The 106,344-nt window shown below is 39.5% G+C and overlaps 4 protein-coding genes and 1 pseudogene across 5 annotated transcripts; all 5 read right to left on the minus strand.

Annotated features, from left to right (window-relative positions):
• Window positions 1-17,985: 17,985 nt before the first annotated feature.
• On the minus strand, window positions 17,986-30,856 carry LOC149847565 (uncharacterized; annotated as a pseudogene).
• Window positions 30,857-34,592: 3,736 nt separating this feature from the next.
• LOC149847566 (SUN domain-containing protein 4-like) lies at window positions 34,593-41,020 on the minus strand. 2 transcript variants are annotated; one of them, XM_089997095.1, is made up of 6 exons: window positions 40,869-41,020; window positions 38,608-38,671; window positions 38,314-38,499; window positions 36,765-38,131; window positions 36,577-36,662; window positions 34,593-34,933 (listed from the first exon to the last, which is right to left on the minus strand). In XM_089997095.1, exons 3-6 carry the CDS (start codon window positions 38,474-38,476, stop codon window positions 34,708-34,710), a joined length of 1,842 nt encoding a protein of 613 aa, XP_089853221.1. In that variant the 5' UTR covers window positions 38,477-38,499; window positions 38,608-38,671; window positions 40,869-41,020; the 3' UTR covers window positions 34,593-34,707. The 2 variants fall into 2 exon arrangements, with proteins under 2 accessions (XP_089853221.1, XP_089853222.1); XM_089997096.1 differs by lacking the exon at window positions 40,869-41,020 and adding an exon at window positions 39,232-39,282.
• Window positions 41,021-50,396: 9,376 nt separating this feature from the next.
• LOC149847567 (uncharacterized) lies at window positions 50,397-61,168 on the minus strand. The gene is made up of 2 exons (XM_089997097.1): window positions 58,358-61,168; window positions 50,397-50,904 (listed from the first exon to the last, which is right to left on the minus strand). Exons 1-2 carry the CDS (start codon window positions 61,023-61,025, stop codon window positions 50,531-50,533), a joined length of 3,042 nt encoding a protein of 1,013 aa, XP_089853223.1. The 5' UTR covers window positions 61,026-61,168; the 3' UTR covers window positions 50,397-50,530.
• Window positions 61,169-67,716: 6,548 nt separating this feature from the next.
• Window positions 67,717-73,314, minus strand: LOC149847568 (putative serine/threonine-protein kinase PBL26). Its single transcript, XM_089998460.1, has 5 exons — window positions 72,727-73,314; window positions 70,401-70,591; window positions 70,124-70,313; window positions 68,983-69,374; window positions 67,717-68,301 (listed from the first exon to the last, which is right to left on the minus strand). Exons 1-5 carry the CDS (start codon window positions 72,833-72,835, stop codon window positions 68,107-68,109), a joined length of 1,077 nt encoding a protein of 358 aa, XP_089854586.1. The 5' UTR covers window positions 72,836-73,314; the 3' UTR covers window positions 67,717-68,106.
• Window positions 73,315-81,961: 8,647 nt separating this feature from the next.
• On the minus strand, window positions 81,962-98,473 carry LOC149847569 (putative ATP synthase 24 kDa subunit, mitochondrial). Its single transcript, XM_089997099.1, has 7 exons — window positions 98,374-98,473; window positions 91,920-92,022; window positions 91,132-91,276; window positions 89,364-89,474; window positions 83,982-84,128; window positions 82,687-82,809; window positions 81,962-82,323 (listed from the first exon to the last, which is right to left on the minus strand). Exons 1-7 carry the CDS (start codon window positions 98,410-98,412, stop codon window positions 82,260-82,262), a joined length of 732 nt encoding a protein of 243 aa, XP_089853225.1. The 5' UTR covers window positions 98,413-98,473; the 3' UTR covers window positions 81,962-82,259.
• Between the last annotated feature and the right edge of the window lie 7,871 nt (window positions 98,474-106,344).

The following is a 106,344-nucleotide window of genomic DNA, read 5'->3' on the forward strand; positions in this document are numbered from 1 at the left end:
AACAAGAGGGAGCCATACTCAAGCCAGAGTAAATGTTCATATCTGCCTTCACGATAGATCAGGAACCAAGCGACGAATTTAAGGCTTTATGTGCGTGTAAATGGATGATACGGAAAATGATAATGATGCATATATGATGATGAATCTCCGGGTGGTATCAAATTTGATATAAACACGTACATGTAAATCCAAGAGACTCAGTCATAAATCTAATGAAATAAAAAAAAGAATGTAAGAATACGAGCATTCCATTGCTATTGCACTTGTGTAAACCGATTTGTTATATACAAATCGGATTTACTGGGTGTGCATTTATTGGGACAAAACGAGAAATAAACAAAAAGGAAAGTTAAGATTAGATGGGAGGAGGAACTCTTACCTGGCTTGCTTGTATTCTGAAAGAGGAGGCTGGATCGACTTCCTTCAGTCGATGGGGAAGAAGAACATAAGAAGTAATGAAGGAGGGGAAGGGGAGAAGAAGAAGAGGGATCTGAGGAGATATGTGAACCAGGAGGGGTGAAAAAATGGATCCCTCCCCCTCTTGCGTGCTCCCCTTTTAAAGAAGGAGAGGAGCATTCGAGAGAGGCTGTTGGTTGAAGATGAGAGGTTGAGGGAGAAGAAGCTTGTTTGAAGATGGAGGGTAGGCAAGCGAGAGGGGAAGTGTGTGGGAGGTGGCCGTTGCCTCTTTTCCAAATTTCCAAAAGAAGGCCCCCTTGAAAGAACTTTTGTAAAAAAAATGGTTCAAAAAGTGGTTTTTGGCAAAAATTCCATTTTTTTTAAGTTTTAAAACCATTTGCTTTCCTTAATTTTTTTGTATTATTTTTCCATTTTTTGTATTTTTGTAATAGAAAATTAAGATTTTATAAAAACAAAGTTTAAACACTAAATTTTTGTATTTTTCTGAGAAAATATTTACAAAAGTGTATTTTCGATAACTTCAGGCCATTTTGGGGAAAATTCTTCAGAATAATGAGTTCGGACCTAAGTTTTGAGAATATGTTCGAATTTTAAAACTCAAATTGAGAAATACAACGTGATGGATCCAAACAGATGCCGGATGGACTGTCCGAGCTATTTAAAAAAAACTATTTTTGGTATTTTCTGTAATTTTAATTTAAAATTTAGACAATGAGACTCAGATTTGGATCTAGACAATGGATCCAGATCCGAAATTAATTTAAACATATAAAATGAATTTAATTTCAGTAAAGCTTGAGAAATGAACTGGAATTTAGATTTAAAATGACTCATTTGCTTAAAAAATGAATTTAGGGGCAAAAAGGGAATATTTAAAAAGATTTTGAAAATTTTGGGGTGTTCACACCTCTGCTCTGTCATCTTCCTCCGCCTTCTCTTTTCATTTTCCTCCTTATTTCTTTGTTTTGCCTTCTCTTCATCATCCTTCTTCTGCATCTTTCGTTCTTTAGCATTCTTCCTTTGGTCTGCAACCTCGATATCTGAGGGATAATCTTCCGCACAATACAATTCCAAGGCTTTCTCCCTGTCTTCATCGTTCTCAATCTTAAGTATATTTTGGTACCTCTCAAGAACCTTAGATAGATGAGATTGGCGGATCACTTCTCTAATACACAAACCATAGAACGACGGGGCATCTCTTCTCTGATGAGCCGCAGACATTGTTAACCTGCACAACGCATTAAACAATCATCATGATTACAAATCGTCGCAATATTTGGGTTCATAAGTACACATCTTTGTAAGATTTATCAAACTTACAAGTCGTTGTATAAGAAGCAACCTACAGATTAAATAACGAAACCTTACAAGAAACTCACTGAAACGATAGGATTTTGGATATTCCAACTGTAGAGTAAGCAACAATAACAACTAATACGCAACAGAAGGTGGCAACGATGCTGCGACTGCGCGTAAGACGAAAATGGATGCTCTGGAACAAAGGAAAGGATGCTCCGTTGTACACAGATGAAAGCAAAGTATGCTCCGGTAGAGTTTTCTGCTTAGGGCGAGAATGGATTATTTTGAACTATTTAAATCCTACAACATACAGCTTGCTGCATATGCAAACTTTGCGGAACGTTTTGGCGCGATAACGATGGAGGGCAGTTTTGTCCTTTTCACGAACCGCCGATTGAGTTTTCTAGATAGAGGGCATTTATGTCCGTTCGAGGAAGAGGGAGAGAATGGCAGTAAAGGGTACTTAAGTCTTTGCGACGGCACCAATATATGATGCAAAATGATGCGGACACACATGGGGGTACATGTCGGTCTGCATCTTATATGTGGCGCTCTTTGGGAACACCCGAACATGAGATGGAGTATCGGCCCCGTTCGGGGGGGGGGGGGGGGGACATATAACCTGCTTCGTCAGTTGTCCCATTGTATGTTTCGCCTAAAGCATCTTATCAAGGAAACGTCCAGCTAGCTTCTGCTGATCCCAAGGTAGGAACTCATACTAAGTTGGTGTCTCGTAAAAAGAACTGTAATGGGCCACTTCAGTACACTATGGGGTATCATGTTGAATCATTGGAACCTAACAACCGACCACAGAAAAGGCAATCACAACAAATTGATGAGATATTAGCCTTGCATGTGCCTAGCTCCAGACCTTCTTCACTTGGATGATTTATTCCCCTAAAGCATTAGATAATCAAGGCATGCCTTCTAATGATTAAAACTAATTTCAAGATCCATGAAAGTCATTTCATGGAACATCCGTGGCTTGGTGCAACCAGCCACTCAACGTGATCTGAGGCATTTGCTTGATTCCCAACAACCGGCAGTTGTCTTTCTTATCGATGGTCAATTGAGCCCCCCTTCTCGGGATCGGTTTAAGAAAAGGTTTAGTAAATACGAACTTTGCTATATTCTGCTTGATTTTAATGGTGCTAATAGGGTCTTATGCTTATGGGATAGTCAACAAGTTGTGCTCATCTCCTTTACCTCTTTCATCTTTTGGATAAATATTAGTTTTCTTCATCTTTCAGACAACATTTAGTTTAATGCCTATAGAATTTACCTTCATAATGATACTCAGTGAAGAAGAGCATCTTATGCAGTCCTAATTCGATCCCTTTCAGTTGCATCTAATCCGAGCATCCTCATTGGAGATTTTAATGCCACGAGAGCACCATAGGATAAGAGTGAACATAATCCTCATCTCTCTATTTGTCATGATTTTATGGACTTCATCAAAGACGTGAATTTAATGGAGATTAGTGGATCAAATGGGCATTTCACTTGGACAAACAACCAAGCGGGTTTCCATTCTTGAAATTTTTGCCAAGATCATCTTCAAATCACAACCCTCTTATTTTTTTCTCTAATGTTCATTATCGTTTGCTATACAAATCATTCAATTTTTTGAAAATATGGTTGCTACAAGACTCATGCATCTAGATGAGTAGTTGAGTAAAGTTGGAATGCTCGATTTCGAGGATGTTCTATGAAAAGAGTTTCGTCTAAGTTGAAAGTGTTAGATAAATCGTGTGGGCCTACATATTTTTAATCACACATTATATATTGTCTAAGGTTAATGCCTACATAAAGTGATCACATACGGTTGAGCCATATGATATCTCATATGGTATGGTTATATTATGTGTAGAGACCTTATGTATCCTTATTTGTCAATTTTTGGTTTTATGATGAGCTAAATTGAAAATAGACTCTAAGGTGGTTACAATTAGGTTATAGTCTCAAAAATCATATATAATGGTTGTTCTCTTTTGCCTCCCCATCAAGAAAGAAAATTGTCCCTCTCTCATCAGGTTTAGATAAGAAGGTAAGGTCACGTATAGAGGTTCTAGAAGATCATACCCATAAAAAATCTATCAGAGCATCAATGGATTTAGGTACGCTTTCACATCAAGTTTAGTTTATGATCTTTTCAATGATTTAGCACGAACAAGTTTAATGATCAAATAAATTATTTTCTCAGATTTTTAAATCCAACAATTGGTATCAGAACACCTTGTTCTTGTTGAATCGTTGAAATATTTGGTTTTACCATTGTATATTTTTGTTTTGTGGGTCATCGAGATCCCATCAAACTTGTTTTTTCCTTTCGATCGCCGACATGAGGGTCGTTAAATAAAAAAAAAAAAAATTGCCATAACCAGTGATGTTGTTTAGGGTTTTGTTGGGATTGGTGATCCACCACGGGGGTGGCACGCCCCTTCGATAACTGCAAGCCACTGACGATTTTCGACACAGACACCATCCGGTGCTTGCACAGTTTTCATGAGAAGGGGAAGGACAGGATGATCGTCCGATCACTCACCAGTTTCAGTGAGGGACCTGATTCCCCCTCCCCCTTCTTCTTTTCTTGATCGATGACTGGGCACGGGCAAAGGAGAGCCAAACACCCTCCTCATGGCATTCAGTTGTACACTAGATGGAAGGGAGGGTCGTTCGGCTCTCCCCTCTTTTGGTTCACCAGACAGGAGATCATCGAACGAAAGGGAGGACTGATCGACCCTCCTCTCCTTTTGGATCGACGGACTGGGCGGGAGGCCCTCCCCCTTTCTGCCTTTCCAGATTGATGGCACTCAGGGTTGGGTTCGACCATCATCGGACGATTTGGGGTTGACAACACTCACGGTCAGGTTTGGCCATCGTCGAATGATTCGGGGTTGACGACACTCAGGGTCTGGTTCAACCATCACCGAACGATTCAGGGTCGGTGACATTCAGGGTTGGGTTCGGCCATCACCGGACATTTAAAGGTCGGCAACAACTGACACCCTGTTCAGGCTCAGCTTGTGACAGTTGGGGCTGATTCAGCCTTCAGCTGATCCGGCGACCCAGGGTGATTTGGCCTTCAGCTGATGCATTGTCCTAGGGTTGGTTCAGCCTTCAACCGATCGAACCGAGGCCAGTTTGATTTTTAACCGATGGGGCCAGGCCAAGTACGACCTCCAGGGCCGACCCGATTCGGTTCCCATCAGGTTAAGGGAACTGAACTAGCTCGAGTGGGGCCAAACCTATGCCGAGTGAGGTTTGACCTGCTCGCGGGTCAGGTCTGATGCCTGGTCAGACCTGACTCATTGGCTCAACCCCGTACCCAACTGTGGTGTGTTGGGGTCTGACCCGTGCTGGGTTGGACCTATTTTTACCCACCAGTTGGGTCTAGCCCGATCCCCGTGGGCTGGATTCTCATATGTGCCCTGAAACTTGTAATAAAAAAAGAATTTTTTTTAAGGATTTTATTATTGGATTCTGGGTTGTTAAGTATACATTTTTGGTTTGTTTAGAGGGTTGTCTTCAATTATTTTTCGACTCTATACGGATTGTGGTTATGTTTTTTTTTTATTTATATGCATGTATTGACATATTTGAACTATGGTATTCTTTTTATAATAAGGGTCTGATATTCTAAAACAAGTTGATTGAAATAATATGTTACCAAAGTAACCTCTCTTGTATAGATTGACTTGTTTGAAATATTGAGATGTTTATATATTTGGGTTTCATGCGAATAGTGATCGGCATAAAGAAAGATTAATGTTTGATCGAGATCAAATATATATATTTTTAGTAATAAATATGAGATGATTGTACTATTTTTCATATGAATAACGAGTCGGTCCAAAGAAAGTCTCATTGTTTAACAGGATTAATTATCCATGTTTGATAAATGTGATGAGAGTACCACTTGCAAGTTGACATTTCTGTCCAAAGACTAAATGTCAATGTTGTGCTGGGTATCTTAAGATGGGGTTCACCATAATTTAAATCTGTCATTTTATGTTAACACATGTGAATATGTATGTTAATTGTGAGCTTGTTTTGTTCTTGATTCAGTTAATATTTCTGCTTCTACGATATTTGTAAATATAAATTTGATCCATGTTTTGAATGGCTATAACTTTAAAAACTATAAAGAGAACGTTATGATTGTTCTCGGATGTGTGGATTTGGACCTTGCACTTCGAGAGGATCAACTACCTGCTCTTACAGATAGAAGTTTCACTGAGGATAAAAAGAACCATGAGAGGTGGGATCGATCCAATTGCATGAGTCTTATGATCATGAAACATGCAATTACGAAAACCTTCAGGGGTACTATGTCTAAAGAGGTCAATGCCAAGAGGTTCCTTGAGGAAATCGAAAAGCATTTTGCTAAAAATAAAAAGGCTGAGATAAACACTCTCCTTTCGAGTCTTGCTTCAATGAGGTATAAAGGTAAAGAGAACATTAGGGAGTACATTATAGAAATGTCACATCTTGCTTCAAAACTAAAAGCACTAAAGTTAGAGTTGTTTGAAGACTTACTCGTACACTTAGTTTTGATATATCTTCCTGCACAATACAGTCAGTTTAAGGTCAGTTATAACTGCCAGAAAGACAAATGAACTCTTAATGAGCTCATTTGGTAGTAGCCTCTAAGAACAAATTAAAAAAAAAAAAGAATAAAGAAGTTGTAGTGGACCCTTAATCGCAAAAAAAAAATTAAAGAGACATTAGGATCCAAAGTTCAGTTGTTTCTTTTGTAAAGGAGAGGACCACATGAAGAAAGACTATATCAAATATCATGCTTGGCATGAAAAGAAATATGCACTCCTTACTTTGGTTTGTTATAAGGTTAATTTAACTTCTCTACCTAAACACATTTGGTGGATGGATTTTGGTGCTACCACTTGCATAAGTGTATCCATGCAAGGTTGCCTATGTTGTCGAACGTCAATTGATGCTGAAATATTCATCTATATGGGCGATGACAAATCAGTTAAAGTTGAGGCAATAAAGATATTTAGGTTATTATTAAAGACTGACAATTATTTAGATTTAAAAGAAATATACAGTATACCGTCATTTAGACAAAATTTGGTTTCTATTTCCGTATTAGATAAATCTGGTTATTCTTGTTTATTTGAAACTAGTCAATTTAAATTATTTCTTGATTCAAATCTCATTGGAACCAGTTTTTTATCTGTGGTTGATAACTTATATTTACTTAATATTGTTGCCTCATATAATGAAACCTTTCATTCAAGTTCATTTGGTACTAAACAAAAATTGGCCAATAAGAATTCTGCTTTATTATGACACAAGCGCTTAGGTTATATTTCTAAACAAAGAATTGAAAGGCTTGTGACAAGTAAAATTCTTAATTTCACCGACTTTCAAGTTTGTGTTGAGTGTATAAAAGGAAAACGAACAAACATAAGGAAAGTAGGTATTGAGAGAAGAACAAACATCTTAGAACTAATTTATACATATATTTATGGGTCATTCCCTACGGCTTCTTAGAATGGTCAACAATATTTTATTATGTTCATAGATGATTATTTACGTTATAGGTACCTATATTTGATTCATAAAAAGTCTCAGTCCCTAGATGTATTCAAATCATTTAAGGCTGAAGTTGAAAATCAACTTGGCAAAAGGATTAAGGCCATTAGATCTGACCATGGTGATGAATACTATGGTAGATATGATGGATCAGGTGAACGTCTAGGGTCCTTTGCTAAATTACTAGAGGAATATAGTATCGTTTCTCAGTACACTATGTCAGGTACTTCTGGCATGAATGGTGTTGCTGAGAGACGAAACATGACCTTAAAGGATATTGTAAGGAGTATGATTTCTCATTCTACTTTACCAGAGTCTCTCTGGTAAGATGCATTAAAGACTGCAGCTTATGTACTGAACAGGATATCAACTAAAGCATTAACTAAGACCCCATATGAAATATGAATAGACAAAAAACCTAGTATGAAACATTTTCATATTTGGAGATGTCCAACTGAGGCTAGGCCATATAGGCCACATGAAAAGAAATCGGATTTAAGATCGGTTAGCTGTTATTTTTTTGGGTATTCTAAAAGATCTAGGGGTTATAAATTTTATGACCCTTTGAATAAGTTATTTTTTTAGACAAAAAATGCTTGTTTCTTTGAGAATGTTAAGCTTGGAAGGAGTGATAAAGACATTGCTTTTAAAGAAGAGTTTGTTTCTCTTCTTACAGTTGTTGACAATGATCAAATTACTATTTTTGACATTGTTTCAACAAATCCAGAACAAGGCAATGTTCTAGATCTCTCTATCTAGAATCAAGCTTTTACTCCTGGAGTACAAACTCAACAACATCAAGAAACAACTCAAGTAACTTAAAAACAAGTGTCATTAAGGAAATCCACTAGAGGAGAAGGGCAATTCCAGATGATTATATTATTTTTTTTCAATAACATAAGGGTGATACTGACTTAAGGGAAAATGATTCAATCAACTTTCATCAAGCTATACAGAGTTCTAACTCTCAAAAGTGGATAGATGTCATGCATGAGGAGATTAAATCCATGAAGGATAATGACGAATGTAATCTTGTCCCATTACCTGAAGGTGTGAAACCCATTGGTTGCAAATGGATATTTAAAACTAAGAGATATTCGATGGGTAATGTGAAAAAATATAGGGCAAGTCTTGTTGCAAAAGGGATTACTCAAAGGGTATGCATTGACTATATAGAGACTTTTTCTTTAGTTTCTATGAAAGGCTCTTTTAGAATTATGATGGCACTTGTGGCTCATTATGATTTGGAGTTGCATTAGATGGATGTAAAGACTGCATTCCTTAATGATGACATTGATGAGACAATATATATGGTGCATTCAAAATATTTTGTCTCAGACAATGCAAAGAAAATGGTTTGCAAATTAAAGAAATTCATCTATGGACTTAAGCAAGCTTTCTGTTAATGTATCATAAATTTTATCAAGTTGTCATCTCATTTGGTTTTGAGATGAATATGGTTGATGAATGCATATACCATAAGTTTAGTAAGGATAAATATGTTTTTCTTGTTTTATATGCCAATGACATATTACTTGCCAGTAATGATATAGGCATATTACATAAAACCAAGAGATTTCTAACAAAAATTTTTGAAATGAAAGATCTTGGTGACACCTCTTTTGTATTAAGAATTCAGATACATTGAGATCGTTCTCAGGGTATTCTTGTATTATTGTAAAAGAGCTATATCGAAAGAATTTTGGATAGATTTGACATGAAGGATTGTAAACCAGGTGACATCATTGTTGGTAAGGGAGACATGTTTAGTCTCACTCAGTGCCCCAAACACCGGTTTAAAGTTAAGGATATGGAAAAGATTATTTATGCATCTGTTGTAGGAAGTCTTATGTATGCTTAAGTGTCTACACGTCCGAATATAGTATATATCTAAGTAACCCAGTGATGGATCATTAAAAAGCAGACAAACAGGCTATGCGGTACTTGCAAAAAACAAATGGTTACATGCTCACATACAAGAAGTCAGATCAGTTGGAGATCATTGGGTATTCTGATTCTGACTTTGCTGGATGCCAAGATAGTCGTAGATCCACTTCAAGTTATATTTTTTTTTGGCTGGGAGAGCTATCTTTTGGAGGAGTGTCAAGCATACACTCATTGCATCTTCCACTATGGCAGCAAAGTTCGTAGCCTGTTAAGAGTCATTTAATCATGGAATATGGTTATACAATTTTGTCACTGGACTAAGGATTTTGAATAATGTTGAAAGATCGCTAAAGTTGTTTTGTGACAATAATTCGATAATACTATATTTCAACAACAACAGGAGTTCAACGAAGTCAAAGCATATTGACATCAAGTTTTTTGTTGTTAAAGAAAGAGTGCAGAATGGTCAGATATCTATATAACATATTGATACAAAGTCTATAATTGTGGATCTGCTTACCAAAGGTTTGTCACCCAAGGTCTTTCACGAGCATACTGCTCGAATGGGTGTTATATCATTTAATGATATACTGGTTTAGTGACAGTTTGTATTTGGACATTTTATGATATAATAAAGTTTCATTTTACTGCTTCAGTATAAAGTTCAGATTTCGGTTTCATTCTATACTCATTTATTGTGATTTCACTAAAGAATAAGGCAGGACTAGTTGAAAATAGGCATGTTTAGATCACATTATATGTAATTTTCATGCTTCACATACATACTTGATCTATGTCATTTGGTTATATCAGTATACGTGATCATTGATGAGTTTAACTATGATGATTATAATGAAGACCGCTTTGGTTCTATATTGACATGATCAATAGACCAGATTGTTAGAGATGTCATATGATAAGATAGTATTTTTTTTATCTCATAAAGTTATAATGCGTGATTGTAAGGTGACATATGTGGCCCAAGTGGGAGATTGTTAGTTAAATTGTGTGGGCCTACATATGTTTAGTCACACATTATATGTTGTCTAAGATTAAGACTCATATAAAGTGATCACATACAGTTGGGCCATATGATATGTCATATGGTATGGTTATATTATGTGTAGAGACTTCATGTGCCCTCATTTGTCAATTTTTGATTTTATGATGAGCTAAATTGAAAATAGACTCTAAGGTGGTTACAATTAGGTTATGGTCCCCAAAACTATATATAATGGTTGTTCTCTTTTTGCCTTTTCATCAAGAAAGAAAATTGTCCCTCTCTCATCAAGTTTAGAAAAAAAGGTAAATCCACGTATAAAGGTTTTAGAAGATCATACCCATAAAAGATCTACCGAAGCACCAATAGATTTAGGTACACTTTCGCATCAAGTTTAGTTTATGATCTTTTCAATGATTTAGCACGAACAAGTTTAATGATCAAATAAAGTGTTTTCTTGAATTTTTAAATCCAACATAATGTAGTAAGAGCTAACCTCAAATCTTGGAATCGATAGTCTTTTGGAACAGTAGCAGACAAGATCAATCAATATCAAGCACAACTAGAAAGCATATAACCTTTGCTTGATGCTGGAGACTATGATGCAATTGCAAATGAAAACTTAATAAGAGCGTCTCTTAAATATGCTCTTCATCATGAAGAAGTCTTATGGCAACAAAAGTCACATCAAACTTGGTTATGTGAGGGTGATCCCAATACTTCAAATTTTCAGGCTTCAATTTGCCAGCGATAACATAGGAATAACATATCTTCCATTGATTTTGAGGGAGCTATCCTTATTGAATTTTTTGCTATTTAGACTGTTGGAAAAGATTTCTTTTTTAATTTGCTCTCCAAGGTCGACAATACTGACAACATGTTCCATGTTATGGCCCCGGGTTAATTTGTCTCATATGAAGATAATTAAAACCTTCTTAGACCTATTATAGATGAGGAGATTTATCATAAAGTGTTTGCCTCAAATGGTGATGAAGCACCAGGCCCAGATGGCCTTCATGGGTGTTTTTATCAAAGCTTTTGGGATATTATTGGAGTTGATGTTTCTCGAGCCATCAAGGGCATTTTCCATAAAGGTAAGCTTGTTTATTGAGTTAATGGTACACACATCGTCCTTATCCCTAAATCAAATAATCCATCATCTTTTGCTGACTACCGACCTATTTCATTATGCATTTTTTTTTTTTACAAAATTGCATCCAAGATTATGGTCGTTTGGATGCAGGCTATTCTCTCACGCATTATATCTCATAATCAATGAGCTTTTTTGAGGGGTCGCACTCAAGAGAGTATCCTCTTAGCTCATGAACTAATTGGTGGTGTCTAATCTTTTTTCTGCTTTTCAGTTTGCTTTTATTCCTAATAGAAGAGTTCAACAAGCATATATTTCGGCTTCAGAGGTCATTCACTCCATGCACGCGAGTCGGACTCCTTACTTCGTGTTGAAGCTTGATTTTAATAAAGCATATGATTCTGTGTACTGGCCTTTTCTGTCGCAAGTGGTGAATCACATGGGATTCGGTAGCCGTTTTTCCAGATGGGTGTCAGAGCTTATTACCAATGCACAAGCCATGGTGTCCATTAACGGGGTAAAGGGTGAGCAATTTTCTTTGCGGCGGGGCTTACGGTAGGGATGTCCGCTATCTCCGCTTTTGTTTAATACAGTGGCAGAAGGACTTGCAGTGATTCTTAGACGCGCGCAGACAATGGGCTTCTTACAGTCATTGGATATCCAAGGCTTTTCTGGTCATATTATACAATATGCAGACGATATGCTAGTTTTTGGAAGGGCTTCAATACAGCAGATGTTTCGCGTTAGGCTTATTCTCATGTTTTTTGCAGCGTTGTTTGGGCTGAAGCTAAATGAAAATAAGTGTTCGATCACGCTTCTGAATGGCGATCCGACCAGTCAAAATACGGTGGAAAAAATTTTCAACTGCGCAATAGGGCCGTTGCCGATCAAGTACTTGGGCCTCCCCCTACAAGTCAAGTCAACCTCTAAAACATCATGGGCACCCGTTGTTGACAAGGTGTGTCTTAAGCTCCAGTCTTGGCATGCAAGATATTTGTCTCTTGCGGGCAGAATTACTTTGATCAAGCATGTTTTGTCAGCAATTCCAGAATTTTTCATGTCGGTCTATGTCATGCCTGTCAATGTTGAGCACCAACTGAAGCGCGTCTTGTCAAGGTTTTTGTGGCGTGGTGTAAATGGACCTTATAAGAGGCACTTGGTGGGATGGGACTCCATCGTTATGCCAAAGACTATGGCTGGCTTAGGAATTTTTGCTTTGCGTAAAAGGAGTGTGGCATTGGCTGTGAAGCAGTGCTGGTTGGCTCATACGTCACAGGATGCATGCGCAAACTTCCTACGGCTAAAATATGGTCTAATCGATTCGCTTGCTGTTCGTCGGGGGGCTCGTGGACCATACACATCGCATTTGAGGAAAATGTGGTTTAGGGCATTGCGTTTGTTTCTTGACAGGGATTTGGACGTAGGGGTAGACGGATCTTGGCTTCAATGGGCAGTCTTGAATGCGGGAGTTTTCCAAGTCCACAAGGTCTACCGTTCTCTTCTGCCTTCAAGTCAGGGTTGGATCTTCAACAATGCTCTATGGGCGAAGGGACCATCTCCGAGGACCAAGGTATTGGCTTGGTTGATTCTTCATGACCGGATACAGACCCATAACAATATCAAGAGGATGGGTTTTCAGTTTCCCAGTTGGTGTGTTCTTTGTCGACAGGCTGAAGAAACTACACAACACCTTTTCTGGTCGTGTGAAGTGTTTCAAGAATTGTTTTCTAAAACTTGGAGGGCTCCATCAATTGTTGTGCGGGAGGGTTGCTTTGCGTTAGATCTTATCCTCGGCCCTGCTATAAGTAGACGCGAAAAGAAGTGGAGGACTATTTGGAGAGTTTGGTTGTTTACAGTGTGGTGGTTCATATGGATAGCCAGAAATGATGCTACTTTTCGGGATGTCCTGTTCAACCTTAACCGTTTGACCCATAGGGTCTTGGCTGATGTGTATGATATCTTACGCATATATCTCAAAGACCTGCCTCTGCCACAAACCGATCCTCATATAGATGTTTGTGGTCCTCTATGAGTGTTCTGCTTTGTGTTATTGGTGTTCTCATGTTATGCTGTTGTGTTTGTGCTTGTGGGTCTCAACGCTTTGTTGAGTTTCACTTTTAAGTAACGTTGATGGCTTTTCGGCTCTTAGCTCATGAACTAATTGACTCCCTTTTTAATTACAACATCCCTCAAAATTGACTTGTCTAAAGCCTATGACCTAGTGGACTGGGATTTCCTTAAAAAGGGTCTTCTCTTTCTAGGATTTCATGAATCATGGGTCAATCTTATCATGTATTCACTTCAGCCTCTTTTGTTGTCTTGATTAATGGCTCACCTGGGGATTGGTTTCATAATTCTCCCGGATTACATTAGGGTGACCCGCTTTCTCCTTATTTATTTGTCATTGTGATGGAGCTACTACATCAACGGATTCTTGCGGCAATTGATAAGGGGGAATTACTTGTTCCTAAGTTTCCTCATTGTTCGGCTCAAATTTCCTCTCTATTTTTTCGTGGATGATGCCTTGTTTGTGTGCAAAGCTCCTATCAGATCGATATTGAATTTTCTTAAGGAATTTCGAAAAATGTGGCAGGAATGCAAGTAAACCTTTCCAAATCTAAATTCATCCCGATCAGTATCTCATATAGTGAAGTTGCTCATTTGAATGGTGTACTTGATTGACTCTGAGAACCTTACAGATTAGCTATCTTGGTCTCCCGCTATTCTATAGCAATCTTTCTAGCGAACATTGCCAAGATATTATTGTTAAGATGGATACTAAATTGGCAGGTTGGAAATCATACTTATTATCTTATGCTGGACGAGTATGTTTGATAAGGCATGTTATCTCTACCCCACCCTTACACGGGATCCTAACATTTAAGATTCCAACTCAAGTCTTTTGAATGAACTAAGGAAGATATTTTGCAATTTTTTGTGGAATGGTAACGATTCCAATTAGGGATGACAGTGGACCGGGGGACAATGGGGTTCTGCCCCGCCTTGCCCCGTTTGGACCGGGGATGAAGGTTAAAATCTATCCCCGTGCGGAGATGAACTTACGCTTTTCCCCGCTCTGCCCCGTCCCAATCCCCGCCTAGCCCCACCCTGCCCCATCCCCAATCCTTTAAGGAATGACTATAGACTAAGGGGAAACGGGGCCCCGCCCCGCCTCGCCCCCGTTTGGACTCTGCCATCCCTAATTCTAATCAATCTTCATTTAATAAGGTGGGACCTATTGTGTAAACCAAGATTGGAAGGGGGAGTTGGCCTAAAACACCTTGGCGACATAAACAAATCTAATCTTGCCTTTTTTGGGCTCGTCTATTATCACTAAGGCTTCACTATGGAGTTGTTTTATGAAAAACAAGTATCTTCAAGTTAGAAATATTTGGTCCCTCAACCCAACAATCAGAGGATCATGGTCTTGGAGGGGTATTAAATGGGGATGGAATCTCATCTTTCATCATCAGTTGACTTGGAAGGTGGGCAATGGACAATATGTGAAGTTCTGGCGGGACCCTTGGTGTGAGCATATTCTATTCTAGAAGATGATCTCTCTCCAGCAGAGTTTGGAAGGACTTACCAGCATGTAGGTATCTGCTTGGCTTATGCTTATAAGCTCGCTCAAAATAATAATACTTTTTTGCAATAAGTTCCTTTTAGATGTCAACTTCAAGAATTACATCTATCCCAAACTAAGGACAAGCTTATATGGAAGAATCATCCTTCTCAGTTGATATCACATCATGCCCTTTGGCAGCAGATCAAGCAAAGCTACCCCCAAGAATCATGGCATAAAGCACTTTGTCAAAAGGACCATGTGTCACACACAGTTTGGATGACCTATTTGGCATGTGAAAATCGTCTGCCTACTCAAGATAGACTTATGTCTACGGGCATTCCTTGGGTTAACCGTTGTTACTTATCTAACTCTAGAGAAGGGACAATTGATCTCTTTATCTCTTATCCTATAGCTTCCATGCTATGGAGTTTTGTCTCTTCTAAATTTGCAACAACAAGAATCCTCTTTAAACAATTGGTGCTCGAATTTCAGTGGTGGTTCTCTAAGTCTTTTGAGTTTTACTGGTTAAGAAGATGTTGGCTCCAAGTCCTTCATCTAGTTGAGTAGAAACCATGGCAGGAATCACTTTAGACACAACGATAGCATTCATACTAAGGCACAAATGAAATTCAGCTTATGGTCCTTATGTTGAGAATTTTTATAAAAGAGAAGTCTTCTCTAGCCATTTGGTTAAATTTCCAGATATTGCCACATCCTTGGCCAACATTGAATATACAAGGAATTCATAATCAGATTGCCTCATCAGCAGTTGCTCTTGCCTTTGTGATTCAGAGGACCAATCGGGAGTTTATTGTGGCAGGAGCTTAGTGTATATCCCCAGATCGCCTCTTACCAGAAATTGAGATGTTGGATGATGCTCTAAGTCTTGCCTTTCCTAGGGATGCTAATATTATTATCTCTAGCAATAGTAAGCTTTTTAGAACTTGGTTTAGTCAACTTAGCGAGAGCAGAAGATCTGTTAGTAACAACTTCTCAACTCTAAATGAGCTTTCTCACAGGTGTTATGTCACTTGTTGTAAATCTTGTTTGGAGGTTTGTAAACTTTTGAAATCTGTTCCTCAGATGGGGGATCGTGTGGTTTGGTGCCAGCGGCCTCTGAATTTTGTCTGACTAACCCTCTTGTGAAGGAGGGAGCCTTAATTCCCCCAGTTCTGTTATGGAAAAAAAAAGTTAACAAGAGTGATACTTCTCAAGAAATTTTCCCCTTCTTTTTTGGGACTAGGGCAAGAATGAAGAAGACCATGAACATATCTAGCTAGTAGGGGTGTCAATGGGTAGGGTTTGACCCGGACCCAACCCATACTGAACCTGACAGGATCAGGGTTTGGTGATAAAGGAGGATGCCCACCTGAACTCCATGTCGAACCCAAAAGGTCCCCTAGTGTATGAAGCCGGGTATGGTTTGTGAAATTCCACACCACACCCGGATCCAAGCTGACTTCCAATTAAGATTAATGTAAAACACAAAAGACAAAAAAATTTATTTTGCCGAGTATGAACCAGGTCTGGTTCATGTAATTCTTATAGGACCTGAGTATGGATTTTCTTATGGTGGGACTGATCGGACCCAATACCAGCACCTCAAAGTCAAATCCGGGTTTAGACACACCTGGGTCCAAACCACCTCCAACCCATTGACACCCCTACTAGCTAGATACATCAAATATATCCTGATTGGGGTATTCTTGGATCATTATCTGGGAATGTAAATGATTAGGATTCAGGTCAGTTGTTGCCAATACGAGATCCAATTAATTTGGTATCGGTTAATCGGTGTCAAATTCAGACTGGGATGAAGATAAAGTAAATACCGAATCCAATTATTTACATGCAATCACATTCAGATACCCGTTTGAATCGGATATGGATATCCATCAGATTAAGTTAAGGAATCTTATACTTAATCTGAATCTGATTATCAATTGGATTTGGTTTTCTTTACCAAATCGGATTTGGAGTTGAATTCAGGTCAGCTGTCAAATATTATGAGCCGTTACCATCACTGAGTCATCATCCCATAACCTCCCATCTGTGGGTGTCGATGAACTGGCCTTGTGCCCGAGAGAATAGGTTAATTGTGCTAATTAATTAGTAATCACAAGATAAGTCAGGATGTTTATAGACCACACCCAGATCTGATGTGGGCTCTGGTCAAGATCCATTCAATTTGGTGTAAATATTTTCTAAAAATTAAGGGTTTTACCCAACTAATGGTTCTTGTATTTTAATTGGATCTGGATATCCTTACCAAATCCAACTAAACTCACATTTGGGCCAGTTTGATTTCTGGCCCAATTCCCGACCATTTACACCCCCAAGTTGTCAGCCGTAGGTAGGGATGGCAGTGGACCGGGGGGATACCGGGGCCCACCTCACCCCCGTTTGGACCGGGGATGAAGGGCATGAAACGGGGATGAAGGTTAAAATCTATCCCCGTGCAGGGATGGAGGAGACGCCTTCCCCCGCCCCGTCCCCAATCCTTTAAGGAATGACTATAGACTGAGGGGAAACGAAGCCCCGCCCCACCTCACCCCCATTTGGACCGGGGATGGAGGCCGGGGTGGAGGTTAAAATCCATCCCCGTGCGGGGATGGAGGCGGGGATGAAGGTTCAGATTTTGAAATGGGGTGGGGGTGGAGACCTTGTCCCCCGCCCCGGTCCACTGCCATCCCTAGCCGTAGGCACCATGGATCAATATACCATCGGTTGGCTCCAATGTGATAGTTAGATTGGTGGGCAATCTCAATGGAGGTTTGTACAATTCAAATCCTACAGTGAGTCCATGTTAGAAATGGTGTCTTCCTATCCTATTCTTGAACTCGTGTTAAGTGTCGGATAGTACGGTGTCTCTGTGACAGTTGAAAAATGAGAAGCATCCACAGGTAAGTTTTTTACTGAATTTGCACATGGAGCTTAAGAAATAAGCATGAATGAGTTATATTTGATTAGCCAACTAAATGGCAGCTTATATCGAGCATCCAGTATTACCTAATGTAAACTATGGTTATGATTAACCAATAACCACAGTAAGCCCCAGATTTGATACACTATCTTACTGACGATAAACCAGATTGATTACTGAAAAGCCCCAGAGTAAGCCCCAGATGTGCTATATTTTTTTTTCCTGAGACCTTATATTACTCAAGATTTTGGGAATGATTAGTTATAGCGATCATAGACATGAAGTGTGTACCATTACAATATTTGTGGATCAGACTTCTGTAAAGTAGGTGGTAAACAGAAAACTATTTTAAAGATTCGATAGCTTTAGGCGATACTAGTTGGGAGGATTCTTTCCCCACTCATTCCACAAGAATAACTAAAATGCACCAGAAGCCATTTCAATGTGCTGCCAGTGTTGTCTGCAGAGGGAAGTATCTACAAATTTTATAGGTTGATCATCTGTTAAGTGAAATGAATTATGCAAAAGGAAATTATAGATACCTGATCTGTTTCACGCACTAACTCTTCAATAGCTTTTCTAAATGCTTCATCCAAAATATAGTGACAACTATATGTTGTCACAGGAAGATAGCCACTCTGAATCTTATGTTCTCCTTGAGCTCCAGCCTCTACTGTAGCTAGATTCATCTCAATAGCAACTTCTATTGCCTGTAACATTTTTCAAATGTTACAATAAAAAAAACATTTTTCAAATGTTAACAACACTCCAAACCAACAGGCATTGAGAAAAACCATTATCATGAAAAACAGATGCATCTTTAACCAAAACACTATTTTTGTTTGTTATCCACACTTCAGTTAGCCAAACTGCTATAAATTTATTAAAAGGAAAAAGAAAGAGAAGAGAAAATTTAAAAAGACGAATATTTACTGAAATTTACAGGAATCATGCATCAGTGTACTTTAATTGTAGATTTTTCGGGAAGGAGGAAAAGGTCTGATTCATAGTTACCAGAAGCACCTCCCTAAGGGGGGAAGCTCACTTCTAAAGCAGAAAGCGCCACACTTCCCCAAAAAGAGGGAAGCATGGGGGGAAACTCGCTTTCCATTTGAGGGAAGCGTGCTTGCCACTCGCTTCTCAAATCACTTCCCCCTCGCTTCCATTTCGTTTCTCAGTCATTTCCCTTTTGCTTCCCCCTTGTTTTTTATGTTATTATTTATTTTTTTCGCTTCCCACTCGTTTCCCTTTTGTTTTCCCCTTGTTACCTTTGTGTTTCCTTTTCACTTCTCATACACTTCCACAATCTTTTCCAAAACAAATCCAGCTTCACGCTTCATACTACTTTTTAACACTCGCTTTCCTGCTTCCGCTTCACGCATCGCTTCCTAGTAGCTATGGTCTGATTTATGGGAAATGCGTGTTCATGTAAGGCAGCTTCCTCTATCACTTAATGTTATTTTGCAATAAGGACATAATTTTTCCACAGAATTCATCTACTCCTTGTGTGATTTTGTGCAATGACATAATTGTTCTAGGACTTCTGAGTCCTGAACAGTTTAAATGCAAGCAAATATTCTTTAACAATAGCTTAGTTCTCAATTTAGTGGATGATTATTGCCTGATTATTCAAGTACCCTCTCAATGTTGCACACATCACCTCAATCAAATTTACCGGAAAACTTCTTGTAACTTATTGTTGCTAGATTAATACCTGATAATAACAAGCTTCAAAGTGCAAACTTGGATAGTATGCATCAGGGAGGCAAACCCATAACCGACCAAATAAAGTATCGTCTCCAATAAGATTAAGGGCTCCTGCAACAAGTTCACCCTCATCTTCAGCAACAAGTAATACATTGTCTCCCAACCTTGATCCCATCATGGTGTGAAAGAAGTCCCTCGTAAGAAAAGCTCTTCCCCACCTACAAGCACCCCAGTCAGAGATATAGGAAAGAAAAAAACTATAATTGTTAACACGCATGCTCACCACCTAATATATACATGAGGCAAAAAGTTACCTGTCATCACAAGCCACTTTTAATCAAGGTAAAATGGAAATGGTACAACATTGAGATGCTGAATGAATGAAGATAGAAGTTCAGACAAACCCCATTTCTAGAGGATTACATAGTATATCAGTTCCACCAGCTCTTGGAAGATGACAATCTTCTTGTCCCAGAATGAGGTTTCCATCTACGTTACAGGGACACATCTGGAAGGCCCATGTACCCATGTCGACACGCCTGGACACAGGTATGGGTACCAGGTGCAGATCGGGTACATGCTGGATCTGGATCAGGTCGGGTCCATCAGGACCCAACCCAAATATCAAACTTTCCGTTTTTTTTTGTTTGACAGTCGATCAAAGTGCAGGGTGAAAGAAGAAGAAGAAGAAGAAAGAGGAGGAAAAAAGGAAGAAGAAAAAGAACAAAGAGGAGAAGGAAGAAGAAAGACGAAGAGCAAGAGGAGGAAGAATAGGGAGAGAGAGACAGTACCGTTCTTCTTTTCAGCATTACCTTCTTGAATGAGTCAACCAGTGAGCGAGCGAGCGAGAGAGAGATGTTTTCGTCCACTCCCCCTTACGTGTCCACCCCCAGCTCACGTAAACAAAAAAAAAAATCATCCCCCCTCCCCCCTCAATTCCAAAAATTTCAAATCAACCCCCTAATCATTTAACATAAAAACCTTTGTACCCAGATTTTTTTTTTTCAAATCTTTGATATGGACCTTAATATCAATCCATATCTGATCAAAATTTAACTGTCACATGGGTACGGGTGCATGTATGAAGGGTACGACACGGCAAAATAAAAAAATATGAGTACGGAAACAATGGCTATATATATATATATATATAGCCGTATCCCCATACTTGCATTTTTTGAAATTGCTATGTTGTACCCTCCATACCCGCACTATCTGGTTGCATGTCTTCCATGCCTTTGGTGAAGTACCACCGTGTGATGATGACTGACTGTACTCTTATGCTATGAATGTTCCTTGATGCTTCTGGTTCTGTTGTCATTTATCTGATTAATAGGATCAGATTTGGCTATGAGAAGACCCTCTTCTATGAAATAATCACTATGGTCTTTTTTCACCATAATTAAAACTCTCCTTAATAAGGGTCATAAAGATAAGAATCCATTAATATTTTCCTTGGTCATACTGAAAACATAAAGGCTATCAACGTTGTGAACCTACAACATAGAAACTGCCAGTTGCTCATTATGTTTAATTTTCTAAGCATACTACCTTTTCATTGATTGTTCATAGAAACTGTGGCTTTCTCATTATATTTGATCTTCTAAGGAATGCCTTTTTCATTGGTTACCCCAGCTTCATCCAAGTCAAACTTTCCGATGCCAAAATTGTACACCAGTAGCCACTCCTTATTTGCCACCTTTGACCTTCCACCGATAGCACTTGCAGCTCTTGTTATATTCCACATTTTGGAACTTGTCCCCACTGATCATATTCTGGAACTTTTCATTCTAGCATCACCCGGACTTTCCCAACTTGTAACTTTTTTGCACTTTGCCACCCGCCCAGTTACCAGGTACCCTTTGTTACTTGTCACTTGCATTTTCTCCTCCTTGGCATCAGCCACCCTTTATCCACTCTCTCTCTCTCCCTCATTTATCACTCTTGAGGACACACTTTTTCTGTTTGGAACTTGCAGGTCTCCGTCAGTATTCTTTTGGCACTTTCTACCCTTTGGCATTTGCAATTGCAACCCTTAGGGATCCATTAACCACACCTTTAGTATTTTGCTACACTTTTGCTATTTCCCAATCATTATCTGACATGCTAGTGGTGAGAGTGGTTTTCTCACCACAAATCAACAATTGTAAGTCTAACATAAATATTAAATAGAAAATCTGGGTCTTTCATTGCACATAAAAAATCTCAGATGAAAAATACAGCAATGAACAACATTGGCAAGTACCCATAAGAAAGGAATAAGCAAGCATCCAAGATAAAAGAGACTTCAAGTAAGGTCATGCATATGCACACAGACGAAATAAAAATGTCATTAAACGAAATTCTTGATGCAAGAAAAGGAGAAGTATAAGCAACTAATGCATAAGAGCTTCATGAAACAGCAAAAGTATTACACAATAAATTCAAATTATTTAGCTTAACTTGTTATCTGTAGTGTTCTTGTAGAATTTGTAGAATGAATCCCAATGTTTAGCCTGCCATCAAGATAACATGCATAAGATTTCATAATTATTACTGGTCTCCAAAAAAAAAAAGAAGAAACAGAACTTTCAATAAGGAACACTGAGGTTTCTAAATCAAATAAATCTACAATTTAGAACTCCAACTGATATAAAATTGAAAAAAAAAACAGCACAGAGTTCAACATGAACACACAAATGAAGATGGTAAAAGAACACCCTGTAAGGAAACGGCTTGAAAAACATTAGGTTCAATAATGAACCAATACACATGCACATGAAGTGCGGATATAACCTCTAATGGGGAAAACACAAGCACATAATGTGCTAACACATAAACCCACGAAAGGGGGCAAAAATGCCTATAAGGCATAAGTTAACATTATTGAAGAGAAGTAGGGTGTAACACCCATTACAATGGAGCAAAAGCTCCTCCAAGAAGTAGTAAATACAGAGGGGAAAGCCCCTATTTATGCACAAAGAAGAGAGGAAAATGAGAGGCCAAAAGGGGCTCCCCATAGAGACGTTGGGAGCCCCCAACGATCACATTTGTGACCGTTGGAGGCCCCAACGAATCTATGCGGGGCCCCCACTTGCGTGAAATAAAAAAACAAAAAAATATAAAAAATAAAATATAAACTAATTCTAAAAAATGAATAGTTGTTTTCTAAAAACTATATAGCAAATGCAAAAAGACAGAAATACCCCTATCGGGTATTGCACACATATATGTATATATTTATATATATATACATATATGTGTACGAGTACACATATTTTAACACCCCCCCTCAATCTTTGCGGGGAAAAAACCCAAAAGTTTGGAAAAACAAAAGAAAGTCTTGAAAAGGAATCCAATTCTTCAAAAGTCTTCAAGGGAAAACTCCATCTTCATGACATCTTCAACATATGCTTTCACATGTAAGTCTTCAAAAACAAATGTTTTTATTGGCAATCATCCCCATAGTACCTCTATTGATCGAATCCATGATGTATCTAAGGTACCACATCTTAGCGATCCTGTAGAGAAAAAAAAAACAAACCAAGAGAAGACTCAAAGTATACAAGAAAAATAAATATTCTAACCCAAGAATTGCAACAATAATATATTAACAACTAAGAGTGGTTTTAAACATGATAGTAACAACTTTTCAAATCATTAGATAAGAGGCAGCATTCCTTAAGGATGACGGTAAATCATGATTTACTAATATGAAATATGTCTATTAAGAGACATTTAAAACAAAATCCAAAAGAAAGATATCTAAATGAAAGATTATAATAGGATAATCATTTCAATACCATGTGAAAAAGTCTTCAAGAAAAACAATGTATAATGTCTTCAAAGAGACAATGCATATGAAGTGCACCAACTTCCACAAATCGTTTTGCACAAAGGCCCAATAAGTACTCAAAGGAATTTATCAATACTTGAAAGGAAGAAGTGTGGGCACAAAAGAACACGGATACAAATGTCCAAAGGCATGACGAATATGAACTTCAATAAGGGGGGCTTTATAAAAGCATATTTAACACACATAGATCAACAATAGAGTTTTTCACATCTTTAGGGAGAAGATCTATGTCAAACAAATGTCATATATAAGAAGCATGATTTGACTAAGTATATTAAAACATCCACCCAAGATTCAAGAGTGAATGTTATTTGAGTAGAGAACCTTATATATTTAGGAACATCTCACTCAAATGATGGCAATTCTAAAAACTCATTTTGCATATCAAATACAAAGGTGGTCAAAACCATAAGCACTTAGTATGTAGATTAAATGCCAAAAAATGAATTTGATTTTAAAACATGCATATTAATGATATTATTCACTTGTATCTTTAAAAGACAAAATATGAATGAAATTTCACAAATTTCAACAATAGTTCATCCACTACAAGCAACTACATCATTAGTCCTCCAAAACCCACAAATCAAGTATATAAGCTACTAGAACAAGAACATAATAATAATGTCATTAAAGGCCAAATGACACACACAAAGGTGTGTATAAACACCTCTTGTCTACATGTAATAATACATTAAATGAGTGCATCAACGATAAGAACAAGAGAATACACGCCAACATGGACCAAAAGCATCTCTTGTCCACGTAAAAATATACTCAAGATCAAGTATGTTCAACTACTAGAACAAGAGTATCAAGTCAACCATGGGCTAAAACACAATACATCTCTTGTCTACATAAAATGACACTTGAAATGAGTGAAAGAAGCCAACCATGGGCATATATCTCAGCGACTAGAACAATGACACAAATGCCAACATGGACTAAAATCGCACACCATGGTGTGAATCAACGTGTCTTGTCTACATATAATAACACTCAAGACAAGTGTGTTCAGTTACTAGACCAAGAGAACAAAGCCAACAAAGGGCTACCAATACACAAAAGTGTAATAATATGTTTTGTCTACATATGATGACACTTAGACAAGAGGTATAAAAGAAGAAGACTTTTGAGACAATAAAACTTGTAATGACAAACATATAGATAAAACCTTGAATATAACCAATAGAACAATATTTTTGAAAATAAATACGTGCACATGCGCACAACAATAACACTTGAAACACTTGTGCACAAAAAACACAAAACACGAACTCATAAATGTGCAAATGTATTCATAAGATTCATAAACAACAAAAGGCTGGGCAATAGTCCCAAAATCCTTGGTTTTAATATACCTTAAAACATTTAAGGTTTCAAACACCATATATCCATCACATTTATATACAAATAAGAGCATCCATAAGATCAATGGCCAAAATAAAGGGAAAACGAGTGACACACTCATAATTAGAGATCATATAACAAATCATTTTAGAGTCCCAAGGTGCCCATAACCCACCTCAACAACCATCTTTAATATGGCAAGTGGACAATCTAAAATGTCATAACACAAGGTGCCCATAACTCACCTCAATGATCAACTCTAATATAACAATAAGGCCATAAATAAAGGATTGATGCATTATATAACTTGTGATGGATAAAAACAAATGCCATAAAAAGGCAATGAACACTTAGGGAAATCATTTTTCAAATATGTGATTTTACAAAGAAGGCTGATTCAAAGGTCCAACATAATTAATCACAACAATATGCCTTATAACAATAATTTTGCATAAACACGAAATTATGTTCAATCATGATCATTATCAAAAGACTTAATAAACACAACATGAAATATTTAAGCAATGTCATGTGTGAGAACAGATTTGGAATAATCCAAGAATCAAATCAAGCCTTTATAAATTACAATTATATGCATACCAAGATGTAAAATAGCAATAATCTTAAATGAGCAAATTTAAGACATGTAACAAGATATTGCGGAAGCATTTACAACGATAAAAGAAACAATCTCACAAGTCCACTAAGGGACAAAACAAGTCTTAAAGAAGGCAATATAAACATTTCTTTATAGAAAAGAGAGAGAGAGAGAGCTCTCAAGCATACATAAAGATGGTAATATTTAAAAAGTCTCATAAAAACCAATATTGTTATTTAAAAGAAGCTTATAACAATCATGAAATCTTCTCAAAGAGTATATACTCATAAGAAGATTCACAAGGATCAAAAGACCTCTTAAAGAGAGATCCAACAAAAAAAGATCCCCAAATGAGGGTACATACGAAAGGAAGAGAGAAAACTTTATTAAAGTGGAGAAAATCCCAAAAAAGAATAATAGGAATGCATTACGGCATAAATCTACAAAAAAAAAATATATGACTTAATAGATTATAACCAACTCCTAATGTAATAAATATGCAACATTAATGAAGGCCATAAATCTTATAATAAAACATATTCTTGACATTGAATTGAAGAATGTAAAGAGAATAACCATATTTCATGAGATCAAAAAACTTAATTCAACCGGTATTATAAAAATGCCTTCTTAATCAAATATTGCTCATATGAAAAAGAACTCATTAGGTAGGAAAATAAAAAATTAATAAGAAATTTTTCATAGTTAATATATGTCAATCATTTTTCAAAGACACATGATATTACGAAAGGCCTTATATAGGATATTTTAGAGGATAAACACATATATTTAATATGAACCAACAATTATGATGAGAGTATGTGAGAAATGCTACATATCTCACAAACATTTTACTTTTAACATAACTTTCTTAAAAGACTTGTTTTTCAAGAAAAGACATACGAAAGAGAATAATATACGAAAAAAAAAGTTTAATGGAATGTTAAGAACCCAAACTCATAATGACAAGGAAAACACATATGCAAAACATATCTAATTCTTCATAATGCACAATGCTTAAAGAAATGTAATGCATACCAAATAATTTTAAGAGACAAAAGAGAGAAATGAGAACTTCACCATTTTTCTTTAAAATTTCTTGAATAGCACGCTTCCCAATGCAACAAAGAGCAACTTGATCCCAACCTTGATCTGATACCATGTAAGGAAACAGCTTGAAAAACATTAGGTTCAATAATGAACCAATACACATGCACATGAAGTGCGGATATATCCACTAATGGGGAAAACACAAGCACATAATGTGCTAACACATAAACCCACGAAATGGGCAAAAATGCCTATAAGGCATAAGTTAACATTATTGAAGAGAAGAAGAGTGTAACACCCATTACAATGGAGCAAAAGCTCCTCCAAGAAGTAGTAAATACAAAGGGGAAAGCCCTTATTTATGCACAAAGAAGAGAGAAAAAGGAGAGGCCAAAAGGGGCTCCCCATAGAGACGTTGGGAGCCCCCAACAGTCACATTTGTGACCGTTGGAGGCCCCAACGAATCTATGTGGGGCCCCCACTTGCGTGAAATAAAAAAACAAAAAAATATAAAAAATAAAATATAAACTAATTCAAAAAAATGAATAGTTGTTTTCTAAAAACAACTATATAGCAAATGCACAAAGACAGAAATACCCCTATCGAGTATTGCACACATATATGTATATGTGTATATATATATATATACATATATGTGTACGGGTACACATATTTTAACACACCCCACGTTTTTTTTTTGAGAAAAGAAAACACCACACTTAATCCTCAAATAGAAGAGATGTAAGCATTAAAATTATTTCAATGATAACTACAAAAAGAATTTTTTAGATGAACGGGCCACAAGTGATTACTCCCCTTTCTTTTCATTTTGTATAGATGAAAAAACTGATTTGATTTCACATCATTCAATAATTTTCCTTTCTCTTTCTATTTACAATGACGAAGAATATACATATCACTATATTTATTTAGTTTCCTACTCCTTCCAAGCACGGAATAACCCCAAGGAGTTGTGCATTTTTTTAGCAATTGGAGCCCTCCTTCCACCACCTCCATGGGGATGGTCTGTAGGGTGCATAACTACTTCTCTTACTATAGGACACTTAGGCAACATTTAGATCGGACTCTACCCAAACCTTTTTGGTTCACCCTAGCATTACCCACTTGGCAACTAATGAAAAGCAATGTTGTAAGTATCGTACAGTATGGTAAGACACGGTACAATACATAACATTACTATGGGCAAAAGTGATATGATACACATTCATATCACGATATGAGTGCGTATTGTACTATACAACTATGTATCGTGTTGTATCATACGATAGAGGGTGTATCGTACAATACACCTTCAACACACTTTAAATAAGGCCGAAACTTATTTTTTATTTTTTGGGTTTTAAGCACCTCTTGAGGGTCGACTTCCTCATCTGTGTAGATGTCATTAGAGAGCTATCCACACACCCTAGGAGTTGTGACAACGATTTGGTGGCCGATGCGTGCCCAAGGGAAAGGATTTTTGTGGTTTGCTCAAGAGTGCATTTCTACCATTTTTTCACTCAAGGAAGTGGGTTAATGAAAAAAAACTCTATTATGAGTAAAATTACAAAACTAAATTTCCGCTTCAGGGCTCATGTTGTCGAACCCCCACCTTACGGGCAGGGATCCGCTGCCCCCCTACAACCCCCTGCTAACTTACCGTGAAATTTGATTCACAAAAATTAGATATTTATATCAAGGTAGAAATCAGGCTCCACACTCCTCCAACAAAGATGACATCAGATGATGCGACATGACAATGAGGCACACAAGTAATGAGTGAAAACTGATTGCAACTATTGCCATAATATTTTTGTTTATTTAATATGAAAGTATGAGTCTTGTGGCATGTGCTTAATTGCAATATATTTAATATTTTGCATTGCTCTTGTGAGATAATTGATGTCTGATGATGTCTTATGCAGCTCATAGAGAGATAAATGCTTCATATGTGATTTTATGGTTATATTTTGTGAATCCATCATTGTTTCATGTGTTAAGATTTTTTTAGATTTTTTGCTATTTTTTCTGATTTTTATGATTCTTTAGAATTTTTAGAATATTTTTATTAAAAATTATGATTTTTTATGATACAATACGATACATATTTTATTTTGGGCTTGACTGATATGGGTAACGATACGATACTTACAAGATTGATGAAAAGTAGCAAGTTGCAAATTTGGCATCAAGTACATTGCAACAATTCATGAACTCCACCCAATTTCCAAACAATCCATGAGGACATTAAAGAAAAAATTCAAGTTCACAAGGAGGCCAAACTGGCAGGCTCGCAACTCTGGGATACCAAACATATATGCAAGCCAGAAATAGTATAGAATATCTAAGTATTAATGTCCATTTCGTTTTTGTAGCCAATTTACATTAATATCTTTATTTCATCACCCCGAAGATATTTCATTTTTAAATTCTGAGATGAAATCTGCAATGAACAAAATTAAATTAGATATGCTAGAAATAGGAGCAACAACAAAAAAGGGTCATGAGCATCTCAGGCAGAAGTTTTGACCACACTCGTGGATATGCACCAGAATGGTTCAAACAAGCTTCTTCCAGTTTATGATGATCCATTGGACTCAATCATACAAACATCATAATGGACTCAAAATAACCTAAATAAGGGAATCCATCAAAGCATGGGCAGAATGGTAGAAAATACATATTTTTGTGGCACTAACAGGAGGGTGAAGTAGTTATTAATGCTATGGTAATAACAAAATGAATAAAAACTATAATTATGCTGAACCCATTACAAAAGTCAAGTTAACCGAGCTTCTAGACCAGACCTAAATCTAGACTATGATTTGCTTAAATGATCTCAACAATCCATTTCTGCCAATTTCCACCTTTTTATGTATCTGAGTTACAAAATCACATTGTTGAGCACAAAAGCAACAAGGTAGGTTCACCTTTTTGCGCTCTTGGCGTATGTTTTTCCTTTTGCTTTGTTTCATGTCCATCAAGAACTCATCAAAACTACAAAGAAAAAAAAAATAAAGGTTTCATGATAGCAGAGGGAACAATGCTTATATAAATTATTCAAAAATGCAAAGCAAAGACACTTTTCAAAACATGGATGTGTGTGTGTGTGCACATTGATGCTACAATAAAGGAACTAAGGTGCACGTCTGAAACACAAGGCAATGCCGCGAGCATTAAATATATAGGTAATTGAAAACCCAGACGATATCCATGCAGCCAAAATGCATGATCACTGTTATCCTGCATATGTAAACACCATTTTTGGTGAACCTAGTTTATCACAACAGAATACTTGGCTGTCTTACGCATCAATCTCATAGTGGAACATAGATAAGGGATAAAAAGTCTCACCTTTTATAATTATGGTTTTTCCAATGGTACTGCACTCTTATTCATTGTAGGAATCCATCCTTCTTCATTTCATGCCACTCTTTTTCAGATGGAAAGGTCACATGCAGTGATGAAACCTGCAGCTAAAATAATACAAAACAGTCATATCACATCTACTGGAAAGATATGACAGCAGCAGGTATGACCATTTGCATTTTCAACAAATACCAGTGTTGTATAAGAAAACGAAGTGATAGGCACAACAATAAAAACCAGAGCAACATAATTTTAGTAAGCCTCATACAACTAAAAAGTATTTTTACTATGCAGGATCACACATGAAAATAAGGAGGTAAAGCTTAGCCTTTTATAGGTTAACGATTTCACAAACCATCATCCAAAAAACTGGAAACCAAAATGCATACGCTAATTTCTGGAAGCATTGAAAGCGCACATATGCAAGACACCATAAAGACAAATTTTGAAAAAATACCAACAATAATTAAATTTATATAGAAGCTTGAGATTTTTTGATAATTGCTAACAGCAGCCAAGAAGTAACATGGAAAAACTCAATAACATAGAGTATAATCAGAGACACCAGTATAGAAGTATATTTCTGCAGATATAGTCTTCAGCAAAACAAAGCAACAAGCAGAATGTTAGAAAAGATATATTTTTCCTCAATCAAATACCTTATCAGCTAGAGCCTTCATTGTAGTAATAAATTTGGCAAAGATTTGATCCTTGCACCAAGTATTTCGGACTAATATTGGCTGACCTGTTACTAACTTACTGGTGTAAATGGTACACAACATTGTAACTTTGGATAATAATCAACACCATATCTGCAGTAAGCATCAGCCCATGAATAGTCAAAAACAAATTCTCCATATGAGTGGCTGAAAATTCCAATGAAGATATATTAGCACCATTTTAAAAAAACTTCATGAATTTAGAATATGGAAAACGAAAAAGTCAAGCATGTTATAAAGGAAAATTTTGTGATATGTGGCTCTCAAACCTTTTAAGATAGAGAAGGGCAACACCTAAGATATTCTTATGCTGATCTCTAGCAACTATGTGCAGAGGTAACCATCCTTTATCCTGAAGTAGATAAATCACAATTACTGTAAAAACCTCCTGTTCATGACGCAATCATGCTAGCAACATCAAACTACACCAAGCCAACCTGGTACCAGGAGAAGTCATTGAAGTTTATCATCTTAACAACGGATGCCATTGTGTAAACTGCAAGCTTTTACTGAAATTGACAATTGTATTGAGACACAAAGGTATAAACTCTGGCATTCGTATCACACCAAAAAACAAGCAGAAATTCTTAGCAGGTTTCACACTGTCAATTAGGTTATACACAAGAGGTCAATGTGGGAACTTTCTAATTGGTTGCATTTTCAGATATCGCTCTTCCTATGACTTCCACTCAGTGATCTAATTTTCTATAAGCATCGGCATTCATCAGCCATACAGAATTGCATTGGATACAAGTATCAACTATCATATCTTATAGTAAATTTGTGGATGAAGCAATCGATTAAGACAAAGCCAAATTTACTACTACAAAAATTTTGCCAATAAATTACATGATGCCACCGTGTTGATTGCATTCAGATCAACGCAACAGACGTTGGACCTTGCCCAAGCAGAATTTCATTTTCCACATTTCATGGCAAAAGATCTAGAGAAGAAAGCCATGCTTGACAAGGACATTGTCCTTGTTGCTCCAATGGGGAAAAAATGGAAAAGCCCGCATTCTTTTACCTTCCTTCATTGTTATCATGCGAATGTGTTGAACCTTACCAATACAAAAGGTACCGTTGGCCATGCTGTGTTCTCACACGGTCAGTTTGATCTAACTAGTCACGCACTTCAACACAGAACGATACTAAAATGCCATGAAGCAAGCAAGCCAATCCAATTCTTGGGTTTCCACCCTCTTCTTGGGTCTCCAGAAAACCGCGTAAATTCTACCAAATCGAGCTCCTTTGCCTCGGAAATTTTGTGGGTGAATGATTTCCTTACATATCCTAATTTAGGCAAACACCCAATTCCGTAATCATGAACATTGTGAAGATGGTCTCAAAAATATTTTGTGGATGTGAATGATTTCCCTACATATCCCAATTTTGGCAAACACCCAATTCCGTAATCATGAAAATTGTGAAGATGGTCTCAAAAATATTTTGTGGATGTGAATGATTTCCCTACATATCCCAATTTTGGCAAACACCCAATTCCATAATCATGAAATATGTGAAGATGATCTCAAAAATTCACACTCTAACAAAGGGAAATATTGAGCAAAAGGCATCAAATTTCTTCTACCAAACTCTCAAGCACGATAAAACAAAAGGAAGGGCGCTCGAAACACTTACCGTGTGGAACGGAGAGGGGTTGAGTACCAGAGTGGACCTTGCAGAGTAGCAAAGGCAGCCAACCATGGCTCTCTTCACCACTCTTCTTCTTTTTCTCCTTCCTTTTGCTTGCTTATGCTTGGAGGGAAAATGGATCTCCCGTGTTCCTGTATCAGTGGAGATCTTGCCACGTGGCGGAAACAGGAGAAAGCAGAGATGGACGATTCGGAAGAGGGTCCATGGATATGGGTCGGTCGTGCTTGACCCGAATCTTCTTTATCCGGCTTTTGAAAATTCGGTCCGGTTATGGATACTACTGACCCGACGCGGATCTCACAGTTGAGTCCATGATCCAGTTATGATCTGAGTGACTTGAGAGTTGAGTCCATGTGGTACTGAACATAAAATATGTTGATTTTTAATAAAAAGGGTGATGACCCAACCATCACCACGTCTATTCCAAATGTCTGACCCGGATTGGGATATATATAGTTATACACTACCAGTCTACCAGGATATGACCATATGGCTCGGGTGCAGTTCAGACCCGGTTTAGAATTCGAAACTATTCACGTCTTTACTCGATTGGTTGAGGCTCAAGAGTGCTTCACCAATTTCTTAGCTGATGGGTCCAGACCTTGATGTGCGAAGTGGGTCCAATTGAATAGGCTTGCTGGGGCAGGCCAGTAGGACCTAAGATCAAATGGACCAGATTCCAGATTAGGCTTTTTCAGGGTTTGATCTGCCATCCATCAGCTTTGAATTCTTGCACTTTTTGTCTTTTTTTCCCTTCTTTGGGGGTTCAAGGTAGGGATGTAAACCGTTCGGATTTGGATCCGATGTGGCCAATACCATATTTGACTAATCAAGTGTTGACTAAACAGATTCGAATTCAGATTCAGATTCGGATGATGAAAAGCTCATATCAGATCGTTTTTTCCACATGTAGATGAGTTCAGATATTTGTCAGATTCGGTCACAAAAAATCAAAACCATATCAGCATCAGATTATAAATCGGGCACGGCTTTGGCTTACCAAATGCAACTAAACGGTATTGAATTCGGCCTGATAAAATCTTATTCATTGGCATCACTAGTTAAGGGGGGAAATGGAGTTTTTCATATTTCCAGCCATACCCGAACACTGATCCAAATCCACATAGTTGGGAGACTGGAACTCTTCAGTTCCTGATGCGCCTGGGTCAAGCCAACACCCTAAAGATTACAGCCCCTTATTGGATCTACGTTTGATTGAGATGTATAACGAAAACAACATTTTCATGTGTTGCCCGTGTCCGTAGCTTTCAGAGGTGGGCCACGTAAGGAAGGGTGGTCGTGGAGCCTCACTCAAGGTTTTCCTCGCTTTGGCAAGGGTTCCTAAAAAAAAAAAAATCATTTTCCTGTGTTACCAAAATGTGGTGTTAAGGATGGAGTTGCCCCAAACAGCAGAGTATAAGAGCACCTAGGAAACCACAACACCTCTGATTCAAGGCTCCCAAACAGAGCCTGAACAACATGGTTGCTTTAAGGCTTTGTTTGGGAGACTGCATTGGGATGAAAGTACAATTTTCATGTGTTGCCAATTGCCAAAGTATGATTTTGCCAAAATGTGGTGTTGAAGACGGAGTTGCTAAAAACAACCTTTTCTGAATGGTGTATTGAAACGTGATGATGAGGCTGCCAAAGCCATTCCCAATACAGTGTTCTGGCAACACCACTTCCCCAACCAAACAGTCAAGAAAACATGAGATCACAGGGTACACCGCGAAACACCTCTGATTCAACGCTCCCAAACATGGCCTAAAAAGCACTTGGCAAGGTTTTATCTTTCATGGTGAGAAATGTCGACAAGTTTATTCCGTATGTTTTTCTTTTTTCTTTTTTTGTGATGACGCCAAAGTGAGGGAAAACCCCGGGTGAGGCCCCACGACCACCCTGCCTTACCTGAAGTTTATTGCCTATGTTGCATATATATTTTCAGATTGCCTCTTTCACCGATCTCGAATAAAAGACTGGACATATGGATCATCACATTGGTGACTGGTGAGTGAACAGAAACAAGGAAAAAAAAAAAAAGGAAAGAAGAAAAACAGCTAAGAGACACGAAATAACCTAGAAATTGTTACAGTAAAGTACAACTCGAAAAGTTCAAATGGCATCCACTTTAGCATGCACGAACTGAATCATTTTCACGTTTCAAATTTCCAACTTAAACGCCTTTCCCACAATTTCCAGTGATTTTACAGAAAGCAAGAAAGTTTAGAGCAACAATAGAGAAAATTTTCCCAGTTGCGCCTACTGGCTTTTAACATTAATCAAAGGCAAGACGAAGAGGTGAAAGGCTACCTTACCGAAGCAATTAGGACTTGTAAGCAGGTTTTTTCCATGGAATTGATAATCCTTTTCATAAAAACGAAAATTCTGTTGACCCACATTATCAATGTTTGACAAACAATGGAAGGTTCCATATTCATGTAAGCAAAATTTTAAAGGACCAAAGGTTTTCAGTGTCAAAAGCAAGACATTCCATTAATTTCCATACCGCAGAATAAGATTTTAATAGTCTGATTTAGAGCGTTGTTGCATTGATCAGAAACACATGAAAAAAAAAACACTTTTACTCCTGCAAAAATTGTATCACCTTCAGGCTAAGCATGCTCAGATGATGGTGTCTGTACAATGCCGTCCGCTTGAGAGCGAAACACAGTTTTGCTTACAACTATATCACAATGATGGAGATTACAATTGTAGAGAACAAAATCAAAATCCATGGCATACTCAACCTACAGCAATCGACAGATTTTTGCATCCTACAAAGACTTGCCAGAAGATCTACAAATACCTTGAGGAAGGCTAACGTCCCACATATGAAGCTTAAGAGCAGTATGACAAAACCTTTATTCTCCATGTCGACCAGGTCAGTTCTCCGTCTCTCTATCTCCAGTCTGCGAGGAGACAAGCAAACAGGGCAAGGATAGGTAAGGGAACATACTACAAGAAAGGTCCATATGTACCTGTCCTGCATACTGACAATTCCAAATGACTTAAAAGAGAACATGTCTGGAATTTTTCAATCAGAGGATTATTACAATTACAAAACAAGGATCTGTTCAACTGATTCACATATATTAAGTCCAATATGAACAAGCATCCAGCCCGCTCAACTAGAAAAGTCATTGCCAAGAATCAACAAGAACATTTATCTGGCACAACTCATTACACACGAGTGATTTAGCTGACAAAAACTGGGGACCAAAGTTGCTAGAATTGTTCTCCATAGCATGAGAAGCCAAATACACCAACAAAAACAACAATAATGCAGACTTTTACGCATTTTATTTCAATAAGAACACTCTTTTGTGTGATTTATGAATTGAATCTAAATTGAATCCAAAGACTTGACAATTTAACACAAGTCAAGGTGTTTCAACCTGAATCAACGTGGACCCACAGCAAAAGAAAGCTTTTGACCCAGCTGAAGGATGCCACTTGGAAAAAGTAAAATGAAGGTGTTATCCAGTCACTGACATAACACCTCGTCAACTCGCTGATTTACTCAACTCGCTGATTTACTCATATCCGAACTTTGCATAGCTAAGAAATGACTCCCCTTAGTAGCTAAGAAATGACTCCCCTTAGTAAAGGACGTGTTATCCCATCATTAACATGTTATAGGGTATAGCTGCCCCTGTATAAAGCCATAAAAGCGCTGTCTACATTGTCTCCAAATCCTGAGAATAGACAATGGCAATCACCTTGGTTGGGCCAACAAGTACTTTGAACTGGCTAACATGTTATTTCCATTCTCATTAAGTGGAAGCAGATGCTATCACACTGACCAAGTTGTCAATTGTAGATAATTTATAGCCCAACAAGATGGAAATGTCCAGTAGGTCAAACTTTTAAACAAGCACCTCATTATATATGCATTTATATTTCTGACTACTTTCCACTTCCGGTTTCCATAAATTAGAAACGATCAACACAGTGGATACAATGAGGCTCAAATGCTCAACATTCAAACTAAACTTAAAAAACACGATCCTTCTTTTAGTTATTTGACTAACACCTTTCCCTAGTGACTATTCTCCAATGTCAGAAAACACTGAACAAAACAATCTAACAGCTGGAAGGTAACAGTAACCTATCACTGAAAGAAGCAAATTTTTGCCAGGAAATCATCTATTAGCCCGATAACAGAAACTCACTTCATTAAGACCCCATGCAGCTAAAGTTTGTTTAAAGACACATAAAAAATGTAAATGTGTTTGCTTCAGGCAGCAACTGGATCAGAGTATTTGGTCCCATATTGAATCCTCTAAGCATTGCATATAATCACACAGAAGGGATTAAATGCTTACAGCAGGCAAGATATACTGCATTCAGAAGCACATAATTATCTGGAATTGGATCTTCAATACTCCAGAATAAGATATCACACAACTGGCAGAAACACAGACAAAATTCTAGAATCTTTGTGCAAACGTATATCAAATCATATGTAGAAAGTGAAACAATTCCACAACTAATTTCTTGACATGCATCAGGAGATTTGCAAGATAAAATGAGTGAGAACTAGAATTCAAACCTGAGAAGTTCATTATTTACAACCAATTTGTTTATCTGAGAACCGAAAGAAGATTTCCAAGCAATAAGCTCATCAACATCTCTAGCCTGGTAAAACAAAAGATGGTTTAAGAGAAATCACAAATGATAATCGTAGTTCAAATGTCATAAGTTCTCTTGTCAAGCATGAGGATGGAGAGTTGCACTTACAATAACCACATTGCTTTCTTTAAAGTCCTTTATTGCTGATGCGATATGCTGCATAAGAAGTGCTTTATCAGATAACTCTTCGTCAAAATCCTTGAAAACATTTCCATATCTGGAATTTAACTCTTCAATGTATCTCTCCAAAACAGAGAAATTCAAATCCAGTGATCTGACTTTCTGCATCAGTATCTTAAGGACAGTATCTCCAGGCATTCTTCCACCATGCTTTGGTCTTAATTCAGGTATTGAGTCGTGCAAAAAGCTCTTAGAGATAAACCTAGATTCATAATCAAATGCTTCTTGAGATGGATCCAACAGGTTAGAAGAGGAATCCAACCTGTCTAGAAGTTTATCAAGCTCATCCCTACCATCCAGCTTGGTGTTCCCCTGACCAGATGCCTGATAAACTGCTGTATGTTCATCTAAGCTTGGCCCCTTATCTTGAAAGGACATCAAATCTTCCAGCATCTTCTCAATGGCATCGACCCCATACACTTCTAAAATGCTCAGTGTGCAGTAGAACTCTGACCCGTAGTGGGTAAGCAATTTTAACTTCAAGTACCGAGCCCACTTTGGTTCTTGAAGAGTAAATCTTTGTGCATGCCTTACATTTCCAGCATGAAACTCACCAAGGTGGGTCCAGCTCTCTGTGGGATAAACCAAACTGCTGAGTATCTCGAAATCCTTCAAATTTGAAGAGTGATGTTCAAAATTTGCGATTTCTATTGTGTCCACCAAGGTTTCCTCTGAAAGTTCAATACTGACAAACTTCTCCTCCACAGAACATGGGTTTCGGAGGTATTTATCCTTGTCTTTGTCCAAAATGTAGGAGGCACCCTTTGCTTCTTTGTTGAAATCAAGGACCTTAGCTCCCTTTGAAGCAGCTGCAAAATTGTACTCCTTCCCACCAGGCTCCCGCCTGTGAACTATGCTCCCAAGCTGATCCCTCTCAGATCTGCCTTTGGAACCGATGGCTTTACTTCTGAACTCATCAAGATCAAGTGCTGAAACACGAGACAACCTATCGCTCTTTTGTGCGTCCTCTCTAACATGCTCAGGTCCATATCTTAAATCCTGTGAGACATGATTGTCATTTTCAGGTTGAATGTCCGCAGCATGGACCAGAGACTGTGTTTCTTCATCCACTTCTCCCAATGTAATCCCTGCATAATTAGGAAGAACCCCAGAATCTTCAGCATGGGAGGGACCTGTTACCACTGATTCCGATCCATCTTCTTCATTTGAATCTACCATCGCTGTATCCTCACCATCAAATGGTGACAATCCATCTCCACTGGTGGAATTAAGAACTTGCGAGTCTTCAGCATAGAAGGAACCATTCGGCATGGATGCAAACTCATCTCCTAAATCTGAATAAAGCAACAGAAACACAAAAAAATTATATGGGCGAAACATCATGATGATTGGTCATAACCTTAACTAGAAGCTGAAGACAGACTACACAAACTCATTCAAGAGATCAATGAATCAAAAGATCAACTCAAGGACAAGCAAAAACATGACAATTCAAGAAGAGGGTATGCAAGCTTACACGCGTATCCACCACCACGTCCCACCCACGAATTGAGAAGCAATATGAGGCCCCACGAAATGAGGACCAGCGAAATGGACACCATGTATAAGTGTTTCCTCCGAGAGGCGATACTTTCCAAAGCTCTTCTTCTCTGGAGAAGAGCTCTGCGTGATCTCTGCATTGTCTCATCGGACCATATCACAACTACAAGAACAAAGAAGAGTGAGAGTAAACATACCCATCTTCAGGATAAATAGAAAAGCCTCCCCCAAAAAAACGATGTTGGGTGTCACAGAATCACAGTCGTCGTACCTGATGGAGAAACCAAACTTTATGCAGGGGCAAGACTGTCCAACACTCCTTTCTTCAGATGGATCTGCAAAATTCCCACGATACAACAGCTGTCCATTAGATTATTCTATCATTGCAGATCTACCAACTTTCCGAAACATCAAAAAGCCGAAAAAAGAGAGGCTAAAAACAGCGCAAAATCGCATGCAGTTTTCTGAGTCGGATAAAATAAGTCAACCCCATGCTCTTTTGCTAATGAAATAAAGATCAAGGATTTTCAGATTTTAATCACAAACAAAAACAAAACAAGAATAGTCTAAATACCTCTGTTTTCAGGAATTACAAAGTCAAACAGACATAAATTCCCACTAAGAAAATCTTGCCTGCAACAGAAATAAAAAAACTTGTTTTGGCTTTAAATAGTTGCTGGTTTTTCCCGGAGTATTGCGATCCGTGTTAGCAGAATGAGAGTAAAAAAAGCAAAAGAAAAACGCCGAACAAAATTAGGAATTCTGAGGATGCAAAATCCCAAAATAGAAAATCTCTTTGGCTCCCTAGTAAATTTTTTCTCGCCTTAATAAGAACAAAAATATATGCGAGCTACCAAATTACCACTACTTGGAAGAATATCAAAAAACTCCTTACATTTTCTGATGAAAGCTTCACTCAGCAGTAAAAGAGAGTAAAAGGCAACCTAAGAAGAACTTTTCAGACACGATAAACTGAAGAAAATTTCCCTTTTTGGACGAAATTTTGGTCAACCCCATGGCTGCAACTCGATCTGAATGAAGGATTTTTTTTCAAACGCGTTTCAGACAGGATAAACTGAAGAAAACGTCCCTTTTGGTCGAAATCCGCGGAAAATAAAAGCCAGAATTGACAGCGGCTTGCAGGAATATCAGAAAACGCGTGATAAGGCAACGTGAGCTTTCACAGATGACATAATTGCATGGAAGAAACACTAAATTTCCAAGAGAATTTTGGAAGCAAGTTTTGATGAAATCTTCAAATGAAAGAGGAAGGAAATCCAAAATTCCAGACCACAAGGCGAGAAAAAAACCCAGAACTCGCAAGAAGCACAAACAAAAAACAAGGAAATTAATCCAACTAAACAAACCAGATGTGGACGAGAATGCCAATCTTAATTTCCAAAATATATGAAAAGAAAATCGAAATTCAAGAGAAAATAAGGAAGAACACCGAAATGAATCCAAGAAATTCAAGTCTTCAAAGCAAATCAAGCGAAAGCAACCAGAGAATGATCCAACCAGTAAGGATTACGGATGATTCCTAAAGAAACAAGAATCAGGGAACTCTGCAAGAAAAGAACGCTAAATTTCCTCGCGGCTGGATCGAACGCCACATCGATCTGAGAACTAACAAGGAAATCCCCCACAAGGAGCCAGTGGGAAAACAACGGCAAGGGGGAGGAAAAACCCTCAGTCAATTCGATCGATGTGATTCACAAACAGGCCCTCAGAAGCAACAATCAGAAACTCGCCGGTAATGAACAAAACGAATAAATTCACCATCGTTTGCGTCGAATTCTATAGGCAAATCTGCGATCCAATCCGGGAAATGGGCTAACAGAACCAAGAATCTCCCAAAAATCAAGCCAAAGAAAGTTTAGCTACTGAAGACCTGCGAATCACAAACCCTATGCAGACACAAAGAGCACATAAATTCCTCTTATCTCCACTGAATTCTCGCACTCACGATCCAAGAACTAACGAGACTCGTCAAACCAGAAAAAGTTTGATGCCCTACCTTCCCTCTCTCTTTCTCTCATCGAATTAAAATCCAAAAATGAGGCCAAAGAGAACCAGATTCAATCTCTGAACTACTAAACAGAAAGGAAGTCAAAGTCGTCTTTCTATGGTCACGGTGAATCACAATCTCTGGAATTACAGAAGAACGTTCTGAATTCTCTCCCGCATCAAACTCCCACACTCAGATCGCCAGAGAGAACGAGGCCAAAGAAGGATTTAATCTCCGAAACTACTAAACAAAATAAAATTCAAAATCTTGTCATTCTATTGTCACGGCGAATCTCAATCTCTGAGATTACAGAAGAACGTCCTGAATTCCCTCACTCTCGCATCAAACTCCCACGCTGAGATCGCAGGAAAAACGAAGCCAAATAAGGATTCAATCTCCGAACTACTAAACAGACTTCTATGACCACGGCGAATCTCAAATTCTGCAAGTACACTCGCTCCCGCATCAAATTCCACGCTCAGACGGCGAGAGAGAACGAAGCCAGAGAAGGATTCGGAATTTACCTCCTTCGATCAGCGCGTGATTTTCCGCGAGATCCGAAGCGAACCGGAGACCGAAGAAACGAGAAACAGAGAGAAATGGGAATCGAGGCCTTCTCCAACGCCCGATCTGATCGTCGGTGCCTGGGATGAACGAACCTCCACACCTCGGTGTCGTCATGTACTCTGTTTGTTTATAATTTATCTTCTCATTTTTCTTCCCCATTCCCCACTTTCGGTTTTCTTGTCGCTTACTCAGAGAAACTAAAGAAGTGAAAATCGGCAGAGCCGGGAATCCGAAGTCGGTAAAAAGTGGGCACGGAACTAGGCAACCGGAATTTACAGGAGAGTTCTATCTTAAAAATGAACGGCACCCATCAGAATAATGTGAGCCGTTCATTTTAAACCATTCCGATGCCGTTCATCCGAACCACATGAAAAAAAAAAAGTGGCTTCGTACAGGTTTTGGATGCCGTTCATTGTGAAATCAACGGTAACCAAAAGCGCTCTGACAGAGTACCGTAAGAGCACACACTAACCTGATCCTCTCTCTATTTACCCGTGGGGTAAATACTTGTTGCGGTAAAGACTAGAGGGACAGGAACCCCTGGGTTGGATCAAAGGCCTGGACCCATAGATGGATCGGATATCGGGTCCACTAGTGGAGGACCACATGTCCGGCCCGACTACTTGAAATAAGTTTTATTGAGAAAGTCTGGGTCCACTTGATGCAGCAGAGATTAGTGCGGGGATATCATTATGTAAAAGGGTTGGATCCTTCTTGGATATGGGCTCGGCATGATTTCGACTGTACTATAGACTTGGGCTTGGGTATGGATGGGCCCGAATCCAATTAGCCATTTTGCACTTATTGGTTATGTATAGTCTCATTTCAAACAACTATTGGGTCCAGAGCAAAAGTCTGCACCGGATCCAACCTGTTTAGTTAATCGGATGTCTATCGGTGTACCAAATCAAGGTAAACAGTTCTTTGTATGTTAGATATCCAAACCAAGCCCAATCCATTCGCTTTCCTTGCAAAATTGGTCTGAGATATCTGATCAGATCCGGATCAAGTTAGCCTCTTAACGCGTGTTCTTGTGATTTTAGCCGGTCAGTTTTGATCCAATTAAGTTAGGACGCATGACCATGTATATTCTATTTGGACTTTTCAATTTCAACTTAACATGCTTTTGTTTGATATGCATGACTGTAGGATTTATCTAGATGCAGTTGCATCCAAATGAAAACAAAAAAAGAAAGGCTAATTATGTCCGATTTGCAATCATTTGAAGTGGTTTGATGCATCCATTTATTCCAAAAATGTGGGATAGGTTGGAAGTAGGGGTGGCAATCGTGTCGGGTTGGCGGGTCGACCCTACGGGTTGGTGGGTCAGCATACCTCAACCCCAGCCCGACCGTTTATTAAACGGGTCGGCTGTGGCAAACACGAACCCGGCCCGTTTAATAAATGGGTAACCCGACACGATCCGCCAACCCATTTAATAAATGGGTTGGGTCGGGTAAACGGGTTCTCAAGTTCGCGGGTCAGGTTGGCGGGTCGGGTTGGCGGGTCGGGTTGACGGGTTGATGGATCGGGTTGGCGGGTTGACCCGCCCGCCTAACCCGTTTATTAAACGGGTCAGCCGGGTTGGCGGGTTGGCACACCCCCAACCCGAACCCGACCCGTTTAATAAACGGGTTAGGTGGGTCGACCCGTTTATTAAACGGGTTGGCTTAAGCCCAACCTGAACCCGCCTAAGAGGCGGGTTGGTGGGTCGGGTTGGCGGGTCGTGTCAGGTTTTGCCACCCCTAGTTGGAAGTAGTCCAATGGTCCCCCTGAAATGTTGTCAGTATCAGTGTGTATCTACCGGCAGAAAATCGATAGGCTTCGCCCCTGAATCGGCTATTTTTTAATAAATATAAAAATCAAGGGTTTTTACCCATCAAAGGCCAGCCAATGTGTGGTGAGTGATGGTTTTTTTTTTCTTTGAATTATCCACACACAAAAACACTATAAACAAATTTTTCTTTGATCAAACTAATGTTAGTAGGGCAATGCTCAATCCAACATATCAGTCAAGGTCAAGTCAAGCTTGATGGTGGGCCCACATTGTAGTGGGATCGCCCATGTGGTTAAGCCAAATTGCAATTGTCCAATTATATCATAGTGTCTCCCATTCAATTTTCACTAGGATTAGATCAGTGACTAGTTTGGTGAGATGCCCACAGGAATTGATCCAATTCTTAAGCAGGTTTCTTATTTAAAAAAAAAAATCAAAATCAATGAATCCAAAAGCAGTGTGGTGGTTGTGAAGGCATTAAGATGTAGGTGCCATATTAGCTTTCAAATGTGGGTCACGTAAGGCAAAGTAATTGTGAGCCCACCTGATGTTTGCCTCGTTGGGGAATGGGTTGATTAAGTAAACCGTGTTGTCGGTGAGGGTTAGGGATGGTAGTGGACCGGGGGAAAGCGGGGCCCCGCCTCGCCCTGTTTGGACCAGGGATGAAGGGTATGAAATGGGGATGGAGGTGGGGACGAAGGTTAAAATTCATCACCGTCCGTAGGTGGAGGCGGGGATGGACGTGCACTTTTCCCTTCCCCGCCCCGACCACTTTTCCCCCCAATATCCCCGCCCCGCCTCATCCCCGTTTGAACCGGGGATGGAGGACATGAAACGGGGATGAAGGCGGGGATGGAGGATAAAATCCATTCCCTGCCGGGGGTGGAGGATAAAATCTTGAGGCGGGCGGGGGTGGAGACCTTGTCCTCCCCCCCCCCCCCCCCCCCACTGCCATCACTAGTGAGGGTTCCTCGTCACAAAAAAAAAAAGTATCTAAAAGCAGCCAAAGCATGCAAAGATTAGACCTAATCATATTATTAGTTATCAAATGCGCTAGTCGGAAGGCCCCTAAAAGTCCTAATCGGGTTTAGGCGAGACTAATTGGGCTAGGCGGGATAAAAAAATTGAAAAAGTAAAAATATCATAACAAATTGTTAAATTTAAGTAATAAGTAGAAACAGTTGTCATTGTAACCATAAATGAAGTATAAGTGAGTATTTAAATACAACATATCACAAACTTTGTATAATTGCATAACATTTGAACATACAACACAAAAACAAACAACTAACTATAAATGAAGCAAATATGACATTAAAACATCAATTATGAATAAAGCAAATATAAAATAAAAAAAAACAATTAAGAATGAAGCAAATATAACATAAAAATAGACAATTACCAATGAAGCAAATATAACATAAAATCAAACAATTATGAATAAAGCAAATATAATAAAAAAAATAATATATAAATTACTAAAATGTCCCATGCATTGTGGGTTTTTTATACATGGTATGAAGGTGATTCAACTTCTACTATTCAAGAAAATGACATTAGGAGGTTATTTATCATTAGCAACATGAAAAAACAAATTAAGTCATTCATAATAGAAAAAATATTGAATAATAATTGTGATGACTCCTTGAAATTTAAAATCTAAAACTTTATTGAAAATTAAAAAAAACAATTTGAGTATTGACAGCGAAAAACAATTTAATGTTGTATCTAGGTTTCAAAATTTTTGAACGGCCCACAAGGGTGAATCAACATTGAGAATTATTAGAGTAAAAACAAAATATTATTTACATCATCATTGTCAAAATGTATAAAATGTTCAAAATGCAAAACTTGAAAAATAAGATTTTATAAACAAAATCTCATGCTAGGCTCTGGATCTTTCGAAGAGTGTTGGTCCTCGATGTCGCTCCTGTCCCGCTGCATCTGTGTGATATACTTTGTTCTTAAACAAAATCCCATTAAAGGGTCCGACTTCCGACAGTCTGGTAAGTCTATATCAATTTCAAGTAATTCAGAATATTAAAACATATTCAAGTGTCACAGTTTATTTATGACTAGAGTTATTCCACATAAAGTATGACCAAAACATAGAAAGGAACATACTTAATTATTTGTATTATAAAGATATATTTTCATCTCAAACTGTGTGATTCAAAGGTCGTTGTTTCGATATTTACTATCCACCTTGGGTACGTGGGGGAGCACAACATTACATATAGCCGAAGCATCCAAAAGTATATTATTTTCATGTATTTTAACCTAGGTGCTTGAAGAAATTTCTGCTAAGGCGAAACAATATAGGATGCATCCTGGACTAGCTATAATAGTTCAAAAATCTATCACCTAGAACATATTTGACAATCCCGACCTCCTAAAAATCCTACGAGTGAGTGGATACCCTGGGAAATCTTTCGTTTTCAAACATAATCGAAATCACTTGAGGTTGTACCATCTGCCTTCTTCAAGTTAGAGATCAATCTAGAATGGGTTTGAAGGTTTATCTTCATTACAAGGGTCATTATTTCATGTTCCTTGCTTTTGGAGGCTAAATCGGGGTCTAGCAACATGCATACCGTTTTAGGGTAGAAACTATAGTTCTTTGACCCAATTTAGTGAGTACTTTGCTTATAGGATTAATCTAAATTTTTAGTTGTGTGTATAGGCATGTTTCACTTTTCACTTAATGCCTTTTTCTACACTTTGAGGGTTCAAGTTACCCCAAGCTCATATTTGAGCGAAACAGATACACATATATGCCCTACACACAATTATGCGCTTACGGTACTAAAAAAAAATCTCTAACCTTGACCTCTTTTGGGCCGCAAGTGTTTTGTTTCATGCCTAACAATATTCTTTGGCGAAATAACTCATCGCTTGTAGGGTGTCGAAACCCCTGAATCTATTGTCGAGCCACAACAATTATTGCAAGTTTCTATATATGTTTTATTGTGTGCGAACAAAAGCATATGTGCAAACTTTAAAGTAATAAATGTGTACCATATGCATCCGAATCTAATTTCATCTGTAAAATAATGTACACAAATATCATTTTTGCATGTGAAACGATGCATGCGAATTAAAATATTATGATGCATGCAAAAATATAATTTTTTTCATGTAAAGTGATTTATGCAAAAATATTTGTTTTCACGTAAAGTGATGCATATGAGTTTGTATATTATTTAAGCAAAGTGAAGTATGAATATTATTTAAGTAAACTGATGTATGTGAGTTTGAATATTATTTAAGTAAAGCGATGCATGCAAAGTGAAGTGCGATGTGGAGAAAGAGAGAGACCGATATGTTGAGTTGATGATCGAGCCTAACCGAGGCACTAGGGAGAGCCGAGCCTCTAGGTGAACCATTAATACAGGGCATCTAACCGGTTAAAGAGAGGTACCAAATTACTAAAGGAGAATTGGCTAAGGGGGAGATGGGCTGAACTAAGGGTGAGCACTACCGAAAATGGTGGTGCTAGAGGGGCTAATGGAAGAGAGAAGGGGAGAGAAGATGGAATGAGGCTAAGAAGGGGCGGGGAGAAGCCCTCTATTTATAAGAGAGGGAGTGGGCCTTCTAAGGAGCCCCTTTACACTTGTTAAGAAGGGTAAAACCATGGGTGGTTTACCATGTGCTACTTTGGTGGGAAAGTAGAGTGGGTTTGGATCTTGGAGCAGATTCATATTCAGTTCAATTGACCCACACCTACTTAGTTTGGTTAGGGTCTAATTTAGTTGTAATTTTAGTTTTTATTTTACATTTTTTAACTAGAACCCTATAAAATTTTAAAATTCTATTTAACCTTAAAAGCTAACTTTACCAAGGTGTTTTATAGAAATATCATTTAACATATGGTTGATGGTGTTTTATAGAAATATCATTTAAGACTGAGCTGAGCCTGGTCAAAGAGGCCATGGATGATTATGACCCTTGAAATCCATGAAAAATATGATTTTACCTTTAAACCTGTCGGGTGAGTTTTGCGATCGCACAAACTCCAAATTTAACGAAATTACTTTCATTTTCTTTGAAATTTCGATGTGAACCCAACCGTGCATTCAAAAATCAATAATAATTCATCAAAAAATGATTCAAAACATAGATATTCATAACTGATCAGAAATACCAAAAAAAAATAGGTATTACAATAATTAGCATAAACATATTCAATTTATTCTTATATTTATCACCAACTTGATGCTTGCCCTTTATCCAATCAGAAGCATAAATCAAAGATTTTATTGTCATTGGTAGCAATGAACTGTTAGTATCATCCAACACCCGACCCCCCGTACTGAAAACTAGTCGACTTTGAAGCAATTGTGGTAAAGCCTAATAGGTATGCTCAATATATCATGCACAAACTTTGAGAGAATACAATACTTTGATTTCTTATCCTTCTACCATCCCAAAAATGTCAAAATGTCCATATATATATATATATATATGTCAAGGTTTCCATCATCCAGTACATGGCAGTATCATATTTTGAAACTTGAAAAGGAATATTGTTTGCCTTACTTAGAAACTCAAAAAAGTTGAGAGTATCACTACTAATGTTATTGCTTGCCTTAAAATTGTCACCACTATTGATTACTTTATTGTAACTTTGCCTACTAGAGATACTCATATTATTATTTGTTATTGCCTCATATTGACTCTCATGTCGAGCAACATAGTCCCCATAAAGCTCATGCAAAGTGGTCGTCACTGGTTGAACATAATGTGCTACTTCTTCCTTGTCAAAATAGATTCTAGAAAAAACAAATCTATCAAATTTTTCTTTATCTTAAGATAAAAATTTTGAAGAAACGGCCATCAACATGTTACAACTTCCCCAATATTTTTCAAATGTTTCTTTCATTTTTTTTTGGCCATTGATCTCATAAAGCCAAGACCATTGTCAACCTTTTCATCCAATATCGCTTTCAGCTTCCAAATCTCATGGAAAAAAAGTTCGAAGTCGAGTATTGGATCACTAAGAAAAGTTAAAAAATATTATAGAATACTTTTAAAAAAGTTCATGACTTTAACTTTGTCACACTCTTCTTCTTCAAGCAACCAAACAAAACTTGCATCATCAAATCTTATATCAAGTAAATATATATTTATATATCAAGGCAATATTCAACATTGAGTATGTCGAATTCTATCACGTAGGGACATCTAATTATTTCATGGAGATAAAATTATACTCTTGTTGGTGAAACGTTAATATGTTTGATGTTTTCTCTAATGTTGTGAAGTGGCCCCTTAATCTTCTCAAGCTCATTTTGAACCATTAAGTTCTGGGAACCTATCCTTTTAATGTAGCATGAATGATCATCAAAACCCTTAAATGAACACAGAAAAAGATGGCACTGATCAAGCCTTCTTGTCCAGCCAAATAATCCTGAAATCTGTCCTGTGCATCCTGTACAGGCTCGGCTCATTTACTAATTTGGGCGAGCCCGGGTTGGGCTTAGACTGAGCCGATCCTGATCGGTGCTTGGGCTAACCCGACTTGTTGTGCAGGCCTACTTGCCGAGCAAGTGTGTATTCTGCAAAAATGCAGAAGAAATTGTTGATCATATTTTCATCTTTTGCAGGGTAGCTAAAAACATTTGGAGGATGCTAGTTTTATTGTTTGGGAAGAAGAAGAAGATATCTTACAAAAAAAATTAAGGGCGTCCTTTGGTGGTGGGATCAAATGGCTTCAAGGAAAAAGTGGTACACCATGCATGAGAGCGGTTCCAAGGAGAGGGTATATAAGCCATGGCATATACCAGTTTTTGAGAAATAGGAAAATGGGAGAATGCCTTCTCATTCCATATTCACAATAAAAAAAGAAAAAAACAACAGATTTCAAGAAAACGTTTTCTCTCTTGATTGATTCAGCTCAACCCTGCTGGCCAGTATTCTGGCAGCAACCGGCCAGACTGGTTGAGAGAGAGAGAGAGAGAGAGAGTTTTTCTCTCTCGATTGTTGCAGGAATACCAGCCAGCAGAGAACCAGTCTGGCAGGTTGAGCTGAATCAACCGTGCGCGACAATGATGATGATTGTGGCCATGGTTATGATGATGTTGGTGTTCCGGAAAGAAAGAGGGGAAGAGTTGCGAAATGGGGATGACATTCTCATTGGAGTTTCAGTTAGGAATAGAATGGTCTGAATCATGCAATGGCAATGGGAAAGTGGGTCATGGCCATCGATGGTATACGTTATATACAATGGGGAAGTAAGAGCTTTCAGGGGCACCTCTTCATTATCCGCCGCTGAGAGAGAGGGAGCTCTCTTTTTTTTTTAATATGAGGGCAAAATAGAGAGGTATTCTCTCCATTTTTTTCATTTCTTTAAAAAACTTTACACGTGGCAGCCATCGCATATACCAGCTCCCTGGAACCGCTCTCCACCATGTATGGTTACATATATTCTAGCCGTAATGACTCGTAAACTTTGGAAAGTCCGATGCAAAATTTTGTTTAAAGATAAATCCATAGGAAAGAACAGATTTGCACCTGGGTGTTAAATGAAGTGTGGATACATGTCTTGAATATTGGCAAAGGGTCATCTCTCAAAAAAAAAAATCTTGGCAAAGAGTTGGAGTGAGATTTTAGGAAATGGTTATATGCAGGTCATTGGGAAGATCCAGTTCCAGATCCAGGTTGGATGAAGATGAATGTTTTTAGCGTGTGTAGGTCAGTTTGGAGGCAGAGCTTCGCCATTCAAAGTCTTACAGGGACAAATTTGTGGATTGGTTGGCTTGTTAAATCTAAACAGACTGTAGGTTCACAATCGGATATGCAGAGGGAAGATTTATTATTAGTTCTGATAAATCATAAAATCATTGTTGAGTCCTCAATATATGATTTAGTAGCAGATACCAATCGATTATTGGAGGGACGTCTGCCAAGTCTAAGGGTGCCTCAAGAACTGACTGATATTATATCTCCTTTTATTCATTTAGATGCACCCATGTTTGTAAAAGCACCAATCACGTTGCTGCTTGTCTTAGGAGATTAGGGGCACGTTTGCTTAGGAAAATGAATAGGACCATCCCCCACGGGAACTGAATCCGTGGAAAGGGGGTCCAGCATGTAAAATGGGGCTGCTTCCCTCGAGGAAAGCAGCTCCCATGTTTGTGTTGCATTGTGGGGCCCACGAAAATGGCACAGTCGCCTATGCATTTTCGCAGAAAACCCGTCTATTCTGTAACATGCAAACGGCCCCTAGAGGTCCAGTGCGCAGGATCAAGTCTGATAAGACAAGCTGCCTGATTGGCTCCCTGACCTGCATAACGAGGCTATTTGAGATGTAACTGGTTTCTTGTCAGGGATTCCCTAAACCCAGCTTGCCAATCAAAAATAAAATAAAAACTCTAGACAGAACCTAGGTTTGTAAAAACCTGGTTTTGCCCTTTATCATCCAAACAGGGAAGTGAATTATTTTGGTTGGGCAAAATCTGTGCCCTCTGCTGCAAGCTGTATACATGTGCAACGATAAGTGTTGCATGTTTTTAGACTTTTTTTCAAATATATTCATGCTTTTTAGTTAGGTATTATAAATTGGTGATAACTGTTGATTGAAAAAAATATGAGAAATCAAGTCAGTGTGAAATAAATGAAGGGAGAGAGAGAGATGCCGTGGAAATCCACCTTTAGGTTGAAGACACGGTAAGCAAGATTTAAGAGGACGTTGCTTTCACAACTGTTGCATCCATCAACTTTCTCTTTCATAGTTATTTCGGTACAAATATCATAGGAAAGGTGATTATTTTCTTACTGATAATTAAGGATGGGTGAATGGCAGCACCTTTAAGCTAAGTTTCTTGCTCATTTAATCAAGTTCTACCAACTTTGACATGGAAGTTGTTTTTTTATCTTCTTCAACTTTGCTACCACGTCTTTCATATTCATTCTTTCTTCTGGAGATTCGCTTGCACAAAGTAGTCCCACTTGTATAACAGAGGATAGAAGCTCATGCCAGTTGCTCACTGCTTCCACTCTTTCTTCATTGTAAAACATGTCTTTTTCACTCAAAAGACTGCCATCCACAACATTCATCACTGTACTGTGGAATGCGTTATCCACCCAGCACCTCAAGTTAAAATCTCCAGTGAACATGGGATCAGTAGGTTTCTTTCTGGTGAACGTCTCCAATAATAGAATGCCATAGCTATAAACATCAATTCTGGTTGACACCTTCCCAGCCGAACCATACTCTAGTGCACATTTGCAACGAGAAAGTGATCAATAAGAACCTAATTTATTTTTCATCAAAATTGAAGAGTGTAATAATGCCCCATAATTTGCTCAAACAAAATTCATAATCATACACATTCATTAAGGCTCTGTTTGGGAACTGCTAGTTGGGATTGGAGTCAATACATTTGGTAAAAGCATTGCCAAACTTCCATGCTGGTAAATGTTTGAACCTAGTAGCTGGATAAAAGTTCATGCATTTGAAAGATGAAGTTACTCTCTCTCTCTCTCTCGAAATCACGTTCTGAGTGTTTTGGAATCACGCAACCGTCCGACCTCGTGAGCGTTGGAAAAAATCGCTCCTTTCTTCTCTGTCCTTTCCTTTCCTCTTCTTCTAGAACGCCCGCATCAGCTCTCGGATTGAAGCCGAAGGCCCTAAACAGAACATCGGGGATTCGGTATGACCCTTTTCTGACCAGTTACTCTGGCCGGAGATAGGCCTCCGGCTGGCCTCGATTTTGGCCATTGTCCCCTCCCTCTCGCCTCTCTCTTACTGTGTGTCTCTCTCTCTCTCTCCCCCTCCACTGGGGTTTCCCCGTTCTTCACATCCTCCTCTATCCATTCCAGTCTGTCGCCGACTCTTCCCTCCGACGCCGTCTTCCCCTTCCTCCTCTGTTCTTTCTTCGCCTTTTTCTCCTTCCCCCTGCGTTTCTTCTCCGCTCGAGCGCCGACCGGAGGGCAGCCATTACCTTAACCCTCTTCAGCCGCTGTCAGAGACCAGCGAGGCCGTCCTTCTCCGTTCGCCGCCTGTCTCCACCGCCCCCACCACTGGGGTTTTGTGCATCGCTCCCGCTCGTCGCTCCTCACTCAGAACTCTCTCTTGGTTGGGTGTTCCAGCCACTGCCGGAAGCCTTCCCTTCCGCCGGCCGTCTCTCTCTCTCTCTGACCCCCTCCACTGGGGTTTGCCCGTTCTTCCCATCCTCCTCTTTCCTTTTCCCGTCCGCGGCCTCGCCGGAGCCGCATCGTCGCCAACCCCCTTGCTGGCCGAGGGGCACCACCATTCCGGTCTGTCGCCGACTCTTCCCTTCGACGCCGTCTTCCCCTTCTTCCTCTGTTCTTTCTTCGCCTTTTTTTCTCCTTCCCCCTTCATCTCTTCTCCGCTCGAGCGCCGACCGGAGGGTAGCCTTACCTTTACCCTCTTCAGCTGCTGTCAGAGACCAACGAGGCCGTCCTCCCCCGTTCGCCGCCTGTCTCCACCGCCCCCACCACTGGGGTTTTGTGCATCGCTCCCGTTCGTCGCTCCTCACTCAGAACTCTCTCTTTGTTGGGTGTTTCAGCCACTGCCGGAGCCTTACCTTCCGCCGGCCGTGAAGCCAGGAGAGCGTTCAGCCTCGACTGCACTACCAACCCCACCGTCTTGTCGCTGCGACCCTCGGTGCCCTAAGAGCTCTGGTGGATCCTGTTCCTGTTCAAGAGAAAAAGTTTCCCGTCTACCGCCTTCAGATCCGTCTGCGCCTTCATCACAAAGGCATCCTTGTCGAAGCAGCAGGGTAACTCTTCTCTCTCTCTCTCTTTGCTGATGATGAGAGGCAAGTTGCGGGGGTCGGATCGATTTTGGAGTCTCTCGTGTAGTCGGTCAATTTCGCACAACAAGAAAGCTCTCTTGGAGTTAGCGAAGGGTATTAATGCTTGGGCCTTCGCGGTGTCGCTCCAGAAGTGGGGAGTTTCGGTTAGAGTCCCGTTTAGGCTATCTCAGGGATTCTTCGCATCATTATCTGGGTTCTTGGTCCGTGGTTTGTGTCGACGAGCGCTTGATATAAGGGATGTTCGGTGGTTTGTCAAGTCTCTTCACAGAGAAGCTTTGGAAGAAAATGAGATTCAAGGGTCGCTCAATGCTCCTTTCTTTCGGCCCTACTCTAACAAGGATGTACTAGAGGGGTGGAATCTGGTTTGGCCGACGTGGCAACCTTCTTTCTGCAGCCTTAGGCGACGGGCGGATACGTGTCGGGTGAAGCCGGGAGACTGGTGGTGTACTGTCTGTTTCAATCGCAACTTTCGTTCAAGAGTTTTCTGTCACAGGTGTGGCTCGGATCGTTCAAAAATTCGTCATATTATTTGCCTCTCTGACAAGTCTCGTATGCCAGAACATTCATCACATGCCAGGCACCGGGTCCATGACCCTCGTCGACCTGTTGTATCTTTCAGTGATGTGGCGCAGGTGTGTACCATGGAGGCAAGTACCTCCTCATTTTCGGCGATTAAGATAGGTTCGCTTTGGGTACCGTTGAAGGCATCCAGTGTCGTCTGTCCATCCCATGATGTTGGTCGTTCGTCAGAGTTATACCGCTCGTATCCTAAAGCGTCCATCGAGAAGCGTCCTTCCAAGCCGACAATCTGTCTCATCCGCCCTGATGAATTGATGAGTAAACTGCTTTCGAGATGGAGTGTGGGTCCACTTGCGTTGAGATTTCTTCGGACTCTATATGTTCATCCGGTTTGCCTCTTCAACTATTGGGCCGCCAGCACGATCTTGCTTCTGGGAGTTGTGTTGCATCTGTCGCCCATGATGGATCCTGGGCCCGTTCATTTTTCGATCATCATGGGAGCTTATGTTCAGTCGATTCTACAATTCGTATTATGACGATATTCCTACCATGCAAAGGCGTCCTGGTGTGCATGGGGTCTGCCCCAACGTGTGTTTTGGGTTTTACCTGCGTGGTCTCGTTGTCACCTTGCATGCTGCGCCCAACTCACTTTTTGAGTTCGGCGGACTGCTTGCCCGATCAAGACGGGGGTTGTCCCATGGAGGGTATCGGAGCATCGGTTCAGGGGAACTCGGGGGCCTCCTGCTTGCAACCAGTGCATCCACAATCTTGCCCAGATTCGTCAAGTTCGGGGGTTGAGCCGCAGGGGGTCGATGACTTGTTTGACATATGAGGTATGTCATTCGTCGAGGCTGTACAGGCACTAGGAGTGCAGATTTCAATCGGGCAACTTTCTTCGATCAAACAACAGATTGTTCCTCGAGCATGATCGGCAGTCAGGGTCACAAATAGTCTTCGTAGAGCTAAATCATTGGCCCGTTCGCAAGCCCAGATTCAGGCAGATGGCTCCAGCTCAGTTCGACGCTCAGCCAGGCAAAGGCGTACTAGGGTGTTGTCTGATTATTTATCATGAAGATGTGTATTTGGAATATTAGAGGCATGAATTGCCCCCGTAAGCGGTTGTTTTTAGCTAATTGGATTAGGTATGAAAGTCCGGATGTCGTTGCAATTTGTGAAACCAAAATGGAGGATATTTCATTGACAGTGGTATCTTTCTTATGGAGAGGTGCGACATATGCTTTTAAGCCGTCCGTTGGGTTTGCTGGGGGAATCCTGGTTCTTTGGAAAGCTTCTCTTAAGGTGGCGATAGTAGATATTGGTCTTTATTCAATCTCCCTTTCTGCAAACTTGTTGCCGTCGCTGCAAGATGTTGTTCTCACCTTTGTGTATGGTCCTGTCGTGTCTACTTCGCGACCAATGTTTTGGGCTGATTTGGATCGAGTTCTGGTTACATTTGGAGCTCTTCAGTGTTTAGGAGGGGATTTCAATTGCCTGTTGTCCACGCAGGATTCTAGTTTACCGGTTCTTCTCAACCCCTCCATTAGGGGGTTTCAGGAGTTTATTCAGCGGAACCAACTTTACTCAGTACCTCATGTGGGGGAGCAATTCTCGTGGTCAAATATGAGATATCGCCCTTGCTTGCGGATACTTGATCGCGTTTTTCTCTCCCCAGAACTATTTCACGTAATTCCGGATGTCACTGCTTGTCTGCTGCCACGGACCATGTCTGATCATGGACAAATGACTGTTTCGTGGGGCGCAGGCTTCAAGGCGTGTCGTAGGTTCTTCTTTGAGGAATGGTGGCTTCGTGTGCCAGACTTTCAGCAGTTGGTAGGTCAATCGTGGACTCAACCTGCTACGGGATCTTGAGTGGCCATCCGCATCCATGCTAAGCTTCTTCGTCTTCGAAAACGTATTAAGGAATGGCTAAGTTTTAATAACCTGAACAAGTTTAGGTTCATCGGCCAGTGGGAAGCCGAGCTCTCCGATTTGGCTCAACGTCAGGTCGATCTTGTTGGTGTACCGGAGGGCCAAGTGCTTCAGTTGCAGGAGCGTATCGTCGTACTCTCTGCTCTCGTTGCAGAATGGAGAGCACGAGATGAGCTTAGATGGAAGTTGAGGGCTAGAAATGCATGGTTGGCTAATGGCGATGATAATACATGATTTTTTCATATGAACGCATCAAATAAATACAGTAAGAACCGGATACTCTCGATCGAGATCGATGGATGTCAGTTTGGTCTGCATAATTGCCTGTCAGCTATTACTTCTTATTTCTACAGGTTGTATTCGGCCGACTTAGGCGTCGGGGGTGTCATCGGCGATATGGGCTATAAGCGGTTGGCGGCAAACCAATCTGTTTCTTTGCAGGTTAGATTCACTGAAGTGGAGATTTCAAATGCTATTAACGAACTATCGGGATGGAAGGCACCAGGCCTTGATGGTTTTCACATCGACTTCTTTAAAGCATTTTGGTCAAGTGTTAAAACTGACCTGCTCCACTTGTTCGATGAATTCTATCGTAATGCGAGGTTGCCTAAACCATATCATGTGGCAGTCATCTCTTTGATTCCTAAGAGGCAAGGGGCGTCAGACATATCCAACTTCAGGCCGATTTCGGTGATGGGTGCTCTGTATCGCATTATATCTAAGGTGTTGGCTAATCGATTGCGCGCTGTCATTGATCAACTTGTTTCTCCGAATCAGGGTGCTTTTATTCCAGGTCGAAGTTTGCAAGGATCTTTTATTTGTGCAACTGAGCTTCTTCACTCTTTACAGTCGGCTGGATCACCACACTTCATGCTAAAATTGGATTTTCACAAGGCTTATGACAGTCTGGCATGGGATTTTCTGATTGAATCTCTAACAAATATGGGGTTTGGCAGCCGGTTTATAGCATGGGTTAAGGAGTTGGTCACAAAATCCGTATCAGCAGTTTGCATCAATGGAATGAGAGGGGAAGAATTCAAGTTGGCTAGAGGTGTACGACAGGGTTGTCCTCTAGCACCTATCCTTTTTAATATCGCGGTAGATGGTTTACCTATTCTCATGAAAAGGGCAGAAGAAACAGGCTTCTTGGAATCCTTGGGCATTCCTGGTTTTGTTGGTCACACAATTCAATATGCAGACGATACTTTAATTTTTGGACATGCGAATGTTAATCAAATGTCCAGGTTGTGCTTCATTATTAAAGTCTTCGCTGCAATTTCAGACCTTCGCCTGAACGAGAGTAAGTGCGCTCTGGTCTTACTCAATGCTGACCCTCTTCTCGAATCGGCTGCTGCAAGGATCTTCAACTGCCCAATATCCGACCTTCCTGTCAATTTCTTGGGTCTATTGTTGCACTCTCGGCAGCCAGCAGGAACTTCTACTTGGAGGTCTACCATAGAGCGGGTGCAAGGGAGATTGCAGGCTTGGAAGGCTCGATATTTATCTTTTGCGGGACGAGTGACGCTCATTCGCTATGTTTTAGCTAGATTACCAGAGTTTCGAATGAGCATGTCTATTATACCGACGATAGTAGAGCAGACGATTAACCGTTTGCTTTCGCACTTCCTTTGGTCTGGGAATGTGTCGCACAAAAAGTACCCGCTTGTTTCTTGGCAACAGATCGTTCTCCCGAGGCAGCGAGGCGGCTTGGAGATTCCAGCTCTGAGAAAGAGGAGCATCGTTTTAGTCTTGAAGTGGGCTTGGGAAGCTTCCACATCTCAATCTTCTTGGGCTACGTTTGTTAGGCAAAAATATGGTAGTCTACATAAATCCCTTCTTTCCACACCAAGTTCAGTGTGTCACTCGTCCCTCTGGCTGGAGTGGCGGAAGACACTTCGATCCTTCAATGGCAGAGATCTTAGGCCGGTCCATGGCCTGCCGTGGCTTCACTGGGCCATGGCGAGCGGAGATAGGTTCTCCATTAAGCAAGTTTACCATTCCTTGTTGCTGTCAGGGATGGACTGGTTTCCCAGTGATTGTATGTGGGGTAAGGGGCCAGCTCCAAGGGCAAAAGCTTTGGCGTGGCTTATGGCTCTGGATCGTGTTCAAACCCAAATTAATGTCAGGAAACGGGGGATTCAATTTCCAAGCATGTGCGTTCTTTGCGAGAAGGCTGTAGAGGACACGACTCACCTATTTTGGCTCTGCCCGGTCGTTCTAGACTTATTTTTTCAAACTTGGGGTGTGCCACCTGTTCAAACTCGTCCGGGCTCCGTTATTCGGGACCTCTTGCTTGGTCCCAAGATTGTAAGACACAAAAAAAATGGAGATTGTTGTGGCGGGTTTGGTTGCTTTCAGCATGGTGGGTCATATGGATCGAAAGAAACGACATCTTTTTCAGGGGCATCACATTCGATTTCGGAAGGCTTCGGCAACGGGTCATGTCTGATGTGTATCTGGCTCTTAAGTTACATAGTAGGGGGGAGGGGCTGATCGGCTTGTACTCTGATCTATGCACAATCACCATCTAGATTGTGGTTGCTTTGCTCTTATGTTTCTCTTTTGTCTCTTCCATCCAATATTTTGTTGGATGTTTTTTTGGTAATGTTGAATGGTGAGTGTTCTCTCTCTCTCTCTCTCTTTGAACCAAATCCATGATTTGGCAGCAACCACTTCTTCAAATGGATACTCCCCCGCACCAATCCTGAAATCGGTAACTACCACCTCTAAGAGGTGGTAGCGGTCAAATCCAAGATTTGGTAGCTACCACTTTTCTAAATTGATAAAACTCCCATTGACTACCAGTTTCCAAACAAAGATTGTGTTTGAAAGAACTGATGATCTATCTATGGAGGATAAAAAATTGGTGGATAAAAAGTCGGACGGACCCCATAAGTCAGAGACTTTTTATCCTAGATTTTAAGGATTCCTTTCCCCTTAAAAATGCTAAAAGTTGGCTATTATTTTTACGAGTCAAAATCCACTCATCCCCTAAATTATCCCTATCTTCATGCCCTTCATTGGAATTTCATTGACACAAATTGTTTTGATCAAATCGGACACAATGGCCGTGATCTAAATTAACCATTTAGTGAAGATCAACACTTGAATCACCAGAATCCGACTTGTGTTCAGGACTTTTTAGCAATTCAAAAATCAATGATTAAGAAAAAACAAAGTTTTGTGATTTAAAAAAAACATATTTTTTCATAAAACATACAATGTAAGGATTGCTTCATATTAAACCAACCATGATGAATCTATCTATGGGGTCAGATTTGATCAAAACAACCTGCAGCAATAAGATTGAAGGTACGAAGATGGGGGGATGTTAATTTTACTGTGGAGCTCACTCAAAAAGGAAAGAAAAGTCATGGCAAACTTTTTCTGAACATCCTGCCAAATGCACCTTAAGGGGTAAATTAAGTTTGAACATTACCTGGCGCTATGTAACCGATTGTGCCTAAAGTATCAGTTCGAGTCCATGATTTATCTTCAATTAATAACTTGGCGAGACCGAAGTCACCAACATGTGCAACCATCTTGTCATCTAGAAGAATGTTGCTGGGCTTCAAGTCACAATGAACGATGGTCTCAGAGTAACCATGGTGAAGATATTCCAAGGCACATGCTACATCTATCACTATATCAAGCCTTTGGTGGACACCTAAGAAATTGTTGTCTGAGTACAGCCACTGGTCCAAGCTTCCGTTAGGCATGTACTGAAGAACCAGAGCTTTGAAATCATGGTTGCAGCATGCTGTGATGATCTTAACAAGATTTCTGTGCCGAATCCTGCACATTACTTGGCACTCGGCATCAAAACTCTTGGCTTCTTGTGCGGAGGATAAATTCAGAACCTTTACGGCTACAACCGTTCCATCAGTCATATTTCCCCTATAAACCGAACCGAAACTGCCTACTCCAAGCATGTTGGCTTCACTGAAATTATGGGTTGCACGAACAAGCTCATGATATGAAATCCTCCTATGTTGTGCTAGCGCTTGATCATCAGTTTGAACGTGTTGTGTTTCTCTCTTATTGCGGTACCTAGTGACAATGAAGAAGCACGCAGAGAAGAATAACAAGGTCACAATGACACAGGTAGCGACCAGAGCAGCAGAAAACCCTTTCTTCCTTCTTTTCTCGAATATCAATGAACAAGTTGACACTTGAAATCTTGGTGATCCACATAATTTATGATCCCCCAGAAAGGAGTCCTTGGTAAGGTTTGCAAAAACACCACCATCGGGGATCTGTCCCTCCAACTCATTAAATGATAAATTCAAGAACTTGAGATATGATAAGTTTGCCAATGACTTGGGGATTGTCCCGGCCAATGCATTTGAGGAAAGATCCATGGTCTCTATGCTGATAAGTTTACCAAGGGATTCAGGCATATGCCCTTTGAAGGAATTCCAAGATAGATTCAGATAACTAAGCATCTCGAGGTCTCCCAAATTAGTAGGAATGCTGCTTGAAATCAGGTTTGCTGAGAGATCCAGATGATCTAGTGCTCTAAGATTGCCAATTTCAGGGGTAACGAACCCACTCAAACTATTGCTTGACATATCTACGTGCACCAGAGATTTTAGGCTCCAAAAGCCAATGGGTATGGCAGAAGATATTTTATTGAAGGATAAAGTTATGTTGTTCAAATGGGTTAGGTTTTGAACAGAGTTAGGTATTGACCCAGATAGCATGTTATGTGCAAGGTCAAGCTCGCCAAGGGATTGAAGCATAAAGAGTGCCGCTGGGATAGATCCTTCCAGGCGATTATTCGAAAGATACAACTTCTGCAGATTTGTCAGCCTTCCAATTGTTGGTGGAATGGATCCTGTCAAGTAGTTATCATCCAAATACAGAAAGAGTAAGCTGGTCAAGTTACCAATCTCACTTGGAATGCTTCCATGGGCTTGGCAGTCCGTCAAAAAAAGGACCTCAAGATGTGACGACAGTTTCCCTATGGAAGAGGGTAAAAGCCCACCTAAAGGATTATGCGACAGAATCAGGTCTACCAAGGCGCTACAGTTTGTCAAGGCTGTGAGGATTGCAAGATCAGAATTATTTGGTTCGTTGGACAGAAGGTTGTACTCTAGATTGAGTTTTTTAAGGAGAGGCAATCTACCAAACTCTGTGGGTATAGACCCAGAAAAACTGTTGTTAGACAACTCAAGGATCGTGATCTTAGAAGCATTGGAGAGTGAGGCCGGCAGTCTTCCTGTCAGTTTGTTGTCACCAAGGAAAAGTTGTTCTAGACTTGGAAGACGTTGGCCTATATCTTCTGGAACTTTCCCTGTTAGATTGTTGAATATGACATTGAGATGTTCCGCAGTGGAGATGTTGAATATGGAAAGAGGTATATCACCAGACAAGCTGTTCAATGCTAGCCTCAATTGTTTCAAGTTGACAAGAGAACCCAACTCGCTTGGTATGCTTCCATAGAGCATGTTGTTTCCCAAGTCCATCCTTTCAAGCGTTGAAAGGTTTGCCATGGATGGTGGGATCGTGCCTGTGAGATGATTCATACCAAGAAAGAGAACCTTTAGATTTCGCAAGATGCCCAATTCCTTAGGCACAACCCCACTGAACTCGTTGAAAGCCAGGGATAACACTTGAAGCTGTTGACAATGTCCCAAATTTGGGGGCACCCTACCTTCAATTTGGTTTTTCTGTAAAACCATTTTCTCCAGGCGGTTCAAGAATCCAAACTCTTGAGGAAGAACACCTCGAAGATTATTTTCTGAGAGATCCAGAACGCGAAGGAAGGAGAGGTTGGCTATGTGAGGAGCTAGTGTACCGTGCAAGGAAGAGCCGTTGAGGAGTAAAGCCGTAACCCTTTGCCTTTGGTGGCTGCAGGAGACACCAAGCCAGCTACAGAAGTTGCTGCCAGTGGCCCAGTTGCCCAATGCATTGTTGGGATCATATGTTATGTGGGATCTGAAGTAGAGCAAAGCAGCTTCATCTGTAGAGTTGTTGAGATGTGCGTGATGGATGGGTCGCACACTGCTACTGCTGACACTTGACATGCAAAGATAGCAGAGCAGCAAGAAGTCTAGCACTGCAGTGATGTCCATAGCTGACGAAAGGGGTGTTAGTGCAATCATACGGTAGTGGAACTCTAGAAGAGGATGGAATTAAAAAGGGTTTCAGCTTTGCCAAGTATCAGACAAGATTTTGAACAAATTGAATTAAACAAAAGGTCAGAGGAAGGAAGAAGGAAAAAGGAAAAAAAAGAAAAGAAAGAAATGAAGAGGGTAGAGGACAAGGAAAAAAAACAAAAACAAGTGGAAAAAAATGTACATGGTAGGTAGCCTCTGACTGTTGCTTTTATAGAGAGAAATGGGAGGGTGGTGTATGCTCTTCCCCGATGATTCACTTAATCCCATGTCTGAAATGAACTATTTTCATGAGTTTGCATTACAAGAGATTTTTTACCGTTTTTGAGGAATATAGTGATACGAGCTGAATTGCCATAAACTCTAGGAGTTATAGCGTAACAGGGTATATATTTATTTTGGGTAGCGGTACAATCGCCTGAAGATCAGTAAAACAGACTGTCTTGTCACGGTCTACTTTTGAGGCTAAGCTTTGTGCTTTAGATATTACAGGAATAGAAGCTGAATGGTTAAAGAGACTTCTTGATAAACTTCCTTTAATGAGCAAACCAATTCCTGCAATATCTGTATATTATGACAATATAACCACAAATGCAAAGATCAAAAGCATAAAATATAATAAAAAATAGAAAAGACACATTCAAGTCAGAATAAAATTTGTAAGAAAACTGGTGTCTCAGTTAGTGGTTGTTGTGGACTATGTTGAATCCAAAAAGAACACAGTTGATCCATTAACGAAAGGACTGGATAAGTCATTAGTCCTGAAATCCAGAGAGGGGATGTGACTGAAACCCATCAGTAGTTCATCTACAGTAACAACCCAACCTATCTGAGTGAAGATCTCACAAAGTAGGTTCAATGAGGTAATAACAAACTGTAAGGTGAACTGGATAGTACCTTCTTAATGTGATACTATGTATCTGTGTCTTTTCCCCTGATTACTCTGAAAAGGTGTTGTAGCTGCCAGTAAAGGAAGAGCGAAAACTCTGAATGAGTTCAAAGCCTTCTTGGCAAGATGTTAGCAGTGCATCTCTGAAGAAGCCCACCTATGTGAATGTGAGTGTGACTGTATGGTCGTAGTTTAAGGAATTGGTTTATTCCTGAAGTCAATCATGAAATAGGATTCGGGTGCATGACCATTAACGTGTCGCCTCTGAAAATTACAACCAGAACCTTTATCATGTTGTTGCTAATGGACACTCCTACACCAAAGGTTCAAGTTCAAGACTTTAGTTCACTTCATTCCTATAGGAGTAAAGTTAGTCAACTAAGGTAGTGGTTCAAACCGGAAGGTACCATTACTGAAAGCATGATATGTTCTGGTGTAGATTACTTCATCTTGCATCTTTGTTTCCTCATGTTTTCATTCTTTTAATTTGTGAAGGAATGTTGGATGGAGGAAAAGATAATGAGGTAATTTAAATAAAGAAAACAATTGGGGACCACTCCTTTATGGAGTGCTTTTGGATTTTGATGATGTGGAATATTCTCATATTGAAGAATCTTAAAAAGGTTGTGGGCTTTATAACCTACATGAAGATTCTAACACTTGTTCCAAAGAATAAGGGGGATGTGATGGCTAACACACACATGAGCGCGCACGTGCCTGCCTGCCATGCTGAGCTAGGCCGGGTTCGGGTTCTAAGTCCAATGTTCTTTTTGACCCGCATTAATTATTTTTATTTAGATTAATTAATGGGAAAAGAGAAATGGATAACGGATCATTCCGTTGATGGGTTACGTTACTTCGTAAATGGTAACGGCTCTCTTCCTCCTTTTAGTAACCGTTCAGGGGTTATAAAACGTGGTTAGAAGGCTGGGGTTACACAGAAGAAGACGCAAGTGACTCTCACGTTTTTGTTTTCTCTCCCTGCTCTCTCTCTTTCTCGTTTTTCCTGTGGGTGTTTCCCGGAAAGGAAAGTTATGCATCAGTCGTTCGCTGAGGTTGTCTTCGAAGGATTATCTACCATCGGAGTGCACCGATCAAGATTGTCGATGCTACTATATCATGGGGAAAGGACGTCGGACTCTTTTGTACCGTATATAGAGGCGAATCTTCTCTAAGGAGAGTATTTTTATATGTCTTAGCCTTTTGCAGAATAATATGTTTTCTTTGTTGTTTTTATTCTGTTCAATGCATATGTTTGATCTGTTGATCTTGTCTGGATTTTTGCTTAAAACCGTATATGACATGCTTAACTCTGTTACGATTTGAATCAAATGTTTAATTTGCATATCATGTTATATGAAAATCTGATTTACAATATGATGTTGTTTTGATTATAATAACTGGTTTCTTGTCGGGGTTTGCATAAATGCAGCTTGCCAATAAAAAAAAGGAAAAAAAAAAGACTTTAGACAGAACCTCAATGATTTTACCAACCAGCGGTGAGCCAATGTCCAGTTAGTGACGGAGGGTTTTTTCCTTCAACTATCCAAAGAAAAGATTATTATAATTAATAGAAAACAAAGTAATGGTCCTGACTACTGAAAGCCAACATAAGAATACATTGTGTCCAAGTCTTACTTTAGAGTTTGCATTCATAATATAATAAAGAAGTAGATTACATAAGGACAATAATGGTGATGGTGAGTGTGTCCTAATCTGAAAGGTGCCAACGGGTGAGATATTGCTAGGAAACATCTAATCAAGGACTCACCTAGAACAAGGCTCAAATATTTGAATTGAATATGCAAATTATGAATACAATGAAAAAGAATGCTACTTTCACAGTTACCATGTCTAATCTTTAGTTGGGGCTCAGCCTTCCTCTGCTATAAGGCATATACAGATAGATTTAGCTAAGATGCCATAAAATTAAGTCCAATTGCAGTCGGCTACTTTGTTTTTCCTTTTATTTAATGGGAAGAATGCAAAATGGTTGTTAGGATGTCCACATTTCACACATAAAGATTGACCGCCAACTAGGTCTATGACCCTGGGGTGGTTTCTCTGAGTAAAAAAAAACAAGATATACGAAATGGAGCATTTTCATGCTTAGACAAGCTTTTAGAGTTAGTGAAAAAAGATATGGCTAATATTACAATAAAACTTGATGAGATAAAAAAAACTATTAAACTTATTCAATTAAAGCATGACCTTTACTAAATAAGTAATAACAAAGACATTTACAGGTTTAGATTAAGCAAAAAAAGGCTTTCAAGTTTTCTAGAGTGTTTAGGACATTAAATAGTTTAGAGCTATATATATGTACATCATCCAACCCTTTTTTTTTGTTAGGTCACATTAGGACCCTTTAAAAAATTATACTTTCAAGTATTTTTTTGTTTGATCTGAACTGTTAGATGTGTTTATCATTGTTTACTCAATAAAGAACATATATTTGATTAAGATTATTTTATGGTCAGACATATTTTAAAGAGGTACAAAAATCAATGGTTGATACAACAACAACAACAACAACAACTACGCCTTCATCCCAAAACAATTGGGGTCAGCGATATGAACCAAAAAAGAAATTCATTTTGGGTCTTCCACAAGAATCCTTTTCCTCCAATCATTTCTATCCAACGCCATGTCCTCGGTGAGGTTCAAAGCATTCATATCCTTTCCTATCATCTCCATCCAAGTCTTCCTAGGCCTACCCCGACCTCTTTTAACTAATATATTTTCCCATTTCTCCAACCTTCTAACTGGAGCATCATTAGGCCTTCGCCGAATATGTCCAAACCACCGTAAACGATTCTCTCGCATCTTATTTTCAATGGGTGCAACACCTACCTTCTTACGTATCTCTTCGTTCCGAATCTTATCTTTTATTGTATTTCCACACATCCATCTAAGCATCCGCATCTCAGCTACACTCATTTTTTGAATATGATGTCTCTTGGCAGCCCAACATTCTGTACCATATAGTAAAGCGGGTCTAATAGTCGTCCTATAAAACTTTCCCTTCAACCGCAATGGCATTCTACGATCGCACAGCACTCCAGTAGCACTTTTCCATTTCATCCACCCAACCTTTATCCTATGATTTACATCTCCATCAATTTCTCCATACTTTTGAATGATGGATCCCAAATATTTGAAATAATCATTCACCGGTATATCTTGCTCACCAAGCTTCACTACACTCCCATCACTACTTCGTTGCTTACTAAACCGACATTCCATATATTCAGTCTTACTCTTACTCAACTTAAAACCTCTAGCTTCCAATGTCTGTCTCCATAATTCTAACTTAGCATTAACCCCAGCTCTAGACTCATCAATCAAAACAATATCATCAGCAAACAACATACACCACGGTACATTTTCTTGAATTGATCTCGTAAGCTCATCCATCACTATCGCAAATAGGAAAGGGCTTAAAGCAGATCCTTGATGTAACCCAACCGTTATCGGAAAATTGGTTGTCACCCCTCCACAAGTGCGGACATTGGTTACTACTCCTTCATACATATCTTTAATTATACTAATGTACTTTAGAGAAACACCTTTCTTCATCATTGTCCACCAGAGAACGTCCCTAGGTACTCTATCGTATGCCTTCTCTAAATCAATAAAAACCATATGCAAATCTTTGTTCCTCTCTCTATATCGTTCAATAAGTTGTCTAAGAAGATGTATAGCTTCCATAGTTGATCTTCCAGGCATAAAACCAAATTGATTCTCCGATATCATGACAACCTTCCTCAACCTAGACTCAATCACCCTCTCCCAAAGTTTCATAGTATGACTCATGAGTTTTATACCACGATAGTTTGTGCAATCTTGTATATCACCCTTATTCTTATATAAAGGCACCAAAGTACTCTTCCTCCACTCATTAGGCATCTTATTTGTTCGCCAAATCAAGTTAAAAAGATTTGTCAACCATTCTAAACCTTTCTCTCCCAAGCATTTCCAAGCCTCGATAGGTATACCATCTGGGCCAACTGCCCTTCTTGATTTCATTTTCTTCAAAGCCTCTGCAATTTCTTTCTTTTGAATCTTGCGCATGAAGTCACGATTTATCTCATGAAAAGGAATGGAGAAGTCTCCAAGATCTTGAGCATGACTATCATTAAAAAGCTTATCAAAATAATCTTTCCATCTCTCCTTAATCTCCTCATCTTTGACTAAAACCCTTTGCGTTTCATCTTTGATACATCTAACCATACCCAAATCCTTCGATTTCCTATCTCTCATCTTTGCAAGCCTATAAATATCCTTCTCGCCTTCTTTGGTATCCAACTTGTCATAAACCTCCTTATATACCTTAGCCCTCGCGTTTCGAATTATACTAAAATTTGAAGATAAAAAAATTCATATTTTTATATAAAATCAAATTGAAAGAAAGTCGATTTCTTAGTAGATGAGCAATGATAAATACATCTAACAGTTCAGATTGAGCAAAAAGTACTTAAAAGTATGATTTTTAGAGGATCTTAACAGGACCTAACGAAAAGGTAGGACTATCCCCCCCCCTCTCTCTCTCTCTCTCTCTCTCTCTCTCTCTCTCTCTTATATATATATATATATATAGAGAGAGAGAGAGAGAGAGAGTCTATTATGTCATGAGTATGATATTTTATCACGAGCTGTTGCAGAGACTCGATTGCTGCAAATAAAAAAACAAGTGGGCTTGACCTAGCTTAATTACCATTTTTCTATTTTGATGTGTGACAAAGTGGGCTCCAGAAAACAAGCGGATTTATTTACAAAGCAAAGGGAGCTCTCTCTCTCTCTCTCTCTCTCACACACACACACACATTTTCAGGGTGACTAGTGGGAATGGAACGAAAGGCAGGAAGTAAAAAGATCAGTAATGTAAGTCGATGAAAAGTAAGTATAAATGTGAAAATGCATAAAATAAAAATCGATAAAAATAGACAATTGGATTTTTGCATGCGACAAGGTCGAAGCTGGGTGTACTCCCCAGTGGGCAGGGTAACCTCAAGGATTTTACCAACAGCAATGATGAGAGGATTTCGTCTTGGACTATTAAAAAAAAAAAGGCAAATCGTGTTTCAAGGAAAAAAAAGTAAAAAGCCAAAAAAAATGAACAATAGAAAGAAAGAACAAATGCAGTTGAAAGCAATGTCACAAATCTCTCTCTTTTTTTTTTTGAAAGGCAAGCTGGGGTTAGGCAGACCCCACCAGTTACTATTTAATCATACCATTGGCGTTTTGAACCTGCAACGTCCCACCACGTGCACTGAAAGCTCCTACCAACCACGCAGAGACCCTGTTGGTCACAAATCTCGTTTTTGGAAATATCTTGCAATATATTGAAAAAGATGATCTTTCTTGAGGAAATATTGAGAAAATATCACAAACATAAAATATAGAAATCATATAAATAAAAAGCAAATATAAATTACCTAAAATTGTAAAAGACGGCGTTTATCATGATATTTTCAAAATATCACCAAAATTTGTTACAAAGGTTGAAAACAAGAGGAGAACATGGACAACCAAACTTTTCATGATTTCTTTGCCAACTCTAACAATGTTAAAAAAAGGAGAAAAAAGAGTGCAAAGTGAAAGCTGTCTAATTTCTTCAATCATTCCATGTCAAACATGCTAGAAAAATTTTCTTTTCTTTTTACGTGGTTATTTTAACTGTGGATTATGAAGCATAAACATTTAACAGGAAAAACAGTAATGATTAAGAGTAAAGACAAGAAATTAGAAAAAAAAAAGGATCAAAAGCAGGGCCAGAAGAGAAATCTCTTTTCAAATGGGTGTATGGTTTGTTTATATGAACAGGAAGATAACAACAAACGAAAGGCCAAGAAGATATACAAAGTTACAAACATGAAAATGGGTACAAAACGCAATCCTCCAAAATCATGCATCCAATATGCCTAAACTCCCTATCTCTGAAATTTGAACGCTAACCACCATAAGACTGAGAGCCAAACGAATAGTAATCCACTACAAGCTTACTAATTTTACATATCACTCACTGCCAGCATCTGATCTCCTGTTTTCTAGCGAAGTTGATCCCCATTCCATAGCCTCGGCAATCGCTGGTTGCCGCACCCTAGCGCTTCCTTCGTCATCTCTCTATGTTTCTTGAGGTGATGGAGAAAGTGAAGTAACTCTACCACCTAGACCTAATTAATCAGTGGGCATTGAAAGAAAACCAAGGGCAGTGACCACATCAGCAATCAAAGGCCGAGTTGAAGCTTCCTCTTGGAGGCACATGGAGGCGACTGCAACTGCTTGGTTTAAATCTCTTGCAGGAAAATTCCCTTGCAGCATCGGATCAGCCAATTCGTGGAATCTCATTTGATCCCGGAAAATTGGTTGTGCCTGTCCAGTACAAGTGGAAAAGCCATGAACATCCTTGCTCCAACTTCCAAGTAAAAACTATGAAATCCATTGAATATCCTAATATGTAAATAATGCACACCACATAAAGCAAAAGCAATGACATCCATTGATTATCCTGGATATGCAAATAACAAAAACCACATAACACCATTGATATCAAGGGTAAAATCTTTGAAAGAATATCAAATGGCAACAAAACAACCAAAAGCTAATCCTCAAAAATATTTCATGACGAGATTCATTTTCAGAACTCTCAAAGTGTCAAAAAATAAAATTCCACAATCAGCACGGTTGTTCTGGTTAAATGCAAAAGACTGTAGAACCTCACAGCAGGTATACCAGGGCACCCACCAATACACAATAGAAGCAACAACAAATTTCACATAATGTCACATTATAATTAAGAATACATTTTGAGAATTGTTGCATGAATGCATCAAGTTGGCAATTATGGCTATTAGCCACGAGAAAAACAAGAAAGAAAACCCAAAGGAAAAAAAGGAAAGTGAGAATTAGAGGTGGATAGGTATCTTTCTCGTTTTTTTTTTTTTGATAAATTTTTTACGAAAAGACAGAAAAATAAATGCATGAAACACGTGCATACACGTGCTCTATATTGGTACCAAAACCTACTAAAAGATTGTTTATTCAGTGTCATACCAGAGTGACCAAATTCTGCTCATCTCCATTTCTAGAAGTGTCAATGGCCCTTTTCCCTGTAATGATCTCTAACAGAACAACCCCAAAACTATAAACATCAGATTTAAGAGTGAGCTGACCAGTTCTAGCATACTCTGGTGCACAGTACCCATTAGTTCCCATTACTCGCGAAGACACATGTGCCTTATCCCCAATAGGACCAAGTTTAGCAAGTCCAAAGTCAGAAAGTTTTGGGTTGAACTGTTTGTCCAGCAAAATATTAGAGGATTTCAAATCCCGATAGATAACAGGCGGGTTGGCTTTGTCATGCAAATATTCCAATCCTTTAGCAGCTCCAGTAGCTATTTTCATTCTAGTAAACCAGTCCAAAGGCTTTTGATCAGGTGGCAAGTCTGCAAGGACAAAATGCAGCTGCTACGTATTAGATACTGCCAGAATACATATTACTTTTTAAAACATTTCATATCACAAGAAATGATATACTGTCACACCAGTTTTTTTGAGAATGAAAAATTGGCAATTTACATAAGAATCCTGATAGGGACTTAAAGGCAGAAAATGATCCCAATAGTGCCAAGTTTCTGGCTCTGCATGTAAGCTTGCCCATGTAGGCTCACATCACTGAAGAGCAGCAGATTGTTACCAAGTTTGGAGGTGAAATCACAAGAGCTGGCATGACACATCTTGAGGGCTCGGCAAGTCTTACATTGATCAAAACAGATAAATAATCATGTAGAGACACTCGAAATTATCGGTATTGGACAGTTCAACAGGAAGTGAACTATCTTGTACACACCAAAAGAATTAACCTGCTCAAGCAGGTCCAAAGGCCTCTTTTAAAAGATAACACTACGCATCACTGCAGGTGGGGATACATTACATCAATGCAGAGATTGGAAGGCCCCACCTGCAGCAACACGAAGAATTGATTCCCAAAATAACTGCTTTGACCAGAATAAGCAACACTACACCATATAACAATATTTATTGCAGTTGAATTCAACAAAATGAACACAGGACAGGGAGCAACTCATGAATCATCGCTATTCATTGCTAAGATGAACTTACAATAAAATCGAAAATAGAAGGCATTTTCAGCTTGTCCACAAAACAACATCTCAATGAAACAAAAAAACCATACCAAGTAGATGATCCTCTAGTGATCCCATTGGCATAAACTCATACACCAAAAGCCTTTGATCACCATCTGCACAGTATCCAATCAGGTTGACCAGATTTGGGTGGTGAAGGTGACTAAGCATCAATACCTCAACAAGGAACTCTTTATTTCCTTGTAGTCCATTCCTGTCCAGCTGCTTGACAGCCACAACCTGATCGAGCAAAGTGAAATCAGTACACAATAGACAAAAAAATCAACTATAAAACATAAAACAGAAGAGTTGCAAAAAGTTAATTACCTGGCCAGTACCCTCAAGCTGTCCCTTATAAACTCTTCCAAAGCCCCCTTCACCCATTAGACACTCCTGTCGAAAATCCTTGGTTGCAGAAGCTAATTCACAAAAAGTGAATGTCTGTGCTGCAATATTTCCATTACCAACTTTCTCATCTGCATCCATGATTTCAGCAGAAACCTTTTGATTGGGTTTCTCTGAAAGAAGGAATATTGAGATAGTTTACTTGTTAGCTAAAATAAATAAATAAAATCAATCCCATGTAGATGACAAAAAACTGCAGCAAACATAAAACCCACAATTCAATGGAAGGTCTAGGTTTAAAGCACTGGAAAGATACTCAGATATAAAACAACACTAAAGAGTTTCAAGTTTCAACATCTTTTTCTTTTTTCATCTTTTCTATGTTCAAATCAACAACTTATGGTAGGAATGTGAGTCCTCATTTGACATTGCAGTCTTCAAAAAGAAAAATATTTTCATTTTTCATTTTATCTATCTTCACCTTTCATTTATTATATTTCATTTCTTATATCTTTTTAGCCATATTCTCCTCTCTCCAACAGTTCTCACTTATTTTCTTAATGTTTTTCAGGGAAAATATTACTATCTTAATAAACGAGAACAGTCCAACCCGTTAAGTCCTATACGTCGTCCTCACTAGATGACTGTTTGGGATACCAACTTTCATTCATGGATTGGGAGCAACACTTTAAAGGCCTGCTTGGAATCTCGGTGCTGGGATGGGCGTTTATGCATTTGGTGTTCCCGAGGCAAAATCTTAAATCAAACCCCCACGGTGGTCCTGTTTGGAATCTCGGAGCTAGGATAGGCATTTATGCATTTGGGATGGGAAGTGAGGCCCTTTCTCCTTACACTAAAAGATGGATTTGGCAGCTATCACCTCCTAGAGGTGGTAGCTGCCAAAGCAGCTGCCACTTCCTCAAATGCATAAACTCCATAGACGCACATCCCAGCTACCGATCCCAAACAGGCCCTAAAGCATTTTCCCTGATGCAAGTCAGAAGCTTCACATTTCAGTGAAACTTACAAATTATGCCCCACCACCAAGAGCCCATGGCCCTGCACCTTGAGGCTTATGCCCGTTCAAGAGACTTGATCCTCAATTTCCTTTTTTTTCTTCAAAAATTTACCCAGTATTTGGCTCACTTACATCTTATGTCAAAATAAGGGCAAAACAAGTATAAACTTGGGTTTTCAACCCTAAATAGAAGTTAGGAGTATTTGGGTTGTACTACAATTTTTAATGGACCCTCATTTAACTTTTACCAAAGGATAAAACAAAAATCCTTAAGCTTACATAGGGAGCCATGGATAAGAGTAGGTTTAGGGGGTCAGATCATATATCCTATCACCTGACAAGCAGAGCACCACTTCAAACAAGTGATATCAAGCCAAGGAAAAGTTGCTTGATACATCCGAAGATGGGAGTATTGTCTTTTTACTCAGAAATTCCCTTTGCAAAATGGATACAGGTAACTTAACCTACAACTTGAAGAGAGTCCATCATGAGAATAACTGCAGACTTAACAGATAGAGAAACAATTGGATTAGTTGCTGATTAGCCTGATCCATGTTATACCAACTTTCAACTCATTACAGAACATGGGAAACATAATAACATACATTTGCAACTTTCTACAGCCAGGAAACATGTTATTTGTTTTCTTAACCAATTGATACTCATCAATATGATTGCAATCGAAATCTTGTTATCAGTGCTTCAGCGAGTTGTTAACTAGCATGCAAGTGGTCTTAAATGCCACTATATAGCATAGGTTGACATTCATTATTATCATTTCTTCAGAGGCTCAAGAAGTTTGTTAACCATCACGGCTTCTTGAGTACATTAAGATGCACTCAGTGCAACCAAAAGTAATATTAGGAACAAATAGAAAGCATAAAGAAAAAACCTGCAGGATGCTGCTATTTATACAGAAAGACCAAAAGATGGAAGAAGATTTTGCAACCGTCTTAATTGTCCACAAGGCAGCACAAAGCTGCCAGGACTTATTTTCCATACCCAACAATTTAATCACCAATTCAATTTCAACGAGTACCCACATTAAAACAGCATTACCACAATTTAGAATACTTTATGAAAAACAATGTCCTACATATTAATGCAATTGGGATCGACAAATTTGTCACATTTGCATATCCATCATGCAGTATATCAGAGTTCATAATACCGTTATTCATGAATCAATAAGAAAATGACATAAAGACAAACACAAACATTCCACTTCGAGAAAATATAAACAAGAACACCCATAAATCAAATCACATTCCACCTATAAAGAAGGCATACCAGAGTAACCAGACTGCGTCGACAGAGCTCTGGAAAATCTTCCACTCCCACCATCGGGCCTCTTCACTGCCTTCTTCTCATCGGACATAAAACAAGGAAAGCAGCTCATTTCTGCAACTCCCTACTCGAAATCCTCCTCGCCCAAAATCCCAAACACCAAAAATCTAACGAACCAACCAAAATTTTCGACTAAAACCAGACAGGATTGCGCTCAAAAGTAAAAAATCTGGAATATCCAGATCCCAGTTTTTCGTCAAATTCTACACATCGCATCAATTTTACCATGTAACTTCGCCTAAAGTGTTCCAAAGTAAGGAAGGAATCAAAAGAGGCCTAGGGAGGAAAGAGAAAGAAATGGAAGAAGAAAGTGAAGAAGAGGAGGAGGAAGAGGAGTGGTGGAGGACATCGATTGGGAAGAGAGAGAAAGATGGACATTTGAAGGATGGAAAGCAAAGACGTGGAGGCCAAATTTAGTAGGGAAGGCCTGGAGGATCCTAGGAGTTCCAGGCTAAGAGCGAGAAGAGGATGTTGGAGGGTTTTGCTAAATTTGGCGGAGGTTTGGAGAAAGGGAGAAATTTGACCGAGACAAGCAAGGAGAGGTGGTTCACGATGTATGTAGGGGTGGCAATCGGGTCGGGTTTGCGGGTCAGCATACCTCAACACGAACCCGACCCGTTTATTAAACAGGTCGGCTGTGGCAAACACGAACCCGACCCATTTATTAAACCGGTAGCCCGACATGACACGGTTAACCCGTTTAATAAACGGGTCGGGTCGGGTAAACGGGTTGGCGGGTTGGCAGGTTGGCAGGCAGGTCGGGTTCGGGTAGACGGGTAAATGTGTTGGCGGGCAGGTCGCTACATCTGTCGGAGAAAACCCTAAGTTTGAACGAGCTATGTCTCTAAAAGCAACCTATGAAAGCAATGCAGGTAATTCGTGACGGAAAAAAGGAAAGAAACAGAGTCTTTTTTGAACAAGACTCACAGGAGGCGGGGCCGCCGGCATTCTCTCCACAGCCCTCGGCTCCAGAAACCACCGGCCGAAATCCCCCGCCTCCGGTCGGAAAGCTCCTACCTCGGGCCAAAACCGATCGATCACGGACCTGAACTCCGGCAACGACTGCGGAGCGAGCGAGAAGCAGTTCTCCGCCCTAATTTCTGGGACCGAAGAAGCCATCGCATCGAGCATCCGGCTCTCCCGCCGGAGCACAAGCTCCCGCTCGAACGCGATCTCTCTGCGGACCTCCTCCTCGATCTGGCGCCTTCTCTCGACGTCTGCCGCAATCAACTCCCAGCGGATCTTCTGTTTCTCGATCTCCCACCGCAGAGCATCCCTCGAACTTAGGGTTTTCTCGAGCAGATGTCCGGGTTTAATAAACGGGTTGGCGGGCGGGTTAGAGGGTCGGGTTCGGGTAAACGGGTTGACCCGCCCGCTTAACCTGTTTATTAAACGGGTCAGACGGGTTGGCATACCCCTAACACGAACCCGACCCATTTAATAAACAGGTTAGGCGGGTCAACCTGTTTACAGCACGAACCCGTTTAAGTCAAACCCGAACCCGGCTAAGAAGCGGGTTGGCGGGTCGTGTCAGATTTTGCCACCCCTAGATGTATGTGTTACGCCCCCACGATTTCTGCTGCATTAAATAATCCAAGAGAGAGAGAGGGTGCTCCCAGGCACCTGCCATTAGATCCAACGGTTATGATGGAGCTAATATGCACGCATGTTTTTTTATTGAAACCAAAAAAGAGTTAAACTTGCATGCTTTTTCATTCATTATTGAAAACCAGAAAGGCAATGTAGAGAGCATAACTGTTTCCCATGTCTAGCATAAAGGTTATTAACTTATTTTCCATAACTCTCACTAGCTCATGCATGCTTTATCTCTCTTTTTTTTTTGCTGAAAAACATCTCTTTAATACGTGGATGCACGATATCTTTTCATAGGTCTTTCTCTCATGTATGCATGCATGTATGAAAAAAAAACTATGAAAATGAGACCCTCTTTTATCTCTCTAAGTGTGAGTACATGCTGAGCAAAACCAACTGTGTTAGTTCAGGGCTATGTAAGGTTCGACTCAAAGAATTCTTTTAATTCTATTTCAAGTACTAGCTCGGTCGTAGGTATGGCAGGCTGAGCCAGGGAGACCAGGTCTTCGTGCTGGGTGCGATTTCTTCGGGTTATAAATCCAAAAAAAAAAAAAAAATACTCGGTTGGTTTGGTTATCCCCAATGTTTTCAAACAATAGGTCACACTTAGTGAGTGAATGACGATCAAACTCATGTGGGGGTGTTCATTTGGACCTATGCAGGCAAGGTAAGTATTCATGGGACCTTCACAAGCCATCTTTTTTATTTTATTGTTTTCTGATTCACTTCACAAGCAACCATCTTAATATTTATATCTTCAAAAATTCTTTTTTGTAATAATGAAAATTGAAACCAACCTCAGATGGGAGAGGTGGAGCTCCCGTCCAGCAATATTAAAAATGCAACAGGATGGTACTAAACATGTGCGAGAGAGAGAAACTTATGAAAAGTTAATAACCAATTAATGCTAAACATGGGGAACGGTTACTTATGTTCTCCATTGCCTTTCTAGTTTTCAATAACAAATGGAAAGGCATACACATTTAACTCTTTTTTTTTCATTAAAAGATGAACTTGCGTGTATATTTGCCCTCATCATACCCGTTGAATCTCAATAGATCCAATGGCTATAATTAAAAAGTAGGTGCTCCGACCCTATCATTACTAATATACAGAGAGAGTAATATGAAAGTTCTCGACCATTTATCTCACCGACCATTCCTTTAAAAGACATATGTACCTATGTTTAATGCTTAATCTAAACATGCTCATTGCTTATTCCCTGTGAACCATGCTTTGTATCGAATTAGTTTAACAAGAAATCTTGAATTTTAGTTAATCAAGTTTTTAGTATAATATGAACTGTTTAATTTTTTTGTTCAATACATGAAAAATGATTAAACTACTATATGTTTTTTATTAAATAAAAGGGTCTGAAACTGTCCTGAATAGAGCTTTTGGAATGGGACATGTGTAGTGCGGAGCTCTACCGAGTGAAAAATGCATCAAGTGTAAGAATGCATGGTACGCATTGGCTTGATCGGTGACGTATGATGATAACATGGCATGCGATAGGAAACTATATCGTCGTTAGTGCATCGTTGTGTGGCAACACAGACGTGAAGCATTGTTTGGTTAAGCAGTGCTAGTGGATCAGAGGATGTTGCCTTTGAAAATTTGGTTGAGGACCTTTCGACTTGCAAGAGTCTCACGCGTAGTGGTTGGATAAATGGGGGTGCGTGTGGGTTAGGACTAATTCTCTCATGAATCACATTAGGTGATTCCAACCGAGTATGATGACTCGAGGCTAGGCGAGTGAATGCCTAGGCATCGGCTAATGAGTCTGAGTGGTACTTTTCATTATAGTGTTCAATCATCAACCAGTCTTCGGACTCGAGGCTAGGGATGGCAGTGGACCGGGGGAAACCAAGACCCCACTCTGCCTCGCCCCATTTGGACCGAAGATGAAGGGTATGAAACGGGGATGGAGGCGGCGACGACGGTTAAAATCCATCCCCGTTCGGGGATGGAGGCAGGGATGGACGTACTCTTTTCCCCGCCCCGTCCCTGCCACTTTTCCCTGCCCTGCCCTACCCCGCCTCATCCCTGTTTGAACCGAGGATGGAGGACATGAAACGAGGATGAAGGCAGGGGTAGAGGTTAAAATCCATCCCCGCTGGGGATGGAGGTGAGGATGGAAGTTCTAATCTTGAGGCGGGGCGGGGGTGGAGATCTTGTCCCCCACCCCGCCCTACGGTCATCCCTACTTGGGGCTACAAGGTCTTGTTCCTTCAGTAGCAAAGTTTTGTTGTAGCGTGCACATGAAATCACAATACTCTCCATGGCACACAAGGCTAAGGCAAGTTTGAGCCCTTTTCGAAAGTGTTAGCTAGTATGGGATATCAATGCACTAAGTGGCATGGATTACATAGAATACACATCTAGAGATGTGCTTGATCAGTTTTTACTAGGCAGCTGCACACGAGGTGGTGTGCAGGGCCAATGAAATGATTCAACACATGGAAAGATGTTGGTACGCGGCCTTTGACCGTTGGGCTGGCCAGATTAGGCAGTTTGGCACATTATGGGTTTGTGAAGCATTCTATGCCCATGACAAATTAGTTGCGAGTGAGCAACTGGAAGGCTTGTGGTGGTAAGAAAGGACTGTTGTGCCGCACTGGCCTATGAAAGAAATAGGTCTGTGACAGATTGGCATCAGAGCAGAAATATTCACGAAGACTTTATTGTTTATTGTATATGACACTGAAAAGGAAAGAGATGGTTTATCTTGGTTACACAAATTTACGTAGCTGAAGTATTCTTGATCGGGCACATAAGCAAGATGTTGGCAGGATGGTATAGGACATCTTGATCATGCTAAGCAGAAGCGTAAGGTTGTTGTTCAGTTGGTTAAAAGAACGTGGATAAGCCAAAAATTTATACCAGTTGTGCGTTAGGCTCTCATGTGAAGCGTGATGTTTGCCTTGTGCATGCAGAGAATGCACGTTGGATTCGGCTAGATGGATTTGCACATTTGGGTATATATAGGAGACTCAACTAAACTTTTATATTCTCTTTCAAGATTGTGGGTTAGCGGACTGTACATCTTGAGCAGAATGCTCATTGTTTTGGTCCATCGAGTTGCCAGTTCCTCTGTGGATTGTGTGTGTAAAAAAAGTTATTGTTCGTGGCTCGTCGGTTTGGTTTCTGCGAGAACATTTTGCTAACTCTGCGAGAGAGTTACAATGTGTTGGCTCTAGATAAGAGTTGCAGCATTGGTCTAAGGTGTCATTGTGAGGACGAGTGCCCAAGAAAATACTTTGAAAGACCGCTTTGGGGTGATATGCAACTAGGTGTTCCCCACTTGAGGACTAGTTTGGACCATTGAAAAACTTCAAGTTGGTGCTTAAGGAAATTGATATTCCTACGACACACATTGGTGGTCATTTTTCTTTTCGAAAACTATGAAGGGTTTGAAATTATTCTTGTTGGGGTTGGAAGGCACCCCAACCATGAGCATAAAGATGATAAGTTTATCGTGCGGGCGAGAATGACCCATTTGTATATGAGATTACACTAGGATCCCACGAGTAAAGAATGCTCGATGTTGATTGAGCAGAAGATGTTGTCTAAGTGATCGGATGTGTGCATTAAGGAATGAGACTTGTCATGTTAAAGGTTGCGTTGATGGTGGATGAAAACCATAACAAGTTGAGAAGGGTGAATACAAGAAGTAAACAAAAGATAAGTATAAACAAAAACTGGCATATTAGGTAAGATTGTGTTCTTACCTACATCGGCATTGTCGAAAATGACAATGGTTTGGGTGGGGGAGAATATCCTGAATAGAGCTTTCAAAATGGAGCATGCGCAGTGTTGAGCTCTATCGAGTGAAAAATGCATCGAGTGTAAGAACACGCTAATGCATTGGCTTGATCGATGACGTGCAGTGGTAGCATGATACGTGATAGGCAACAATATCGTTGTTAGTGCATCGCTGTGTGACGGCACAGACGTGGAGCATTGTTTGGTTAAACAGTGCCAGCAGATTAGAAGATGTTGCCTTTGAAAATTTGCTTGAGGACCTCTCAACTTGCAGGAATCCCACATGTAGCGATTGGATGCACGGGGGTGCGTGTGGGTTAGGGTTAATTCTCTTAGGGATCACATTAGGTAATTTCAACCATAGGGTTAGGGTTAATTCTCTCAGGGATCACATTAGGTAATTTCAACCAAGTATGGTGACTCGGGGCTAGGCGATGGTGAATGAGTCTAGGTGGTGTTCTTTGCTGTGGTGTTTAATCATCAACTGGTCTTCGGACTGGAGCCACAAGGTCTTGTTCCTTCAATGATGAGGTTTTGTTGTAGCGTACTTATGGAGCCGCAATACGCTCTATAGCACGCAAGGCTAAGGTAAGTTTGTGCCATTTTCGAAAGTATTAGCTGGTATGGGACAACTATGCACTAAGTGGCATGGACTACACAGAATACGCATCTGGAGATGTGCTTGATCAGCTTTCACTAGGCAGCTACGCACGAAGTGGTATGCAGGGCCAATGAAATGATTCAGTATTTGGAAAGGTGTTAGTATGCAGCCATTGGCCGTTAAGCTGGCCAGATTGAGCAGTTTAATGTGTTACGGGTTTACAAAGCATTTTACGCCCATGACAAATTAGTTGCGAGTGAGCGACCGAAAGTCTTACGGTGGTAAGAAATGACTGTCACACCGTAAGACTAAGAAATAGGCGTGTGACAGAAATATTCTAAGAAATAAATGGTTTGGAACTTACACGTTACTCTCTATGTATCTATCTATCTATATATTTATCGTATGTTGATACAATTTCAGAAATTTGATGTGTTTCTCATAATAACTCACCTGTAAACAATTGGTACCAGTTTCTAAAAATTTGATAAAAGTTAGAAAGGAGTACCTTAATATATATATATATATATATATATATATATATATATATATATATAAGAAGAATTGAAGTAGCTAACATGCATATTTAATGAATACTTATTGCACTACATGCATTTTTTAACCCATAGTTTATGAAAGGCGCAAAGAAAGTGCTAGCCTCGTAGCAATGAATTGTCAAATTTATATAAAATTATTACCACCGAGGTGGTATCCCACGTGGTAAGCTGGGTCCTGTGTCAAGCTGAAGTCCCAGGATCGAATGCCCCCCCCCACCCCACCACCACCACCACCACCACCACATGGGGCGGCTGTTGTTCTGGTAGGGGTCCACCTAACCCCAGCTTGCCTTTAAAAAAAAAATTATACAAAATTGTTATACTTGTTTTAGAGTATGTAATGTATTATAAATACATTTATATTATAAATCATATAAACTTTGTTAAAGATTTGGGAGAGGCATCTCAAATATTTTGTATTCCTATTTATAGTTTATACACTGCATGTTACCACGTGCAAAACTATGACTAGCCGATTTCTTTCCCATCTCTTCTCTTTTTCTTTTTTGTCCTTACAATTGAAATATGTTTGATACGATCAGAGATGCAGACGAGTTCAGTAATGGTTGGACGCTAACATTACCCTCTCTCGCATAATAAGATGCAACCCAACCATACGTGGACTCACAATAATGGGTCGCCTTAGGGCCGGGCCAGGGTCAACCTGCACCCACCCATAAACTTAATGATCGGGTTCGGGTTTTGCCGGGTCATGAAAATAGAATCCCAAAACTGGTCCGGTATAATTTCAGAAAATTTAACATTAAAAATACATATTGCTCAGTTCGACCCAAATACTATTTGGCTCGGTATTTTGCATGCCCCAGAAATTCAGGTCGATACAAACCTGACCCAGATGAGCCCCCTTTGGGGGCATTACTGAATCTTACATAATCAGAGGAATCCTAACTAGATTTGGACTGGCAACAATACATGAATGAATCTTACCAAACGTGGATACAACTGATTTTTTGCCCTTAACAGAGACGATTTTACATCTGGGTTTCAGACGGTCTAGAAATGTGAATTACCCAAACCAGGTCTGCCCATCAACTATTTGGGAACTTTTCGCTTGCACAAGAGGTTTTAACTAGGGATGGCAGTGGACCGGGGCGGGGGACAAGGTCTCCAACTCCCCACCCCATTTCAAAATCCTGCCCTCCATCCCCGCCTCTATCCCCATTTCATGTCCTCCATCCCCAGTCCAAACGGAGCAAGGCAGGGCAGGGCAGGGCCCCATTTTCCCTCGGTCCACTACCATCCCTAAAGAAGGATTTGAGGGCAGGGCAGGGCAAGGCGGGGATTGGAGCGGGGGAAAGCATAAGTCCATCCCTGCACAGGTTTTGATTTTAATCTCCATCCCTGTTTCATGTCCTCCATCCCTGATCCAAATGGGGCAAGGTGGGGGCCTGTTTTCCCCAAGTCCACTGCCATCCCTAGTTTTAACAACCAAGGCTGTTTTCGTCTTGAGAGAACCCACTTTCTCACGTTATTGTAAACGTAAGAACGTGAGAAAGTGGGGCTAAGCGAGAATGAATTAAATATGATTCATTCTCTTGCAAAAATGTTGAGTTGAAGTCAGTCATGGGGTAGGGCTCGTGACTCAGGCAAACCCTGGATGCTCGCCAAAGTATTAAACACTGATGAATTAGTTCCTTGCTATACTCTTTTTTTTACTCGAAAAAGCCGCTCCAGAAGCAGAGACCTAGCTGTGATGGCTCAGCCTGCTGTACTTACAGTCTCTGTCCATGTCAGCATAAAACTCAGGGAGTTGCCAAGCTTCAGTTTATGTGGGGGTGACGCCCATGGGATTTGAACCTAGACTGCCAGTCAAACGGTCTAGGCCCCATCCCACTAAACCAAACCCCTCGGGTCTGTTCCTTGCTGTATTCTTGGTGAGTTTCAAACCTAGACTTACTCTGCACCACCGGCATAAAAGATGGATAACCTGCTCAGCAGCCAAGGGGCCTACAGAGGTGTGGGCTTGGTGAGCTGTCACTGTTTATGCATCATGGTGTATTCTCAGTTGCCATTCTGGCATAGTTCAACATCAGAGACATGCCTTCAACAATCTATAAAGTCAACCCTGTGGACCTTATTTTTCCATTCATTTCCATCCAATGATAAAATCATGAACCCTTATTGCAGTTCATTCATTTCAATCCTGGGAATCTTTCAACGATCACATATAAACTCATAGCAAAAGCATAAGATGCAATTTGGGGTTTTTATTAGATCAGCATCACCATGTCAACCTGGCAAAATTAGCATGAGTTCAACAAAAACTGTTTTATCAGCACCTGAACATTGGACCATAGAGAATTTTGTCATCCGATGTGGAAGAAGAAGAAAAGGAAAACTGGCCAACTTCAACATAATTTCTGACTATTCCATGAAAGTAGATCTCAGAAAATCTTAATGATGTGAGGGTGTCCATGAATCAAAACCAGAGGTCAAACATCATTCCCTTTTCATATTCTCGCTTCTTTCAACCTTTTAGGTAGAAATAGGGCTTCTGGGGTCAAACACAATAACTGGATGGTTAGGTCCCACTATCATAACCAAGGGATCTCAGGTTCGGTGTGCCCCGTGGTGATGCTGATCTAATAAAACCCCCAAAGATCATATTACCATCAGATACAAAAACAAAAAAGTGGTTGTGTAGAGACATGATACCAAAGATCATATTACCATCACCAGAGCAATGGTTGAAGAACTGCAGGCAACAGGAATGCCATGAATATATCCATAGAAAAGCAAAAACATCTGATACAGTTTTTAACAAAGTAATTATTCTTTTCATTCGAAAAAGGTATCAGCTATAAGCCGCCTGAATGAAATTATTGAGAATGAGAAACAGCAACTTGCAACGCCCAACAGGAAGCATTTCAATCTCTGGTATTGACAAATAAGAGAAAATGACAGCCATCAATCATATGTTACCCATGCAGGATCAGGTCTCAGATGAAGTTTCGAATATCCAGTGATTTGACATCAACCATCTCCTCATCCTTGAACTCCTCCCTACATGAAATAAATGAGAAAGTAAGGTAATGGAAAACATAAAGAAAACTACCATGACGTAGGCGTTTGTGGAAGATCATGTTAGATGATCACAAAAGCTTGACTAGGGAGTCAACTACCTCAAAGTTGCTCCTTGAGCAATTTTCTGCTTTGTCACCTTTTCTCAGTCATAGGATTCAAATTGAGTTGGATGGCTGGCATAGCAACTTGATTCAAGGTATGGATACCAAGAATCCAATTTTGAACTCAAGATTGAAGTTCATATTCCACTAGGAATGCCTTCATGGTGATGAGGCTGATACAAATGGTGCATCATGTTAGGAAAGAGTGGGAACATGCACCATAGTGATGCCCAAGAGATACCTCTTCTTCTGAGTTTCCATTGCTTCAAAGGCTTCCTTCTTCAGCTCCCCCAACTGTGCTTTAGCTATTTTCAGTTCCAATTGCTCTTCATATTTAGGCAGATCTTCCTTTCGGATGCCAAGTCTGACCCAAAAATATACATACAAAAGGGTCACAACATTGTATGTTAAACATGTATTACTGCTGATTTTTACTCACTGGAGACAACCAGATGAAAATACCATCAAATGTACAATATAGATACATCTACCTTTTTGTTTCCCCTCACATTACTTTGGAACACAAAGATAAGAAACATTAAAGGACAATACAAATGGCAAGTATCTTCATTGTGCCAGGTGGATAGTCACACACATCACTGTGCATGTATGTCTGTGTGCGTGCAGATATGTTTGCGCACATGTGAATATACTTGCACTCAGGTTACTGTTCTGGACAATAAGATGAATTATCCCAACCGCCCAAGCAGTAGTTTAAGAGGATGTGCACGTTGTGCAACTGCATGCATGTCAGTTACATGGTAGCTCACTAGTCAGGACAACAAGATGAATAAGAGAACCTTTCAACTGGCGTTTCTCACAGGACGTGTAAGTGCAAGTCTATAACAATGAGCATTTCCACACATTCATATAAACCTTTTTTCTCCCAGATGTTGAAATGGTAAAAAAAAACTAATAGACCAGGATTAAATAATGGTCAAGGATCATGTAGAAATTAATCCAATACACGCGAAAACCTAGTCTACATGCAGGTTTTGTGTATCTTAAGCTTCTTTTAAATTCGATAGTGCAGACTGTTTGCCAAAGCAAGATGGTTTTCTTTGAAATCGCTAGAAACCTTCCAACTGTGCAACCAAGAAAGCTTCAGTGACCATAACCAGGTTCCTCACCAACTTTCGTCCTGTGGGGAATCAACCTGGCAAGAAGAAATTAGTTATCCAGATTCAGCTTGAAAATATTCATTTCTCCTGGCCAAGCAAAGCCAGAATAATGCAATAATTCCATTAGGTAATTCCTTCTTAATGGTTACTTTCATCTTAGTTTCTGTCACGTTCATTTATTTTGGGGGATTCATTTATTACTTCACTTGTTATTTACAATTATGACCTATAATAAATTGTCACCCAGAATCTTACTGATGGCATTGCGTGTGAGTCTGTATAATGGACCATTTTTTATTTCATTTAATAAAGTAGCCAAGCTCACAAATAAGAAAAATGCAACTTGCACTCACAAAAATAAATGGTATATCACTGAACCGTAAAAGCTGTGATCCACTCAACTGTACAGACTTACTTCTTGTTTATCTTATCAAACTCTGCTAATAGGAGAGCCATTTCCTTCTTGTCAGACCTCAAAAGTGGCTTCTTGATTTCTTTCTCAACCTTTTCTAATGCTTCCATCATCATAGCCTCTGCACCAAGATCATCAGTGAGTCCTCGCCTGAGCAAGAACATCCCTCTATCAGATTCTTGCATTCAGTAAAACATTATCACTAAATATGATTTATTTTTTCCCTTTAAGAAAGAAAGAAGAGAAGGGAACTAGGAATAAAAAAAGAAGGCAGAATATGTTCATCATGGGTTCTAAATATCAAACACTAAGGGCACATTTGTCCTTTCTTGGAAAAGGAGTCCAACACCCCCACCCCAGGTCATTGGCAAGCATTTCTGAAGGGAAGGGCTGCTGATAGATTTGGGGGTGACTTTCATGAGGAAAGCCGTTCCATGTTCATGTGCAACTGTTAAAATGTATCATTCAACCTTTGTAATATTATATATATTTTATATATATAAAGGATAATACATATTCATATATTGTATATATGCATATGTATTATCCTAATTATATATATAAAATATATATTTCTCTATTTATAGGCATAGGGGTAGTTTAGACATTTCACGGTTTTACGCATATTCCATTCGGAATATGTTTGTAATTTAATTTTATTTTTTATTTTTTATTTTTCTCCTTTTTTTGGGTTTGCGCCACCTAGGGAGGCTCCCCAAAGAGTCGTTGGGGAGCCCCCAACGGTCACAAATGTGACCGTTGGGGGCTCCCAACGACTCCTTTGGGAGCCCCCTTTGTGGCTCCTCTCTTGTGTTATAAATAGGGGTCTCCCCCCTTGTATTTCTTTACTCCTTGGAGGAGCTTATGCTCCATTGTATAGGGTTTTTACCCTCTTCTCCCTATTTCTTCAATAATATTCAACTTATGACTTTAAGTCATATTTATCCCTTTTATGGGTTTATGTATTAGCACTTGATGTGCTTGTGTTGTTCCCTTAAGTGGGTGTATTCGCACTTAATGTGCATATGCATGGGTTCATTATCGAACCTAAAATATTCAAAGTCACTTTCTAACATGGTATCAGAGCCCGGTTACGATGGGATTGTCTCTTGGCGCAACGGAAAGCATGGTGCTCAAGAAATGGTGAAGTATTCTTTGTTCCTTCTCCTTTTTTGGAAGTTTTTCGGTATGTATCTCTTTTCTTAACATATTATGTATTATGAAACTATTTTTTACACATTTTGTGTTTTTTGAATCATTTCCTTTTAGTATATTTTAAAAATATCTCTTTTTAATTTTGGTAAACGTGTTTATTGTTCAAATATATAATTCTTGTTTATATAAGTTATCGATTCCTCATTGCATATTATAGTAATTTATGTTTGAAATTACATATAATAGTAATTTATGGTTTTTAAAATTGTTTTCAATTATGTGAGATTTATGATTCTTCCGTGAGAATTTCGTGATTAACCTATAAATTAACTTTTTATATATATTTTCTTGCTAAATTAATGATCTTTGCTTAAAACTCTTGTGTATGGTTTTTAGTGCTTTTTTCTGAAAAACAAAAAATTTATATATATATATATAGATAGATAGATATTTTGATATAATGAGAATTTCTCGCATCTAAATATTTGTTGTTTATTTTAAAAATCTCCTCACACTCTATAGAGAGCATAGTGTATCTATTGCATCCTTTGGTATAAAAGATTTTCATTATTTTGATTTTTCCTCTAAAGATGCCTACATTGGCCATAATATGGTCTTCCTTGTCTTAAATTGCATATGATTGCATAATTAAAGCTTGAGAGTCTCAAGCATTTGTTTCTTTTTATGAAATACATGCTTTATTACATGTTTTCCTTTATTACGCTTTTTTGCGTATTTTGTTCAAGTGATTGTGAAAGTGTCTTTGTACACTTCTTTTATAAACTATTTATGCTTGTATGCATATTGTCTATCTTTTATCGTTTTGCCTCATAAATGGATTTAAAATATCATTTTGGAATAAATGTGTGAATATACACATCAAGAACACTTGTGCACAAAAGCACAAAACATAAATGTGCAAATGCACTCATATGATTCATAAACAATAAAAGATTGGGCAATAATCTCCAAAACCTTGATTTTAATATACCTTAAAACATTTAAGGTTTTAAACACCATATATCCATCACATTTACATATAAATGAAAGCATCTATTAGATCAATGGCCAAAAGAGAAAAAAATGAGTGACACACTCATAATTAGAGATCATATAACAAATCATTTTAGAGTCCCAAGGTGCCCATAACTCACCTCAACAACCATCTAAAATATGGCAAGTGGACAATCTAGAATGATATAACACGAGGTGAACATAACTCACCTCAACAACCATCTAAAATATGACAAGTGGACAATCTAGAATGATATAACACGAGGTGCCCATAACTCACCTCAACAAACATCTCTAATAAAACAATAATAAGGCCAAACAAATGATGCATTAAATAACATGTGATGGACAAATATAAATGCCACAAAAAGGCAATAAACACTTTATGAATCATTTTTCAAAGAAAAGAGGACCGATTAAAAATTGAATCAAACGTCCAACATAATCAATCACAACAATATGTTATATGACAATAATGTTGTATATATACGAAATTATGATCATTATTAAAAGACTTAATCAACACAACATAAAATATTTAAGCTATGTCATGTGGGAAAAAGGATTTGGAATAATCCAAGAAATAATCAAGCCTTTATAATTAGCAATTTATATGTATACCAAGATGCAAAATGACAATAATCTTAAATGTGCAAATTTAGGACAACATGTACTAAGATATTACAGAAGCATTTATAATGATAAAATAAACAATCTTACAAGTCCATTTAGGGATAAAAACAAACACAAGCCCTAAAGAAGACAATAAAAACATCTCTTTATTGAAAAGAGAGTACAATGTGAAAATGTCATTTTGCATAAAAAAGTGGCCAAAAAACCATAAGCACTTAATATATAGATTAAATGCCAAAAAATCAACTTGATTTTAAAATATGCATATCAAAAATATGATTCACTTGAATATCTTAAAACACAAGTCATGAATGAAATTTTGCAAATTTCAACAATAGTTCATCTATTACAAACAACTACCTCATTAGTCCTCCAAAACCCATAAATCAAGTGTATAAGCTACTAGATCAAGAATATAAATATAATGCCATTAAAGGCCAAAGACACACACAAAGGTGTGCAAAAGAACCTCTTGTCTACATATAATAATACTTGAAATGAGTGTATCTACGACAAGAACAAGAGAATACACGCCAACATGGACCAAAAGCATCTCTTCTCTATGTAAAAATACACTCAAAACCAAGTATGTTCAGCTACTAGAACAAGAGTAATAAGTCAACCATGGGCTAAAACACAATACATCTTTTATCTACATAAAATGACACTTGAATTGAGTGAAAGAAGTCAACCATGGGCATACAACTCAGCGACTAGAACAAGGATACAAATGCCAACATAGGCTAAAATCACACACCATGGTGTGAATCAACGTGCCTTGTCTACATATAATAACACTCAAGACAAGTGTGTTCAGCTACTAGACCAAGAGAGTAAAAGCCAACAAAGAGCTAACAACACACGAAGATGTAATAAAATTTTTGTCTACATATGATGACACTTAGATAAGGGGCTATAAGAAGAGAAGCCTTTAAGGCAATAAAACTTGTAATGACAAGCATATAAATAAAACCTTGAAACAATATTCTTCAAATCTTGTGTTTATTTTGTCTAAAGTATGCTTGGAGACTTCGTTTCTCTTGTTTGGCACTTCGTTACATGTTTAAAGCATGTTCATTAATGATTTTATTTAAGTATTAATTCATTTCATGATAGTATATGCATATGCTCATTATGGCCTTTTAAGGCCCTCTTTCATTAAAGCATATGTAGCTTATGCCTCTTCGTAGGCTTATTGTGGTGTTCCTTAGTGGACCATTTTGTTATTTCCCATTATGGAGTTGTGATTGTCCAATGATGGACCTTATAAATGCATAATGCATTCTTGCAATTCATTTTCGCATAATTTGCTTCCGCTCACTCTTTAACATGATGTATGATTTTGAAACTTTGGTTTTCTAAATTTACTTTCATGCTAAAATAATTATCCTATCATGTGCTTCAAATTTCTATGCATAAGTTATATTTTTGCACCATTGTTTTGCGGATATGTCATCCGATATGGTTTCAATTAAGCTTGTTAGAAATGTTCCAATTGAGTAAAGTGCAAAGATATGTTTTACTTGTTTCTTTGTTGTTGTTCCACAGGACCTTGAAAATAAGTGGAAAAGGAAGTACCTTGGATAGATCATGGAAGGTGCTCATCGTTAAAAACGTTGGAGGAAGACATTTGCATTTTCAATGGCATTCGGACTGAAGGCTCTTGAAGCCTTGAGATTCTTCCTCTTGCTTTCTTCAATCTTTTCGTTCCCCCACGCAAAGTTTGAGGGGGGGTGTTAAAATGTATCATTGAACCTTTGTAATATTATATATATTTTATATATATAAAGGATAATACATATTCATATATTGTATATATGCATATGTATTATCCTAATTATATATATAAAATATATATTTCTCTATTTATAGGCATAGGGGTAGTTTAGACATTTCACGGTTTTACGCATATTCCATTCGAAATATGTTTGTAATTTAATTTTATTTTTTATTTTTTATTTTTCTCCTTTTTTGGGTTTGCGCCACCTAGGGAGGCTCCCCAAAGAGTCGTTGGGGAGCCCCCAACGGTCACAAATGTGACCGTTGGGGGCTCCCAACGACTCCTTTGGGAGCCCTCTTTGTGGCTCCTCTCTTGTGTTATAAATAGGGGTCTCCCCCCTTGTATTTCTTTACTCCTTGGAGGAGCTTATGCTCCATTGTATAGGGTTTTTACCCTCTTCTCCCTATTTCTTCAATAATATTCAACTTATGACTTTAAGTCATATTTATCCCTTTTATGGGTTTATGTATTAGCACTTGATGTGCTTGTGTTGTTCCCTTAAGTGGGTGTATTCGCACTTAATGTGCATATGTATGGGTTCATTATCGAACCTAAAATATTCAAAGTCACTTTCTAACAGCAACATGTAGGGCATGGCACATAAACAACCCCTGCAAGGTTCCATAAATGCTTGCAAAGTTGAACATCAATATCTCATACCAAACACAGACTACAAAGTAAAAATGTGTGCTTTTAATATATGCAAAAATCAGCTGATGCCTCCAAAGTCCAGATAACTCATACAATTATTTCCATGAGGCAAAGAAGCAGAAATTGTTTGAAAAAGGAAGAATAGTACATACTTCACTCGTATCTCCTTCAATGTCAACAGATATGTCCTGGCATCTGGTATACCCTGTGTCCGTGTCTGAATCGTGTAATTTATTCTTTGTGATTCTGAAAAGAGGTCAGCCCTGAGGTAAAAAAAAAACATTAAAAAAAATATCTCCAAGTTGGCTAGAGGATTAGAATTGTGATGTGTAACCAATACCAGCTAACAGGTTCCTTAAAGCCCAAATTTTTTACAGGCTTCATGTATCCACATGGAAATATGCATGCATAAATATGCTACTACTTTCCGATAAACCAAACTAGGAGCGAGCATCAAGATAAGCAGCCCATAAGGTATTGGACACCAAGCTTGGTTTCAATCAGGTTTTGGCAGGACCATTTATATTGCTAGGATTTATAACTAGCTGCAGATCAGAACAAATAGCCTAAAGTATATCTGATCCTATGTCACATAGGTGTGGATGCGGTGATGCAGCACTTTAAAAAAAACTTGGGTGCGGAGGTGCAGAGAGGGTATATATATATATATATATATATATATATATATATATATATATATATATATATATATATATATATATATATATATATATATATATATATATAGTTTTAAGTTAACACTAATGAAATAAAAACAATTATCATATCATCAATCCATCATGCATAAAGTCATGCAATAAATCAAATTAACAATCTACAATTGCTATTATAGTTACGCTAAGTGAATTAAGAAAACAGGAAACAATCAAACAAGTCAAGCAAAAAATAAGTAAATTATACTAATAAAAGAAACAAACAGTGCATAATTGCATAGCCTGGGTTTAGCAACAAGCCTGGGTTTGGACTTTGCGCCAACGAGGAGAGGAGGAGGAAGGAAGAAGAAGAAAGGGAGGAGGAGAAGAAAAAAGAGAGGAGGAAGTGGAGGGAGGAGGATAAGGAAGAAGAAGAAAGAGAGGGGGAGGAGGATAAGGAAGAAGAAGAAAGAGAGGAGGAGGAGGAGAGAGAGGTACTTATTTCTCTGTCATCGTCACTGCCGTCGGAAGAGGGGAGGGGGAAGCAGTCGGGGAGGAGGAGGAGGGGGGGATGCAGTCGTGCCCTAATACCCCACCACCACCACCACCCCTTTCAATTTTTTAAAATTTTGGACAAACATAACCCTGGGTGCAGGTTGATCGCACCCAGATTTGTTTGACCTCACCTGGTGCAGCAAATTGCATATTTTCCGCACTGAGTGCTGCACCTGCATCGCATCGACGCAGGTGTGGCAGCCACTTAGGCGAGTCCGTGTGACATAGATCTGATCCAATCAGGTTGAATTTGCTTTAGCCTAAACTAGATCTGATCCAATCGGGTTGAATTTGCTTTAGCCTAAACTAGATCTGATCAAATCAGTTTGAAACTTTGAATTTGACACATCCAACCTATCTCCAATCTGAATCACAATCCTATGATTACATAACTGGGAATACTCCATCAAAGTCAGTATAGTCCAACCCAAACCCAATATGTTGACACTCTTACATCCATTTATTGACTTTTTGCAACTGCTTGAGATAATGAACTGCGTCTCAATCAAAATCTTTTTACTTCAGGTGTTAATTTGAACTATCAAGTGATCTAATACATATGTTTATCATGCACTTGAGAGGAACTATCAGAATAATGTCATGATCTTGAGACAAAGCATTAGAATAACGTTTTCTTTCATTAGAAGTTAGAACAAGTAACTGAGCAAGAAAGACAAGCACCTCCTTGAAATGAGCAAGAGATGGGACTTACTTTTCTCTCACAGTCTTCATAACCTTTGCATACTGCTCTACTGCAGCAGGATCGTCTGGATCAAGGGTTACCTTTTCTTTTCGGAGAACTCCTAAGGCTGTCTCAAATTTCTTCTTAACTTCAAAAAAGATGTTCTTCAACATCTCTTCCATAACATGAAGGATATCAGATGCATCAGAAACCAGACACTAACAATAAAATGCATGAAAAATCAATTGATTATGCCAACTTAATAACTACATATGAGGCCACATATCACTTGTGCTGAAAATTACCAAATACTGAAACCAACAAGAACCAAGTAGCACAGTTACTCGATCCTGCATATCTGGGTCCATAAATGGGTAATAAGATTTTTTTTACTTGCAGTATTTCCTTTTTTATGTTAATAACGTCATTTACCATTTAGACAAGACACATTTATTGTCTAAATAAAGTCATCTAGAAAACTTTTGAAGTTTGCACAGATGCAATATTTTTATCAGCCAATTCATCAATGAAGATCAGTGATTTTTCTTATTAGTTGTTTTCGTAAAGTTTTGGCATCTAGTGAAAATTCAACAAAGTTGTGCATCAAAGTCCTCTGCTGAGAACAATCAAGAGGGTTCCATGAATTGGATCTAAGCATCAAATGTAAGTCTCCAGAATAGAAACCCAGAAATGTCTAGTCTCCTCAGAGAATGATTGTGTATACGGACTAAGAAAAACCACTAATCAATTATGGATAAGGAAATAGCAAGACAATGAGATCAATATATTAAATTTCCATGATATGGCAAGCAGCTCACCATCGCCTTTCAGAACAGGGTGATCAGCTTCCTTGGAAAAGTGACGGACTGGCATAACACTTTCATGCTGCAAATTACTTTTTCCAGCACACACCTGTGGAACCTAAAACCAAAAGAAGCACAATTAACAACTGCTGAACAAGGTTTGTGATATTGTAACATGTGTGAGGGTGAAATAGCTTGAACCAGTACTAAATGGCAGGACGTTAGAAGCAGAAGTATGATTTTCACAGAAATGTTTTATTTTCTTTTTCACCTTTATTTGTGGAAAATGAAGATTTATGAGTTCATTACCAAAGTCAATGTGTGTTAGAATAAAAAAATCCATGATCATGGGACGTGCCCATTGTCAATGTATATACATAGGGGTATTTTAGTCTTTTTGTACATAAGGGTATTATAGTCATTGTACACCCTGTTTCTATTTTATTTTATTTTTATTTTTACTTTTATAAATGTTAGAATAGGGAAGAGCTTGATGGTCTTTTGACCATAGAGCCGTTGGGGAGGTCCCAACAGCTCTCTTGTCTCCTTTGTCTATATAAAGGGGTTGAAACCAGAGTTACCGGAAGCGCCTAGGCAAAAGGGGAAGTGCGCTTCCCCGAAGCGCGCTTCGGAAGCGCGAAACGTCGCGCTTCCGAAGCGTGAGGGGAAGCGTCCCCCTTTTTTGGGAAGCGCGCTTCCCTTTTATGGGAAGCGCGCTTCCCTTTTATGGGAAGCACGTCCCCCTTTTATGGGAAACGCGCTTCCCATAAATGGGAAGCGCGCTTCCCCCACGCTTCCCCCACGTTTCCCCCTCGCTTCCCCCTCGCTTCCCCCATTTTTTCGCTTCCCCTCGCTTCCGGTTCGCTTCCTAGGTCGTTTCCGAGACGGTTCGGAATTTTCTTCTAAGTGGTCCCACGCTTCCCCGCTTCCTAAATTTTTGAAAGTGCCTCGCTTCCCGCTCCCGCTTCCCGCTCCCGCTTCCCGCTCCCGCTTCCTTGACTGGTAACTCTGGTTGAAACCCCACACAAGGCATGCTTTTTCTTAGAGCATTTTTTCAATAACATTTTACATTTTTATGTGTTGTGTGCCCTTAAGTGGCTGATTTGCATGACTTGTGCATTCATGTAATTGACCAGAGTTACCGGAAGCGCCTAGGCGCATGGGGAAGCGTGCTTCCCCGAAGCACGTTTCGGAAGCACGAAACGTCGCACTTTCGAAACATGCAGGGAAGCACATTTTTTTGGAAAGCGTGCTTCTCAAAATGGGAAGTGTGTTTCCCTTTTATGGGAAGCGTGCTTCCCCCACGCTTCCCCATTTTTTCATTTTTTTATATTTTTTCGCTTAAAGTTCGCTTCTTAGGTCGCTTCCGAGACGGTTCATAATTTTCTTCTAAGTCATCCCACGCTTCCCGCTTCCTAAATTTTTTAAAGTGCCTCGCTTCCCGCTCCCGCTTCCCGTATCACTTCCCGCTCCCGCTTCCCCGACTGGTAACTCTGTAATTGACCCATAAGTGGTCATTGTGATTGTGTATGTAACATTTGAATTTCATTATATGGTATCAGATCCTTGGTGCTCTATTGATGTTATTGAGGTATTAAAGAGACTAGTGGAAGATCAAGAAAATTGAGAACTTCGAGAAGCGTGTCAATAGCCTCACTTCAAGATTGATGCTCGTGTGGATGATTCTTTGAAGATTGGAAGAGTTTGACACATCAAAGTGTGGAGCATTGCTAAACTAAGTACCTCTTACTCTTTTTAGCTATATATATATATATATTGTTTTCTCTCTTTTCGACAGGTCTGGCCTAACTGACGAGAAGAGAGTAGATACACCCGAAGTTATCAACTCAAAGATGAAGATTGATGATGGAACTCCATTGAACGACACTACCAAATATCAACAGATGATCGATGCCTTGATATACTTGACCATCTCCAGACGATATATCTCACAGTTCACGCTGCTAGTCAATTTCAACACTCTCCTACCTCAATTCATATGAGTGTTGTTATGTGCATTATTAGGTATTTAAGAAATTTCGTTAACAAAAGATTATTTTTATCTTCATCCTCTCATCTTGAATTAGTTGCATATTCTGACTATGACTGGAGAGGAGATCCCAATGATAGACGCTCAACCACTGGTTTCTGTATTTTTGTAAGAAACTCACTAGTGTGTTGGAAATGCAAAAAGCAACAAAAGGTGTATTTGTCATCCACAGAAGCAGAGTATTGGGCTATGGCTACCACAACATCAGAGATTGTTTGGTTGACAAGCTTACTGGCAGATATGAGAATACCATCAACAACATCATTCAAGCTAATGTTGCGATAACAAAAGTACCATATACATTGTTGGGAATCATACTTTTTATGAGCGCACTAAGCACATCGAGATGGACTGCCACTATGTTAGAGAAGAATTTTTAAAGAAGACGATTTTGCTACCACATGTCATATCTGAATATCAGCTTGCAGACTTTTTCACTAAAGCCCTTCCTTCTCCTAGGTTTCATTTCTTGTTAGGCAAACTTTCAATGATCACACCATAAGTTTGAGGGGTAGTGTCAATGTTTATATATAGGAGTATTTTAATCTTTTTGTATACAAGGGTATTATAGTCATTGTACACACTTTTGTTAGGTCTTTTGACCGTAGAGCCGTTGTGATCTCCTCAACGGCTACATTTCTAGTCGTTGGGAAGGTTCCAATGGCTCTCTCTTGTCTCCTTTGTGTATATAAAGGGGTTGAAACCCCACACCGTGCATGCTTTTTATTAGAGCATTTTCTCAATAACATTTTACATTTTTATGTGTGTTGTGTACCCTTATGTGGCTGATTTGTGTAACGTTTGTGTTCATGTAATTGACCCATAAGTGGTCATGGTGATTGTGTATGTCCATAAGTGACATTTAAATATCTTTTGTATTTCATTACACCCATATATCCCTAAAAGCTTGCAGCCTAAAGCTGCTTCTAAAGCAAGAAGGTAGGTGCTTCCAAAACCCCCAAAGGACATGGAACCACAATTCAATGTCACATTGCACTTTTATTATATTGCAGAGACTCCAAAATTCAAAACCAACTGTAAATTCTCTAATTTAATTCAATTTTGTGGATAAAATTTTATCCATATTCTACCAAAAAACACACAAAAAAGTACTATTTTCAATTTTATAAAACTCAAAGGGCTCTTGGGATTGAATGAGATAATTGAATGGTTAGGATCTACATTACTTGGACACTGACACAGTGTCAATGTTAGACACGAGTACAAATGGATACAGCGGGTTTTGAAAAACTAGATAGATGAACATGGCTATATATATATATATAGAGAGAGAGAGAGAGGGAGGGAGGGAGGGTCCTTTTTGTATAGTAAAGGGGCATGTCAACTCATTTTCTGGAGTACCCAATGAAAATATGGAGAAAAAAAAGGGCCTAAACAAGGTTGACATGAAGTGTCTGACATCGGACACTTTGTATCTAAGACATGCAAAGTGTCCGACATGCAACACCAATTGTCCATTTTTTCTTGGACACTTCTATGTTAAAAAATGAAGTGTCTAGAAGCGTCAGTGTCCAAGTGTCAGACATTGACACCTTATTACTATAAGAAGAATACACACACCATTACACATATTCATTTCTTCCTGGTCTTTGTGGTATTATTGTAACTTCTTATGAATTATGCTGTCTGCATCAGTTGAAGATGTTTATGCAGTTTCTACACATATTTACTATAAAATTAATAATTAAGTACATAAAATTTCAAGTGAAGATTAATTACGTATTTGTATACAGGTAAAAACAAGAAACATCTTCCAAGAATTTAAGGGTCGTATATTAGCATAACTAGTTAATCTTGGTTTTTGCAGCAATTCCATATGCGAGGATATATCTCATTCATTTAAGTTACATAACTTAAAAAGATCCCAAGTTTGTTTCCTAAACACTTTTTGGTTGATTCTCATTTCTTCCTTCGCATAGATTTAGGAAACCCTCAATTTTGTTTCCATTTCTTTCATTGCATTTAAATTCAAAGGCTGATAGCTGCTTCCTTTTGAAGCAGGCCACCAACAGGTAAAAAGTCACCAATGTCAAATTCACAATAAGTAGAACCCCATGAGATGATATTCTCCTCTCCTCACCAAGCTAATACAAATAGCTTCCTTGAGCAAGGGAAATGCACAGAAAACATGCAATAATGCTCTTGGAAAGGCATTCCCCTTGTCAGCTGATCGTCCATTCTACCAGCAGATATAGCTTCTTATTTTCTTTACAAGAAACCTTAGATCTATTAAAATTCTTGACAAGCTATAGACCACACATCAAAAATTTTCAGAAAACCTATAAACAAGACCAAATCAGATATATATAGAGTCAACCTCTCCAGCCTTACAAACATTTTGCTCTCATTTTCAGTTGCAGTATTGAACATCCACCAACCATTCAACTTTGCTGCAACACAGATGGGGCCCTCCACACATGGTTTGTCAGCCTTTACCGGTTAGGTGGAGAGATGATTACCATGAGCATGCCATTGAATTTTCTACCATGTGTTCGCTCGATGTATTCCATCTACAAGCCCATGGGTTCCTTGTTGATGTCAAAAACATGTTTGAATACAGATGTTACATGTCAAGGCATTTCATTGGGATAACTGTAAAATTCACCCTAGTGGAAGTCCAAGACAAAGACTACCTCCGACAGAAGTTGCAAACCTTGACCTCGTGTTTGCTTCCTCCTGTGATCAGTGCCTATGAAGGCAGTTAAGTACTTATTCCATATGCACCATCTAGTACTAAATAACCTTGGTCACCACCATCTTCAAAAGTAGGCAGTACTATTTTACACTCTTTTGACAATCAACTGTTAAGGTGTATTCGGATATTAGTGCAGAGAAGATGGAATGGATCAAGAACCATGATCCAAACAAATATGAGCATGGAGGAAAGGAGATAAAGATGATCAGTATTGATAAGAACAATTCAAAACCTGTAGACTTACAGCTGAAACTTCCAAAGACAAGAAAATCATCCCTACATCTAAAGAAGAGAGAAGGAAAGGTGATGATGACATCCCTACCCTAAAGGAGAGACAAAAGGCATGTATATCAAGTTGTAACAGTTTTGATATAAACATAAATGAAACCTCTCCTCAAGATAATAGAGAGTGAGAGAGTATCTTGAGAGCCATGGATGCAGACTCTGTTAAGAGGCAAACCACGTTACACCATTGTGTTTGGTGTGTGGTGTGTGCCCTTTACTTGTTATTGTGATACCTTTAAATTAACAATGCCATACAGCTTGAAACTTCAAGCACCACAACTATTAAAATTCAAGCATATCAGCCATTTAAAATTCTTATTCTAGCTTTACTGAATTCACCTTTAAATTTTAAAAAACCCAAAATCCCCCAAAATGGATATTAACAATTAAAAAGAGTAACCACGTGCAATTCCTCTATGAGTTGTTTCCCAACACGTTCATGTAGTTTAAGAATAAAATATCCAAGTATCTTTGCGGGAAAATATTATGTACAAAAAAACACAAAAATATGTTTCAGTTAGAAAGAAGAAAAGATATATAAACAAGTCGAGAGAGAGAGAAAGAGTAAAGAAATAATACTCATAGTAAAACAGGTTTTGGGCCGGGTTTCTTAGGGATGGTCGCTTGACATTCCATTTTCCACAACTCAATTGATCATTTCCCGTTTTCTCTTTTCAATTTAATTAAGCTTTTCTAGCCTCGTAGTTTTACGCCACCAGCATGACGACCGCAGGTATAGCAGGCTGAGCCAGCGCAACCAGGTCTTCATGTTGGGTGCCGTTTCTTTGGGTTATAAATCTAGGAATTGCTATTGATTCATACGTGTTGGAACGAAGGACACCACTCAGGTTATCCGGATGCACCTACTCGTCCAAAAAAACTGGTATACCTTGGAAAACTGCATTATGGAGAAAAAACGTAAATTCTCGATTTGTCCTAGTTTTCAACATAACTTCCAAATTGCAATGGACCACAAATACAAGTTCCCAACTTATCCTACGCTTCTGGAATAGTTTCTTTGACATGCGATGGGCGAAATCCGTGCATCTGGTTGGCGTTTCCAGCAATTTGAAGTTAAATTTATTCAACGATTCATCTGAAGACAGTACGAGACCAACCAAAACCCAAAATTTGTGTATCATTGCATGTTTACATCGATCAGAACAAGTGTTTCGCCCATACCGAGCCGATGCAGAGGCTATCCATCATTCTATCCTTCACCCTTCTCATAAATTCACGCAAAAATAGCAGGAAAAAACACGAATCCGACTCGAACTTCCAAATACGAAGGAAAAAAAGGACGAATACCAATACCCGAAGAGGAAGAAAAATCCTAGAATTTTCACGACGATCGCACCCGAAAATCGAAGAAATGGTGGCATGAAAACAACGAGGATGGAAAAGAGGAAAAGAATTACCATTCTGGCGCGGCTCAGAAGACGCGAGGCGTACGCCATCTCTGAAACAGCTTCGATCTTCCTCTTCTTCTTCTTCCTCCCGACGCCTACCGCTCTTCTGCGCCCTAGAGTGCGGGATGCTATTTATACGTGCGGGGTTACCGAGTCTCATTCGAGTCGGTTGGTCTTCGAATCGTCCGAGACGGCGTGCGAATTAAGGGAAATGGCTGCTTATCGGATATTGGATCGAGACCGGATCCGACTTTTCAAAAGGTAGTCCGACACTAGGGCTGGTTAACGAGCTTGAAGTGTTCAGGCTTGGCTCATTCTTTTGGCGAACCAAGCCGAGTTCAAGCCCGTAATCAGTCCGAGTTAAACGAGCCAAAGTTCAAGTTGGCTTGTTTATAAAACATAAAACATTGTTTTCTACCTGAAAGAAATAGGATTACAAAAAATACTTGTAAAATATATCAAAAATATATTTCTTACTACCTAAGGGGCTCATACCAGTTGAGTGGAGTGCCTATTGTTCATATTCAACTTGCTGAGCCTATTTCACAAGCTTGAATGAGCTCTCTATGAGACGAACATAATCTGAGCCACGAGCGGCTCTGCTTGCTTCCCAACTTTGGATCTTGAATCGACTCGGATCTCACCAGCGTTAATGGACCCATTGAAAATAGGCAAAAACCTATTGGTTTTTCATATAAGCCCGTTTGATTGTAGGATAAAGTGGTGGAAGAAGGAAAAACTTTTTCCAAGACGGTGGGCCCAAGCATTTTCTTCATGTTTTCAGCAAACATGGAAAAACATTAACCAGAACTTTTTAGTTAGTTTTGTCCCATATATCTATCTAAACAAACAGATGTAGAAACATCCAAATAGTTTTATTCTATTGTTTTTCTTTTTTATTTCAAATATTTTTAAGCATGCAAACGCCAAACGGTATGACTATATGAGTTATTATGATATGTTTAGAAAAGCGAAAAAACTTTATAACAATTAGTACTTTCAAAAAATCATCTTTTTCGACAATATCACAATTTTTGTAGCGATATTATCATGATATTAACACACTTTATTTTCAAATTTCCAAAGGTTTTTAAGTTATTGAATATTTTTAAAATTTATAAATCTTACACGTCAATTTTTTTCCAACATATCTCAACAACAAAAATACATTGTCAGTTACTTCCCAAATTCCCCATGTTAAGAAAATTATGATACAGTTGCTTCTAAAAAAAAGAGAGAAGAGATCGGTGACATTTGTCTGCCTGGTCCTGGATCGGGTCCTTGTCCACGTGCATAGGATAATTGTTATTTCCTTCTTAACTCTATTTGGTGTTTCACAAGGATTATATAGGAAATTACCGAAAGCCAATATAGGTCCCAAATTGGATCTGGTTTCAACCCGCATAGGTCCTAGTTAATTGGAGTCCAGTTACAAGGTCTAGTACCAAAGCCAGGTCGTAGACCGACTGGACCTAGCTTAGGTAGGATAACCCTAGGTCAGAGTCACTAAAGTCAAACTTGGGTTAATTGGGTGAAAGCTTAAAGTTCAACCCCATTTCATCATTATATGTACGATGGGTGTTTGTCTAATTTGAAAAATTATTTATCGTTTGGTTGTTTAATAAATAATTAATCTATTATTAATTTCAAAAGAGTGATTAGGAAAACCCTGATATATTGAATGAAATTTACCAACATGGGCACTTTAGAATTTAGATTAGATTAATCTCTCTCTTTCTCTCTCAGTTTTGTTTTCCGAAAGTCAAGTTGGGGTTAGGCAGACCCTTACCAGCTATACAATGATACCATGGTGATTCGAACTTCCAACTTCCCAATACAAGGTGACGTGCACTAGCTGCTCCTACCAAACAGTGGAGCCATGCAATGCCAGTTATTTTCTTTTTTTATTTTTACTCCGAGAAACCACTCCAGGATTTCTCCTGGCAGAGAAAACTCTGAAGGCTTACCCCTCACCCCAGGAGAGGGTCTTGTGTGTTCTCCCCGGAAGACGCACGGTCTTCGGGGGGAACATATAACCTGTTTCGCCCACCCGAGGAGAGGAGTCGTTATGCTTTGGTTTGTGCATGGGGTGACCCTTATAGGATTTGAACCTACATCACCTGCCTAGCGGCCTAGGCCCCCATCCTACTACACAAAACCCTTTGAGCTCATTCAAGTAGTTTTATAATCTATATATGTTTCTTGTGTGCATGATAAGAGTATTCTGATTGTCACGGGCTTAGAAGCAACGGCCCCCGTGACGTAGCTTCGGGCAAACACAAACACTGAAGGGAAGCCTTTTGAGCGCACAACACACGCGCACGAGCAAAAGCAAGAGTACGCGGATGCACAAACACAAAGAAAGCAAAGAGATAAGGATGCAAAAAGCTTCTTTATAGATACTTGAAAGCAAAGTACATCAAGAGAGGAAGAGAGGGTCCGAATACAAGGGGTTCTTAGGTCGTAAGGCCTTGTGGGGCACTCTAGAGTGCCAAAGAGGTACATATATCAGAGCAAAAGGTGAAAAATATGGCGGTCCAGAACACGCTTCCCCGCCTAAGTTGCCGTCGTCCTCGGTGCCAATTGTTCATGGTAGCCTTCTACAAGCTGTCTATGCTTAAACATGTTGTTGGCCTTCTCCCAGGTGTCTTCACATTCTGACAATCTCTTCCACTGCACTAAGTACTTTTTGACTTTCCCTAGATAGTTGTTGGAATGGTTAAGGATGACATCTGGCTCTCTGCCTGGTACACTGACTGTTGAAGGAGCCCGCTGCGGGATCAGAGCACGTTGAGGCATGCTCCGTTGAGGATCTCCTTTATCTTCGTGGAACGGCTCTAGGTTGCATATGTGGAATACCGGATGCACTTGAAAGTTTGCTAGCAAGTTCAGCTGGTACGTCAAGTTTCTCACATGTTTGATAATGGTGAAGGGACCATCATATTTGCGAATAAGGCCTCGGTGGTGGCCCTGAAAGATAGTTGTGCGGTCAGGAAAGAGCTTGGCCAACACTTTGTCTCCAATACAAAATTTTGCTGGATGACTCTTCTCATCTGCCCATTTCTTCATGCGCTTGGTTGCCTTGTTTAAATATGCATTCGTCAACTCTGTCTGATCTTGTCAGTTCCTAACAAACTGGTATGCATAAGGTGCTTTGCCATGTCCTCGCGCAGCAATGGAGTGCGAAGTCTGCGCCTGTTGTCCGGTTGCGACTTCAAATAGACTATGGTCGGATGACTCGCTCTTTTGAAGGTTGTAGCATAATTGAGCCGCATCAAGTAAACCAACCCAATCCATTTAGTTCGTACTGTCAAAGTGCGCCAGGTATTCCTCCAGCATGCCATTTATTCTCTCTGTCTGTCCATCGGTTTGGAGGTGAAAACTTGTGCTAAAATGAAAGCTCATCCCCATTAAGCGAAACACTTCTCGCCAAAACTTGCCAGTGAAACGTGCATCACGATCACTGATGATGCTCTCTAGAATTCCCCAATGCTTGATTATGTTCTGCACGAATAACTTTGCAGTATCTGCAACTGAGCAGGTACGAAAACAGCATACTTCGAGAATCTATCCATAACCACATAAATCGAACTGCAACTTTGTGCTTTTGCTAGCTCACAATGAAGTCCATGGTTATGCACTCTCGTGGACGTCTTGGCACAGGTAGGGGCTACAGTAGTCCATCGGGTCTCTGGTTGATGGGCTTGTCTTATTGGCAAATCAAGCAAGTTCGCACATAAACATCTATGTCATCGCACATCTGTGGCCAATAGAATGCATGTTCCAACAATGCCAAGGTCCTTTGTTGCCATGGGTGACCCACCCAGGTAGTATCGTGGCACTTGTGCATCAAGCGCCTCCTCAAGGTATCTTGTCGCGAAATGTATAGACGATCGCCCGTAGCTTGGAGCAAACCATCCTCTAGCTAGAATCTCCACGTCTTTCCTTCCTTTACCAATGCGATCAATTGTTGAGCCATTGGGTCACTTTTTGAAGCTTCTCGCACTTGTTCAAGAAGATTGCTTGTCGGTTGGCTCACACTGTCGTCCCAGGCGAGTAAAGCTGCAAGTTTCATCTTTTGACTCAAGGCGTCGGCCACAACATTGGTCTTGTCTGGCTTATACTCGAGGACCATATCAAATTCTGCCAAGAAATCCTGCCAACGCACTTGCCTAGGACTCAGCTTCTTCTGAGTTTGAAAGTAGCTTGTCGCAATGTTGTCAGTACGCACAATAAACTGCGACCCCCAAGAGATAGTGTCTTCATGTGCGGAGACAATGCACGCCCGCCAATATCTTGTGCTCATGCACAGTGTATCAACGTTCAGCGTCGTTCAACTTCCTACTTTCAAATGTGATAGGATGTCCTTCTTGGAGCAACACCTCACCAATAGCAAAGTCAGACGCATCGGTCTGCACTTCAAACGGTTGCCGACAATCAGGCTACTTCAGCACTGGCTCCTCCATCAAGGCATGCTCCAACCCATCAAAAGCGTTCTGACAGGCATCAAACCATAGCCATGGTCTGTCTTTCTTCAACAGATCTGTGAGCGCGGCCGCAATCTGAGAGTATCCCTTGATGAAGCGTCGATAATAATTTGCAAGCCCCAAGAAGGAGCGCAACTCAGGAACCTTAGAGGGTGGCTCCCATGCTTGAATAGCTTTAATCTTCTTATAGTCCATTTTGAGAGTGTCTCCTCGCACAATATGTCCCAGAAAATAGACTTCCTTCTAGCTGAATAGGCACTTCTCTCGCTTGACATACAACTCATGGTCTTTCAGAGTCTAAAACACAATCTGAAGGTGTTGAATATGCTGCTCTATCGAGTCGCTATACACCATTATGTCATCCAAGTACACGACGACAAACTTGTCAAGGTGCGGATAGAACATCTTATTCATTAAGGTCAAAAAGGTAGCGGGCGCATTCGTCAAGCCAAAGGGCATGACAAGGAATTTGAATGCCCCATATCGTGTTACGCAGGTAGTTTTTGGCACATCCCCCTCTGCAACTCTGACTTGTCAGTAGCCAGATCTCAAATCCAACTTAGAGAAAACCTTTGCCTTTCAAAGTTGATCAAACAAGTCTGCGTTCAAAGGAAGCGGTATTTGTTCTTCACCGTCATTTTGTTCAGTGCCCTATAGTCGACACACAACCGCTTCGACCCATCATGCTTTACTTAAAACAACATGGGCACTCCAAAGGGAGCTTTGGATGGTTGGTTGATCCCCACTTCGAGTATATCATCCACTTGTTTGCGTAATTCTTGTAGCTCAGGAATTGCCATGCGATAAAGAGCCATTAAGGGTGGTTGTGCACCCGGTACTAATTCAATCTGATGGTCTACCTCACGCCTCGGAGGTAGCTTCTTCGGCATCTCGACAGACATAACATCGCCAAACTTTTTCAATACTAACGCTTAAGCCTTTAGGACATCTGCGGCTTCTTCTGCCTCGTCCATAGCGCGGATTGTGACAAGAAAAGTTTTGTCATCGCTTTTCATGTCTCTCTTCAACTGGAGTGCGGACACCAAGCGCTCATAGGGCTTCCCTGCTATCGCAGTAACCATGCAGGGTTGACTCTCACTCTCAAAGCTGACAACGTTGAGGTGGGGGCATTGACACTACCTTATTGCTTCTCAAGAATTTCATCCTGAGGATGACTTTAAAATCATCCATAGGTGCACCTGATAATGTGATCCTTCCCGACCAGTTATGGATCTGCACTGGTATATCACGAGCGACGTCGTAGATGGCCTTAGCCTCCGAAATAACTATTTTCATGCATCTCTCTTTTTGTTCCCACTGTAATCCCAACTGGTCTGCTTCTTCACGCGAGATGAAGTTGTGTGTAGCACCAGTGTCTATCAATGCCTAGGTAAGTCTTCCGTTGAGCAGAAGTTTCAAGTATATTAACTCTTTGCATATTGGTGGTTTCATAACAGTTGTGACCTTTACTGCATTCATCATATGTATTGCGCCAACTGTTGGTGCCTCTGTAGATTGATCATCTTCCTCACCCTGAACAACATTTGCAGCTCGGGGTGCACGGTTATCTTCATTCTCTTGACCACGGTTTCTATTGGGACATGTATCCTGCCAATGATCTCTATGACAATACGACAATCACGACGACGATAATTGTCGCCCTGAAAGTTATTCCAATTTTGGTTATTATTTTGACCATCTTATCGACCATGATTCTACAGGTTTTCCCGGCCAGCATTTTGTCCTTGATCGTTCCTTCGGTTGTCTCTTCGATTGTTGCGATCATTTTCTTGTTGTCTGCCTTGAAATGTAGGGTCATTTCTATCAAGCTCGGCAAGTTTCTCTGCAACCACAAGCGCCTCAACTAGTATTGCAGGGTCATGCCGAATGAGTTCTTGGTTTGCCCATCCTTGCAGCCCATTGCCAAAATAGAACAACCGATCCTGATCATCCATTCTCTCCACTTCCAGCATTATTGAAAAGAATGCCTTGACATAGTCATGCACTGACCTTATCTGTTTCAATGCCAACAACCTTTTGCAGGCGATTTTCTCTTGATTTTGGGTAGAAAATAGTCTCGCATTTTATTCTGAAGGTCCTCCCATGAGACTATAGCAACCAATCTTCGTCGAACATCACCCAAGCGACGTCTCCACCAGAGGGTTGCTTCATCCGCAAAGTACATCGTTGCGGTCGGCAACCTATCTGCGTCCTCCTCTATCCTCGCAGCTTCTAAAACCTGGTTCATCTCATAGATAAAATTCTCGATATCCTTTGAGTCATGCATGCCTTTATACTTTGCTGACTCAGGTAACCTGTAACGTGGTCTATCCACGTATGTCGCAACGCCGCCAGCCGGGGCATTTCTCAACTACCGCTCTAACTATTCATTCTTTCGTCGGACAACATCCAATTCAACAACCATGATGTTGAACCGACCCAACAAATCATCAAATCTGGTGAAAAAATTCTCCACCGAGTAGTTAAGTTTAGTGGCAAGACTTTTCACCAAGTCTTCCACTCTCTCTACCGTTGTCTTGATCTCTGCATTGATATCATTAAAAGTGACACAAGTTTCATTAACCAACTTCTTCATATTGATCACCGACCGAGTCAGCTCCGCAACATCGCGCGAGATGGCTGACATCCGATCATCGGTAATGAAATCCTCTTCAGCAGGAACCATACTGCCTGAAGGGGTCATGACATTCTTCTTTGGTGTCATTGTCACTCCCAATGTCGACAAGGCTCTAGTACCAACTTGCCACGAGCTTAGAAGCGATGACTCCCGTGACATAGCTTCGGGCAAACACAAATACCGAAGGCAGGCCTTTTGAGAGCACAAACAACACTTAACACACATGCACGAGCGAAAGCAAGAGTACGCAGATGCACAAACACAAAGAAAGCAAAGAGACAAGAATGCAAAAAACTTCTTTACAGATACTTGAAAGCAAAGTACATCAAGAGGGGAAGAGAGGGTCTGAATACACGGGGTTCTTAAGGCCTCGTGGAGCACTCTAGATTGCCAAAGAGGTATATACATTAGAGCAAAAAGTGAAAAACATAGTTGTTCACAACACTGACAATGTTTTAATAAATTTTAAAAAAACATTTAAACTTTTATTAACCAATGTATTATTAAAAAAATAAATTGATGACGAGGAACCATGGTGGAAGGTAGGCCCCCACGACCATCCTACCTTAACCTACCCCTGAAAGCTACGAACACATCCATGCACCAGTGGAGCTTGATCTGCTTTGAGCGCCCTCGCAACCACCCTGGTCGCCACAGGGAAGACCCCTGTGGTGGTATTATTAAAAAAATGATATTATACAGCAAAATAATTTTGCGCCTCATTGCCCCTCGTTGATAGATGGCAAGTAGTATAAATATAAATGTAGTTTTTTATTAACGCGTTGGTTGGGCGACCTTCATTTCGGTTTCCCCATAAATAGCAACGCGTGTGCGGAATCGCGGTCTCATTTTTCG

Source organism: Nuphar pumila, chromosome 2, assembly GCF_984573655.1.
Source record: "Nuphar pumila chromosome 2, dmNupPumi1.hap1.1, whole genome shotgun sequence".
Taxonomy (NCBI): Eukaryota; Viridiplantae; Streptophyta; class Magnoliopsida; order Nymphaeales; family Nymphaeaceae; genus Nuphar; species Nuphar pumila.

What these genes read in the sequence shown, in the direction of transcription:
- LOC149847569 (XM_089997099.1), bottom strand. Translation starts at nt 98,412, where the DNA reads ATGGCGTACGCCTCGCGTCTTCTGAGCCGCGCCAGAATG. An exon ending in ATGAAGACTGTGAGAGAAAA is followed by an intron (nt 89,475 to 91,131) that starts GTAAGTCCCATC and finishes TTTTTACCTCAG; the next exon opens with GGCTGACCTCTTTTCAGAAT. An exon ending in TTTGATAAGATAAACAAGAA is followed by an intron (nt 82,810 to 83,981) that starts GTAAGTCTGTAC and finishes TTTTTGGGTCAG; the next exon opens with ACTTGGCATCCGAAAGGAAG.
- LOC149847568 (XM_089998460.1), bottom strand. Translation starts at nt 72,835, where the DNA reads ATGAGCTGCTTTCCTTGTTTTATGTCCGATGAGAAGAAGGCAGTGAAG. An exon ending in GACGCAGTCTGGTTACTCTG is followed by an intron (nt 70,592 to 72,726) that starts GTATGCCTTCTT and finishes TCCTTCTTTCAG; the next exon opens with AGAAACCCAATCAAAAGGTT. An exon ending in AGCTTGAGGGTACTGGCCAG is followed by an intron (nt 70,314 to 70,400) that starts GTAATTAACTTT and finishes TTGCTCGATCAG; the next exon opens with GTTGTGGCTGTCAAGCAGCT.
- LOC149847567 (XM_089997097.1), bottom strand. Translation starts at nt 61,025, where the DNA reads ATGATTGCACTAACACCCCTTTCGTCAGCTATGGACATCACTGCAGTG. An exon ending in AATCGGTTACATAGCGCCAG is followed by an intron (nt 50,905 to 58,357) that starts GTAATGTTCAAA and finishes AATGTGCACTAG; the next exon opens with AGTATGGTTCGGCTGGGAAG.
- LOC149847566 (XM_089997095.1), bottom strand. Translation starts at nt 38,476, where the DNA reads ATGCAGAGATCACGCAGAGCTCTTCTCCAGAGAAGAAGAGCTTTGGAA. An exon ending in ACGTGGTGGTGGATACGCGT is followed by an intron (nt 38,132 to 38,313) that starts GTAAGCTTGCAT and finishes TGCTTTATTCAG; the next exon opens with ATTTAGGAGATGAGTTTGCA. An exon ending in GTAAATAATGAACTTCTCAG is followed by an intron (nt 34,934 to 36,576) that starts GTTTGAATTCTA and finishes GTCTCCTCGCAG; the next exon opens with ACTGGAGATAGAGAGACGGA.